Source organism: Acinonyx jubatus, chromosome C2, assembly GCF_027475565.1.
Source record: "Acinonyx jubatus isolate Ajub_Pintada_27869175 chromosome C2, VMU_Ajub_asm_v1.0, whole genome shotgun sequence".
NCBI classification, from domain to species: domain Eukaryota; kingdom Metazoa; phylum Chordata; class Mammalia; order Carnivora; family Felidae; genus Acinonyx; species Acinonyx jubatus.
The window spans coordinates 29,558,045-29,702,223 of record NC_069384.1 but is presented as its reverse complement, the minus strand read 5'-3'; positions in this window follow the sequence as shown (position 1 = coordinate 29,702,223).

The following is a 144,179-nucleotide window of genomic DNA, read 5'->3' as shown; positions in this document are numbered from 1 at the left end:
GTAGAAAGAGAGCAGCAAATACGATAGTGGCAATAGTCTGGTAAGTTAGAGAAACGTTTCCTAGTCATCCACACATGTAGGAATCAAAGTGACAATTAGTTGGATGAATCAGCAGCTGGAGTTTGTGGAGCAGATGTGATTGAAAAGATGAGTGGGCAATGGGGTCTAGAGCACTGATTGAAACAGTTAAAGTATTGGATAATGGAATTTAGGCTGCATGGAGAAGCAAATGAAGTGAGAAGGCTGAAACATTTGAGGGGAAAAGTTAAAAATAGAATGAATAGAAATTAACGAGTCAAAGTTTGTGCTCAAAGAGATCTATCATTTCAAAAGTAGAATAATGGAGAGCAGTGTCTAGCCAGTAGTGTGTGACTAGATGGTGTGGAGTTTGAATAACACTGTTGAAGAATAAGGAAATAGGAGGTATAGGCATTTGTTCTCGAACTTTAATGTGGCTAAGCATTGTCTGCAGAGCTTCTGAGAAATGCAAGTTCCCTTATTCTACTTTTGACAATTTTGATTCAATAGATGTGGTGTGGAATCCATGAATTTACCTCTTTAAACAGATGATTTAGATGTGGGTGGCAGAAATATCACACTGAGAAACTGCCATAGGATGTCAGAATTATAACTTACATAAATATTGTTGATTGCAGTATGAAAGCAAGATTTTGGATGAGGGAGAAAGGTGTGCCAATAGTCATTAATGCAGGTGAGGGATAAAGGAGTCTGTAAACAATAGACTAAATAATAATGGGGCTAAAAAGCATTGGATGACAGAAACAAAAATGGATGAAAGAATTTTGCATGGAGATAAAAATGGGATGGAATGAGACTTACAGAAGGCATGGAGAATGTCAACTCCATCCCTGGGCAGGGCAAGAATAAGAACTCTGTTGCCTCTACACATGGGCTTTTCAAGAGAAATTCTGTCTTCAAGGAAGAGCCAAGGTTCAAATAAAGTAAAGGAATATTTTGTCATATGTATATATATATATATATATATATATACATATATATATATATGTATATGTGTGTGTGTGTGTATATATATATATGGATTGATCCCCCAAAGACAGTGTTACTTATATTTTATCTCCTACATTCTCTTTGAATATAAGAGGAACTCAATAAATGGTTTTCAAATATTTATTTTTTCTTTACATTCAAGCTTGATATTAAATCAGTCTATAGACACTTACCTTTTTTTTTTTTAATTTTTTTTTCCAACATTTATTTATTTTTGGGACAGAGAGAGACAGAACATGAACAGGGGAGGGTCAGAGAGAGAGGGAGACACAGAATCGGAAACAGGCTCCAGGCTCTGAGCCATCAGCCCAGAGCCTGACGCCGGGCTCGAACTCACGGACCGCGAGATCGTGACCTGGCTGAAGTCGGACGCTTAACCGACTGCGCCACCCAGGCGCCCCTATAGACACTTACCTTAATAGCATATTTCATTTCAGAAAGCAAGTCATATAAATGTATATTTTTATAATGCACATTTTTAAAGGCATAATTTTGATAATTGGAAAATTATTTTTTTCACTCAAATAGCAAAATTTTATAACACAAAAATACTATTATGATATTCATGTAATACACTAATAATAGTCTAATTTTAATGTGCATAATTAGAAGTGATTTACTTTTTAAAATTTATTTCTTAGGTTTATTGAAATATAATTGATGTGATGTACTTCTCTAATAAAATGTGTCTATAGTTTTTTTTCCATATTACAAAGAAACAACATTAATAATATACCTAAGAAAAGATAATTCAAAAAGGATTTGAATGTTCATGGCAACATTATTAATAATAGACAAGAGGTAGAAGCAATCCAAATATCCATTAACTAATGAATGGATGATCAAAATGTCACATATTCTTCAAAGGAGTACTACTCACCAGTAAAAAGGCATGAAGTACTGATACATGCTACAATACAGATAAACCTTGAAAATGTGCTAAGTGAAAGAAGTCATCTACAAAGGGGATCACATATTTTATGATTCTATTCTTAAAAATTTTTTCACTAACATTTATTTTTTGACAGAGAGAGACAGAGCACAAGCAAGGAAGGTGCAGAGAGAGGGAGACACAGAATCAGAAGCAGGCTCCAGACTCTGAGCTGTCAGCACAGAGCTTGATGCGGGGCTCGAACCCACGAACCATGAGATCATGACCCAAGCCGAAGTTGGTCACTTAACTGACTGAGCTACCCAGGCGCCCCATTTATGATTCCATTTTTTAATTTTTTTCTTTAATGTTTGGTTTTGAGACACACACACACACACACACACACACACACACACACACACACACACACAGTGTGTGTGTGCCGGGGAGGGGCAGAGAGAGGGAAACAGAATCTGAAGCAGGCTCCAGGCTCTGAGCTGTCAGCACAGAGCCCCACAGGGGGCTCAAACCCATGAACCTTGCGATCATGACCTGAGTCGAAGTCTGACTCTTAATCGACTGAGCCACCCAGGTGCCCCTATGATTCCTCTTTATGAAATGTCCCCAATAGACAAATCTATAAAGACACAAAGGAGATCAGTGATTGCCAGGAGGCAGGTTCAGGATGTAGCAAAAGGGAACGGGTACTGAATACTAATGGATATAAGGTTTCTTTTGAGGGTGATACTCTAAAATCGGTTTATGCTGATGACTGCATAATTCTGTATATGTGTTAAAACCATTGTATTGCACAGTTTACACTGGTACATAAATTATTTCTGAGTAAATCTGTTTGAAAAAGAAAATGCTTTCCATCTAAGATCTCCCTGCAGGATAAGCTGTGATCAAGCCTGTGAAAGGTCCTCAACAATATATCCTCCTATTTTATTCTTTCTGTTTTCTTACTTCAAGTTAGTTCCCTCTTTCCTGTCTTCAGTTTTTGTGGAACATTTCCAGAGGTGTTGCTGGTAACACAGAGACCTACTCCATACAAAGTCACATAAGTCCCACTTAAGTCTACTTTTTAAATCACTTAAACTTGAGTTTTTCAAGGCTGACAGCAGAATTACTTCCTACCCCTCCTCTTTCCGTTGGTAATAAATATAAAACACACTCTGGAAAACAACGGCAAGTTTCTTGTAAAATAAATCTCTAAAGCCAATTGTAACACACTGGGTGTCCCAAATCTTCTTCCCAAAGATCAAAGTCTGATTTTTCCTGAATTGATAGCACGATTGAAATGAAAACAGCCTGCTGCTAGCATTCAGCCTTATGATCCTGACAATAAAAAGATTAAATGTGGTAGAAACATCTGTACATTTTCAGGAATGATAAAGTTCAGCTGGAATTTTTTAAACTGAAGTTTTGCATTTGAAGTTTATTTCAGCAACTGACTTTAGACACTCACATATGATCCAGAAATGGGGCTTTGAAGATGAAAGACATAGAGAAGCATTGCAGAATAAGGTTGGTCAAAAGAAGATGAAATAAACAAGTAAATAATGCAGGAAGTAATCAGATTCAGAGAAATGTGGTATAAAGAACTTAATACATTGAAAATCATTTCTGGGGAGAAATATATCATAATGACAGTTTCTTGCATTATATTATGAAGGTAATAAAATTGTAGAGTCAAAAGACTCATCAGAAATACCCTGCTTTAAAATTAATGAGAAATGATAGATGAAAGGCAAAATGAAACGTGTTTATTTGTCTTATCACAGAAGCCCAGGTGATGTATAAAATATGAATACTTCAAAAATGAAGAAAAATGCTTTATGTAGAAGTTGGGAAACTGTAAGAATTTTTGATATTTTTAAACTTTATGGTTGGAATATTAGAGATTTCTGATTTGGAATATAAAGTAAACTTGAAAATCTGGGATGATTTTTTTGAAAGGTGATAATTTATACCAATGGAATCTGTGAGCTCTCCTGGAAAATTGTATATAGACACCTTGATTCACATTGAGGGACTCAAAATTGTTTTATGATCCATGCTTGAGTTTTCCAATCATGGGTTTTGTTAAGTTGTATATATATTTTTAAAAAGCTTTTTGAGTCAAAACTTGGAATGTTTATGTGACATAGAGGACAAAAAGTAGTTGGTAGCCAATTGCCATATTATCAGAATTTGATGGTTGTACTGAAAACATCTAGTTGCTAAACAAATGCCTTCAATGAAGAGAATTATAAATGACAGCATTTTTAGCATTACCCTTCAGTGATGGACTTTGCAAGGGACAGCTGCAAATAACTAGTCTCCTAAATCAGGATTTTAATTAGAAAACTAAACTATTTTAACCATATTCTTTTACCTGAATGACTAGTTCTAATTCTAAAAATAAATTTTGTTTTTATGTTACTCAAGTTCATAGGCTCTCCTCCTAAATAAGTAAAAATAAGCATACTGCTTTGTTTTGGTTCTTCCTATAGCACACTTTGAAGTATGTAAGATCTGTACCAACTAAGGTTTCTTTGGCCTCCTATCTATCGTTTCTTTCCTTTAGGAGAATAGATGTTTAGAAACTCTGGGGCAGCTTTCAGACAGATGCAGACACCTCTCACACCTTTTCTGCATGAATAAACAGAGAATGGCAAACACTACCTATCTCTACCAGCACTAACAAAGTTATCTGTTAAATGCTCCATTCTCTTATGTAGCCCCATATTTGATCAGCTCCAAGCTAAATAGGTATTTGAAGTGGGGGTGTGTTTCTTGTAGTTTTTAATGTTTTTAACATTTATTCATTATTGAGAGACAGAGAGAGACAGAGCACGAGCATAGGAGGGGCAGAGAGAGGGGAGACAGAGCATCCGAAGCAGTCTCCAGGCTCTGAGCTTTCAGCACAGAGCCCGATGTGGGGCTCAAACCCACGAACAGTGAGAACATGACCTGAGCCAAAGTTGGACGCCCAACCGAATGAGCCACCCAGGTGCCCCTGAAGTTGAGTTTTGAAACATATCATTTTTTCCTAGCGGAACTTTTACATTTTTATTGGCAGATTCTTATCAAAAAGTTGTTGTTAATGACAACACTCACGATGAATTTATTAAATGTACTTCATGTTGATTTTTTACTTTAAATTATATAAATATTTGTCTACAAAAAATCAGAAATTTTAGAAGGGAAGAATGGAAATTACAATAAAGTCAGTTAAAATTTGAATAGTTTAAATAGATATAATCAAACACTCCATTTAACTGAATTTTAAAATCCTCATCTGAGGCAGTATAAATATCATTGTTATGTCTGGACAATTGGAAAAATAGCCAAGTATATATGTTCAAATAAATTATTCCTTTTATGTTAGTTTATCTATGTTAGCATTGAATTAGCATTTTTCATGGAATTTAAAGTTACATTTCCATTGTAAGTATACATAATACAGGCCAAGGAAAACCTTAGCAAACTATATAAATATAGACCTAATTTTACATCTCTAAAATTAACAAAGTATGACTACACTAAAATTTCTGGTATGTCACATGTAGAGAATGCATAAGTGACTATCAAAAAAATATGTTAAAGGAATGATGGATTAGAATGAGGCAAAAAGACCCAATGCCTGGAAAATTGGTTCACGTTTTGTTGAATGTGTCTGTATTCACTTTTATATTTTGTGTCATTTGAAAGAACACTATGTCCGTGGAAACAGACAGCAAAATGATTTTTAATAGAATTGACTAAAATGTTTGAGGCAGTGATTTTGAGTTTTCAGGTAAATAAAGCCCTTATTTTGGGTACTGCAAACATGTTCTTCTAATCTACAGGTCTCTACCAGTAAATGTGAAGGCTCAATACCTCTATCTGTGAAATAGCATTGCCCAGAAATAAGTCTTAAAGGGAATATTCTTGCAATACTTTTTGAAATGATGAGAGCTCCTAAGACCTGTATCTTTAATGCCCTGTGACTACTTATAAGAACAGAACTTATAAGAACAGAAAGAATTCCTCATTCCTTTTTTTTTTTTTTAAGTAGTCTTCATGCCCAACACGTAGGCCTATGCGGGGCCCGGACACACAACCCCAAGATCAAGACCTGAGCTGAGATCAGGAACCAGATGCTCAGTCAACTGAGCCATCCAGGCACCCCCAGAGAGGCTCTCTTATTTTAATGACTTCTAGGCTTAAGTTGCTAAGATTTTTAAGATCATTCATGGTAGGTTTTCCCTCAGTAAATTGTTCCAAGATGAACATTCAGGAACACACTGTCTACCTTTCAACTAAGGAAGGATGATTACAGTTACTTTTGGAAATGTATTAAAATAACATTGGCAAAAGGAACAGAATTTGATGAAGCTATGGTTATTCTGACCACTAAGATTTATGTTTAAGCTCATGTAAGCATAAAATCCATCAGGTGGGATGGTAGTAATCCTGGCCTATTAGTTATACTAGCATTGCACAGACTGCTTATAATTTCTAATGCCAAACTGGAGGTAGGGAAAGCTGTTCTTATATAACTCTTAAGCTGACCTTACCTTGCATTTATTCTTCTGTGACAACTAGAGACATGTCATAAAAATTATTTAGCAGAGACCTACTCTCATGTAATGTTTTCATATAAATTTGTTACAGAGATAATCCTGTCTGTCATAGATATTTACAAACATCATTTATTCCCTCACTTCTTTATGAAATGGGGAGCTACCATCTGGTTTGGGCATGTTATATAATGTTAGTAGACCTAATAGGCCAAGATTTATAACCATGCTACTTGGTGGATTTTATGCCTACAGCAGATGAAATGTAAATCTTTGAGGTAAGAAATACATAGTTATAGGAGCTACTAAATATTTTTTTATTAAAAGTATCTAAGAAGATTTCATTCTGAAATTATTTGTGTTAGAAGTAGTTTTGTAATCTTCTGTGTTACTTTCAAAGACTGTTAATTGAAGCCAACTAAAACACAGCCAATAATTTTTGCTTTTGATTCCTCTCACTGCCAATTGTAAAGATTCTTTTAAAAACTGGTTTTGCAGGAGAATTTGTAGCATGTCTGAGTCAAACTACTGTACTTTGATAAGCTTTACCTTCATGCTGTTTTTTTTTTTTTAGCATTTTTCAAGACATATCATTCATTTGGTTTCTCAAAAAAAAATAAAACTGATGTTAGAGCCAGTTCATTTAGAACTTTAGAGTTCCTGAAAAATATCGAAGCTCTTACCTTTTGATCACATTTATAAATTAAAATTGATGTATCTAGTTTAAGCAGCTATTTATTGCATCAAATTTAGCTAATACATCATAGTCATGTTTATACTATCCATAGCCCCTTGTTAGTTTGCTAGTGGCAGTTTCAGACAAGCTACCTTGCATGACGAAATTGTGGACAGAGTCCTTGTAAAAGATTTACAGATAGAAATGAAAAATAAATAAATATATAGCACTAGCATGCTTACTAGTCTGCTCTGTGGCTATAAAACTCATGTCAAATATTACCTTCACATTGATAAATTTCAATGGCTTTTAATTCACATTTTAAGAAAAAAAAGGCATTTGGGAAATGGATAGAAAGGTTTCGAAATGTGTCAGTGATCTCAATGTATAACCTTCTTGAAATAAGCTACAACGAGATGTTGTTACATTTTCCTCAGAGTAGACATGGTTTACAACCAGCAGAGTTGGTTACTCAGAAGGATTTGCTGTGATCAGTGAATGAGGGGCGGTGCTTGTCATTGGCCGTCCCATTAAGCAATTCAAAGATTCCTTGTAGGCAAATTTAAGCACACACAACATCTGAGCTCAGCCATGGAGATCTGAATTGAAAAACAGGATTCTACAGGATGGCTCAACTGTTTCATTTTTAATAGTCATTTGTGGCCTGTAAGCAAGGTTCAACCAGCTAGGTAAACTACCAATTTGTTTGCTGTTTGAAGTGTAAACAAGGGATGATTTATTTATTTATTTATTTATTTATTAGTTTTCTTTCTTACTTTTGCACATTAAGTTGTATTTGTTCTTTGACATGTAACCTCAATCTAGACTTATCTAAAGTTCAATTTTCTTCAAAATTACAAGCATATTCTTATTCTTTTGAATATCCTCAGAGTGGAATGTTTCCAGTTTATAAAGGCAGATTTTTTTTCTTTTCTTTTTTTTTTTAATGAGCCAAATCATGTTTGAATCCATATCTGTTATCTGTGAGAAAATATTTTAAACACACAAACAAATAAATAAATAGATGAGTGAGATGTACTTTTTTTTTCTTCTTTCTCGGTAAAGCTCAAGTACTTACTAAAGCAATAATGTCAATTTCTTTGTAGTTGATAAACTAGTTTTAATGTCAGTTTCAAAGAAAGAGACATCAAAACAGTATCTAAAACAGAATTGCTTGAATGAATGTATTATCAATGCATCTATCTTGACAATAGGCAGAGGTCAATAAAATAAATCAGTCTTACTTCTTCTTCATGGTCATATCTCATAATAAAACTGTGATTGAACAGAATAAAGTAATTCCAAAAAATGCATAAATTGTGACTTTTTCTGTCATTAGAAGGATTGTTTACAAACTAGCCTTTTGTAAGAACATAATTGTGATGAAAACTTTTAAAACAAAGCTTCTAACTAAAAGTCAACATAGAATTGTTTTGTGGCCAATCTTAAACCTCTTTTAAAGACAGAACTTGACAAAAATTCATTGTGATCACCTATGTCTCTTTTTTTGTATGTTGAATAAGATTTATATATTAGGTAAGCCATAGATCTGGTTTATATTCCTCAATAAGAAAGAATAAAAGGTGGCTGTGGATTGAAGCCCTCTGTGTATATTTTCCTTTTCGTTAAGGACCATAAAGAAAGAAAATTGGATTAAAATGTTTAAATGTTCTTAGAACAATTCCCACAAATGCCAATAATTATAGATTTTGGTTTCTTTGATTCTAGTGCTCTAATCTTTAGTAGATTATTACAATGCACAACATGCATCAGATACTTTCCACATGACATATGTTTAACATCCTCATGTTACAAACCATGGGTCAAGATTTCGGTTCAAATGCAATTAGGTTTAAGGGATACAATAGGAACCACAGGGAATGTGAGAACTGTCAAATACTATACTGTCCCTGCTACTGAGCTGGATCACACCAGAAAGACACCAGCCTTAAAGATTTCCATTTTTCTCATCTTCCACAATTCTGAAGTAGACCGCTGAGTCAATCTTTATTGAAGGTACATTTTAATGATGGTCTTATAAGGGTTTTTTTGTTGTTGGTGGTGGTGGTGGTGGTGGTGGCATTTTTAACAAAAGCATAGCGCAAGCCGCCTGACTTGGAATTTCAGCAAAATTGTTTGCCAGAGACTCACATAAGATTCTGTGGGGAAACTTTTTAATCCGAGCCTGGATCTCTAATCATTTGTTGTATGGAAGAGAAAAAGGATCTTCTCTTTCTCTGTGTTTAATTATACACTGGGAAATCTATTTTATCCCTAATCATTGTACACATACAAAGTGGCATTGCATCCTACCATTTAAAATAAACAGACCAAAAACTTAAAATGTTCCTAGAGTGGTATCAGAAGCATATATTGTTTATGAGCTTGTTATGACCTATTGCAAATTTAGATTTACGAAACTAGGAGCTACCCTTCTCGTTTCTTTGCCTAACACACAGTTTGTGGACACTAAAAAGAATAGGCTAAAGTTTTGAATAAACAGTCACTAGACTCCTTGGCAGAACCATAAATCTCTATTTCATAAAAGATGCTGATTTTTGCAAGAAAAAAAATTTGTTAAAAAGTTCCCAAAGTCATTGTCATTGGAAACTGTGTAGTGTATTAGTGTGTATTTATATCCTACTTCAGTCTAGTGCTAATTTTGGAAAACTGCACTGTGTTGACTATAGCACCAACTACCCTTTAGACTCTAGGATATGGGGGTCTTCAGCAACTGAATGTACTGTACCGGCCTGTTATACTCTGTTAAAATTGCGGTCTTTTAAAAGGGGGCATTAGCTGGATACATGGGACATTCCAAAAATACATGTCCTGGATGGGTTCCTTGGCCACATGTTCTCAGAAATCCCTCTCTCAAAATGGAATTTGTTTGACTTCCTTTCAGTTCTAGCTAATGTCAAAGTTTGCTTGTTTTTCAATGGGTTCAAACAGATTTTTCACAATGCTACTTTTAGACACAGAACCCATCATTCCATTCCTGAATGATGAGTAAGTCTGCTTTTCCACACCCTATGAAATATTACTTCCTACTTCAAAGACTCTACCTCATTCCCACCCTATGAACAACAGCAACACCTATTGGAACTGATTATATTCAAGGACTGATCTAGTTACTAAAAAGGAAAAGGTGTAAACAACCCATGGGTAAAATTTCCTTCCTAGTATGAGGCTGTATGACAAATGTCTGCATTTTCCATGTTACAAAAAAATCCAAAAATTAACCTCTGGGTATCAAAAGACTTCATTCTTTTAAGAAGCTACCCTATTTCCTAATATAATGATATACAGTTTACTGCAGATTTTTCTGAAGTATACTTTTCTCTCTGAACTCTTAGATTTTTTTTTACTTAAAAAAATTCACAGTTCAAGATCTATCATATAAGAACTAACTTAATTTAATCTTATTAAGTGGAGTCTAGTCTATTCGTTTCTAATTAATGTTACCACATAATAGTTTACAATGGACTCGAAATTCCTCTACACCTCCTAGGTGTGATTGAGCACTTGGTCAACTTCCCTACATTTTGGAGGACATGTTAAAGTATGTCCTTAATTTTGAATAAAGATTGCTAACTCGATCTTACCAACTGTTTAGAAATAAAAAGAAAAGAAAAAACAGGGTTTGTTGTTGTTCAAGGTTAATGCAATAAAAATTACCAGCTTTTCTTAAGAACTATTGATATTTAATAGTCATTGCACTAATCCTCAGGAAGTGAATTGGTCAAAAGCAAGTTTATTTTGAAATGAATTATTCATTTCTGACAAAACTGCATTTGGCACTCATTATGATGTTAAACCACATCCAAAACAGTTCATTGGAATTATCTCATTAATATGGGCAGAAGATTCATCAGTGGAACTAGACATAACTAAATAAGATAACAACTTTGAAGAACAAAAACCTTTTAAAAAATGCATAGAGGGATCATTGCATGGGAATCACTGATTAAAACTAGAAAAAAATTATTGGGTTTAATTCAGAGGAGCATAATTAAATCATTTATCTGATTATCAAAAGCAACATTAAAATAAACAAATTTAAAATGGGATAAAGAGTTTGAAGTGCTTCATTATGAAGTCAAAAAGGCCTGAAAGTTTTTCCCCATGCATTGTAACAGAGCACTTTCCCAAAGCTTGTTTGAAGGAAGACTCATTCCATAAGATTTTTACAGATGTGATGCTAAATGATAGGTCTACATCAAAAAATTTGGGGAAATGTCAGTTTTTAAACAAAAACTGACTTACAAATTTCCTTGATTGAACAGTTTATTAGGTTTTACAGTTTAGGGTTGTCAGAACTTTTAATATGCTTATCTTCCTTGTGAATCTGAAAAAAAACAAAACAAAACAAAACAGTTTTAGGAGCATCCTGTGGACAGCATTTCAAAGAGCACTTTAAAAAATGCCATGACAGATGTTTCATGTGGAAAAATTATTTAAAAACTGAAAGCATAACTAAAATAACACCATTCTAATATTTAAAAAAAGGAGGAAGTTAGGGAAAGAAAGGAAGAAGAGTTCTGTGGTGACTAAGATACTTTACAAACTTTAAAACATAGAGTTAATGCCATCATGTAGATACAGGATCAGAATCTGGATCATAGTGCTACAGAACATTTCCTTTCCCAAAAGAATGCTGGTAAGGAAGAGCACCCAGAAGTCACAGTGACCCATCCATTCCTGCTCGAGGAAGGTTTTGGTCAACTGATTTGCTTTTCATAAGGGTACAGAGAGATCTCTTAGGAACTTAAATCTGGAAAGGAAATGGAGTCAGAACCACAGCACAGACACCTAGGATTTTTTTTTCAAGATTGCCATCACTTAGCTCTTAGTTTTTTTACTTCCCTTTGTGTTTTCTCCTTCCCCGTTTCCTTTTGACCTTCACATGATGATGGCATTCTCCTTCAGTAGTAATTGCATGTTCCAGAATAATAAGACAATATACTACTTCAATTTTCCTTTAAGACTAGTAGAAGCTCCTACCAACAGTAACAAAAACAATATAAAATGGAAAGATGCTTCATTTTGATGCATATTGGATTTGAATGTTTGTACCTACTGTTATGGGGACAGAAACTTAATTAAGAGTCATGCTTACTCTTCTTCCTATAAATAATTACCATGCAGCAATTAAGAAATTTATTAGAATGATTAGGCTATGAGAGGCAAAAATAGAAGTGTTTCTTGTTCAATCAGCAGGTATGAATGAGAGCTATTCTATTTTAAGAAGTGTGGTATACACTGTAAGCATAAAAGTTAATAGAGCAATTTCCCATTGTCTAGAAGCCTTGGAGGAAACACGGATATTAATAAATAATCAGAACAATGTAATTAATGCAGTTATAGAGATATGGGATAGATAGAGAACAAGGCACTATGCTAGAAAGAGGTGGAAGCCTGGGCATTCTTTGGAGACATAAATCATGGGTGCCTGGAAGAAGTGATTTCTAAGTAAAATCAAGTAATAGTCAATAGGATTTTTCAAAGTATCCAAGAGTGAGGCATAACAAAATTCCGGACAGAGAAAAGTGTTTCAAAATAGGTGAGAAAAAGCATGGTGCCGATGAAAATGGACTGTTGCCCAGCACCTGTGATTATTACCTCAGCGTACATCGTCCTGGAAGTGTGTCCTTCCAGCCTTCCCATTCCATTGCCTTTCACCTTCCTTACACAGTGCCTGCCTTAAAATAGGTGCTAGAGACTTATGTGTAAGAAATGGTACCTCATTGTTTCTACATGTTTATTTTCAGACAATGAGCCTGATGACCTTTCCTTATGTTTATCAGCCCAATGGCAGGCATTTTAAGCTACAGACATACTTTGGAGATATTGCAGGTTCAGTTCTAGACCACCACAATAAGCTGAATAGCACATTGAAGTGAATCAAATGAATATTTTTGGTTTCCCAGTGTATATATAAGTTATGTTTACACTATACTGTAGTCCATTTGGTGTTCAATACCATTAGGTCTAAAACGACTAGTGTGCATACCCTGATTTAAAATACATTATTGCTAAAAACCGCTAACCACATCTGAGTTTTCAATGAGTCATTATATTCTTGCTGGTAGAGGGTTTGCCTCAGTGTTGATGGCTGCTGACTGATCAGGGTGGTGATTGCTGAAGATTGAGATGCATGTGGGAATTTCTGAAAATAAGTTGGCAACCAAATTTGCTGCATTAATTGACTCTTTCATGAGCAACTCAACAAGTTTATATAATATTTTAAATCATGTGTTATTTCAACAATCTTCACAGTACCTTCACAAGGATTAGAGTCCATCTCAGAAAAACACTTTCTTTCCTCATCCATAAGAAGCAACTCCTCATCTGTTAAAATTTTATCCTAAGAGTCCTCTAATTCAGTCACATCTCTGGCTCCACTTCTAATCCCAGTTCTCCTGATGTTTCCACCATATCTTCAGTTACTTCCTCCACAGAAGTCTTGAACCCCTCAAAATCAGACACAAGCGTTGGAATTAACGGATTCCAAATTCCTGTTCATGTTGATATTTTGACCTCTTCCCATGGATTGTGAATGTTCTTAATGGCATCTAGAATGGTGAATCCTTTATAGAAGGTTTTCATTTACTTTGCCAAGACCTATCATAGGTCTAACTACCTATGACAGCCATAGCCTGATGAAATGTTTTCTTAAATAATAAGACTTGAAAGTTGAGATGACTCCTTGATCAATAGGCTATAGAAAGGATGTCGTGTTAGCAGGTCTGAAAATAACGTTCACCTCACTGTATGTCTCCATTAGCACTTTTGGGTGACTGGATACATTGGCAATGATCTTTCATCAAAGACTACAGATCACCATAACACACACAATAATTATGGAAAAATTAGAAATATTATGCAAATTACTAAAATGTCACAGAAAGACACAAAGTGAGCAAATGTTGCCAGAAAAATAGTCACAGGGCTGCCGCCACCCTCTATCTGTAAAAATCGCAATTATCTGCAAAATGCAATACACCAAAGTGCAATAAAACTAGGTATGCCTATAGTTTATTTTAAACACAATTAATCTGGAAACTATTTCATTTCTGGAAACTCCAGAATTGATTCGTAGAACACTATACAGCATCTAACATTGCTGACCTCACTGTCTTCCTTCAAATCTCCTGTGTCAGATGCTGAAGTGGCTACTCAATACCCTCTCACTCCTTCTTTATGTAGTCATAATCCCTAGTTTGTTGAGACAGTCATCTAGCCAGTTAAATTCTTGTTTTCTGGCTCCATTCACTGTGTTCCAATTTGACACAATTCTGGCCTATGAGATGCAAGTGGAAAACTGAGAACTCTGAAGAACAGTTTAGTTTGCTGATACAAGGATATAGGCAAACTGGTACAACTCCTTATTTTTTCCCCCTGTCATGAAAGTACATGTGATATCTGGAACTCCAACATTCATTTTATGACCATGAGGTAGCAAATATGAGAAGAGCTTAGAAAACCAAGAGATATTGAACTTTACATTGTTAATCTGCTAAACAGATGCCAATAGCCACAAAACTCCAGATCCTAAGTTTTGTGTGACACATAGGTGTTCTTAGATATGTTTATTTCCTCTCTGTCTGTCTCTCTCTCTCTTTCATATTCCTAAAAGAATCTATATCTAATTTACAATGACCCTCTTATGCCCATCTTTTAAGGTACTAGTAAACATTTCCTTCTATAAAAGTATTTTATAGAAACCTCAAATTTAAGATCTAAAGATAAATTCACTATCTTCTCCCCTCAAAACCCAAACCAAATATGTATATTTCCTTTTGGAGTTAATGGCTCCATCATGTATTCAACTACCCAAATCAGGAACCCAGGAGTCATCCCGACTCCCATTGTCCCTGTAAGACATACATCCTATGACACACTAAGGCTCACTGATTTGATCCAGTTAACATCTCTTAGGTGTTTGCCCTCCTCTGTATTCCTCTGCTATCATTTTAATACTCTGGTCAATCACTGCAATGCCAGTCTGTGCCCTTTCTTCCAATCCCCTGATCATTCACTCATTCATTCATTTAGTCTATTATGTCAGAGTAATCTTTCTAAAACTTGCATACATTCCTATCACTCTCCTTCTGGAAAACTTTTAGATCTCTGTGCCTAAAGAATGAAGCCCAAATTAGTACATACAGCATACACATTTTCATGATCTGTGATTGGTTTTTTGTTCTGCTGCATGTTCAGCCAACAAATGACAAAATGACATGTTTCCTGGATGACATTCTGCTGTCTTCTTTTACTTGAATTTTTTAATGAGAATAATGTATGAATGTTGTTTGGATATGAGTGATGCTAGTAAATAAAGTTGGTAAGATATCCTTAAACTCTCAATTGTTCTGCAACTCCCTTTCCCAGAAGTAATGACTGTCAAACAGTGGATGTGAATTCCATCATGTTCTGTCTTATGCCCCAATTGCTGTGTGTCTGTTCCCTCTGCCAGGAATGGCTTTCCTTTTTTGTGTAGAGAACACTTATAGATCTAATAGTCTAGATTCTAATATCATCTCCATAAGAGAACATTTCCTCAATTGTGTAGAACTGTAAAGAAAGAATTTTTATGTTTCTCTGTATTTTGGGTATTCTAGGCAAAGAAAACTGAAACTTGGGCTAAACGATAGGCCTGGAAAGTTAAAGAATGATTGCCTAGATAGTGATCTTCAGAAATATTTATCCCCCCCTGAGCTAAATGCTTCCATTTCAGACAAAAATGAAAGCAGAAGCCATCCACTTACATTCCCAATTCCAGCTTGTTACACTTCCAAAGTGTAAAACATTTGAGAGAAGGTTTCTTGTGCTGTCTCAAGTAAGCTAAGTGGCAGTTCCCCTATAAACTTCAAGATTCATAATTTTGGAGTCTCCTCTTGGGTATAAATTCCTTTGTCCACACAAACAAAACCAAGAATTTCTTATCTCTTCGCATCAGATGGGGTACTGGGGTGTAGAGAAATAGTCTGTTTTTGATCCAGAAACCTCTTGTTTGCTTTCAGAATAACTGAAAAATATAGATATTAAAATTTTATAAAACTGAGACAATTATGGATTCCTCCTCTATTCTCCCATAGGTAGGTGTTTAAGCCTCTAAAAATAAACTTTTAAGATTGATTGATCTATTTTTTTGATTTGTTTCCCATTAAGTGTGAGCTACACAATAGATAGTAAAAGCTTCCATCTATTTATTTTTGAGTCACAAGTTGCTTGTGTGTTTCTTATTACATTAGACATATTTAATAAATAATTGAACTATAGAAGGATACAAATAACAAATATTCAGGTGTAATTTATTTCCTTGGAAAGATTCTACAGTGCTTCCAAATAAGAATAAAATTGGCATCATATATCTTTATAGCCTATCATTTCTTTTCCCATAGAAAACCAAAGTTTATATTAAATATATTTATAACTGAAGCTTACATTGAATTTACATTCAATTTCTTAAAAAAACTCATAAAATAGGAATTTATCAACCATGTGACATTCTATAGTATTTAACTAAAATGGAAGATTAGGGAGTTGGGGAAGGGGTTAGGGAAAGCAGGAAGAGGCAGAGAAATGATACTTACTCCACCTCATAAGTCAAAATAAAATGACATTTTCACTTTCGAATATTGGGTGGCAGAAATAGGAAGATTGTAACTTCCAGACAAAGTAGTCAAATTCAATAATACCACATATTCAAATAATCACTGGAACAAAAGGATTATAAGTAATACAAAAAACATGACAAAGATTTCTGTCTTTATAATTGTTTATATTCCCATATTTACATTAGAAATTCTATTTTGTTTTTGTGCAGACTAGAAATCAAGTGAAAAGAGTAGAATTACAAAAATGTAACATAGGTTTACATTTGTGACTAGAAAATGAAGTGGATTAAGAAAGTATGCCAATGAAAACACTTCTTCTTTTTTTTTTTTTAATAACTGGATTCTCTCTTTGGGAAAAAGAGTCATTGACTTTACTACAGAGAGATTATCAGTAAATGTGTGCTGCTCACCCACCATCCTAATCATTATTGTCATGAAGTCAATTTGAGATCACAGGTCACAGCTTTAAATTCAAGTGTGGCATAGGGAATTTAATCAATAAATGTTTTCACACACACACACACACACACACACACACATACACACACACAAATATGCTACAAGAAAGCTTATTCTATTAATACATTTATTTAAACTGGCTTGAAAGCATTCTGAAATATATTTAAGTAGAGAGGATGTTTGGGTGGAGAGCATTTTAAATTAAGCTTTGCTTGATATGAGAAGATCTTCTATAGCTTATCATTATCAGGCCTAAATATTCTGCATTTTAGTTTCTGCCTCAATAATTCCCTTGAAATTTCTTTCTTGAAGGTCACCAATAACCTCTTTATTGCCAAATCCAATGGCCATTTTTATTTCTCATCTTTCTGGACACTATTGCATCATTTGGTATTGCTCACATACCCTTTTTTCTTGAGTTTATACTCTGTCACAGAATAAAGTGAATTTAAGACATGTACTCCTTTAGATATGCTGCACAGTATGTACTATTTTTGTTTCCTTTTGGAATCTTTTTAGCAACAAATGTAAGAGTAAACCAGGTAGAGTTAATGAAAAGTTAATTAGCTATTGCATTACTCAGGCATTTGGGATATCCACTTTTCAAATGCGAGTAATTATAGAGGATTTATCACAGAACTACAAGCAGAACATACAGAGAGGTAACAGGTTAGATCAGGGGTGGGCAAACTATACTTAGTGGCCAAATCCAGTCTGCTGCCTTTTTTTGTAACTTAAGTTTTATTTGAGCATAGCCACACCCATTCATTTACATTTTGTTTAGGGCTGCTTTTTTGCTACAAGAGCCAAGTTGAGCAGTTGCCATAAAGTCTACATGTCATGCAGAGCTTAAAATATTTACTATCTACTTTTATGCAGAAAAATTTCATATGCCCCTGGGTTAGAGGATTAATTAAATGACCTAAGAAGGAGATCATCCATCTTTCTGATGCAAAGAAAAGTCATCACTGTTGTAAAGATTTATGCCAAGATAGAAGGATGGTGTGAAGCCACTTGTAGTCATAAGAGTCTTCTAGAGATACCTGTTTAGATATAACTTTCCTTTTTGGCAGCTTCCTTGAAGAAAAATGTGTGGGGCCAGCACAACTGGTTACCTACAAAGCTCTTAGAAGACCTTATGCCATGTCATCCACTTTTCTCGCTGAATTCAAGAGTGAACACAAGCGCATGGATCTCCATTGGTGGTAGGTGCCTTATTCTTGGGGTTCAAGCATGGAGAGAAACTAAAGGAAGGGACAGTGTTATATGGTGCTTTCTCATAACGATTGCATCACAATAAATTAGTCTCCAAGAGACTGCATGTTACAAGTAAAATTGATCTACTTCATTCCAAATAGAAAAGATACTAGAAACCTTGCCAAAGTGAAGTTCCTATAAGTCTAGTTGGACTCAGTTTTCTTGGATTCCATCATACCTCCATTGTGCTTACAAAAACCAATCCTCCTACTTAACCATTATTTGGGTTAGCCAAATGGGTCTGTCTCTCTTAGAATCAAAAGATATTTGCTTTAAGTGGACCTGGGCTAGCACCAAGGAAACTGAATAATCACAGCAGAGTCTTGCATAGTCCACCTTATATGTAAGGGTATCATAAAAAATTAACCCAAATAAAAGTGTAGTATGTTCATATTTGTTTTGACTTGGGATACCATAACAAAGTGCCCTAGACTGAGAGGCTTAAAAAAAGATATTTATTTCTCACATTTCTAGAAATCAGGAATTAAGATCAAGGGGCCAACAAATTAGGGTCTTGGTGAGGGCCCTCTTCCTGACTGGTAGACAGCTAACTTCTTCATATATCCTCACAGAGCTTTTCCTCATTGAGTATGTGGGCAAGAGCAAGACCAGTCTGTATTCCCCCTCGTATAATGGCACTAATTTCATCATGAGGTCATACCTTATGACCTAATCTAAATCTAATTGCACCCAAAGATGCCACCTCCAACACCATCAACATATGAATTTTGGAGGGGGAGGACACAAACATTTAGCCTATAATAACACTTATGTAGAAATTGTGACTTTGGTCGACCATCTATTGTCAGATTATTTAGATTTGTCTAATTTAGATTGTTGATATTATCCAACCAAATAATTTCTTAGGTGGAATTTCTATGACTTATAAGTAAAACATCATTAAAGTTTTTCAGAGGACTTGATTTCATGCTAAATGTCTAACTTTTCTCATGTATATATAATCATAATATATTTTTCAAAAACACATATTTTTGAAAATTGAGTAGGGGCACCTGGGTAGCCCACTTGGTTATGTCTCTGACTCTTGACGTAGGCCAACATCATTATCTCATGGTTTGTGGGATCTAGCCCAACATCAGGCTCTGCACAGAGCCTGCTTGGGATTCTATCTCTTTCTGCGCCTCCCCTGCTTGCATGCATGCTCTCTCTCTCTCTCTCAAAATAGATAAATAAACTTTAAAAAATGAGATGAATTAATTATTTGGGGTTTCTTTAGGACTTAATATTATAAAGCAAAATTCTCTATATCTATAGAAGATTGTCAGAAACAGCATTTTAAAAATAATCCAATTTAATATCTCACTTCACCTTGTGGTCTATATTGTCTTTATTCCTGAAAATATACTTGTAATTGACTTTCAAACTTGTGAAAAATTGACTGGAGAAGTCAAATAACATGTTCCAGTTGTATATCTAACTAGCTTATGACCATGGGCAATACTCAGAACACATCAAGAAAGAGACATACTCAGCTATTATAAAATGAGATTAATTCAAAGATTCTTTCAACCTGTAAAATTTCATGATTGATAGAAGACTTCATTAATGATCTGATCTGAAGCTCATTATACAGTGCCTTAACTGACATCATCAACAAAAGAGAAATAAGTTACCACATTTTAGTCAACCTCACAGTAAGTAGTTCAAGCCATGGTCATCTAAAATTTCTATATTTTGTGCTTCTAATGTAATGAAAATGTAAACAGTTTTACTAGGATTCTATACTTAGTATTTCAAGTGGTATTCTATGTACAGGAAGTCCTTGTACAGAGTTCTGAAATGCACAGATCTGAGTCATTCCATGCTAGAAAAATAACTTCCGGCTCTCAACAATATGGTTCACATTTCAATTACCATGAGATATTAACTATTAGTAAATTCATAAGTATAAATCTTGCTGCTACCTCTTTAGCCCACAAGTCATTACATGAACAAAAGATGTGCATCATCATCATCAATGATGACTTATGTCACTTCTTTCAAGGTTTGTCTGTAATTGATCACTGCACATCTGTTATTTAGTTCATACACAGAAAACAACCTTATAGTTGTGTTGACTCTCGTCTCCCGGTGATTAACCCATGTGTCATTTTACAAAAATGGACAATTGATTGAGGACTTTGGTCAACAAAATCACATGTCAAAGTGTCTTGAAAACAAAGACAACAAATGCTGAGAAGGATGTGGAGAAATTGAAACCTGTGAATATTGGTAGGAAATCAAAAGTGCAAATACTGTAGAAAACACTATAAAATTTCCTCAAAAAAATAAAAACAGAACCACTATATGATGCAGCAATTCTATCTCTTAGTATTTATCCAAAAAGATTTAGGTCAAGATCTCAAAGAGATATTAGCACTCCCATATTCACTGGAGAAGTATTCATAATAGCAAGCAGGTGGAAACAACCTAAATGTTCATTGACAGAAAAACTGATGAAGAAAATACGGTATGTAAATAACATGAAATACTATTAAATAAAAAAAAAGGAAATTCTGCAATATTCAACAACATGGATGAATGTTAAGGCCACTGTGTTATGTGTAATACAATCCAGTCATAGAAAGGCAAATTCTGCAGGATTCCACTTGTATGAGGAATAAAAAATATTCAAACTCATAGAAGTAGAAAATAGAATGGTGGTTTCCAAGGGCGATGAAGAGAGGAAAATCAGGAATTGTTCAATGTATGTAAAATTTCATTTATGCAAAGTGAATAAGTTCTAGAAATCTGCTGTATAACAATATACAACAATGTATTATATTATAAAATATAATAGATTTCATGGTAGGTGTTTTAACCACCATAAAATAAAACAATAAAATAAAAACAATAAAAACAATAAAATAAAATAAAATAAAATAAAATAAAATAAAATAGTGCAGTAAAGAATCAGAAAGTGGGACACCTGCGTGGCTCAGTTGGTTAAGCATCCGACTTTGGCTTAGGTCAGGTCATGATCTAATGGTTCATGAGTTCGAGCCCCATGTCGGACTCTGTGCTGATAGCTCAGAGCCTGGAGCCTGCTTTAGATGCTGTGTCTCCCTCTCTCTCTGCCCCTCCCCGTCTCACACTCTGTTCTCTCTCTCTCTCTCTCTCTCTCTCTCTCTCTCTCTCTCTCTCTCTCCCTCTCTCCCCCCCTCTCTTAAAAATAAACATTAAAAAAACAAAGAATCAGAAAGTGATGATGCTGAAAGTAAAATTCAAATTGGACAGACATGGAATTTTATTTTATTTTATTTTATCTTATTTTATTTTATTTTATTTTTTATTTCAGAGAGAGAGAGAGATAGAGCATGTGGGAGAGGGTTAGGGGGAGAGGCAGAGAGTGTTAAGCAGGCTCCACACTCAGCGTAGAGCTTGACAAGGGGCTCAATTTCATGACTCTGGGATCATGACCTGAGCTGAAATCAGGAGTCCAAGGGTAGGATGCTCAATTCAGGCACCCTTACATGGAATTTCAGAAGCAATAGCTATCTGTCTTTGTGAATGTGGAAAATGTTGGTTCTCCAAAGGATCTATAGACGCCTTCACCAAGGCGAACTTGCTGACATAAATGAGGAAAGTGGTTTTGCAGAAAATGATGATGTCCCAGAGGAAGTGATGCTGGCAAAATACCCCACATTGAAGGACTCTCACAGATATTTCATTACATTAAAAGCACAAACAATAATTTGTTGAAGTTGATCCAAACTGAGAAAGAGAATGAGAATTTACAAAATCATGGGAAAGATACCCGTTCCATAGCATCACTTATATGACAAGAAGAAAACAAATAGTGTTCAAACTACTCGTGATGGCATTTTTATAACCCTGAGGCTTTAACCCTCAGTGTTTCTGATGTTAAATTATGGTGTACTAAATTGATATGAGTTTTCCTATTTAAAAAAATCCTTATTTATTATAACAGATTGTTAGAGAATTTTTAACATTTTGACCAAACATTTTAAAGGTCACAGAACAATCATAACTTTACCCACTGAGTCATAAGATTTATGCACAATTTAAGCTTGTGTAATCATTTTTACAGCCTTGCACTATCTTGAAAAGTGAGGACTGTCTGTATAGTTTCAGTAAACTTTACTGAATATAACTGTAAGGATTTTCAACACAAACACTAAGAATAATCCATTATATATTATTTGAGAGGTAGAAAGGGCTGACAAGAGTTGATCCTTAGCTACTCTGTGCTCTGTTAACTATATAAGAGACTATACCTTTTAGAAGCATGGTAAGGTCCAAAAGTAAAAGAGCAGGTGAAAAGCTCTAAAGGATTGAATAAGCTAATTGTCATCTCAGTACCAGGAACACTCTGAAGCTCAGTATTCAAATGATAGAATCCTGGTATCTCAACCTTCACTCACCCTCTCTACTCAAGCTTTTCTTGGAAGCTGCTTTTCCTCATCCTTCCTTAACGCTTCTCAGTTTCTATTCCTCTCTCTCCCCTCATTCATTCCCTTGACCTTTTTCTACCTAACTGATCGTGGAATAGATCCCTATCCTGATTATTATTATTGTTCTTCTTTAAAATGTGTTGTGTTTTTATGACAAAACTTTGACTTTGATTCAGTATCTATTATCCCATCACATTATATTTCTGTTCATAATACTCAATAGTTTCTAATTCTCTTCTTTCCTCACACACACACACACACACACACACACACACACACAAGAAAATAATGTCTCAGAATAAATGTTTTTCCTTGTATATGACCCTCCGTTGATTTTTCTCCCCTATGTTTTCATGGCACTGTAATTATGTGCATTAAATGAAACTCATTTCACAGCATTAACTCTTCAATACTTAAACAATTCTCTTGATACGCAGGTTAGAGAGATTTTAATTGTATACGTCAATCCGAGTCCAGTCCATCACAATCTCCAAATCCTACAAACATAATTGACTTCGGGGAACATGCACAGTGTTAACCTTCTAAAACAATTCACTATGCATTTTGCTAAGCAATTATGTTTCTGATTTGTTAATTGAAAGGATAAAGACAAGAAATAAATATAAACATTGAAAACCTAACTATAATTTCCATCTAAATGCATAAAATGTTATATGTAGTCATATATTCTAGATCAAATATACCATTCATTTACTAATGAAATTTTAATTGGGGGTAGGGGTGGCATGGCATAATAAATTGGCACGATACATAGAAATTGACCCATAACAATTTGCATCTCCTACTCTGGTCCATATGCTTTTAAGCCTGTTTTTGTCTGAGACATGAAGGAAATAACTTTAATAGTATCTATGATCCCTTCAATTGTCAAATACATATAGTTCTCTGAACAACGTCCTTAATTAATCATGAAAATGATCTTTCGTCTCCTGGACTCCTACACAACACCCCAAGCACTGATTATTTTGGTAGTACACTTCAAATAAAATCTAAACCAAAATTATAAAGCAAAATGCCTCTAGTTCATTTCCCCCTTTTAATATATCTTGTAAAAGAAACTGCTTTTAATCTAACAGACTTCTTTGGGTTATATTCTATTAGAGGAAATTAGACCAAAATTGATCTGAGTAGTGAAATTTATCATTACCCACAGAAAATGGACAATGAAATGTGATTAGGCTACATGTGCCCATCATTGCCTTTTTCAAGAGCAAGCCTTGAATAGAAAAGCCTGGATTCAATGAATCAATAACAGTAAAAGCAAAATTGGAGGGCTGTCAAATCAACTTAATTCCTCTCTTCTGATCAAGTGGCGTCCAATCACCTAAAGCACAATGCTAATAATCAAATTAGATTGCTTTTGACTCCTTTTACCCAGAGTCAAAACACACATCTGACTGTAACATTTTATATACTCAACTTTGAAAAGCCACTAACATACCGATGTGTTCTAGAATGAAATGCTTGTTGCATTCTCAGGATGAGGCAGAGGACAAAATTACTTTTGATTATGCTCTTAAACTAAATGGAACAATTAAAATAATAGGTTGCATTCATCCATTCAACAAAATATCTCAAACATAAAGAACTTTGCCAGCATCAGCATATTAATCTAGTTTATCCCTTTCAATGGCATTTCTTTTGCAAAAAGCAGGCATTTTTCACTCTTTACTGCCATGGAAGACCTAAATAGAACATTCATTCAACCAGATCATATACTCTGCCACCTGGTCTCTAGGTATATTTCTTGTGGGTTACCTTAGCAATTTATAACACAGCCCTTATACTGTATAATAATTTCCTGTGTATAATACTAGAGAGGAATCATGGCTCAATATTTTTTCAAATGCAAATGCCCAGCACAGTGGCATTTATTGAATGAATAAATAACTATGAAAAGATAATGTGATGGATATGGCACAGTCTATAATTGTGAGACTGTCTCAGTAGAGCTAAGATTGGCCTTTAAGAAAAAAAGGAAGTTATTTTTTAAATCCTTCTGTAGGGGAATGTTCCCCCTTCAGAAGCTGTTATGGAAGCTTATAAACATAGATGTGGGGCTTTCATTACATCACATTGCCAAAGGCAACACTTCATTCAGGAAGATAATCAAGAATGCTCTCTGGAAGAGGCAGTTTTCAATGTGGATTTAGAGAGACAGGTGTTAGTGAATCCCACTCTGCGTATCTTTACATTGTCCAAATGAACTCATCGAGACTGTTGGATCCCAACCTGCCTTCAGAGAGTTTTCCTTGGATTAGGAGGGAAAAAAAAAGATGAGTACATAGTTTAAATTTTCTTTCCCACAGTTTTTCAGCTGGAGATGTGCATGAAATTTAGACAGAAGAAAGCAAGTCTATGGTCAAGTTGTGAAAGTGGAGGAGGAGATTAGGAGGTGGGTTAAACAACAAACCTCTGAGAAGACAGCTTCCTTCATTCAGATAAAATAAAAGAGACTGTAAAGCGAGACTGCCAAATAGAGCTGAAATTATAAATTGAAACCAGGAAAACAATATTAAAGAAGGTGAGAAAAGGAAAAGAATTAATAAAGGATCAAAGGACAATGAGAAAAAGAGTAGGGAGGAGGGGCGCCAGGGTGGCTCAGTTGGGTCAGCGTCTGACTCTTGATTTGGGCTCAGGTCATGATCTCTCGGTTCATGGGATGGAGCCTCATGTGGGTCTCTGTGCTGATAGCATGGAGCCTGTTTGGGATTCTCTCCCTCTCTGCTCCTCCCCCATGCATGCTTGCTTGTGAAATCTACCCCCCTCCCAAATAAATGCATAAACATAAAAAAATAAAATAAAAGAATAAGGGAGAAAGAAAAGTTTTTGGAGAACAAGAGAATAGTTATGTTGAGGTGGGGAGCGGCCATAGCTGTATCTCTTTCCCCAAAATAGTTTCTTTGTTGAAGGTACTTATAGAGTACCCAGGTTTATGATCAAGCCATGTCCAAGGAGATCCAGGTTTCTTTTGTTTTTTCTTCTCTCAATCTCTCAAAATATGTTTAACCTGAAAGGGACATGTGGCCAGAAGTGACATTTACCAAGCTCTATCCTTTGATAGGAGGCAGTAGTTTAGCAGCAATATCCAATAGTGTTGACCATCCGATAGTCCAACAGGCTTTGGTGTGGAGAATCCCATGGCAGAGTTCAGCACATTTTCAAGCACAGAATTACATATGAAACAAAGTGGAAACAGAGGGGAAATGGTGGGTGTTAGCTACAAAGTTACAGAAAGTGAGCACTGGCATTAGTAAGTGACCCATACCACCTTGCAAAGTCTTGACTTTAAAAGGCATTAATGGTTCAGGGCTATAAAATGATGTGCACTGTGTTAATGCCTATGTGTTTTTAAAGGAAACCTGGAAGGATATTTAAACATTTGCAGACAGAGCAGATGGAACAAAAGAGAAAACTACATTATTCAGATTACACAGCCTTGGTCTGGGCACTGATCTAAAACAAAGGCAAGGGTTAGGAGGAGATTCGATATCAGTGTAAGATCTTGGTACAGACACACACATCTGCGTTGATAGGAACCAAAAGAAATCTGGATATCTGAAAGTCCAAAGAAGAAAGAAAAAGAATCTTGGTATGGGGAAGGCCTGGAGAAGTCTGATACTAGTTTATGAGACATCCCTTCTCATAAACTCACCCTCTAGCAAAAGATAAATGGAGTATAAAGAACTTCTCTCAGATGGAGACATCTTGTCATGCAAATTTTGTTTATTCAACAAGACCTGGATAAACAGCAGATCTGATTAGTAGCAAGATAAAAGAAGCACCAGGTTGCTGCTGCTAAGAGGTTTGAAAAGATCTCAATACAGTATCTGAGATTAAGCTGACATCTGATAATAGCAACTGTTAAAAGTCTTTATACTTCTTTTCAGTGTGGCTCAAACTGACAGTCTAGAAAATAAATGCTTAGTGAATTTAAATTACAATTATATTTGAATGTGAATTTTCTCTAGATGTCTTCTGTGCCTATTAAGAACTCAGAAAGATGTGCCTAGGGATCTTATTTCTTTAATTTTCACTAAAAAGATAAAGACTTACACTTTTTGGAAGGTTAATAATTACTTGCAAAAATGGAGCAAACAGTAGACATCAAAACAATTATGAAAATCTAGAACAAACTATTTTTATTACAAGTACAAAATGCAATCAATTTCTTTTAAAAATACAACCACTGATAATCAAAGAAAGATTTTTTGGGGGTTGGGGGGTTCTGGGGGAAGATGTATAAATACTGAGATGGTTAAAATAATTTTGGAGTGGTCTCCACACAAGTACTGCAGATAGATCGTTGAAACATCATCAATCTGACAGGGTTTATAGGACAGATATCATGACATCAGTGCACTTGAACTCTCAACCAGGGTTCATAATGGTTACTTCCACTTCAGGGAAAAACATCCACCACCACAAGCGTTCTGGAGCCCCCTCATACTGGCTGGGTTTGCAAGAGCTAAATGTGCACCTTTTCCGGGCTCTATCTCTTGTGCGTCAGAGTCTGGTAGCTTGAAATTGGCAAAAAATACAAATCGGACTCTCCCCACTTCAAGAGAACCAGCTAGGAAACATTTACCAACACAGAACCTTCACTATCCTCATTCTGTTTCTTATCATCTATCTGAAGAGTGCCACAGTAAGTAATTAACACTTTGCCAGGAAACCTGTCAATAAGCCACTGTGTCAAGGGTCAATGTTTATTTTCATTTTCAGCCCATAGCCCAGTAGTGCCTGGGGGCTTCCTGCCTCCATTCTCATTGGCATGTTCATATAACTGATTTTATGTCAAGATGCCAAACCATAGGCTGACCTGGTACGGTGGAGACAATCCAACAAAAGAATAAAATGGCATAGCTGCTAATAGGCATTCTCTATCATCTAAATCTTTCACATGTTTGAAGACAATGTACAAATTCTACCTCTCCTGTGAGCCTTTCTCAGTCCGTTCGTTTCACTGCTCGTTATTCTTCGCACTTTGAAGGCGGTTGGTATTTCCATTGTGATGATTATTTCATTCTGGTTTGTAATATCAAATCGATATATATTAAATGCCATTACCTAATTTTTTTGAATACCAGCAATTTCATAAATTTTATCTAATACAATTATTTACAATTTTGTTCTCCACTATAATGTAGGGTTTTTTTGTTTTGTTTTGTTTTTTTGTTTTTTTAAGTGTTGTGACCAGGTCTCACTCATCATTTAACTCCCTCCCTGACAAATAGCTCACATACGAATACCCATTAAATTTTCATAAGTGAATGATAATTAGAAAAGATATGACTAAAGAAAGAACAGTTTTTAAGAACTCACATCTTTCAGATAAAAGTAAAATAGTAATAGCACTTTAGTATGCTTCTATTGCTTTCTTAAATTTTTGAACATATTTGGTTGATCTGGCTATGACTGTTACCAAGATGATATGTCAATGACATTTATATGGGTAAGTGCAGATTTACAGTATATTCTGTCTGGTGAATATGTAGCCCTTTATAGATCCCATGACATTCTAGCTATAACTCAGAATTTACATAAAAATGGTTACATGAGAAATTTTAATAGTATATTTTCATTTACATTCTTGGAATTAGCATATTATAGATAGATACTTTATCTCAAGATCCCAATCTAGTGCTACTGTCCTACAAATTAGCAAAACTTTACATATAATTGGTATTTGCTTTTTACTATCAATACTTCCAATCTACTTCTTCCAGCTACAGTTACTTTGTCAAAGACAATGCAGAACAAGATAACTAGAAGTAAACCGGAAAAGTTATTTAACACATCTAAATATAAAATGAGCTGCAGCCCTGTGGAAGAATATAAAACAGAATAAACGCAGTTAAGAATCGCTTTCTCCCTTGTGAGGATTGAAATTGTGGCCTAAAGTGGAAATTGACAGGCAAAACTCTTGAATTATCTGTTAACATATCAATAGGTGTAAATTGCAACAGGCAATGTTGACTTTGATTGAATGATCCCTATCATAGCTCTGATTTTAGCCTTGAGATGCACAAACAAGAAGCCATTTTATTCTGTCACTTCACATCATAGCAGAGATACAGGGCAACAAGTTCAACCAAGACAAATAGGATATAAAGCTTCACTTTATCTAAGACCTCCAAGAAGGTGGCTGGGTGCACTGACCCAGTTAAGGGCAGGTGTTAATGATTTCTAGTGGTTCATTAAAGATAGAGATCCATTTAAAATTGTGTTTAGTTTGACAGAAAATGTCTAGGAGTAACTAGGATGAACAAAAGGAAAGGCAGGAATAAATAAATATTGCCTCTTCATTGATTACTAGTTAAAAATCTATATAATACAGAGTGTCTAGAAAAAAATGTCTCCACTACAAGGTCAGGAAAGCTATACAGGTTAATATTTTTCTACACAAACCATTAATATCTGGGCCATAGAATGAAGTCAAGGCATTAGATCAGAATTAAAGATGTGAGAAACCAGAGGAAAGTGATTTGATTAGACATTGTGAGGGAGGAGAAAATAAATAACTCCAATTTACTTGCTAATGAATCATTTAACTTCAGTTCCCAAACTGTAGACTATGAACCACCAACATGGTAGGAAGCTGTGAGTATGCAGAAAGCATAAAGTTAATGCAAAAGAACTAGAGTGTAGAATGCTAGGCAAAATAAATCAGGCAGAGAAAGATAAGTATCATATGATTTTATTTATATGTGGAATTTAAGAAACAAAACATTGGGGAAGGGAAAGAAAAATAAGATAAAAGCAGAAAAGGGGCAAACCATAAGAGACTCTTAAATGCAGAGAACAAACTTGCTGGAAGGGAGGTGGGTAAGGGATGGGCTCAATGGGTGATAGGCACTTGTTGGGATGAGCAATGGGTGTTGTTTATAAGTGATGAATCACTAAATTCTGCTCCTGAAAACATTATTACACTATAAATTAACTAACTTGGATTTAAATTTAAAAAAAAGGTCACAAAGCATATATAAACTACTGTATGAATATCTGTATCTCACATAGTGGAGGCTGTGTAGCTAGTGATTAGGTACATGGGTTGACCCGAGAATACCTGAGTTCAAATCCTGGTTCCTAGCCATGTGACTTACCCAAGTTGTATAAACTTCTCTCAGTATCCATTCCCTTGGACATAAAATGAGGAAATAAATAGTAACTCCTTTGGAATTACTGAGAAATAAATGAGTTAAAACATCTAAAGATTTTGGGATAGTACTTGTTACATAGTAAGTAGAACACAAGGGTCTGCCATTAGTATTCTTACAGGACAATTAGCAATGAAAAAACAACACAATACAAACTTAAAATAATAAAAAAAACATAATTGAAAAGCATAAATATAATAATAGTTATTGATCCTTATATCATTATGTATCTTCTTTATTAGAAGATATTCACAGTACAACTTCCTCTTCCAAGAGGAAGTTCACAATACTTTTTTTTCAAATTAAAAAGAAATGAGTCTGAGAATTGAATCCTCATGCTAATTGTGGAAGGTGAACCCTGGCAATATTCATAATAGAAAGAAGAAATCATAAATTCTCTGCCTTATAAAAGGCTTAGTTCTTATAGCATTGTGTGCCTTTACTGGGTTAGAAGCTCAGTTATGCTCACTGAGTTGATAAAAACAAATTTAAAAATTAAATAGCTAAAAAATATATTTTTTTCTTTCCAGGGTAGGAATACCTCACTTATGATGTTCCTGAATTAAACAAATGGCAACAATTCTTTAAAAAAAAAAACAAAAAACACTACGAAATGTCTACATGAAGATGATATATTGGGTTTAGTTATTGAGAGACTTTATGCTGCTTTCTGATTGGTGAGAAAAGTAATAAAGCTTCACTTGAGTACTAAGAGGATGAACTCTTTTGGCTTATTTGGGCTCTTAATGTAACAGTCACTGAACTAGCTAATTAGCTTGGCACAATTTCAAGCTATTGGATCGTAGGAAGTGATAGAGTACAACAGAAGGCATCTCTTGGCGAGAATAACTATAACTCATCCTTTTCTGGGAGGCATCCTTGTGGAAAGGACTTTTAGCAGCTTTTTGATCTCTGGCACTAATTTGGAAAAAAGAAAAACGCCCATTTAATTAATCATGGTAACATTCAGTGGTGTGCAAGCATAGTAAGGAAGGAGCATGCATGATCTATGTAAGTGAGGTATAGGGCTAGCTACTGCATGCCGTTATCCAGGCAGTAAACCTTTCTCTTCCGATAAATATTTTAGAAAGTTTTATATCCAGACGAATTGAATTAGCATGTGGAAAGTGTAGGCATGTTGAGAGCCCTCCATAATCTTCCTTTCTCTGTGAGAATGTATATAAAAATACTCCTAAAATGACTCCAGTGATAGATTCCAGAATATACCATGGGCTTATTGTCAAACTGTGGAGGTTTTGTCTGACCTGCTTCCTTTTGAAACATGGATTCCCACCTTGACTACAAGAGAAGGGCGTTGTCAAGCTCATTCAGATGTCAAATCTGCCTAATAGATGTATTTATAACTGAAAATTACTAAACTGATCAGCTCAGAAGTTCTATCAATGTAGTAAAGTTCATTGTGTCTAACCACCGTCTCACATGCTAGGACAGGCAACTACTCATGGGGAACAGAAAATATGCTTTTCTCCCTTCCTTCCTTCCTTCCTTCCTTCCTTCCTTCCTTCCTTCCTTCCTTCCTTCCTTCGAAAGGGTACAAGTGAGGGACACAGAGAGAGAGCGAGGGACAAAAAGAGAGAGAGAGAGAAGTGGGGCACTCCCAGGACTCTTATTTTTTACCCAAAAGTGGGGCTCCAGCTCACCTGATGGGACTCAAACTCACAAAGTGTGAAATCACGACTTGAGCTAAAGTCAGATGCTTAGCGACTGAGCCACCCAGGGGCCAGAAAATACACTTCTTTAGAAGCTGAGTTGGCTTGTGCTCTGTCAGTGATGTCAACAGTCTGTTGTGGAGGCACAGTGCCTCTGCCCGCAGCTTCGGCATATACACAGCAGGCCTGTGACCAGCACTTTGGAAGATTTGTACTAGGGTCTCAAGTCTAAAGTTCACCAAATCCACCCAAATCTGACTCCTTCCAGAGAGACCAGTGTCTTCAAATACTAATGCTAGGAATTTTCTTGGGAGTAACTATGGCCAGGCTAGTCAACATTCTGTGGGATTTAAAGCCCCTGCTCCTCTTCCTCCCCTGATCATTCAGTGGCAGTGGCCAGTTAACTCCGTGTTTCTCAACCCTGTTATTTTTGGTCAGCGCCCAAATCACCTGTTCTCTTTTCTCATCCTCCGTCTCTATTCCTCATCTATTGATTGTTACTCTTTCATTCCCTCCCGACTTTTTAATTGTGTCTTCGGGGACAGGGCTTAATGAAGTTTCCTAAAATCTCAGCTATTTCTGAGTTTCTCCATCATCTTCTTGCCTTCTCCCTGAAAATATCACTTCTCTCTCCTACAGTCTTCCATACTGGTGGCCATTTATCACTGGAATCCATACTCCTCAAGGTTGGAGGTTGGTCAGCCTCTTTTCTATCCACATCACCATCCTGCTATACGTCTCTCTGGTTGCCTTGTTGTTTTCAGGAAAGTGCCTCTTTGATGCAATATTCACAACCTCCTCCATGACAGATCCTGCTGGTACCCTGAAGTCATTGTGTTCTCCCTGTTCATTGATCTTGTGATCTCCAAACACATGCACTTCATTTTAGCCATCCATTCGTATATCCAGACCCTGGATTTTATCCACATCATCCACAACTGCTTTACATGAGAATCATTTTTACATGTATCCATCCATCCTCTTATCAAAGCTTCTTTTCCCTCTGGTTCTACCAGCTCTCTCTTCTCAATCTTCCTCTTCACAAAACTCAATATCTTCAAGTGCTTTGCCCATTTATTTTTCTCTTTCAGTCTTCACCTATTCTGCATCTCTTTTTTTTAAGTCTGTTTATTTTGTATGTTTGTGTGTGTGTGTGTGTGTGTGTGTGAGAGAGAGAGAGAGAGAGAGAGAGAGAGAGAGAGAGGCAGAAAGCGAGAGAGAGAGAATCCGAAATAGGGTCCACACTGTCAGCACAGAGTCTGACACAGGGCTCAATCCCATGAACCATGAGATCATGACCTGCGCTGAAACCAAGAGTCAGATGCTTGCCCAGATGGACCACACAGGCACCCCTCTTGATCTCTTATTAATGTAAATCACCTCAGCAATTACTTCATCTATTTTTTCCTACAATGAGCTAAACTCCCTTATCCCACTCTCATACCCACTGGGAAGCCTCAACACTGAATAAACCTACTGTCTTCTTCACAACTATATCTAGAGCTTAGATCCAGTATTAATTCAGTATTTACAAGCTAATGTACTTATATATATGTGATACATATGTATGTACGTAATACATATATGTAATATATATATATAATGTATATTAGCTTGGTAAACAATGAATTATACATTTACCAAGCTAGCATTGGGCATGAGGGGCAGAGGGAAAGAGAGAGAATCTTAAGCCAGCTCAGAAATTCTAGGTTCCAGGTACAAATTAGGTACCAGGGATACAATAGTGAACAAACCAGTCATGGTTTTGGTAGCATAGCTTTTTCCATCTAGAGGGGAATAGAGGCATTGGTTAAATAACTTAAATAAATTTAAACATAAAAATATGATAAGGACAAACTTTTTTGAGAGAGAGAGAGAGAGAGAGAGAGAGAAAGAGAGAGAGACTGTGGGGGGAGGGGCGGAGGGAAAGAGAGAGAATCTTAAGCCATCTCAGTGCCGAGCTCACCACGGGGTTCAATCCCACAACCTTCGGGTCATAACCTGAGCCAAAATCAAGAGTTTGACACTCAACCGACTGAGTCACCGGGGTGCCCCTGACAAACTTCTTAACATTGGTCAATAGGCATTCATTCCATGATTGCACATCTATTTATCCACTCTATGTTCATATGAAATCATGGTCTCTTTCCCTATTATCCCTACACCATGCTTTCTGTGCTTAGACAATGTTCTGGATAACTTTTAAATATGCTCTTGTTCTCCTTCCTTTTCCATTTAAATGTTAGGTACACTACATAATGTGTCCTTATGGCACTTAATGTGTCACCTACCGTGGTAATAGATTTTACTAACTAGGTTAATTCTCAAAAGATGGGCAATAAAATGGAAGATGAACTACACTTCCAAAAGAGGGTAATGAGGGTAAAAAAAGACAGTACAGAAATTGGAAGAAGAATGAAGTAGACTGACTATACACACATACATACAAAGGAGGAGATTGGATGCACAAAGAAAGGAGAATTTTAACACCTGCTACAAGTGGGATAACTTGAAAAAAAAGTGATCTCTATATAGAACTACTGGGAAGCTTTTTCTCTGTGATATCTCTAGAGCCCCCTTTATGTATTATGTTAAGGAATGCTACAGTAATGATTTACATCATTTTAAAGACTTCTGGTAGTTGAATTTTTACTTCCCATATTTTCTTTCTTTGGAGGATGGGAGGAGGGAAGGTTTGTGTGCACAGGAAGGTTGGAATAATCTGAGATATATTTTAATAACTTGTGCTCAGTGCATTGTACTAAAATTGTTTAACTGTTTCCTCCGATAAATGCTAAGCTCCATGAAAACAAGAATCATGATTAACTTGGATAGCATAGTGCCAATTACACAGTAAGAAATCAAAAAGTATTTATTAAGTGAATCTAAAGTGAATGCGTAAATGAAAGCATGAACATATCATTACATATTTTTACGACTTAATTAAATTTGTCAGTAAGATACCAGAGGCTAACAGTTCAAAGCTACACAAGAGCTAGTAGGGGGAGGATGATTGCAACTAATTTTAATTCTCTATTAGGAAGAAATGCAAACATTTAAATTATGTATTATTGTATAATTATTTGCTTTTAAGGATATATATATATATATATATATATAATTGGAATATTTTATGAACTTAAAACTCAGAAAAATCATGTTTTATTACTTTTTATGCTGATGAGATCATTTGTGTATAATAGACAAAAGGATATAGTCAATAGATTGATTCAGTCTTTGCATCATGTTCATTTAAAGGGGAGGAGGAAGAAAAAGGGAGATAGAGGAGGGAGAGAGATAAAGATAGATATTGGGGAAAGAGAATATGAAACTAGATTTTCAGGTTGTATAAAAAGCATGTGAAGTTGCTAAAGAAAGAATCGGAACAATGATTATGAGCAGTAGAATAGCTCATTCACAGGAAAATAATGACCCAGATTTATTTTAATAATTACTTTATTTAATAGGGGCTGCTAGATGGTTCAGTTGGTTAAGCATCCTACGCTTTCTGTTTTTTTATAAACATTTTTTTTAATCTTTGAGAGACATAGAGAGATAGAGCATGAGCAGGGGAGGGGCAGAGAGAGAGGGAGACACAGAATCTGAAGCAGGCTCTAGGCTCTGAGCTGTCAGCACAGAGCCTGACGTGGGGCTCTAACTCCTGAACTGTGAGACCATGACCTGAGCCAAAGTCGGATGCTTAACTGACTGAGTCATCCAAGTGCCCCTAAGCATACTACTCTTGACTTTGGTTCAGGTCATAATCTCACAGTTTGTAAGTTCAAGGCCCACATGGGACTCTGCACTGACATTGCAGAGCCTGCTTGGGACTTTCTCTTTTCCTCTCTTTCTGCCTCTCTCCCACTTGCTCTCTATCTCTCTCACAAAATTAAAAAATTAGAGGGCCGCCTGGGTGGGTCAGTCAGTTGGGCGTCTGACTTCAGTTCAGGTCATGATCTCACAGTTCACAGGTTTGAGCCCCAGTTGGGCTGACAGCTCAGAGCCTGGAGCCTGATTTGGATTCTGTGCCTCCCTCTCTCTGCCCCTCTCCTGCTCATGCTCTGTCTCTCTTTCTATCTCTCAGAAATAAACATTTAAAACATTTTTTAAATAATCAAATAATAATTATTTTATTTAATAAATAACTTGAAAGGACTAGGACTGTTCCATTATTGGATCCTTGTACATACATGTCTGTGTACATGGGCAAACATACACACAAATAGACAAACACACAATACTTGAAGCTCTCCTTCTGGTCTACAACACAGACTATTACCTTTTCTTCCTTTTCCCCCCAATAAGCCTACTAATGGGTTTTTCAAATTTTAATGGTAGTTACAAAATATGTTGAATATTTAACTTGATATTCTTGGAAAGGAAATACCCCAGAAAGTTCCTCACTACTAAATATGACACTGTGCTTCCTTGCTTAAATAGTCTGTTAACTCCTACCATCTCCTGATTTGGATCAGAACTCCTTTGCATGTCTTGTGTGACTTATCAAAATCTAAAAGAATTGTCTTAGCCATAGTTTTGTTCACAATCAATTCTGCCTAACACTTCTATTGCAATGAATTTTCTTTTTGTCATTTCCTGAAGCCTGTCCTGCCATTTCCTTACTGGGTGCTGTGGCAGATTCCTGTTTGCCAAGCCAACATAATGAATGTGAGCATGTGGATACACCATAAAATGTGATGCAGTATGATCCCTTATGCAATATGTTCCCATGTGTTTCCGTATGCAATATGATTCATACTTTTCAGTAGGGCTACTTGATTCTTAGAATCATTAATATCGTATTCCTTTAACCTTCTTCATGAACTATTTAGAAACTAATACAAAGAACAATAATCTTAACATTTTAATATTTCAGATGTTTGGTAGGGATTAAAGGAATATTTTCATAGAAGGTGGTATAAATCCAATATATTTAAGCCCATAGCTGAAAATGCCCTTTTGGAAACTGTAGTGTTTAAGGAAATGTAGAATGTTCCACTTTAAAGAACATATAGTTCTCCTACGCCCTTCACATTGGTGATAATACAGAGACCTGTCATCTATCTGGCATTGACTTGACCTTTTTGGCATTTTATGCTTTTTCTTCCCCCAGAAAGCTAAAACCTTTTTTTAAAAATTACTAATTTGAAAAAAAAATTGCTAGTAACATTGCCACAAATGGTGTCTTCTATTATCATTTTGTGCTTTCAAAAGCTGATCACAAGAAACAAAATTCAGCATGTTTTTAAGGACTCAATCTTATTATGAACATATTATCGTTTTTTTTTCTATGTTAAACAATAATGACAGGTTATTGAGGTCTTTAGGACTACTGTCCTTAATCTATTTCTTGATTTTTTTTAAATGTCCATTTTGGTAATTTTTATCTTTTCTTTCAATGTGTGACAGTTATCTTTTAAGGTCTAAGAAATATTTACACTTATTTCTAACTGATGCTGGGTGCCAAACCACAGTAATGATACATATTTATTGGAAGTTAAATAATTTTCTAAGCTTTCTGTATGTATTAACTCATTTGCTCTGCCCATGTGAAGTATGCCCATTTCACTAGGAAGGAAAGGAGGCACAGAGAAGTCAGAATGTCTTCTCAACATCATAGGAGTAGTAGGAATTTGACCCCACTGGCTTCAGAGCCTGTGGTTCTAATCTTTGTACGATAATGCCTATGCAGATAAGTACTGAGGGAAAAAAAAGCTACCTTATAATTGTGTTTAATAAATAAGAACTATATTATAATCTTAGAAGTCAAGGATATGCAGAAAATAACTAAAACTAGTATGCCTCAATTTCACACATATTTATAGTGTACCAAGTAGTTAACAGGAAGTTTTAAATACAGTGGTAATAATAGACATTGTTCTTGTCTAATAATTTAGTTAGTGGGCAAAATGAAAATGGGTCAGGTGTTAAAATTCATTGAGTGTTACAAAAGGGAAGGTAAAGGAAACTATAGAACATATAGCAGGGAGACCTGTCCTTGTCTACTAATAACCAGTGTTAACATTTTGGATTAGAAATGTAAAGATTCTCTTCATCTTCATGAAAAGTAATTGTATTTTATACACTTTTCTCAAATATGTTTATATTTTAAGAAGTATAATTTTCATGGAAAATTTATGGTTAAGTTTTAGAAACTTCTTGCATTTCAGTTACTCTCTGGTTATATCTTCAAAGAGCTAGAAATTAAAACTGAAATAAAATTAAAAAAAATTTTTTTCAGATTGATCTGAATCACTAGAATGCTTTTAGGCTAACCCTGTGTGATGTCAACTTCAGGAATGCCAAGCTGTGGATTCTTAGGGCCACCCAGATAAAAGCATAAAATTAAGTGCCAAAAAATTGAAAATTTACTACTCCAAATTATACATTTTCCTTTACCTATTATTTTTACTGTTCTGCTAGACAATCATTTGTGGGAATTTATTAGATTTCTATAAATATGTGTTAGTATAATATGGCTATAGTTTTTACATTATAATTTTGTAAAATAATTATTGGTGTGGAAATTTATCTTTCTCAAACAAGTAGTATGCAATTACCAATATGATTCTGAGAACAAATGGAATTGTTCGAGTCACCTCATAGACTTCTTGGAATTTATGAAGGCCCTGAAATTGTAAGCATATTTTTAGCATTCTTGTTTTTTTGAAGAAGAGGTGTATGACTTACATAAGATTCTCAGCAGAACCTCTGACCAGGACAATATTAAGGCCAGTGGTTTCTGAAGTTTTAGTTCTTGCTGCATTTTACTTTTCAATGGATTCTCATAAGTAAAATATTATGTGATGAATTTTATCTGGCAAGCAAGAGTACTTTCTTTATGGATAAAGTAGTCTATAAATTTCAAGAGAAACACCAAACCTTGGATTTTCTATGTGACACAATCAAGAATTATTTTATTGGAAAAATATACTGGAGTATTAGTGGGTTTTAAAACCACTGTAAACACCTAACTCTGTTGTCAAATCCTTTCCTCCACTAAGCTGACTCATTCAACCAGAAAACTAATAGGAAGCCTCTAATTGTGTCACATAAGTTCATGACTTTATCTTGTCACTAAACCGAAGATCAAAGGGATGGTCCTTTTTCCCCCAACTTGGGCCACTATCACATGCTTCTAGAGATAAGGAAATGAAAACCCAGACTTTTGGGGGGTGAGAACGGGCAGGTTCATTGTAGCTCTAGCTTTTCATTAACCTTTTGCTTACTCTTTCAAGGCCATTTGTCTATCCCGTGCTCAAAGTTAAGCCTGGCCACAAAAGGACGGATGCTTCCTCTTAAAACTTGCAAACAGGGGATGATGACTGTTAAATTACAAATCATGTATCTCTAAACCATTTAAATAAAATAATACTTCCATCATTATTTACTATAAATCTACATTAGCATTCACTTAGATTATCCAGGGATTTATTGTAAAAGAATTATTCAGGCTTCAGTTACAAGTTCAAATTTTATTTTAGAATAGTTTTAGGTACTTTCTTTTGTAAGAAAAAAAAAGGACTAGTTTTATTAACCCATGTTTCATTACCAAATGGATTCCAAAATCTTAATTAAAAAGCTTTTAAAGAACAGGGAAAAATATGGCATTCAGAAAAAAATGCTGCAGAAAGGAAAATATAATTAAGTCATCAGAAATAAATAATGTCTGTACTTCTGCAAATCAGAAGTATGATTCATTACCATATATTGTTCTTACTTTGCATGCATTTGACTATTTCTACTTTTATTAGAGGGAAAATTTCCAGGAAACTTAAGCTTTGTGCTTTCCTAAAAATATTTTTTACCTTTAAAATTTGAATTTATGAAAATTTGATACACAACATCAAAATTAAGTAACAGACTGTATCATAGCATTTCCTTTTCCTTGAGAACCCACTGTATTCCAAATTTCTTTGGGACATGTCTTCCTTTGTCTTAGATACATTTTGGTACTCATTACACTAAAATTACTGGCAAAAACAAAAACAAAACCCCCAAATAGTTTTGTGGCTGGGTGGTCTATGATTTCAAGAATTAGTTATGGTTTTACCAATTAACTCCTGAGCTTGTTCCATACAAATTTTATTGGAAAAATGTCCTATGTGGAAACTTTTCTTTCTGCGGGTGTGGGAACTTTTTTCCTTTTATGTGTGAGTGGAGAGACTTCGTATTTGTAGTGCAAATGTTACAATTTATTTAAAATACTATAACAAAATTTTGCCTGGGGTTTTTAATTCCCTTTTAATCAAGTGTATTTAAAATAAATACACAAACAAGTAATTTTCTTTACCTGAAAACATAGCAAAAAGTAAAGAAAGATAAATTTGTGTGACACTGATTAAAAGTGACAGAATTTTAAAAGGACAAAAAGTTTTAAATTAATGCCATCAGTTTTGCCAGTGTGGGGGCACAACTTTAAGGAAGCATGTTTTTATTTTATTTTATTTTATTTTGGACAGCAGTATAATAGAATATGTATGCAGTGTTAGTCAATGATATTTCTGGAAATAGAATGAAGTTCTTCTGTCTTTGCTTCAGGACAGAAGCTTTATGTATTATTTACATAAACCCTTGGCTGCAATGTAAACTTAATATAGAATTAAAACAAAATTCAAAGAAACTAAGGAAGCAAGTAATGGACAGCTTCTCCCTTCCCCAATACTTATAAATGACTAAACTCACTTTGTTTTTGTCTTCTTTCTCCTTTCCATATACCTTCATTCATTTTTGTGGTTGTTGAGTAGAATTAACACACTCTGTACATCTAACCCATAAGACACTGCTATAGATTACTCACAACTTTGAACACTCAAGTTGTGTTCTTGTCAAAAGCCTTAACAGACACTTTCTTCACGGGGCAGCTTTTCTTGATGTCTAGGTCATCTAACTTCCAAACAAGAGAAAGCAGAGAAAATGAAGAATAAGGGAAAAGAAGAACCTGGGCCAAGTAGTTTTATAGCATGAAACTTCATGATATGTTTGTTGTTTGTTTGGATCAGCAGACTTATTTTTTCCTTCTCCAAACTCTAAGTTTTCCTTGTCTGGAACCAAATCTAATGATGTCCTGCATACATTCCTTTCCGTTCACTTCAAGTGGGTGTCTAAGTCCTGAGCAGCTTCTTGAAAAGGAATTTATTTGCTAAGTCATTTAGAATGTAAATTCTTGAAACATTTATAATCCAATAAGATTTTTTTAAACAAGAAAAACATAAAACATTTAAGTTTTGTTTTTCAAATGGGGAATACATTTGATTATGGTGTCTCCCCGTTCTTTATATAGAGTGTTATAATTTCATTTTTTAATGATAGTAGCTAAGCAAATACATAAAATTCTGCAATATTATAGATAAGTGTCTGTCAGCCATTAGAGCATTAGAGATATTAGCTCAAATTGAATCTTTTTTCTCTTATTTATTTCAAGTCCAAACAAATGTGTAACACTTAAAAACCATTTCAAAAACACGTCTCAAAAATCCAGGTCACATGGAATTATAGAATATATACATAAATGAAACATTTGCTATCCACTGGAGAACCACAAGGTAATGAATTTGAAGAAATAATTGTAACCTAATGCTTGATTGACACCAGATGACATATGCCTGTGTATTTTCCAGTTTTTTTTTTTTTGGTTCCTTTAAAAAAACACTTTTATCATCCAAATATATATTAAACAAAATCATATTATGCTGAAACTATTGGAATTTTACACATCTTTCCATCTATTAAAAAACACATTCTAAAAAAATCAAAAAGTTATTTGTAATATTTAGCTGAATTTTTTGTTTGTTTTGATCAAGCATGAGTTGGTTTCAATTTCTCAATATGTGTCTTAGTTTATTTTTAAACTAATTAAATTACAGAAATACTATTTTACTCTAATTTCATTGTCTTTGGTAATCATGTTTTCTGGTTTAAAATTGTTAAATATGCCTCAGGATGCCACAAACTTTATGTTGCTCTTTTTCTTTGTAAAATACATAAGACCTAACCTAATTTTTGTGAAATATTTGTTTAGATCACTTATCTAATCATGTAGGGGATCTTTCAAGGCTCAGCTCTGGACCTTTCTCTATTCTGTATCTGATTTCTCTGCCTCGCTAATCTCATAAAGCATCATTTAAATCGATTCTTTATACCAATGATTCTCACATTTAGATCCTCAGTCCAGACTTTTTTCCTGAGCTCCAGTCCATCTATGTTATTGCTTGACCTATTCTCTTGACTGTCCTGTAGGTATCTTCAATCTATCATGCCAATACAGAACATTTAATTTTTGCCATACAACTTTTACCTCGCCAGCCTTCCTTATCTCAGCTGATGACATCACCTTCAATTGTGTTACCCAAGCCAAAATTTGTTTCATCCCTTCCTTATTCATGAAATGTTAATAGACTTTACTTTTACGGTGAAGTTAGGTTCATAGCAAAATTGAACAGAAGGTGAAGAGTAAGTTCCTACTCCCACGCATGTACAGCCTCCCCCTTACTAACATCCCTCACCAGAGTTATACATTTGTTACAGTGGATAAACTTGCACAGACACATCATAATCGCTCAAAGTCTGTACTTACAGTAGGGTTCACTCTTGGTATTGTACATTCTATGGGTTTTGACAAATGTAAAATTAAGTACCATTCTTGATTTTCCCTTTTCTCCCCCACCTCCAACCCCAGTTCAAATTCATCTACCACTTGCATGGATTCCACCAACAAAAGTAGTTCTTAAATTTGGCCTTTCTCACTGTTACTGCCTCTTCTTTTTAAAATTTATTTATTTAGTTTTGAGAGAGAGAGAGAGAGAGAGAGAGAGAGAGAGAGAGAGAACAGAAGGTGTGGAGAGAGAGGGAGAGAGAGAATCCCAGCATGCTCTGGACCCTCAGAGTCCGGTGCAGGGCTTGAACTCATGATCCCTGAGGTATGACCTGAGCCAAAGTTGGATGCTTAACTGACTGAGCCACCCACGTGCCCTTCACTGCTACTGCCTCTTACCTTACATCTGGAATACAGTAGTAGCTTCCTAAATTGCCTTTTCATTTTCATTTATGCCAAGAGACACCATAACCTCAGCAAAATGTATTCTACTGTACCCCCAGCAAAATGTATTCTGTTAATGTCAATCAAATCAGTGTATTCTTGGCCAGATGGTCTTTGATGGAACTTCAAACAATACCCAATCTTTTTCTGTGGTTTTCAGGCTCTGAATAATCTAGCCCTCCCCTACCTAACTTCTTCTTGTACCACTCCCTCCCAGACTCAGTCCCTTCCAGCCCCACGAACCCTCTATGACTCAAACTGCCATATTCTTCGTCGCTCCTGCTTTTCACACAAGCAGTTTCCTCTCTTGAATGGTTTGCCGTTCCCCCCGCCCTTCCTGTGGCCAGTTACCTGTTGTCCTTCAAGTCTCAGTTCTGGAGAAAAACATCCATTGATCACTGACTCAAAACAGGGTGATAGACCAAACTCAACTACTTGCTAGCTAACCTTATACAAGTTTAAAACTTCTCTGATTTTCAGTTATCTGTAAAATGAATAAAACAATAGCTGCATGTACTTTATAAAGTTATTAGGAGTATTTAAGAGGTTGATACGTGCAAAGTGCTTAGCATATGTTAGCTGCTGTGTAGTCAGCTCTTAGAAATGGTTTCTATTTTCCTGCATATTTTTCTCTTTCCTTATCTTTCATCAGTATATTCAGATTTTTTTTTTCAAATTATCAAACCAACTGCACTGGGTTTAGAGTGTTGAGTCTTCTAATTGTCTTTCCTTATTCCTCCCCAACAACAAAACACCTTTTTTTAAAAATTGATCTTAGATTAGTTATCTTTTCTAATTACCAGTGTTATCATTTGGAGAACTGAAAATAGTAATAATTCAGTGTGTTTAAAATATAAAGCCTATTATTCTGAAGGGTGACAAGGTACTCACTATGTACATATATATTTATATTTTAAATTTATGATGTTAACAACCATGTGTTTAACCTTCTTCTTGTGATTTTAAAATTTAAGTGACTAAGAAAATACAAAAAAAAATCTCTATCATAGAACATATTGAGAATGTTTTATGTGGGAAGGTAAAACGGAGAAGCTAGTAGCAACCTAATCTCCCTGTTTATGCCATTTACAGTATGTTTGCTTTAGCCACTAACCTACCTTCTCTGGCATTTATCAACATCTGTACTCGTAATAAAAGAGTGATACCAGCGATGTCATCAGTTAAAAAAAACAAAAAACAAAAAACAGGGAGGGGGTGGGGAGGTAAATTTTAATTTGACAGCTTTACAAGGAAAGAAAAATGATAACAAGTAGATAATTAAATCTGACCTCATTCCCTGTTTGTTTCCTTAAAAATATACCTGTATTAAGAAGGATATAAGACCATTCCATAACTAATGTGAAAATTAAAAAAAAGAAAATAAGGTACTAAAATATTCAGGTAGTTCTTGGGCTATCAGAGGTAAGGACAATACATTTTATAGAAAATAATTACCAGTATTTTGTTTGACTTTGAAAGTATCACCAAGAATTTCCTATAAGTTTTTAAATACATTTTTTAAATGCAAAGAACATGAAGTTTTAGGTGTCAAAGCAAAGCTAGATTTCTTTGTGAATTGAAGATTACTAATCATCTTTCTCTGCACAATGTTTAGCTTTAATTACCTTCAAAAACATACCAACTGCACACAGCAATAATTTTATACTTATGTTGACAAGAGCTTAACTATACTCAGAGCACCACAAAATCCATCATCTCTAATCCCAATGGCTCTGGAAAAATAACACTAAAGAAACCTCAGCTTAATTTAAATCTGTAATAAGCCAAAGAAGGAATAAAGATAAGTATCCCCAGATTAGCACACATTCTGACAATTTTAAGAAAATAATTACCACAACTTTCTTATGTGGAATTACTAATTTTGCAAAGCACATGTTAGAATAAAATAAAAGGAAAAAAGGAATTTTACCACATAATTATATTGTACTAAAGTAGCAAAATCTGTAGCTGGATTTCAATGCCTCCTACCCCACCAAGTGGACTAATAGTGTTATTTTTTTTCCCCGTTGTTAACAGCTTTTAAAATAAAGTATCCAAATTTCAGGCTGAAGAAGTAGAATACGTTTCCATTGGAAATAAAGCTGTTTCCTTCCAAATTTAGGTTTATAAATTTTAGCATTGAATTGTAAAGCAAGCTGCATAAAGCATTCTTACATCAGTTTTAAATTTATGTAACTACACAGAAATACATACACAGCTTCCTTTGCAGCTTATGATTTTAGTATATAAAGTAACTTAGATTGGAGATTTTTTTAAAAAACATAGGTTTGCAATAAAGTCATAAGACACGATTAGAGCTAGCCTAATTATGGTAACAACAATAATCATACTAGTAATAAAAGTAAATAATAAATTATCAGGAATTACTTCATGCAAAGTATTATTTTAAGGGCTTTCATGAATTCTCCCATTAAAAACTCATAAACGTATCCCATCTAACTCCATTTTACAGATATTGAAACAGACTCCATAAGAAATTGAGCAATTGCCCAGTTTCACACCAATAGTGATAAAGGATTCTATGTAAGCATCTATGTTCAGAACTCCTCTTTTAAACACTGCACTGATGACATTAAATAAATGTCAAATAAATATATACAGTACTCATTTATTCATCTATCTAATTTTTTTTTTCAGAGAGAGAGTAACTTTAAAGATAAAAAGGAAAAACAGAGATCTAGTAAATATTTTAATGTAAAAGATGAGTAACTTTGTGCTCGCTAAGAACTTGTCTTTCATACACGTGAAGAATTCCAAAACATGATCATCCATATATCTTCACAGTGCCCCTATCTACCAGCCCCGTACATTGTAGATAAAATCAAAATTTCCCTTGTACCTGTTCTGATCCTATTTCATTAACTCCAAGTCATCATAAAGGGAACCCAGTGGAAGGTAGACCAGCTGCCTACCTGTCTAGCCTCTGAATAAATGAAGAGGGAAAAACATCACTCTATAGATCATAGGCATCCTTTTTTTCTCTGTCAGTGAAAATACATTCTACAGGTGAGTAGTAAAATGTCACAAACAAATGATAGTTATAAAAAAGAAAGTCAGCAAAGATACAATGTTGGAAGTATGCTGTACATTAGCAGTCACATATTTTTAGGTCTAGGATATGTATATTATAACAGCTTATAATTGTATCATAACAAATTATTTCACACAATTCAACCTTATATACATTAAAATTTTTTTTAATGTTTATTTATTTTTGAGAGAGAGACCGAGCCAGAGTGCAAGCTGGAGAGGGGCAGAGAGAGAGGGAGACACAGAATCTGAAGCTAGTTCCAGGCTCTGAGCTGTCAGCACAGAGTCCAATGTGGGGCTCGAACCAATGAGCTGTGAGATCATGACCTGAGCCTAATTCGTATGCTTAACTGACTGAGCCACCCAGGAGCCCCTACATTTTAAATTAAAAATAATTTTCGGGGCGCCTGGGTGGCTCAGTCGGTTAAGCGTCCGACTTCAGCTCAGGTCACGACCTCGCAGTCCGTGAGTTCGAGCCCTGCATCGGCCTCTGGGCTGATGGCTCAGAGCCTGGAGCCTGCTTTGGATTCTGTGTCTCCCTCTCTCTCTGCCCCTCCCCCGTTCATGCTCTGTCTCTCTCTGTCTCAAAAATAAATAAACGTTAAAAAAAATTAAAAAAAAATAAATTAAAAACAATTTTCTTCTTTTTTTTTATTACAAAAGTAATGAATGGATAACAAGCAAAAGATGGTAATCTCTGGCTTTGTTTTATAACGTAATGATGGATCATTTGCTCCCTTCTACTCTGAGCCATATGTGGAACAAAACTTTGCTCTTGCTGGGACTAAGGGTAGAGTGATCTGAGTAAATGCGAACTTGCTTTCTGCCAACAGCATTGTCCTAACAGTTTTAAAATCATAAAGGTTGGGAAATCTAATTTGAAAATATTAATTGTTTTCTGAAGGATTATAGTTGGAGGTTTGAATTCACTTTTGATAGACTGGAGCACTTCTGTGTGGAGTGAGGAGGTGGGGAACTCCCTAACTATTCTTCCTATGAAGATAGTTTTAGCAAACAAGGTAAGTGCTGTTTCCCTTGGGGATAAGGTTTTTGTTTTTTTTTTTTTTTTTTGCAGACTATTGTCTTGATTCGGAGGTAGACTTTAAAGCAACCGTTCTCAAGTTCTCAACCGTTGCTTCTCAATCACTCGTGGAGCTTAAAGAAATACCTATTCCAAGGGCCTCGCCTGAGAAACTTTATTTATTTGCTTAAGCTACCAAAATTTTAGTAATTTAAAAATGAAAACTTCTCAGGTGATTCTCTTATGTACCTGGGTTGGAGACCATTAACTTTGAGCGTTTTGGAGAAGTTTCTCGCTTCTCCTTCTTCCTCTTTTCCTCCCCAAACCCTCCTCTTCCTCTTTATCTTCCTCCTCTTTCTTTTTCCTTTCTCTAGAACCAAGATTCGCAGTCTGGATTTCCCCTGGATACATTGGTTTTGTATATGATCAATGACACTTCCATTAAGGAATGTTAAACTGTATCTTATAAACACTGGAGAAACAGACTCTGGAGCAAGACACAGTCTAATAACTGTAGGAGTAGTTGTTATATATAGTAACAGTTTTAATTTTTTCCAGTATTTCAATTCCTTTCTGCCATTTTAGGCCATTAAACTTTTATTAAATGACACAGTAAAATTAATGTCTTGTGGTGAAGTCAGGAAGGAGATCTATTTAGCCTGAGGTAGAGTGGAACTTGCTTTGGTATAGGGTGGTGGGCAGAAACCCAAAGAAGAAAGCCAGGATGACAAGAAAAGTGATCCAGAAGAAGTACAGAGTGGTCATAAGCCAGAAATTGACTGAAGTAAAAAGACCACCAAATTAGATTTATGCAACATGACAGCAGTCTTTAGAGGTTTTCAAAAATACATGGTAAGAAGAAAACTTGAAGCTTGGGATGAAAACTCAGGATATTGTTACTTTCATATTAAAGAAGAGGGCAATGACCAAAAATAAAATCTGGAGAGGTTTGGGATATCTAGGGTGCTTTAGTTCAGGAAAGAAAAAGAATGAAAGAAAAAGAAAGAAAGAACAAAAGAAAGAAAGAAAGAAAGAAAGAAAGAAAGAAAGAAAGAGAAAAGGAGAAAGAAAGAAAGAAAGAAAGAAAGAGAAAAGGAGAAAGAAAGAAAGAAAGAAAGAGAAGGAGAAAGAAAGAAAGAAAGAAAGAAAGAAAGAAAGAAAGAAAGAAAGAAAGAAAAAGAAAGAAAGAGAAGGAGGAGAAGAAAAATACTTTCAATCCCACCTGCAGATACAGATTTGCTCACATTTTTATCTTTTAATCTAAAGATATAATTATAACCTACATTTTTGCTTTCTAAATTTCCCTTTTAAAAAATAAACCATATTGTACATGTTGCAAACACATGAATGTGTAAATAAATTTACTACATACATTTAATGGCAAGGGTATAATTTAAATAATTAATTTTGAAACAACTAAAAACAAACCTTACTATACTTTGAAGCCGTAAGTCAATGGACTTATGACTTCTTCAACAAGCGCCCTGGAAAATTGCCTCCAGTAAATGCAGAAACAAGCATGAATTTATGTCTCCCTTAAGATCTTTGTACTTTTGGAATATTAAGAAAAAATCCTCTAGAGGTGTTTAAATTCTGAGACTTAAGACAGAAGAAAAAGAGGGTTTTTTTGTTTTTGTTTTTGTTTTTCCTAGAAGCTAGATTGTATTTTTTAAAAACCTTTGTTCTCAGCATTTCTGTAGAGCATGGTCTGAATGAACTCTGGAGTTGATCCAAATTCCTGAAGGGCACACTGTAAAATTGAGTCCTATCCTAGTCTGTCAACACAAAACTCCAGCTTATATAGTCTTCAAGTATAGATGAGTCTAAACTAGGATTAAATTGGAGGTCCATGTAAGATCAGTATTTCAGAGTATCCATGAACCACATACAGTTAAATATAAAATGGTCTGTGTTCATACCTGTGAATTTTTCTAGGGAGAAACACACTATTCTCAACAGAAGCCATAACCTTAGAAAAATATAAGAAGGTTGGTTCTACATTATGTGGATTATTTCAGGTATTCTCTGATTTCTATTTGGAAATTATGGCAAGGAGAGATAACCCATCCTACAGATTGCTTCCAAGGCTAGTCCTTGGAAGATCTGGTGGAATGGGTTTTAATAATCCTTCATATCCTTTGGGAAAATTGGCCATCAGAGGAAAGTCAGGGACCTTTGCAGAGGCAGGATGGAACTCTCCCTTCAAAGGGACCCAGAACTAATCTAAAGACTTTGACTGAAGGTGGTCAATGGTGTGCCTTTACATTATGAATGGTACTCTATAGCTCTGGGTGACTTTCAGCTCTCTTTTACTTGTATTCTCAAGGAATAAACACAATATTTTATAGCACTCTCAAAAGGAGCCACCAAGCTTTCCTTGAAATAATATAAAGGTTTTTTTTTCCCCACTCAAATCTCTAAACCAGAATTTTAAACCTCAACACGTAGTGGGGTTTGGTTTAAAAGAAATAGCCAGACTTCCTCAAAAACAAAGCCTATGTGCTAAGGTCTTGCTACTTAGATAGAGTGTGGTTCCCGAGCCTGCAACAGTTCATGGAAACAGTAGAAAAATACAGAATCAGGTCCTACCCTAGTCCTACTACATCAAAATCTGTTTGTAATCAGATCTTTAGGTAAAATTTGTAAAAATATTAAAGTTTGAGAGCCACTATTTATGGTATTTAAATTTCATTTTCTGTTGGTGTGTGTGTGTGTGTGTGTGTGTGTGTGTGTGTGTGTTTTCCAAGGAAGTACAATATGGTTGGGAGGCATAGTCAGTCTTTACCAGAATTTTCTAACTTTTGTATCTTTGTAAAGCTATGACATTTCTTTATAAAAACTTGAGTGGCTGCCGGCAATTGGAATTGATGGTTCAGTCGGATTCCCTGAGGTAAAGGATGACGGCCAATCACTAAGAGTTGTGAGGACTCTAATTTACATACGGTGGGGAGCAATGGCAGGCACCTGGCATATTTCCCCACCTGGCCCTGCCACCATAAGGTGCCCTTTCAAAAGTTTTGATATTGTTGGGTTACCCTGTAATTTTAAGCAAGGCCCAAGATCTCTAAATTTTGGGATTTTTTTAGGAATCTTAGGGTTATCATTTCACTGTGTGAAAGACCTAATGATAAGGATGGTCTTAGTTTTTAATATATGCCCCCCCTCCATTGTCTCTTTTGCTTGTAGAATGCCATCTTAAATGAAAATACTATGAATTATTACTGATTGAAATTTGTGGTTGACTAGAATATATAAAATTGCATCTATAAAAATTTAATATTCAAAGCCATTTTGATGAGGTAATTCCAATTCTGAATTGTGAAAAATTGCATTAAAACTATCTATTAAACTTTATATCATACGCAAAATATTTTTTGATTCATTCATTCCATTGCATTCTATTTTATAAGTCACATTGTTAGAATATAAAAATAATAAAATGGATATATTCATTTACTGGTAATTAGGGGAATATATTATCAATAAAAAAATCTGAAATTAAACAAAATGAAACTTTTGCAGGAAAATTTTGTTAGGCTTATTATTTATTCTTCAATTACACAAACGAATCTTTGAATTTCTTGCCTACTTCGATTTTTGTGTTGCCCAAACTTATTGGGTTCTAGAAAGTTATAACAGTGAAGCAAATCCTGCTGTCTATAATCTGAATTTTTTTCCTTAACTGAAAATGAGACTGATGATAGCTGCCACATAATTGTCTTAAACGTTTTTAAAATTAGCATTTATTGATTTTTTATTTACTACATGCTAGACGCTCTTTTGAGCACTTTACAGTATATCTGTGGGTCTCAAACTTAGGAGGTAGAAGATTATAGAAGTTCTGCACCTACCTTTCCCTGCCTATAAAATGGCCTCAAGACTCCTATGAAAATGACCTAGCTAAGGTGTTTCTAACTAGTTAGAAATGAAAAATCTCAGGTTCTACTCCAGAAACTCTGGGGGTGGTTTAACAAACTCTTTTGGTATTTCTGATATGTGATGAAGTGTGAGAACCCTGTCCTATGCAGAATTTGTAAGAATTGTTCATTGGAAATCTTTAAGAAAATTTGTACTGAGATGAGTACTGTAACCACGTTGCCTAAAATTAGGGAATGAAGGAGCAGAATATTGGAGAAGAAGAGGCATCACCTGGAATTGAGAAGGAGATAGAAAAGGATTAAAAAAAACCTGTAGGTGGTTAGTTATTATTTTCCCATTATTACTGCTTCATATGCTTTTTATTTTATTTTTAACTTGAGGCACATGCATAGTAAAAAGAATATAGATTTTGGAATCCAAGAGAATGGTTAAAATTCACACATGAAGAAACATATATCATAAACAAATTGGAAAAGTTGAAAACCTCTGAAAATCAAATATATGTGTATCAATAAATCCACCATACTTTTCAAATTATAGGTAAAAATAACTGCCTTTTCAAAAAAATGAAGTATAACACCCTATATCTGTGACACTGTAAATAAATTAGTATCATCTATTTACTGCTAGTGGCTGTGGAAATTAGCATACAATTTTATGATGACCAAATAATAAAATCTGTGAAACGTCAAAGATAGAAATTGTGTTTGATTAAAGAATTCCAGCTTCATGCCTATACCCTAAAAAAATAATTCACAGAAATAAATGTCTTTGTACAAAATTTACTGATGTAGTCTCCTGTCTTCCTCCCTCAACTGTGTAAATACGCTTGTATTTTTACTTACATGTTTTTCATATATTCTGTATGTCCACCATCATAGATCTTTTCCTGGGTGTGTTATATTTTGTTCACTCGTCTATGGCAAGATCCCTTAAAATCTAGTTTCCTTTTCTTCCAAAGTAAATAGAAATTTGTTTCTTTAAACTGGACACACATTGTCTCCGACTAAGAGCATCCCTTATAGTTAGGTGTTGTCATGACAACTATGACACTTGGCCAATGGAATATACACAGAAGTATTGGATGGCAGTTTGGGGGAACCTTTCTTAAACTGTGAATGACATTTACTCTTTGCCCTTGTCTTCCATTCTGCTGCTTGAAAAGTAAGTGCGGGGTCTGGAATCATCTTAGACCACAAAGAGGAATGTCACACTCTAAAAATGACAAAATTGAGAACTAGAAGTTGATTTGGCAGCATTGAGATTTCAACATCTGGACACTTATTGGAAAAAGAAATACACTTCTTTCTTGTTGAAGTAACATTTTTAGGGTCACTTATTCATAGACAATCCTAATCATAAATGAAATAAAAATCTGTCTTTGTGAATTGCTCCAGGGTTGAAGCTCTAGTTGTTCACCTTTGTCCTTAGTACATGTTAGATTTAAAAAATATTTTGTAAAATCAGTTTTTGAATAAACCAGGGCAGATTTCCGAAGCATAAATACATGTGGATGTTTTAATACCTATACAAACTTTGCTGCATAACTGCAGGTTTATTTTTAATATTTTTCAAAATATTTATTTCTGTATATATACATGCTGGTGTTTTATAAACACCAGATTCTTATAAGTCCCATATGCTTTTTAGTTTGACATTCGAATCTCCTCTTCCACATCTCAACATTGTATTGCTCAGCAAAGAATCAAGAGTTTGAACCAAGAATGCCCATGTTCTTTTAATTTGTTTATATGTTTCATGAAATGACAAAGAAGCAAAACAGCAACAAAGCAACGAAACACATAAAATTCAAGAAAAAATAAAAATAAAAATCAATTAAAAACATTAACAACAAAGTGTCTCAAGAGACAGGGATCTCAGACTATTTACTATAGTTCCTCTCCATATAAAACTAAAAGGTTAAATAGATCATTTGACTAATATTGTTTGAACTATACTGTTTCTTCTGAAAACAATTGATAAACATTTAAATTATATGGTTTTTCATCTTTTAAGATTATAGAAATAAAGACATTTCTTTCTTTCTTCTCCTTTTGAAATCACTCCAACAACAAAGATCCTAAGAACAGAGAGCAGGAAGTCTCTGCTTTTATGAACTAAAGTATATGGAGATGAAAGCCTTCACATAAAGGTGGAAGGTGGAATCTCAGGGTCTAGAAAAGAGGGAACATTTTTGAGAAACAAGCTGGCTTGTCCAGCAGATTTTACAAATTCTCAGGAATTGGAGGCACCAAAGTGAAGATGGGAGTGGAGACCAAAATAGATATGATTTTTAAAATATATTTGTAAAAAGCAGTTAGAATCCCAGAGACCCAACTTCACCCTCCCCCAGTATCATAGGAAACATTCAGTTTATTCTCTGCCAAAACTTCATCAGAGAGGTTGTGGATGCAAAAACTTGGGCATGGGGTTTCAGTGGGGTGTATGGAGAGTTGGCAGGTGGGATAAATGGAGAGAATGCAGTGCTCTCGTATCATATCTAACTAGCTTTTTAAAAATTTTCTTTAATGTATTTCATTTATTTTTGAGAAAGAGAGAGAAAGAGAGTATGGGCAGGGGAGGTCAGAGAGAGGGAGACACAGAATTTGAAGCAGGCTCCAGGCTCATGAGACCATGACATGTCGAAGTCTGACGACGTTCAACCACTTAACCGACTGAGCCACCCAGGTGCCCCTTTATCTACCTAGCTTTTAAAGGCAGGTATCCAACCTCATAGCCATTGGACAGGGGATTAGAGGCTCCTTCTTCACAGAATCTGAACCATTCCTTAGAAAACACAGATAGACACAGAAAGCTGGGGAGCTGGAACCACATAAAGGGAGGAAGATGCTGGAAGACAAAACCAGCATAGATCAGATTCACTAGCTTAATAAGTTTATGGACCTCAATTGTTTTTGGTTTTTGAAAGAAATTTTGAAGGACAAAGTAATTTTAAAATTACAAGACAGCAATTTACAAGAATAAGTACGTGGAATTTTCAGATTTATGCTTTGAAGTCACAAAGTAGACTTACTGAGAAGTATTCTGTGAAGCATGCTGTTCAAATGACAATGTAAATGTTAAGACACATTCAAGTGAAGTGAATAGTTTTTTGAACCAGTGGGTATTTTAGCTAATGCTTCAATATCACATAAGAGGTGAGGGTCAGTGTAGGTTTCCTATTCCACAGGGGAGGAAGCAGACATTGTTCTCTGAGTACCCCTACGCAATGGCATTAGATGTCCTGGATGGCATGAGGAAAACAGACAATCAAACCATCAAACAAACAAACAAAACCTAAATGAATATATGCCTAAAAAAACATCCTCCACTTAATTTTCAGGATTCCTTTGTAATCTACTAATCTTATGCAATTTATATGAAAAAAACTCAGAAGTTTCCATTAATTATTGCTGTTTTACTTATTTCTTTTTATTTTTTTAAAGCTTATTTATTTATTTTGAGAGAGAGAGAGAAAAAGTATAAGTGGGGGAGGGGCACAAAAAGAGGGAGAGAGAATCCCAAGCAGGCTTTGCACACTGTGAGTGCAGAGCCCGATGTGGGGATTAAGCTCAGGAACAGGGAGATCATGACTTGAGCCAAAGTCAGATGCTTAACCGACTGAGCAACCCAAGGCATTCCTTAAGTGCCTATTTTTTAAAAAAAATATGTCAATTAGTTGTTTATGCTTTATGGAATTTAAGTTTTTTTTTTTATTTGTGTTTGACTTCTCCAACAAGTATATAAAATACCTGAGGACAAAAAAGATTATTATATTTCCAATTAATTACTCATAACATCTAGAATAGAGCCAAACAGTGGATTAAGAAAAAAAAAAAGTTTAGTTCATCTAAAACAAATCATTCAATTTCAGGTTTCATAAGTCAAGCATATAATGACCAAATTTTTAACAACACACCAACAAAAAAGATGAAATTATCTATGCAGACTGAATATGATTGAGGAATGAGATTAATTTATAAATAGAGGCATAGAACAGCCATTTTTCTAAATACTATGAACACACGTCCTCTTTATAGTGAAATACTTTCATTCATTCAAATTACACAGCAGTAAGCAAGACAGGAATAGTCACCCCTTCATGCTCCTTACAACATATAATGTATCAATAGGTATTAAGCATGCAGATTTGTCCAGGGGGTAGAAAGCATATTGAATAGAGCCAGAGAGCTTTGGGTTTAAATTCCTGCTTTGATACTTACTGACTTACTCTTACATAGTATATTACATATAGGTGACATTTCTGGCAGCCACACAGGAGCTATTTGATCCCTCGTTCTTCAAAAACTCACGGGATGAGGAAGGTCAAATAATTTGACCTTGCTGTAACAAAACTAGCCTAGAAACACCCCTGAAAGAAACTCTGATTAAAAAAAAAAAAGGGACTACAAGACTCACATGGCTTTTTCCTAAGCAGAAACTATTAAAAACATGGAAATTTATGTAAAACAAAACCAAAAACAAAAACCATGTTAATTTATGACATATATGAAACCTAAAACACATAGGACACTTAAATGAAAGCGTTAATTAAAACTAACTTACATGTAAGTTTTATGAGGGTCTTTATTACCATTTTTAAGTGTATATATTGTTCTTAATATTATACAATATGTTTTGCATAAAGACAAACAAATAGCAGCTATTGAATGTGTATTAAAATCATTAAATATGTGGCTTCAACATTTTTGTCTCACATAAGACATCCTATAGATTACACACAACCTTAATTATATTAATCAAAATTAGTATATGCATGATCATAGGAAAATATGCTTATGAGAAGAAAAATTTAGAGATTATTATTATGTATTGAGTAGTGTGAGAGAGCAAATCTCTCTTAATTAAAGGCTCTATTTCAAATTAGGATCCACAGGATATAATAATAATAATGTATGCTGAGAGGAAAACTTGAGAAGTTAATGTATTGATAAAAATAAAGATTTAATTAAATTCATAAATATTGAGGACAGCTTCTAACAGTGGTGGTTATAGTATTCAGCATGCATCACATTGCTCTTACACAGTCCTAAAGAGAACCATGGGCCCCTGCTGATGGACGTCCATCAATGCCCTAAACCCAAGCGAAAATTGTTATTTGGGACAAGGAAGTGTCTATCGTTTCCCTTATAAATTACAGTTCAGGTTGAGGTGAGAGAGAGTGAGGAAGCAGTGGCACGAACCTGACCAGATTTGTGTCCAAGAGATTCTTCTAAGGGGTTTTCTACTTGGAGATCTCCGTTCTCTTCCCTCTCTGCCTCTGAATACAGCTCACCCCACCCAGGACTCCCTGCTGTAGGATTTATTCTTGCTAGCTTGGCCCAAAATGAATATTGTTTTGCGAAGTGAAAAGAGAAAAAAAAATGTGTTCTACTTTTACCTTTTCATGAATTTTTTTGGCCTATAAAAACATTTCCTAAGTGCGGTTCAGTAGCAGCAATGTTATGAGAAGCATTTTCTGTTCCCTGACACATCCACAACACTCTTTTCCTCTGTTGTCACCCCATTTCTTAACAATTTTAAAGGAACTGAGTGGGCTTCGCTTCAGATACAGAAATAATGATAAAATGAAACAAAAAGGCAATGCTTCTCATTTCTTAGGGTCCGAAGAGGCTGCTTTCATGTTGTTTAATGTCATAATTGAGTACCAAATTCAGGAGTACAGTCTTCCCAGGAAGCCCCTCCCCCATGACCCTGTCTTTGTGTTTTTCCTAAGAGAAAGCCATTATTTATCAATTTGCTTCCCAAAATGCCTTACATCCTGTATCTAGGGCAGGATTCCAAGGAGAGGATCTCTTCTTCCTAGCCACCGTCTATCTCCAGAGAAAAAAGGGAGAAATCATGCTAATCCCAGCTTTTTCACTTTGTCCTCAAACCACACTTTAAAGTCCTCAGACATAAACCATAGTTGGCCGTTTAAGAGTAATTATTACTACTTAGAAGCTCCAAGCCAGAGTTTAGTTTGTCTTAACAAGCAAACCCCATCCTAAGGGAGTAAGGAAGGATTCTGAAATCTATTCACCTGTCTTTCTAGAAGATTTTGCTCTTTAGATTAAATAAATCTTTCATCAAAGTTTACATAGAAATAAAGGAGTGATTTGGGGCTAGACTTAGGCACATTGTTTCCTGGGCCAGGTCACAAAATGGCAAATTTGTGCTTAGCCAGTTGCACAGGGATTTTGCCTGGCCCACCTCTGGATTTTTTGGTTTTTAGTTGAGGCCTAAATTCTCCAGAAGTCTCAGTTTCTATTGCTCAGGTGGTCTTCACCCAGGGGTTTCCCATACATAAGGTACCTGCTTGCCTCTGAAAGTGTGTGAGTTTTCAAATTCCCACATTGACTAAGTAACGTTACTTGGTCCTCAGAGAGTAAGGAGTGTTTTGGCCTATGCCAGGATTTTCCAAATTCGTAACAGCCAAAGAAGTGGCATTAATACAATTCATTTTTTAAATTCATATTTTTAACCAAAATAAAATTCTCCGGTGGCTTACAAAATTTTCTAGATACGTTGGACAAAATGTATGGATAAAAAGCGTTCGTGATTTTCTTTCAAACCTGCTGTACCTTATTCAGTAATGTACAGAAGACTATTTTTATCAAATTATGTTATAAAATATTTATTATAATTATAGTCCTATTTAGTTCATCTCATGAAATGTGTAATATCTTATATTTTTATTACAATATATAAAAACTATTTTCTATATCATATAATGAGGAGTACAGAGTTTAAAAAACTCTGTAGAGGATATATGAACAGAGTAAGCCCACTGGGAAATATAGTCCTAAAATAATAAGAAAAATAATAACGGTAAGTAAACATTAACAAAAAGTACTTATTAATTATGCCTGATTACTCTGAAGCGCACTAATCATTGTATGATCAATTAAAATGTATCAAATTAATTTTGTTTTGTCTGATTTCTGTATTAACCTGCTTATTTTTAACTTGAGTTTTGAGCCTGTTACTAAATAAGATGGCCTTCTGTTGGCCCACCACTGCTCACTGAATGAATAAAGTAGTAAAAGGCTGAAATACAGAAACTAACATAAAAACCCGAATTCACTCTATGTTTTTGGTAAACACCATTAATTTGGATTTAGTTTTCAACAATTGCTTTACAGTAATAGAAAAAGCAGATGATTGCTTTTGGGAATCTTGTTTGCATTACATGTGTTTAATATTTCAGTTAAATTGTATTCTAAAGAGATTGGCAATTTGTCATCAGTTCTTAGGGTTTCTGGAGTCATCTATCAATAACTAATCCGAAAAATCATTTTGAGTTAGAGCTGTCCTTTTTACATGACTCTCAAATTTAACTGCCCTCACCTGTAACTGCTCCCCTGGGACATTTTATGCCACAAAAAACCTACTTTTCAACACCTTTGTCAGTTTCTCAATAAAAGTGTGTTCCTGTAATAAATATCCATGTGAATGTTCGCTCTGTCAAACATATGTAAATGAATATGTGTCATTTCCTCTGAGTTAAATGAATTCTGAAATGTTATATATGCCATATCCATAAAATATAAATATTATCTGAGAACAAATCAATAAACTATTGATGAAATTCTGTCACTGCTGAGGATGAAGATTTTCTAAATCATTATTAGTTATTTTTTGAACACATCAACAAGATTCAAAAATAGAATCAATAACAGAATTAATTTTCGAAAGGTGTGCGTATGTGCTGATAATAAGGGAAATAGGAAGTGAACTGGTTTGATTCAATTTTTTGAGGTAAAAAAAAAAAATTGAAATAAGTTGAAGAGCCAGTTTGACTTGGATGGTGGAAAGAGATGTTATCTGTGAAATAATCAGTTTGGCTGATTTTTTTTTTTTTTTCAATAGACTGAGCTCTGGGAAACCCAGGCTTAGAATTAATTAACTAATACTTCACTGTCGGTGCTTTCATTTGACTTGAACTCTGGACCTCCTGCTACATACTAGGAACATCATGGTTCTGTTCAGACAACCCCAGTTCACTAACATTTTATTATGCATTAGAAATTAAATACGAGACTATGTTAAATTACTTTGATAATGTTTTGCAAGTTATGCTTGAAATGAAGATTATCAGCTGAGACATTTGGGTCACATTGAATGAGCCTTGCCTAATAATAATGGTCAAACTGCTTGATTAAAATTTGGTCATCTTGAGAACTTAAGGTCATAGTTCAATTACAAAACCAGATAAAATAGGTATTTTACATGTTATGTTGCACCTGTTATATACTAAATACATGAAAAATTAACCCCAGGTACTTTAGAATTACAGTATACATACTGAGATTATAGAGTAAACATCTCCATAGTTATTACTTTCCCTAACAGTTTGAAATATATTGATAATAGCTGTATTTACAGCAGTAGGAAAGGGAAACAAAATGGTAGTTCATTTATGTGGTGAACATATATCTACATACATATCTACACGCATATATATACACATATAAAAACTCATTTTTGACACATGAAAAAATAGTTTTAAAAAACACTAGTTAAGGGGCACCTGGGTGGCTCAGTTGGTTAAGCATCCGACTTCAGCTCAGGTAATGATCTCGTGGTTTGTGAGTTCGAGCCCCACCTGATCTGTGCTGACAGCTCAGAGCCTGGAGCCTGATTTGGATTCTGTGTCTCCCTCTCTCTCTCTCTCCCTCCCCCACTTGTGCATGCTCTCTCTCTCTCTCAAAAATAAACAAAAAATTAAAAAAATATTACTTTGACTGTTTTGGGGCTTGGGAATAAAGATGAGTTACAAATTATATCACAGAGTGATATGATATGAAAAATAATTTTATGACTTAGGATCAAAGTGTTGAGCATTGATATTTTTAAGATCCAAAGGCAGTGAGTGACCTCCTTATGAAATGCTGGGGTACACAGTTCACAAGCCCCAGTCTCAGACCTTGGAAATACTGCCCACTGATTTTACCTGCATTGTGGCACTATTGCGCCAAAGCCGCCAAGCTGTTGGGATTTGGGTAGAGTGAGGCAAAACTGGGCAGACAGGACAGAGAAGTGTCTAACATAGGACTTTGAAATTTCAGTTTAGAGGATTTATGAGAGGGAAGGGAGACATATTATAGCAGCTGTGGGCACGACTTTTGACATCAGGCATGATTATAAGCTTAGTTAATTTCTTTCTATATACCCATGGGCATGAAATTTAACTCCTCTGAACTTCCATTTTTCTTCCATCTGTAAAATGGCACAACATCTTCTTTGCTGTGTTGTTGTGAAGATGAAAACAGTATATCAAAAGTGTTAGCTGAGAGTATATTATTACCAGGACTTAACTTGGGCAGGCCAATGACTACAATGAATAATAGAGGTAAGAATGCAGAATGTGAAAAGAAAAAATCAGGAAGCTGGGAATAAGAAAGGAAAAAAAAAAAAAGGAGGAAGGAGTGAGTCGTTTATATTTAATTTCCATTTCGCTTTCACACACTCCTCAGCTACAGTGTAACTTTGGCTCCTGCCCGCACACTGAAATCAATGACTATCAAATTTTATCTGTGACTTCCTAATCAATAATTCCAGTGCAATGACTCAGATCCTCATCCACCTCGTATCTGCAGCATTTGACTCTGCTGACCACCTTTCTTTCTAGGGCCTTTCTTTCTAGTATTCTCTCCTGGTTCTCCTTAACTGACTACCTCAGTCCAATGCCGGTTCAGACTTCTTCAATTGTCCCTTAAATGTCACTACTCACTCTCCAAATATTTTGTCCTTGGCCAAATTTAATCAAATTTCATTTTATTCTATTTAGCTCAACTAACTAAACGTTCATTGAGCTTATTGATGTCCAGCACTGAGTGATGCATGGTAGGTTGGGGAGTGTGTGATTAAAAATTTATAAGACTCAGTCTGCCCTAAAGAAAGTTTTATTTTAGTAGAGGATACAGAATATTATATATCTTTTCTTTTCAGATCAACCTGGGTCATCTGAAGGCACCTAATTAAGGCAAGTTTCGCATATTTATCTTGACCCTTGACTTCTATCCCAAACTCAAAATTCAAAATCCAACTGCCCTCTGGACATGCTCCCATGGCTATCTCCCTAGCTTTTTATTTTATTTTTTTGATGTTTATTTATTTTTGAGAGAGATAGACAGAGTGCGAGTGGAGGAGGCGGAGAGAGAGAGGGAAGCACAGAATCCGAAGTAGGCTCCCGGCTCTGAGGTGTCAGCACAGGGCCTGACATGGGGCTTGAACTCATGAATGGTGAGATCATGACGTGAGCAGAAGTCAGATGCTTAACCTACTGAGCCACCCCGGTGCTCCTCCTTAGCTTTTTAAATTCACTATTTTAAAATGTGTTCTCATTATGTCTACCTCTAAACAGTATTTCCTCTTTATATATGTAAGCTCAGTTAGTAGTCACATGATATTTCCTGTTACCAAGACCAGAAACCTTCTATTTGTCTTCCCTTACTTTGAATCAATCCAAACCCTTTCCAAATTTACTCCCACCGAAAAAACTCCCAACTTCATTCTCCATTCCATTTCCACTGGTCACTGTCTAACATCAGATGCTCGTCATTTTTCAAATCAGACCATTAGAACAGTTTCTCTGATTCTTATCCATCTTTTAATACAAACTGCTTGTTTAATTTTTGTGAAGTACATTTCTAGTCATGCCTCTCACTATTCAAAACTGTTCCCATAGGACATAGCCTATGAAATAAAATCTGGTCTCTTTATGTTCCATCATCTAATTCAACTCTCCCCTCTGCTCTTTTCCTGCTTTCTCCATAAGGTCACCATCTCGGCAAAAACTGTCAGTTCCAGGCCTTTCACAGCTAAATGTCTGTACTTACATGATCTGTTACCTCAACCTGTCATGTCTCTGGCTTGCTCTATATAACTAAGCTGTAGCTACTCTTCTAATCTCAGCTCAAATTTCACTTCCACATTGGAACCTGCCTTCATTCCTTCTTGCAATTAGAGTTGGAATTAATGTCAAATTACTTTCTGCGTCCTAGAGCCTTGTTTCTATCTTTATTCAGCTGTAGATTATGATCAGTCAATTATCTGGCATTATTCCTAGCTCTTCCAGGTAAAGATAGACATTTGTGGCTTAGGACAAAACTGGTAAGGGAGGTCTATTGCAATGATAAATAGTCTTTGGAAAGGCTTTCTGAGAAATATGATACACCCTCCTCTCTCACTTTTATTGCTCTCCAGGCAGCCTCATCTGGAAGCATGGTTTCAATTAGCAGCTATATGCTAAAGACAACAAAATGTATCCTAGAGCCCAGAGCTCTTTTCTGAAGTAGACATTCCGTCTGGACGTTACATAGACTCTGCAAACTCACCCTGCCTCAGTATGAACTCAGCTTCTTCCTCCCTAAACCTGACATATCTTCTTAAATACTCAATTCTCCCTATTGGTGGTACCAATACTCACCAGTTGCCCAAGGGAAAAAGTTGGAGCCATTCCTGATCTTTTCTTTTTCTTTGTGTCCCACATTCTTTATATTTTATCTCTTAAATGTTTCTCAAACATGTGTATTCCATTGCCATTGATATGGACTGCATGTTTGTGTCCCTCACCCTAAATTCATACATTGAGATTCTAACATCAGTGTGATGGTATTAGGAGGTAGGGTCTTTGAAAGGTGATTAGGTCTTAAGGGTGGAGCTCCCATGAATAGGTTTAGTGTTCTTATCAAATAGACCCTAGAGAACTCACTCTCCTGCCCCTTTCAGCATGTGAGGACACAACAAAAAGGTGGCTGACTGTGAACCAGGAATCAGAACCCCACCAGACACTGAATCTGTCGGTGCCATGATCTTATACTTCCCAACCTCCAGAACTGTGATAAATAAATCTGTTGTTCAGAAGCCACCCAGCAGCCTATGCTATTCTGTTATATACAGCAGACCAAACCATCTAAGATAACGACTGATATACTTTCTTGGACAAGTCTTCTTTATTTTATACCTAATCTTCTAACCATACTTCTTTCCTCTGACCTGTTTCCTCCAAGATCTCTATGGCTGCTATATTGCTTTACATGAAATACAGACCTGACCTCAACTCACCTCCTGTAGCTTCTTCAGCAGTTCTGTATTCTTCTGTGGAACTGAATCCAATTTCTTCAACACGTTATAAAAGACATTCCAGGCCCTTTCTTGGTGACCTCCTTGGGCTCATATTCATTTATTCCATGCCTCACACTTGATGATGTGGATCCATAAACTGTGCACACATTTCTCCTTCCTGCCTTCTTGATTCTGCTATACTGTCCCCAAGTTCCTGTATGGGTTTTCTTCTATTCATTTCATTTTCGTCTTTCCCTTGATCCTTTCACTTTGCTAACGCAAGCCCTAAATTTAGATATGCCATTGCATTGACAGGGAAAATCTGCAACTTCCTGAAATTAGGTTAAGTGTTCCTCACTTTTCTGTCATTAGCATTACTTAATATTTCCCCTTTGATTATATTTTAATCCTCCAAAAAAATCTAAGTTCCTTAGGGTAGGGAACATATCCTAGCTCTCTTGAAATCCACAGTGCCTCAGTCAACAAGTAATAAGGTAAACAGGTAATACGAAATAGAAATAGCAATAAGAAAACTCAATAATTTTCTCCAGTAAACTTTTTGCCTGTTTTAGATTGTTCAGGTGACCAAAAATTTCACATTCTATCTTTCTAATTTGGTCCACTCAGAATCAAGAATTTCCAGAAAATAGACGAAGCACTGTACCTACTCCACAGAATTTTCTCTTATTCAGTTTACACTAACTAGACAGGTTCATTTAACATGTAAATGAAATTACTAATTCAGATGACAATGCCAATACAATTAAAAGAAGTTCTAGCTACCCATTTAAAAGTGGTTGCTTCTATGGCTAATCAATCATTCATTTTTCATTACTTTAGCTGAGAAATTTTCTCTTAGATGGTATGAAATATTCCATTGCTCTTTTCATATTTTAGTATTTTTTAAGAAAAGAAACGACATATACTCATTCATCACTACAATATCTACACAAGAGAAAGCTTTAATTGATGAGAAAAATTAAGTGCTTAAAATGAGTAAGTTCATAAACATTCAATAGCTGTAGTTCTTTCTGAGCATCTAAATGTCAAAATAGTTTTGATTTACATAATTAAATTTGTCTAATCGTTAGCCCATAATATAATGGCCCTTGATGTTATTCAGAGGGATTGCAACAACTCACCTCTTAATATTTTTAAATTAACTAGCTACAACACTGGAAATTATTTGTACATACTCACTAGACAGAGCTAAATAATAATTTATTTCCAACAAATTTGAGCTGTCATAGCTTCTATAGGCCTTGCTTTAAAATTCCAATGAATGTTTCTATTTGGTGAAACAGTTGTAAAGGTGCCCTTGGAAAGTGTTGTGGCTCTAACTGAAGATGTAGCCCATGCCTCAGTTCTATGACTAGGATCATCTTTTCACACGTTATGTTTTACCAAGAGTAAGCTTAATTTCTGATCTTCACTCAAGAAACCTGAGTGTTCTCTTGGGAACTGTAGTTTTGATCTTAATCTTTTAATTCACTATAGTCTCTGCATACTTCTCCTGGGTCATCTCTAACACCTTTCAAACTATCACTGGTGAAGGATTAGTAATTTTCTTTTGTAAAATATCTAACTTCTTGCAGATAATATTTTTGTAAAATATACTAAAAATTAACTGTTCAAAAACAAAATTAAAAATCCAAAGATAAACCACACATCCAATTTTTAAATTATTGGTTCCACAAACATAAGGTAACTGTGAAGTTGCTATAAATCTTTCTTAGGCTTATTCATTTACTATATTTATTTTATTACTGACCGGTAACAGAGTTCTCCAACCAGCACTGGTCCCCAGTCCATACTTCAGGATCACTGAATCCATACCCATGTCTTTGATTCACAAAGCAGGACTGGAAATGGGAAGTCTTGTTGCTCAGTTGTCTGAAACGTCCTTAAGCATAATGAGGAAGAAAATGTTCCTAGAACTATAGATTGACAATGGCTCCTCCATGCTCTTTAAATCCCCCAAAGAATGGACATGTTTCTGGTCACAGTTTTTCCTAGCTCCCATGCAATCAATTGTTGATTAACCCCCAGTGGTAGCAATGTTACTTATTTCCTTATTTACTTTGCTCCCTTCATGTCAAAGTACTTCCATTCATCCTGACAAACCTTTTGTTTCCTTAGTCAATTTTCAAAAGGCAGCATTTCCTGAATTTTCTTAAATTTGCATTTTAACATCTAAACATTAAGCTTCTTTAGTTTCCACTCTAGGACTTGTCCATCCTGGTTAGCCCTTATGTGCAAAAGCTTGGTCGCATCACAAAAGGAAAGGGTAGAAAGAGAAGGCACAGCAGAGTAAAAAGCACACACAGAAAGGGTGACTCAAGACAACACTTCCAAGTGCCGGTTAGCTGAGAGAGATGACAGCACTTGGTGAGTCAATTCTCTACAGCCAATAGTTTACACAGCAAAATATTGACCTAACTCATATTATACATCATATTATATGTATGTGGACATATGAGTACAGACGTAAAACTCTATAATAAATTATATGTGTTATATAAATTATACATGAAGTCTAGATCTCAGGTATGTATATATTTATATGTAAAATATTGTTATATATTTAAACGCAGAAATGTATTCACATACATGGCCCTCACACTTCCGCTTTCTGGAAAATACATCACGGACAAACAGCATTATGATAAACCATCATGGCATAGAATATCTGAAATGCTTATTTTAATTTTTTTGAGTGTTTATTTATTTGTTGAGAGAGAGACAGAGTGCAAGTGGGGGAGGGGCAGAGAGGGAGGGAGACACAGAATCCAAATCAGGCTCCAGGCTCTGAACTGTCATCACAGAGCCTGATGTGGGGCTTGAACTCACCAGCTGTGAGATTGTGACTTGAGCCCAAGTTGGAAGCTTAACAGAGCCAGGAGCTACCCAGGAGCCCTTGAAATGTCTATTTTAAACCTAATCATCTCTCTGAGCTCCAGACTCGAATATTCAAGTTCATTTGTATAATTGAGGCCTCCCTCAAATGTTTCTAAGAGAGCTGATATATCTGGGGGTCCAAAATTAAACTCCTGACTGGCTACCCAAACCCAATTTTTTAAGGAAGCCTATGTCAGATGGCCCCACTCTAGGAATTTATTGTACAGAAATTCATAGTCAGTGCATCTTTATGAGAGCATAATAACTACCGATAAAGGATTAATTAAATAAATAACAGCTATTCAACGAGATATTACTCAACTTTTAAATGAATGAGACAGTTTTCTATATCCTGGCTTAGGAAAATATGATTCAAGGTATATTAAGAAAGCAAGTTTCAACACAGTAAGTTAAGTATGATTAGGTTTTATAGAATAGTAATAGTAATATAACCTGTTGAGATAGACTTAGATAGAAAAAATGGAATAACACATGTGAAAAGGTTCATAGTAAGCATGTCTGGGTATTCAGATTACAGAAAATATGCACTTTAAAAAATTTCTGCAATTTATGACTTTTTAAAAGTTTATTTATTTTTAGAGAGAAAGAGATGTGGGAGAAGCAGACAGAGAGAGAGAGAGAGAGAGAGAGAGAGAGAGAGAGAGAATCGAAGCAGGCTCCATGCTGTCAGTGCAGAATCCCATGTGGGGCTTAAACTCATGAACTGTAAGATTATGTCCTGAGCGGAAACCAAGAGTCGGAGGCTTAACAGACTTGACCACCGAGGTGCCCCTGTAATTTACAGCATTTTGGGGGATCAAAATTTGTATTTCTCTTTTATCTTTTTCTTAATTTTTTTTAAATGTTTACTTACTTAATTTTTTTTCAGTGAGGAAGTACATTTTTTATCTTAACATTTTAATGTGCCTTCTCCTGAACTCTCATTTTTTAAATATAATTTATTGTCAAATTGGCTAACATACAGTGTGTACAGTGTGCTCTTGGTTTTTTATGAGCATTTTTATTATTTTAAAATCAGAAAAATAAGACAACTTAAAAAAGGAAAAGAAAAACATAAGTGAGTGGCCAGGAGAGAAATACAGTAGAGAGAAGAGGAGTCTAAAACAGGAAACCCAAAGAAATGAAAAAAGGAAAATGAAGCAAGGTGGCGCTTAGAGACTTAAACAGCATTTGAACTGTGGCTTTCCCAGACAGCCAGGTAAAGACTAAGCAGAGCTATTACAATGCCATGAACTTTTAATTTTACATAAAATGAGAGTCAAGCGATTGTTTACAATGATGAAGTAACAAGGAGTTTGAATGATAATACATGTTCACTAGAGACTTCACTGATTTCTTAACGTCCTCAGGCACAAGAGTATTGTTTGCAAGTTCAAGATTGCCAAAATGTCTCAGAGGTCTGAAGTTTTCAGTGAGTAAAATGAATGATGAACCTTAATCAAAGATTGAAGTCTCTGAAAACTAAAAAACAAACAAACAAACAAACAAGGGGGGGAGGTAATGAAGCTTACAATTGCCTATAAAGTAGGCAGCCCTTTCGATTTAATTCAGCACACTCATTTCCTGCTATCAGTTTTGAAAAGATAGCTTCATTTTTTGGCCAGTCTTAACTGATTTTTATTAGTAGCACCTTCAAAATAAGTAAAGGCAATGCGCTTGGTGAGAGAAGAGATTAATCGTGCTATATGTGGTATTTTTTTTGTTTTTTTGTTTTTGAGACAGAGGTGTGAAAGCTGAGGGTACCAACTGCATTTCAAGGAACAAAGGATATAATAACGTTTTAATGGGAATACAAAATATCAAATATATTCATGCCAATTTTAACCAACTTTGATCTTTAAAAATAAACAGATAGGTCTTTTAGCTACTGACATCCAAACAATTTCGGCTACTCCCAGGGATGTGACACCAAGGGCACAAAGCAACAAGCCCAGGATTTGCATGGTTAGTCCCAAGAATTTGTTGATAAAACCACCATGATCATCTTATTGTACCCATTTTACTAGATTTTATTGTCTGCTCTTAGCTGCTTTTGCTTAATATAATTAAAATTGAGCTTAGTACATGGAAGAGTTTTTAATAATCATATCAACATGTATTAGAGTGGACAGATCGACAATTCTTTTTTTAAATTTTTTTATGTTTATTTATTTATTTTTTTGAGAGAGAGAGAATGCAAGCAGGGAAGGGGCAGAGAGAGAGAGAGAGAGAGAGAGAGAGAGAGAAGGAGAGAGAGAGAATTCCAAGCAGGCTATGCACTGCCAGTGCAGAGCCTGATGTGGGGTTTGAACTCACCAATGGGGAGATCATGACCTGAGCTGAAACTGATGTTTAATTGACTGAGCCATCCAGGCACCCTATCAAATGCCATCATGAAAACAAAATATCTAAAAAATTATTCTGTTTATTCTTAAACCAAGTCTTCTGTATAAAAATGTAATTGTTATAAAATAGAAATTTATTTTTATTAAAAAATTATATTCAAATAAAAAAAATATTCATAATCTCTGGTTCATGACATATTATCATCGTTGGCTCATGACCCTCTTCCTACCATTTTACCTTCCTTCCTTCCCTCCCTCTTTTCTTTTTTTATTCTCTCTCTTTTCTTCACCAATTTAAAAAAAATATATAATGCATAACAATTACCCCCTACTCTAACATAAAAACTAGATTACCAAAAAGTTATATGGATCTAAGTGCTCTCCCCCTACCCTTTGTTTTCTTCCTCAAATTGAGAAAATCAGTATCCTGAATTTTATCATTATTTTTTTCCTTAAGGGAAAAAAATCAACATATATCACATATAGGTATTCTGAAACAATCTGTTTTTAATTAAAAAATATTTTTTAATAAAAACTATCATGTAGTTTTGCAAATCCTGAATTTTTCATTCAAATTTGTGTTACAGTTAAATCATTGATTGCTTGGGGGTGCCTGGGTGGCTCAGTTGGTTAAGACTCTGACTCCTGATTTCAGCTCAGGTCATGATCTCGCAGTTCATGAATTCAAGGCACACATCAGGATCTGTGTTGACAGTGCTGAGCATGCTTGGGATTCTCTCTCTCCCTCTCTCTCTCTGTCCTTTCACCACTCATTCTCTCTCTCTGTCTCTCTCTCAAAAATAAACAAAAAAAAACCCCTAGAATCTAAACAAAAAAAGTTAAAAAAAATCATTCATTGATTGCAGTTAACTGTAATTCATAGCTGTATAATATTTCATTGTTGGCTAGACTATAATTGATCTCTTCACTCTCCTATGGAGGAACTCTCGAGTATTTGTTGTGGTAAAATCTAGCAATTCCATCTCTGAGTACATTAAAACAGGAGAAATTTTTATACATGTGCACCCGGAATGTGCAACCATGTAATTCATAATAGCCAGAAAAGAAATCAGAAACCTTGATGTTAAACTCTAACAACAGGAATTTATTTACTGGAACTAACATTCTCAGGCATGCATCTGTTGTGAAATCAAGTGAAGAGTAAACATCTTTGTTTTTATTCGAACTTTAAATTTACTTTAATATACAAAACCATGTTTAATAAAAAACTTTTTTGAATATGTTCACTCATCTCCATCTACTTTACTAGCACGACTACTACCACTATCTGGAATGGATATCTGGTAATTTGCTTAGCTCTGTTTTAATCCTTGGCATAACAGTTCTCCCCAACTGATATTTTACTGTTTATTTGATGCTCTTGTATCTTATTCCAAATGAGTAGGGATCTTACCACCCTTTGACATCACTGTATCCTCAGTGCACTGAACAGTGTCTTGTGCACAACAGATGGTCAGTAGAATACTTGTTGAATGAAGAAACCATGACCACTGTAGTATGGAAGTATTGCAGTGACTGATCATCACACTTTGGTATGCCTGAAGGATGTTTACTTTAGAACTGTGGATGCAGTGATTAAAACATATTCTTGGGGCGCCTGAGTGGCTCAGTGGGTTAAGCGTCCAACTTTGGCTCAGGCCATGATCTTGCGGTTCATGAGTTCAAGTCCTACATCAGGTTCTGTGCTGACAGCTCACAACCTGGAGCCTGCTTCAGTTTCTGTGCCTTCCTCTCTCTGTCCTTCCCCACTCACGTTCTGTCTCTCAAAAATGAATAAGTGTTAAAAAAAAAAAAGGTTCTGCAATAACAGTATGTTTTAATTTCATCAAATACAACATTCTTATGATGAAGTCTACTAAAATACAAATGAAAATTTTTTCATCATTTGTTAAGTACTTCCATAATTAACTCACAACTCTTCTTTTATATTCTGCCAAGAAAATAATAACTTTTTTGCCGGAAAATGTAAAACTCAACCCAAAATGGGGCATCTATCTATTTCAGAGGCCCCCTAGTGATTACCATGGCCCTAATTAATGATGGCTTTCTAAAGTTGAGAGGTAATTGCTGACACACAGAATGCAAAGGGTTCAATGAGGAAAATGAGCAGTAATGAATATTCACTTTGAAGCTTGCCTGGCAGAGTGCTTAGATTATGGAAAGTTGAAGAACTATCTTGAATATAGCTGATAAATGAGATTCCTTTCCTGACCCTCACTTCCATCAGTACTTAGGCAGTATCACTTTTAATGCTTCAGTTTGGGAGCCTTGCCTCTAAAAGTCAAAGATTTATGGTGAGTGAAAAATGTCCGTATTAAAAAGGTAAGAGGAGATCCAGATGATATCCACTTTTGACCACTATAATTAATAGCTGAATCTTCAGTGGTAACTAATTGAATGGAGGTCAGTGTGTTGCCATGGTAATGTCCTAGCCAAGCAATTTTACCCATTTTCCAGTCTGCTGCCCCTTTGCATAACTGAAGTTATAAAATGCTTTAATTGCAAGATTTGCAAATGATGCAACATCTGGGCTTGAATTTACATATAAAGGGAGAAGTTTAATGGAGTTATTAGCATATCCGCATGAACTCCTCAATTTTTATATTTAATTATGAAACCCACAGTTCCACCAATGATCTCTGTGTGTATAATAGTGAAAGCAACATATTTAGATATAAGAATCAGCAGGTAAGTTGCCACCATATCATGTTAGGAAATATAATTTTTAAAATGGCGACTCTTTACCATGGCTTTGTCTTAAGTAATCTGACAAACTTGGTAAATGGTAGAATTCATTAAACATTTACAAATATGTATCATTTTCTTGAATCTTTATGTTAAAATATTATAATTGCTACAAAATTATACAGATCATGTTTTAGAAAACTTAGCAAAAAAGAAAAATATTAAATGTAAAATGTTACTTCACTCTTGTAAAAAGAATGTTGTTATATTAATCATAAGTATTAATTGTAATATTTAATTATAAGCACGTGAGAATTCCTGTACAATTTATCCTAAGAGAAAAGAGAATAGATAGGTCTTATGAATTAACTAATTCAGATGTAATACATATAAATGATATTTCTATAATAATATTGCCCTCAGAGATGAGAATTAAGATATGTGGGGTTTTAAGTTTGGTGCTACTGATACTTTATGTAAAAAAAAAAAGCCCTCAATACCCCCCAAGATCCCCACAAAATGAAACAAAAAACCAAAATGGTGTCATTAGAATAATTGTTTATTCTGATTATTGGTCTCTGAAATAAAGTCTCTCAAGGAACCTCACAAATTTGTAATAGCATGTAAATATCCTAAATACCCCTTCAATCAGCATGATAGTTAAAAAGATTCAACTACTTTCTAGGTCCTATGTGCAGAAAAATATCGGAAACCAGGAAGGACAGTGTTAGAACTGAAAAAGAAACAAAAGCCCAGAACCCTTCACTATTTTTCGAATGGCATTACTCTTTATTTTACAAGCATCAGTGAGCTTTCTAGTAGAATTTTATGCCTGAGGCATCTCTTTCTACCAAAACCATGACTTTCAACTACATTTTCCAGGATGCTGACACAGCTAATTATCTGAGATTTCATGCCTTCTAATGTTTGCAGAAAAGTTGAGATACAAAGAAAGTCCACAAAAAATCTGAAGATACAAAGATTAAAACATGAACATATAAATTTAGGCATGCATATCTTATAGTGCTAAATTACATGTAACACATTATCTCATAGGTATCAAATATTATAATAAAAAAGTTAATCAAGAAGAAAGTCTCATCTGAATTTTAGGGCACAGTCAAGCACAAAGATAAAGAGCATGGGATCTGGTATCCAGGAAGCTGGGAGCAAATGCCAGCTGTCTCCTTAAAAACCAAGTGAACTCAGGTAAATTGTGTAACATCCCAACACAGCTTCAGCTTCTCATCTATAAGGTAGGATCGATAATGCCTGCCTACCACCTTGCCATAGAATTTTAACAATGCAAATAAAGTCCTCAGCAAGACGACGAGTTCATAAGAACCTTCAGATAATGGCAGATCATATAATTTTAATTATGATCCTTATTTGTAGGTACAGCGACTACCTCTGATAGAAGTGATTGAAATTAGTCAGAGGAAGATAAAATCATGGCTGACTGGTAATTCTGAGTTAGCCTATGGTCTCCTAATGAAAGCATAGTCTTTTGCTAATAGCCAATTTGTTGGAAATGAAGCTGCTTTAAAGTCCCATCTAGGCCCATATTTTTTCACTATTTTCCTAAATTTCTTTGCTGCTGGGCTATGAGAAATCCTTCAGGGAGCATAATCCTCTCCTCGGTGAGACAAAGGTAGTAGAACTGTTTCCTCCAGAAAAGTTTTTGAGGAACTCTACCTAGGAGAGAGGGGGAGTTACTTAGTTGAGATCAAATGATAGTTGAGAGAATGATGTACGAGAGCAAGGTGGTGGAGGGAATTGAGAACTGGGAGGGACAAGGACTAGTATATTTGTAGCTGGTACCAGGGTACCTAAAAGCTAAAACACAGAAAAAGACACGTCCTTTTTTTGTGTGAATTATCAATGAAGTTGAAAAAAGGGGAGGCAGGAGGAATTAGATTAATAGAGAGTTCTAAAGAAAAACATTACCAGGCATATTTCTTCAATTATAACTAGCTTTTACCTTTAATTATGCAAACGATTTTCCACTTTCTCCTTGCAATTTGTTAAAATGCTTTTGAAAGAAAAAATCGTCTAATTCAAACAATGATAGTTCATCATTATGACCTGAAGACTACTCTTTAAATATACATTGAGAGCAAGTCCTAGCTCTCATTTAATGCAATGGAAACCAATACCTAAATAAAGACAATTTGCTCAACCAACATAAGTCAAGTAACTTTTATTTTTTTTAACGTGTGAATATACAAAAACATTTAAGACTGAATCCCTCTGCTCTCCGGAGATTTTTAGTCTCCTGGGAAGTGAGAACATAAGCCTGGTCAACCAAGCTGAGAGCATTTCATTGACAATATAGTGATTCAAGAATGGTCATTCTCCCCAAAGAGATTCTTCTCCTGACTTTTTGCAGAATTACTGGCAAAGTAAAGCTCATTTCCTGGAGGAGGTTAGAACTGAAATCCTGGAGCCTCTGAGGCCATCTTTATCACACTGTGGAAAAATCCTTCCTAAAGGTGACATAGAAGTTGAGCTGAGAGATGGAGAGATCCTGATGTTTTCAGTGCCTGAATATCCATCTATGGTTCAAATTATCATACTTTTAGACCATTAGTTATGTGAGTGTTCAACTTCTCTTCTTCCTCAAACACTTAAGCCATTTGAGAAGGGTTTGGGACTCTTGAAAGTAAAGTCAGAGTTCTAACTAATAAAATTGATTTAGAATTGGTAAGGGTGGAAATATACAGATAACCACAAATTAACTTTGTTTAACAAAGGTCTTTTAACAGCTAGATTTATAATCAAGTTAATATGAATGTTTTTACTCCATTTTAGTCAGTATTAAGATCTTAAGGTTTGGGGTGCCTGTGTGGCTCAGTCAGTGAGGCATCCGACTTCGGCTCAGGTCATGATCTCACGGTTCATGAGTTTGGTTCATGAATTCCAGCTCCGCATCGGGCTCTGTGCTGACAGCTCGGAGCCTGGAGCCTGGAGCTTCAGATTCTATGTCTCCCTCTCTCTCTATGCTCCTCCCCTGTTCATGCTCTGTCTCTCTCTGTCTCAAAAATAAGTAAACATTAAAAAAAATTTTTTTAAAAAAAACCTTAAGGTTTAATCCTGCCCTGTATTTTCTTAAAATTCTGAATAATCCAAATGCTCCCAAACACTATTGCTCCAACTGATCATGCTATTCTATTTCTTAGGCTATGTCTAACATCTTTAGAGTTTGAAAAATGCTTGCAATTTTGATGGTTATTCCTATTCTAGAATTCTGCCTAGACACAGTTTGAAGCCACCACTTTAAGCCCCGTGGCTGTATGTTTGTGGTAAAAATAGAAATTTTGTGAGCAAAATGTGACGGCTTGGAAATAATTGCTATCTGCTTGTACCTCCATGTTGTAAAACTGTCAGGTACTTCAACCTGTTAATTATCAGTAAAAAGAGCTTGTAATCGTTTTTGCTGGGAACAGAAACATCTTTTCTCAAAAAAAAAAAAAAAGAAAAAAAGAAAAGATGGAAAAAAAGAGAATGTAGTATCTGCTAAATATTCAGTGTTAAAAACCTCAGTTTTTAGGAAAACAAATATATGGACAGAACTATGAAGCAAAGGAAGAGAATGATAAACGGAAGAATAGTTGATTAGTTTGCTCTGAGAAGGAAGTGGTGGGAGCAGGGAGTGCCACACTGGTGACTTCTTCTAAGGTGATGCACTGTCCTGTCTTTAAGCTGGGTGAGGCACAACAGGTGGTCATTGCATTAGCAAACGTTATATCTAACATATATTTTTTTAAGTTTTTTAATTTATTTATTTTGAGAGAGGGAGAGAGAGAGAGAAAGAGGGTGCACACACATGAATGGGGAATGAACAGAGAGAGAGAGAGGGAGGGAGAGAATCCCAAGCAGCCTCTATGCTGTCAATGCAGAGCCTCACTCAGGGCTCTAACTCACCAACTGTGAGATCATGACCTAAGCCAAAACCAAGAGCTGGACTCTTAACTGACTGAGCCACCCAGGTGTCCCTCTAACATTTATTTATTTATTTATTTATTTATTTATTTATTTATTTGAGAGAGAATGAGAGCATAGGAGGGTCAGAGAGAGAGGGAGAGAGAGAATCCCAAGCAATCTCTACATAGCCAGCACAGAGCCTGATGCGGGGCTCGATCTCATGAACTGTGAGAACATGACCTGAGCAGAAATCAAGAGTCAGAAGCTTACCTGACTGAGCCTCCTAGTAGCCATTTGAAAACATATTTTTAATAGTTTTTTTTTTCAGTTTTTCATGGCTTTCTACTTCCTATTTTCTCATTTTCCTAGCATGTTTTTTATATCTCAGCTTCCTTTTAAATATGTTTATGTTTCTCTGGGGATAAGGATATATGCAAAGGATAGATGCATAAGGAGGTTGAAATATAGTGGATGATGTTATATCTGCATGTTAGATTAAATATATATCACAGGCACCTAAAAGATTTTTTATTCTTTCAAGGAAACATGAATGTTTTGAATTTTGAATTCTCAAAAGGAAATAAATTACATAATATATGATCTGACAAACCTTCACTTTGTTTTCATTCTTGATGTTGTCATTATGAATGAGTTTTAAACACTTTGTTAATGTGGTAGTGTAGGGGCAATATTTCCTTTCTTCAAAATGTTTATTCTTTTCCTTTTTCCACTTAAAAAAATGAGACTCCCAAATCTGAGACCTGTTCACTACCAATTGGTTATTTTTCACATAAATATTTCAAAAACAACTTTCAAGCATAGATCACTGATTTAATATTAGACCACATAAAAGTACTTCTCAAATAACTTATATTTTAAATGTAGTTTTACACATTTCTTTATATAAAAATATCTTCAAGAATTAGTATCACTGGACAAAATCATCACTCTCTTTTACAACCAAATTTATTTGTTATGTTTTGCACAAAGAGACCATTTTAACATTGTAACTTTGGTTATTGGGAGCTTATACCACAGTTACCTTTTTTTTTTTTTTTTAAGAGAAGATTGAGTGAAGTTTAAGTTGAATTATAGGGATGCCTGGGTGCTCAGTCAGTTGAGCATCAGACTTCAGCTCAAGTCAGCTCAGGTCAGGATACCACCGTTTGTGAGTTCAAGTCTCCTATCAGGCTAGCTGCTATCAGGCAGAGCCCACTTTGGTTCCTCCCCACCCCCCCCATCCCCCACCTCGGACCCTCTCCTTGCTCATGCTCTCTCTCCCAGAAATGAATAAACATTCAAAAAAGATTTAAGTTGAATTATAAACCTGATAATTGTTTTAGAATGTGAAATAGTGACACAGATTTTTAAAACAATAATACCTGCTTTTGTGTTATTTTTAGAGTCGTACTCTTCCATAGGGTATTTCTGTGGGTGATTGAATAAATCATGTTCATTCTTAAACCATCATAATGGAGGTCTGTGAAGTGTTCAAGTCTGGGATGACACAGCACTTCAGTGGCCTGAGGAAATGTAGTTTTTGCGAATGGTTAATTTACAGTAGAAGAATTGAAAAAGAAAAACACAAAAAACTGGAAGAATCACTTGAATTGCAACAAAACAAAACACAAACAAAGCAAAACTCCAAAAACATTTTCTCAAAATTGAGCCACATTGGAATTTATCTGCTTCCAATATTATTTTCTGCTAAAACATTGAGAATACCAGTCCTTTGCCTTGCTACTAGTTTTAATTATTAATTAATTAATTAATTAATTAATTAACTTTTAATTGTTATTTTTGAGAGAAAGAGACAGGGTGCAAGTGGGGGAGGGTAGAGGGAGAGAGGGAGACTCAGAATCTGAAGCAGGCTCCAGGCTCTCAGCTGTCAGCACAGAGCCCAACGTGGGCTCAAACTCTGGAACTGCAAAGATCAAGACCTGAGCCCAAGACGCTTAGCCAACTGAATCACCCAGGTGCCCCTATTCTATCCATTTTTATAATTATTTTTAGCTTTTATTCCTATTTGTAAACTATTGTGTCTCTGCTCCAGACTCACTATACTCTGCTTTGTGATTTTGGAAGTACAACTCTGCTAGCCACACTTCTTCTCTGCCCACTGCTCTCTGTCTGGTTCTGCCAGTAAAGAGCACCAGTGGAAAGCGGCAAGGCTAGAGGAGGAAGAAAGCTCTTATTTCCTTACAATTCTTGGGATCTTCTTCACCTGAGCATCAGCAATCCCTTACCTCCGCAGCTGCTGAGGTCAGTTTGCATTGTGTCTCTACTCTGGCAGAAATAGCTATGTCGTAGCTCCACTCAGAAACACCATTCCTGTGGTTTACCCTCGCAGAGATCTGGGTCTTGTAAGCAATGCCTCCTTCTCTAGGGTCTTCTTTTTGTTCCCCCAGCCATAGCAGTGGGAAAGACTTGCTGAATTGCTAAGTCTGTAGTAACTTAGAGATCTTTCATACCTTTTCAATTGCCTAGTCAACAACTTTACATGTAGTTAACAATTATTTATATTAAAGTCTCTGTGTTCAAATAATTGCTGTGATTACTGTGTCTTGATAGGACCTTAATTATACAGCCATCTTTAGAGTCAACCCCTAACATTCATGGTGGTCAGTTGGCGGTAACAAGCTCAGGAAAGCTACTGAGCTCATGTTGATGTGTCTACATGTATAACATGGAATAGTTTCACTATTTATTCACCATTGCTGTGTGCCAGGCTTTGAGCTACTTGCTTTACTTGCATAATCATGTTTAATCCTTGCACTGTCATGAAGGGGTAGATGATATTCATTTTTCACATTTACAAAGGAGAGAGGGAGGCTTACAAAAGTTAAGCAGCTTATTGGTCTACCCTTCCCAAAGCTGCTAAGTGGAAGCACTGGTATTCTTACTGTAGGAGTGTGGACAATACTAACTCCATCTCTGGCCCTCTATCTTGTTCATCTTTGCTCTGTGCCCTCTCTGGGGGTTACATGTTCCAACTGCTTAGAGATCAGTATACATTAATATATATACCTTAGAAATGCCCATTGAGGCTAGAATGCGGGGAAGCTTGCTTTGGCCTCCCATGAATCTGTGAACATTTTGATCTCACTAAAATGCTCCCCCACCCCGCCGACCTTGCACATCCCCTCACTCCATAAAACCTGTAGACTGAGATTGGACTTCACAGAGAATAGCTATGTAGCTGCCAGGATCGGTGTCTACCCCATCTTCCCTGTCAGTAAGTTACCCTGAATAAAATTCTGTGTAACTTGCATGGAGCCACCTGCTTGGTTTCTCCATGTTAAAGTACCTTTTCAGTTTGGAAAATACTTTGCACTCCCCTCTCCACCTTCTAACACTTACCCTGGCTGTTTGACTACAGAGGCCTGTGCTTTAACTATAACCTATACTAACCAGTCGACCATAACCTCGGAAAATCTGAAATTTCTATAAGCAAACTCAGTAACATTTTAGCACCTTCTCTTGTTGTCAGAATTGGCTTCCTTTCTAGTCACTATTCCACAGACAAAAAATCCTGTTTACTTAGTCCTTCTTTCTGGCTCAGCAACTCCAGCTTCTCGAGGACTACAAGGGCACCTTTATATAAATGAAAACTTCCTGTGATATAGCCACTTTATTAACCTGATATGCAAATCTACAAAATTTGACTCTAAACTGATTGTTTCATTCTCCTCCTTGAAGTACTGACCAGATCTCAGTTACCATAAGAATTAAGTCTGGCATTTCAGACCCTTTGTGACTGATTTAGGCCCAGCTTCCTTTTCCAACTCCCAAGCATGGAGTACCGTTCACATCAAACTATTTTAAAAACATCCAAGGCAAGGTGTCTTTTTCTGTTCTTTTCCTCTCTGTGCCATGTACAGTTCTGAGTACACAGTGCATGATTTTGTGAATAAATGCAGGAGTTAAAAACCGAAACTGTCTTGATTACTGAAAGAAATGCAAAATCTTTTTCTATTTCCATAAAGTTATCAAAGTTCTCATCTCCCCTATTTATAAAGTCAAGTTCCCTCATTCTTTTACTCATTCATTTAAACCAAAAATTTGTTGAAAGTCTTTAACTGGTCTCATTTTTCAACACTTGTCTCTCTCTATAATGCCACTTCTTCCATGAAGTCCCTCCTGAAATCCCCAGATACCAGACAGATCTCTCTCTCTCTCTCTCCCCACACCCCCCCACCCCATTCTCCCCTCTGCCACTAAGAGTTGTTATATTACTTTCCTGATAGCACTTATCTTCATTGTTATGTTGACTAAAAAAGTTTTGTTAAGGTAAGGACTGTCTCACTCATGTTTAATTCCCCAGAGTGCCCCCCTTCTTCTTCTTCTTCTTCTTCTTCTTCTTCTTCTTCTTCTTCTTCTTCTTCTTCTTCTTCTTCTTTTTATTGCAGACATTCTTTGAGTTATCTGAAGAAAGGACTCTTTGGAGAGGGCTGCCAGCTCAGCTGGGCCCAAGACACCGAGTTTTATGTATTCCATGGCCTTCAGAAGATAACGCCCTTATTCCTGCTTCCCACTCACCTGTAATAAAAAGACTAGAATTCTAAAAGGAAGGACTATGGGAAATGTGAGCTTTCTGAAATTCTTCACATTCCTTAATGAAAGAGGCAGATTTTAGATTTAAAAATAGCAGCAGAGATCATTCATGATCATTGAACTATTGGATTTTAAAATAAAATGCCAATTCATTACAAAGGTTTCCGAATAAGAATTGCCTGTGGTCTTCATTTTTATTTGTACCTATTTACTGAGAAGCAGTGATGTATAGAGACTAGAAACATAGATTCTAAAATCGGCCATTTGATTTTTGAATTGCTGTTGCTATTTCCTGGGACTGTGACCTTGTGATATTATTGAACCTGTTCAATCTGCACTTTCCTCATAAATAAAACAAGAAAATACTGAGTACTCATTTCATAGGGTTGTCATAATGATTGACTAAGATAATGCATGCAAAATATGTCACATAATAACTAATAAATAGTAAGCACACAGGTAATGTACACTTTTAATGTTATTAACTACCTACCATCTCCCAGCCCATGCAAAACTCTCCCGTATAGCTGTGGATATAGCTAATGTGACATAAGATACAGGAATTCATTTGCAAAACAATGTCAGCTCTTTACAAGAAAGTGAGAGAAACAAGGATCCACTACACTACACACGTGGGGTGGGAAGGAGTGGAGATGGATTATGTGGCTATCAAAAATATTAATTACGGGAAAGACTTCAGGTTAGTCTTAGGGGAAGGTCAGTTCAAGTGGGACTCGGGGTTAGTGATCAGGGAAAGGCAGAAACACAATTTATGCAGCTGGTGACACTTTGTGGGTAGCTGTTGTTATAATATATGGAGGGTCAGATACACTTAGAAAAAAAAAAAAACAGAGGGCAGAGGGCTAATAAGGGCTGCAGCCGAGGTTTGAGAGAAAAATCAAAGGTGACCATGATGGGTGTGGCTGGTCAAATGCAACCCTAATGGTAATATGTCTAAGATACTTTGTTTATAGGCATTTTAATGTTTTCAGTGTGTGGGTAGCTTAGTCGTGCATAGACAGGTTTTCCAGTATAAGCTAAGGGAATATGCTCATGGTCTCTGCAGCCTTGGTAAGCATGGGCTCCAACCTTTGGTAGTAAAGATGTGGCTGCCATTATTGACCTTAATGGAAAAGAACATAGGAAATGTGTTGTTAGCCAAAGATAAGGTGAGCAGTGTCACATGTAGTTTTTAATATTTAATGAATCTATATGGGCACAATCCATTATGTGACAATTTAATTATATGACAAAAAAGTTTGATAAATAATATTGTGGTAGGACATCTAATTCATTATTTAACAAAGAAATCAATACTTTCATAAATCATAGTTCTCTAAAGATGTACTTTTTTTTTTCCTCCAAGTGTGTAAAAACCCTTATTCAGAATCCATAGGCAATTTATTTTCTGGTCAGGACAAGTTTGAATGGAAGTTTAATTGGACCCAGGACAGACATAAATTCTATTTACTTTTTTTTTTTTAAACCATTACACGGAAAAGCTTTCATTACAAGTATTTTTCAGGAACCCTTAGCTGTGTTCAGATAACATTTTCTATGGTGTGTTTTAACAGCAGAAAGTGGTGGTAGCGATAAATTATGCATCAAGTTATAACAAATCAAGAATATTTGTGCATGCCTTCCTTCTTCCTGGTTTGACTTCTATATATATTAAGATAATATTTTATTTGAATATTTTTCAACAATCTTAGGTTTGTAAATATCACAGAAGATTTTACATTTACTAAATATATGCTTCCATATCGGAATGAATTTTAATTGTTGGGACACAATGTCATCATAGAAGAAAATTATTTTCTTCATTCTATTTTAAAGATTTATAATCTAGGAGATATTCCCCTCTCATTTAACTTCAATCCCATCTTATTTTGTGACTATTAAAATGTCCTTTCACATAATTCACATTTATCCAGTTTGTAATTTAATAGAGTTGTGATTCTTTTGGCTGAAGTGTTATACATAACCAGCTTTACATACCAATTACAAAAATTATTGAAGAGAAGAAAACAATAACAGTATTCTTCTCACATAGACTGTTTCTGATTGCAGATCATATTAGTGAAGCACTTAAGTTTCCTGAATTTCCCAAAATAGTTAGCAGTTTAAAAAACTAGTTTCTAATGATAAAAATGACCTCTTTTACACAGAGGCCCAAACTACTAATTCTCTATAACAAATTCAGAACCAGAGACAGTCACCAAAAGCCTTCTTTGAATATAATAAAACACATTATTTGTAATTTTTCATCTCGTCTTAGCAACTTTATGGCATTAGTAACTGTCATATATTTTATTATTAATGATTTTTTAAAGTAATGAAGCATAAAATCCTTATGGATGCATTTTCATTTTTGAATGCAGTCATTTTGTTATTTTGTAAGATCTCACTTAATAGTTCGTTGTATGACGTTTGGTTGAAAATTACTACAAGAGAATGAAGTTGTATTGCCATAACAAATGTCACAGCAGAATTAAGAGCAAGTGTAAATATTTCTGAATTGGCTGAGATTCAGACCACATAAAATCATAGTAGTTAAAATCTTGAACTTGAAACCTGCCTCTGCAATTTTCTAACTTGGGGATCTTGGGCAAGTTTATTAATCATTATGTTCTTCAGTTTTCTCCTCTCTAAAGTGAGGAAAATAATACCTTTCTCATAGTGTTGTCAGAAGATTAAAATATTTCTTTTCATTTTAGACCTAGAGAAAAATTACAAAAATACTACAGGGAATGTACATAACTCTGTCCTGTAACGTTAAAAACTTACGTACCCAGAGTATAGTTATCAAAGCCAGGAAGTTAAAATTACCATAATACTATTAACTAAACTACAGACCTTATAAGAAGATCACGTGCTTTTCCCCAAATGTCTTTTCTTTAAACCAGAGTTAAATACAGAATCCTACATTTCATTGTATTCTTATGTCTCTTCTGACTTCCTCCAATCTGACATAGTTCTACAGTCCTACCTTGTCTGTCATGAACTTGGCACTTTTGATGAGAAATGGGCACTTATTCCAAGGATGATATCTTAATTTGGGTTTATCTGATAATTTCTAATCATTATGGTTTTTTTTCTACATTTTTGATAAGAATACCACAGAGGTGATATTATGTCCTTTTCAGTGCATCATAATAAGGATTATAAGATGCCACTATTTCTTATTACTAGCCATGTTAATCTTCATCACTTGGTTAAGATGATATATGTTGGGTTTTCTTACAAGCTACTCTAACTCACTTTGTAATAGAGAAATATCTTGGGGTGGGGGATGCATTGAAACTGTAAAAATTGTTTGTCTTCTAATTTTTCCCTGATGATTTTATCATTCATCAGTAAGGTTTGCCTGCAACAATCATTAGTGTGTTTTTTATCTACTTATGTGTTTGAATTTTCTTTAATTCTTCTATATTTATTAATTAGAATATTATATAAGAAAGAATTGCCTGTTTCACATTTATATACTCAATTTTTAATTTATACTAGACTCATGGATATTTAGTGGTATCATTATTTATTTTGTTGCTCAAATTGCCTTGGCTTTGGCCATTAAGAACTCCTTCAGGTTGGTTCTGCCCTTTTGACAGAAGTAAAATTGCTCATTTTTGAGCACTTTCTTATTTTCCAACACCCCAAGATGTTCCAGGTTCATTTTGAAGTGTTTTTTGCTCCAACCTTGGAATCGACTACTAGTCCAAGAAGCTCTGGTTCCTTTTATTAGGAGATAATACTTTTAAAAAACAAGATCTGGGTGCTAAGTATGTTCATTGCTATTGGGGTATAATTTCTTTAAAAAAAGTTTTTTGTCTTTATTTAATTTTGAGAGAGAGCGTGTGAGCCGGGCAAGAGCAGAGAGAGAGGGAGACACAGAATCTGAAGCAGGCTCCAGGCTCCGAGCTGTCAGCACAGAGCCTGACGCGGGGCTCGAGCTCACACACTGTGAAATCATGACCTGAGCCAAAGTCAGCCGCTCAACCTACTGAGCTACCCAGGCGCCCCCTTTATGAAATCTCAAACGATGTATGCACATGTACACCAACGTTTCTTTCATTCTTTCTTTATTTTATGTAGTTTTTTTGTTTGTTTTAGAGACAGAGTGAGCGAGCGAGAGAAAGAGGTGGAGGGAGAGAGAGGGAGAGAGGGAAAGAATTTTAAGCAGGCTCCACACTCAGTGCAGAGACTGACATGGAGCTTGATCTCAAAACCCTGGGATCCTGACCTGAGCCAAAATCAAGAGTCAGGTGCTCAACTGACCGAGTCACTCAGGTGCCCTAACATTTATGTATTTCTCTGCGTATATATTTACATATTAAAAACCAAAGTGGTAGCTCTGATTCTAATTCAACAACAGAGGTTCATTCTAGCCTTCTTCCTTTCCTTATTTGTAGAATCTTTCTCTGATAGTAAAAAACCTGGCCCTTTTCATATACAACATAGTCGCTTATTTGTTTATTCCTAGTTATAGAAAGTATAAAGTATTATAAAATTTATCAAAAATTAAAAATAAAACTACTATATGATCCAACAATTCCACTTCTTGGTATTTATCCATATTCAAAACACTCAAAAGCTGCCTCAAAAAGATATCTGCAACCTCATGTTCATTATAGCATTATTTACAGTAGCCAGAACATGGAAATAATCTATGTGTCCACCACTGAAAGAATGGATAAAGGAGATGTATATATGCACACAATTAAATATTATTCAGCCACAAAAAAAGGAAATCTTGTCATTTGTGACAGCATGGATGGACTTAACACTAATGAGGGCATTACTTTATGTAAAATAAGTCAGAAAAAGACAAATGCTATATGATGTCACTTGTATTTGGAATCTAAAAGAAAAAAAGAAAACAAACAGACCCTTAGATACAGAAAACAGATTGGTGGTTACTAGATGGGACGGGTGAAATGAATAAAGGCGTTCAAAGGTACAAACTTCCAGTTATAAGATAAATACGTCTTGGTGATATAATGTACCAAAATTAGTTTTAAAGTATTAGGTAGCTATGAATTTACTAAAACATAATTCTGAGAAAGAGATTTGACTTCTAGAATACAGTATTTGTGTATTATTCCTTTAGTTTTAAACTTTGCAACATCCAGTCGATATACCACTATCCAAAGTTCATTAGGTTAGCCCTTTCACTATATATGTGTTAGCTGTTATTCCTCTTGTGAATCGATTTTCCTAGAAGCTCTTAAATGTGCCAGGGAAAATTTTCTCTTTTTGGTTAACTTAGTGATAAGCTGGTGGACAAAATCTACCTCTAAACCCACTGGTCTGTTTGAGTATCTATAGAAGAGCGTTGGGTATTGACGTTAGATGCCTCATGGGTTCACTACTCATTCTCTTTGCTCACTTCTGTACAATTTGCATCCTGTGAGCTTTGATTCCCCTTAAAAGTGACAAAATAGTACATACTTTGGAGGTTTGTTATGGAAATTAGAAGTGAAAGCATATATTTTGTGAAGAATAGCCATTTAATAAAAAGGTTTTTCTTTTATAATAATAATGTGTTTTCTACGTTTGCATATATGTATGTATTTTATATTTGGTTGAAACGTTCAATGTGGGATAAATGAGTAGTGTCTCAGACTCCATTTGAGTTCAACAGAGGTATCTTGGTACTCAGAATCTTTTGAATAGAAGTGCCAATATATTCGATATGAAGATAAGAAACAATGGAGGGACCTAATACAGGACATTGTGGATACCATTCTGTAGTGCTTGATAATTTGGAGAGTGATTGTGACAAACAACACTGTTGGTTACTATCTATTTACAAGTCCAAAGAAAGAAAAACCAAGAGCTAGCCATATCCCGAAGCTGAAATGTAAAAATGAACAGAACTAAGTGTAAGTTATTTCTTTCTCTATGCTCAGAATAAAAAGCAAGCCTAATATAAGTTAAAAGATGGCAGTAGACAGAAAAGTGCTTCAGGCTGATAATAAGCTGAAGAACTAATTTTTATCACTTTGAATTTCCTTAAAGATTGCAATACTATACCTGTTATGGATGATTTTAAATACTGCATGCTATTTCCTGGGAAATATGTTGACAAATTCTTTTTAACCAGTGATTTAAATTTTTCTAACACATAAGCATCTTACGTTCACATACATATACTCATAATTGGAGATGAAATTGACAAAAATCTGATTTAAATATTTTTATTAAAAGGGAAATATTTCCATTACTTTCCTTACTATGCTAAAAAAGACTAAATACACATAATTTGATATGCTAGACCTAGAGTTAACAGGAACCGTGAAATAGCATGTTCTTTTGAAATATTGACCAGTTCTTTCTTTGGAATTATTTTTCCCTTATAATATTTTAAATATTCATGTTCAAAAATGGAATGAGCAACAGGACCATCAGATAATCAAATTACCATTTTATCAAGGCTAATGATAGGACTGTCTCTTTCATGAATCATCAGTGATTCATTCCACACAGCCACAAAAGCATTCAAATATGTTTATGTGGGGGTCTCTCATAACTGGATAAAAGTATCAGAAGGTTAGTTAGGCAGGATTCACTGAATAAAGTTGAAAAGTTAAGACTGGATCAAACCTGCGTGACAATTTCTTCATGCTTCCAAACAGTCTTTAAAATAAATGATATTTTTTTTAAACAAAAAGTAATCTGGCTATTCAATTAATACTATAAGATGATGTAAATTGTCAGGTCTATTCAATTACATTATACCTTTTATATTAACAAGCATATCTCCATAATATTATACAAATACTTAACAGCACATCGAGAAACGGTTATGGATTCTACATAAATCTGCTTGATCACAAATCACGTGTTCTGTGATTTTGGGCAGCAGTGACTTTTATCAGGATAAAAGCTTAGACTCTCCTATGTTAGTCTAAAGCTAGAAGATAATACAAAAAGCTTTTTGAAAGTATGTTAATATATAGAATGTGTTTTATATAAGAACAAAAGCTTTTCTACTACTGAATGGCTCTTCTCAGACATTTCAGAAGCTTATTTTTCACCAAGTTATATACGATAGTGATAGCATGTGTGCACAAAAAGCAGACTATTATTTTTCAAATTTAAAAAAATAATACATGCATATGGGAAAAATGTACTGAAATTATAAAATTTAAAATAAAAATCTTTCATGTTTCCTATCAACACCCCACCCTTCCTATTCTAATCGCTTGGTGGGGTATAAGCAGGTGTTTCTCCCAATTATATTTTTTCCCAAATTTCAATTCTAGTGTTTTATAAGGGAAAAATGAGAGGCAGATTCACAAAATTTTTGCAAGAGTTCCATTTTCTTTCTGTCCTCTGAGTCCAGGTCAGTTCAGCTCAAGTTTGAAGTTCCTAGAGTCCTTCAAAATTCCCAGGGTTTATCTCTTGCTAGAGGCTTCTTCCTGCTGGTTGCCTCTAGGTTTGCAGCTATTCAGGACTCCTCCCTGTGCCATTACTGCCGCTGTGGTGAATACAACATGTAGACCTCCTGTCTGGGTCCAAAATTGCCTTGGAGTGGATGAAATAGCCATGAAACAGTCACACCCTAGGACTCTCCATTTACCTCACACTACTGCACAGCCATTTCATCTATGTTTTATCCATACCTGCTCACCCAATTTCAACTCTTCCCTAGATATCATCATGGCTCACCCTCCATGACTTTACTACTCTTCCTCTCTCTACTGTCCTGCCATCACCTACTCCTCTTGCCTGGTGTCCCTTCCCCAAACCTGGCTGATTATCAATGCTACCACTGTATAAGATTTCTACAGAGCTTGTCATTCTACCTGGAGACAGCCTGAATCACTTGCTTCTGTAACTATTCCTATAATCTGCAAACAACACAGAACCAGCCCAACTCTGAGATGATTACTGGTGCCCTGGGAGTTGCAGTGGATGCCTGCAAGCTGTCTTTTTGAACCAGTGCCAACTCTGATCAAAGACTGATCAGAACTTTGCCCAGTTGCTCTGCCTGACTCAGAGTTGCCTCTAAAGTCTTGTCCATATTGTCTCCTCTGGGTTTCCACAGTCCCTGTTTATCTTTGTATCTGGGTTTCTGGATTCAGATTGATTTAGACCATTGCCTGCATCAGGAATGGGAATTCACAAGTCACAGTGATAGTGCTCCTGGCTGCGACTAGAAGGCATCTTCCCAGAAAAGTCCTGTTTCAATGTTACAGTTCTGTGAGCTCCTCTTGAATAGGTGATCTCAAATTTGGGGATAATTCTGGGCCCAAAATACTGTCCCATATCACCAACTGCAACTTTCTCTACTGATAGCTTACAAAACTAAACATGACAAGCAGATGCTAATGTCATTCACCAGGATGTGGTATGAAAAACATATTTTTAATCACAGCTTTTATGTCAAAGAGATTCAACCTACTTGCCTCTCCTGTATCTGAGAATAATACCTATACATTTCTCTTATTTTTCAGTATCTTTTACTCCTTTGGGATTAATACAATATTTCTCATTTTCAGTAGGAGAAGATGAGGATGAATGATACAAATAAATACATGAAATTACATAGTTATTTTTTAACATAAACAAGCATCATGCAACTATTAATTTTATGAAATATGTTCAAATAATTAAGTGGATGATCAAGCCTCAGCTACATCTCCTTGAAATCGTCAACATAAAAACAATGTTTAAAATCTCTGTTCGCTGTTAGAAGAATCAGACTAACAGGCTGGGCCAATATTCTGCTAAGCTGCCTATTGCTGTGTGATCTAGAGTGGGACTGAGGGTTTGCCTCTATAGTTCTGTTCTAGAGAATTTTTCTAAGCCACAGTCAGTGGTCTGGGCAAGCGTGGAGGCCTAATACAGCAGACTATTCTGTTAAATCTTAACATTGCAAAATGTCAGAAGCCACGTTAAATAATATATTTCCTTGTTTATAAACTTGTGAGGAAATGCTTCCATAAACTCATACCTGAATTTTTGAAAACTTTGATCTTGCTGAAGACAGACATCAAAATGCCTGGCTTTTATGATGTTTGACAAAGCATATATGAGATAAATACTGGAGATAGAGGTGGGAAGTCAAAGGCAATGGAAGAGTGAACATGAAAGCTGGTTGGGCTGAAGACTAAGAAAAAGATGAACATTTGCTAAGTAACTTCTACTCCACACTGTACTCGGCTCTTTAGATGCAGTGTATCATTGAGTTCTCATGGCAGTCCTATTATATAGTCATTATTCACCCCATTTCAAGACTAGATAGACCAAAGTATGCCAAATTTCCGAACAAAAGCATATATGCTATTCAGAATTCCTGTGTTGTAGTCAGCCAAAACTTGCTAACTTAGGCCAAAAGCCAACCAACCAACCAACCGAACAAAATTACACAAAAAACCTCAACTTATGTGTATATGAAGATGATATGGTGGTTCACAGAATAAGAGAGGCTAAAGACACAAACTGAGAACTGCAGGCCGTTCCAATGTTTAGGTAGTGGATGTTCAATGGAAAAAAAGGACTTCTTCAAAGTCATCACCAAAATAACTGACAAAAACAGAGGCAAAACCAGAAATAAGGACTCTGATCACAGGCCTAAATTTAGTATTTGTTATGGACTAAACTGTGTTCCCCCGAAGTTCATTTGTTGAAGCCATAATCCCAAGTACCTCAGTATGTGGCTGACTGTAGTTGGAGATAGGGCCTTTAAAAAGGTGATTCAAATGAGGCCATTAAGGTGGACCCTAACTCCATCTGGCCAGTGTCCCTACAAGAAGAGGAGATTTGGGGCACCTGGCGGCTCAGGTCATGATTTCATGGTTTGTGGGTTCGAGCCCCGCATCGGGCTCTGTGCCAACAGCTCAGAACCTGCAGCCTGCTTCAGATCTGTGTTCCCCTGTCTCTCTGTCCCTCCACATCTCACACTGTCTCTTTTTCTCTCTCTCAAGAATAAATAAACATTAAAAATAAAAAAGAAGAAGAAGAAGAAGAGATTTAGACACGCAGAGAGACACCAGAGCTGAGTGTACACAGAGGGAAGACCAGGGAGGACACAGTAAATAGATGCTGACTGCAGGAGCAGGGCCTCAGGACAAATGGAGCCTACCAATATGTTGATGTTGAACTTCTAGCCTCCAGAGCTGGGAGAGAAAAATCCTGCTGTTGGAGCCACCCAGTGTGTGATGTTTTGCTATAGCAGCACTAGCAAACTAATACAGTGTTCTTTCCATGACATTGTCTCTTTAATTAATGAATTTTGTTTAAGCATGATTTTGTAAGGTAAATATTCTGCACAAATGCATCAATTGGAGGCATTTGTTGTATGTGTTGACTCTAACTCATCAATGCTCGTTGGGGTCAAGGTAGCATAGTGGATAAGAGGGAAAGCTCTGGGCACAGAAAGCACAAATCTCTGCTCTGTGACTTACTAGCTAGTTGTAGCTGGTTGTCCTTTGGTCAAATTTCTTTTTCTTTCTTTCTTTCTTTTCTTTCTTTCTTTCTTTCTTTCTTTCTTTCTTTCTTTCTTTCTTTCTTTCTTTCTTGACAGAGAGCAGGTGGAGGGGCAGAGAGAGAGAGAGAGAGAGAGAGAATCCCAAGCAGGGTCCACACTCAGTGGAGAGCCTGATGTGGGGCTCGATCCCATGACCCTGGGATAATTACCTGAGCTGAAGTCAAGAGTTGGGCGTTCAACTGACTGAGCCACCCAGGTGTCCCTCTTTGGTCAAATTTTTAACCATTCCCTGTGTTCTTCCTCATCACTAAAGTGGAGGTGATCATTGTATCCAGCTCATAGAGTTTTTGTGCAGATTAAACAAACTAATCCATGTAAAGCACTCCAGACATGGCTTGGCCTAAACAGTTTGCTTTACTTACATTTCATGGGAGGTGAGAGACAAGGGGCATGGAAAAGCATTTCTGTGGGTGCAGTCTTCCCAGTCAGGCCATGATCCCATGTCATAATTAGTCTGTTTGGTTAGCGGTCCCTATAAGGGAATCCTTCAAAACTCTCTAAGAACACTTACCTTCCTCATCTAATTTTGACCTCTTTACCCCTATTATTTCCTTTTTTCTTTTTGCAAATGAGGAGAAGGTGGGTCTGACATTTCCAGTGCCCATTTTATTTCCCTTCCATTTTAACCCCCAACCTAAAATAACTCTTTTGGCCCTGACTTACAATAGAGTCATAAAAATATCACCATCCAAGGATCTTCTGTAACTACCAGCTTTGTACTCCGAGGTATTTGTATGTCTGATTTCATGTAGAGAGACAGGGTGATACATTCAGGAAATATTTGTTCTTATTGCTTTGTATCTTACCACCTGTTCTATAAATCATCTTTCTTTTTGTATTTTGATATAATAAATGCTATTAAAAACAATAACTGGTGCTAAAACATTAAAATACTTTGTTCTTGCTAGTATCAAGCTATATCCCCACTACAATTTGTACCTTGAAAAGTGTGAATTTAATTAAAATTACAATAATCCTGTAAATAAGTTTCGACATCACGCCCTGTGGGCTAAGCAAGTAATATTCATCTGAAAGGCACCATGCTTTAATGCATTTCTCTTTGTTCTTTCAGCAAACGGAATAAAAAATGTATTTTCCACAACCTATTCAACTAGAGATTTGATTAACACATTTTTCATTGTATTGTTATCGTGACAGCAATGGCTCTTATAGCAATTTAGCATAATAGATGAAGAGATGGGTCATTCAAATATGCAATTTATTTTTCACCTACAAAAAATTACATATCCACATGTAGATGACTTTATTGGATACATCTTTAGCACATAGTACATGTGTATTTTTGAAATTTGTTACATGAAAAATCTACTCATGTGATTATATTTCTAATCAGTGTACTATAGAAGTTAAAATGGTCTTTCAGTGATCTGAATCCCATACATAGTGATACTCTTCATGTGACAATATGATTCTTCTTGGTATATTATTTCCAGCTTCTGTTTTTCATTCATTTTGAAGATTTGCGATTATTTTTCAAATTTTATTTCCTTGGTTCTATGGCATTTCGTAAGGATTTTGCTGTAACTTACCTCGCCATGATGCAATCAATGTTAGGCATTATTCATCAAGCTCAGGTATTCCCAAATGCCAGAGAAATGAATTAACAGGTAAGGCCTGAGGCACTTCCCAGATATACCTGAACAGGCTAACGCACAACGCCAAGCACAATGTGTGACAGCTCAGCAGTGACAAAGGCACTGAATCTATCATTTCCTTCCCAAGGTCTATTTGCCAGGTGCTCAACCAGGACTTGCTTGATAGTCTTATTTACAGATAAGGATATTATAGGATTTTACTGAGGTTAAGTGACTTTTCCAATGTCACGCTGCAAGTTGGTGGCAATTCATGTTTATAGCTCACAGTCCTGCTTTACAGTTCTTTGCTAAGCCTGATGAATTATTTTAATTTTTAGTCCAGAGAAGGGAGGTATGTTAGTATCTCACAGAGACTGGCACAATTAAAATGTGCCAAATAAATGAATTAACTAATGCATGAAGAGATCATTTCATTAATTATTTGCTAAACCATTTCTAGATAACTATATAACTTGGTATTTGCTCATGCAATTGCTTGTTATTTTAGTTTAAATGTTTCTGGTAGTGCTGAGAGAGTGAAATTTTTTTCTGTCCTAGGTGACTAAGTGGTTCATAGTTATTTCTCAGATCTAACACCTTCTCATAGGCACACACACACACAAATACACACACACACACACACACACACACACACAGAGCAAAAAAGAACATACGATTCATGCCTTGCCAGTAATTTGCTCCCCTGGGGCAGACTAGGGAGTTGAGGTAGTTTCCAACTATTTTATCCATTAGGGCTGTTGTAACAACATTACCATAAACTGGGTGGCTTATAAACAAGAAACATTTATTTCTCACAGTCTAAGGGGCTGGGAAGTCCAAGATCATGGAGTGTGCAGATGAAAGGTCTGGTGAAAGCCAATTTCTTAGATGGCCATCTTTTTTCTGTAACATCATGAGGCAGAAGGAGGTAGGGTGCTCTGTATCCTCTTTTAAAAAAAATAAAGTTTATTTATTTTTGAGAGAGAGAGAGAGCATGCACCCAAGCAGGGGTGGGGAGGGGTGGGGGAAGCAAAGAGAGAGAGGGGCACAGAATCCAAAGCTGGCTCCAGGCTCTGAGCTGTCAGCACAGGGCCTGACACGGGTCTTGAACCCACAAACCATGAGATCATGACATGAGCCAAAGTCACACACTTAACCACCTGAACCACCCAGGTGCCCCTGGGGCCTCTGTTATAAGAACTCTAATCCTGTTCTACCCTAAGGAATGAAGCACCTCCCAAAGGTCCCACCTCCTAATACCATCATACTGGGCATTAGGTTTTAACACAGGAATTTTAGGGGAACACAAACACTCAGTGCACAGCACCAACTGAGTGAGAAACCAGGTTTAGCAGTAATTGTGGGTTTTCTTTCCCCATTGCCAGGGAGCCAGCAGCAAATAAGAAAAGACATCTGACATGCTGACCATGCCCCACATCTATGCACATGACTGATTTCCTTTTTTTCTTTACACACTTTATTCCTGCCTCCTCCTGATTTCAGAGGGATCCAGATTTATTATCTTGTCATATGTATACAATAGAGGGTTATTTTCATCTTCTCTAGTACTCGCGTTCAGACCTTGGATAACATCACTTTGGTTCCATCTCAAACACAGAATCCCTGTTGTGCCCTACACCCTTGTGATTTCAAATATTTGCTCATTTCTACCATAAGCTGGAGAGCGGGAACTCTCTCACTATCATCCAAGCAAGCGAGTATTTACCAGAGGCTTGTGCATTTTAACACTAACAACACATAACAAGATCCCACCCCCCAAAATTTGTGGTTTCTCTTCCGTTCTGAGCTGAGTCTTGTTATAAAAATTATTGTTTTACTACTTGGATTCTGAAAGATCCATTTAATTATTAATATTTTCCATTGAGTAGAACTGAAATTACATGTACTGTTTCCTTCGAAAATAATGAAATGTATTATAGTGATGAAATGCATTATATCATACATTTTTTCTTAATTATATTTATTATTTTATCTACTTTTTCAGCAATTATGGAAATAAAAAAAAATTAAATGTTAAAGTCAGAAGACAAAACACTGACTCTATTGAAAGATCCAGTTAGGGGCACCTGGGTGGCTCAGTCAGTTAAGCGGCCAGCTTCAGGTCAGGTCATTATCTCACGGTTCATGAGTTCAAGCCCCACATAGTGCTCTGTGCTGAGAGCTTAGAACCTGGAGCTGCTTTGGATTCTGTGTCTCCCTCTCTCTCTGCCTCTACTCTGCTCACGCTCTGCCTCTCTCTCTCTCTCTCTCCTAATTAATAACCATTAAAGAAAATTTAAAATAAAGGGAAGATTCAGTTATATTTATGTGCCCGCGCACACACACACACATTGTAGTTTCTGAATTTAAATTCAGTATTGAATTTAGCTAAGAGAAAGGTGTTTGTAGATTTATGTTTTCTATTTGTCCTCCTCTCTATCTGTTGACATAAGAAGGAGTCACTAAATTTAATTTTAGAATAAAGCTTTAGGATAACCATGGCTTAAGGAATCTCAGATAGATAGATTTAACCATAGATATTCTACCTGAACTCATATTGTTTATGTTTTTAAAAGTATATTTATTGTTTAAAAGATATCATACCCATGAGGAAGTCATGTATCTCAAACTTTCTAATCTTTGTTCATTTCTCTATTTACCACTCAAGTAGCTTGGGTTGAAGTCTCCCCATGGTGCCAGTGAAAATGAAGGATACAAAGACAGTCAGCTAAGGGAGGAAGCAGCAGCAGCAAGAAATGCTCAGGGACTTGGTGCCCCTTGATTCTATCTGTCCAAAGATGGAAAAAGATTAGGAAACATAAAACAAAGGTGCATGAAGCGATCTATCATGGCAATATCAATTTCCAGAATTTCCAGATAAGGCTGGCAATCTGCTTAGAAGGGGGCATTCGATGACTGTCTTAATGATTCATTTGCAAAGACAGCAAGCATGTTATTTTTACTTAGATTATATTATTGATCAAGTTTGCTGCTAACATATTCTGTGAAGATGTGTCTATTTACACAGACTGAGGGAACAGTCTAAGGAAACATCAGCTGTGCATAATAAGAAAATTGTTACTATATTCAGGTACCTCTGGAGAAGGACAATATGGATTTTGGATGAACTTAACCTCAAGCCCTCCTTCACTGAAGTGACTTTTTAGAAACTTCTATGTCATAAGACACAACTGTGCAGGACAATTACTAGGAGGTAGTTAGTTGCACATAGGTCCAGCTCTTTGCAAAATGTGTGAAGTTGGTTTCACGGGACTTCAGATGAGAGACGTATATGGTCAATGCAATTACATAAACAATTCTGCACAAGTCACTACATTATGTCAACATAATGGAATGATGAGTGCCAGTATATGAGTTAAAGAAAGAAGGTTTCTCCCTTAGAAACAATTTATATTAATTTGTTGGGATTTGTAATTAACTGCAGTTTAAAAACAACTAAAAACATTCATTACCCTGCATTTTATTTATTGTGGGAACCCTATTAATTACAAGTTGGAAAACTAAAAGGGAAACAACAAAAAGGACCCAAACTTTAGATATTTCTAGGTGTGAGCAAATAAAACATAAACATTCCATGTGGAAGAGAGCAATAACTTTTGACAGATTTTCTTAATTTTAAATAAACAAAACTTGTCTTAGACAAAAGTAGATACAACAACTTTTTAGATTAGTCAGGGAAAAATGTTTTATTGTCAAAGAGGCATGAAATGACATAATTGTTAAGATCTGATTTGTTTCTTGAAAACTGAGTTGGAAAACCGAATGTTTTCATCTTAACAGTTAACAAGGACTAGCTGGGAACTACAAAAACATAAAAGCAATCCCCAGTGAATAAAAGGATTATATATCAAGTAGGATAGTATGCTTATTCTGTTTGAACTCATTTAAGGTTTGGAAATCATTAGGGGTTAAGTTCTAAAACCCAAAGCTTTATAACTTGTGTTAACTCACACAATATACAGTACACTTTTTTCTGTCCCAAAGGATTGAAAACTACCACTGTCATAATATATTCAAAGTTAACTAATTTATAGTCATCAATCATTCCTGCCACTTTTTGGTATCCATTTATGTTCCTAGACTTTGTTTTAGGATTACAGCCAAAATTCACACGTGTCGGAAAAGAATAGTAAACAAGGAAAAATATCTCTTAAACCACACAAGGATTAATTTCATGTTCAGAGACACCATTTACTGCAGAAATAATTAATACAGGCAAACAAGTGAGCATCCCCTGAGATGCGCTTCATTTATACTCCGAACCCCTATTACATACCTCTTCCCTTCCAAATACAGTCTTTCTGTGTGGACCATACCTTAACATTTTCCCTATCAATTTTTGAAAAATCAAATAAAACAATCCTTCAAGGAAATTGAAGCTTAGAAAATGTAAATTTTATTAGTCATGCACAAGGATTCTTAGCTATGTATTAACAGTTTAAGGGATTAGAGAGTTGTTTCATCTTCTAAATTTGAACTGCTGGAAATGACAGTTGATGTGAGAAATTTCTTAGCGGCTGCCATCTGCATGCTAAAGCCAGTTGCTTTCATACATGAATAATATGCCTATCTGAGGGCATAGTTGAGCAGTTATCTTTATCCCTTACATCGTGAATATGTGGGATGCTCTTGCTCTCTTGGAACTGTTAAACACAATCCATTTAGATTTGCTCTTTGAGGTGAACTACAGAGCTCAAATGAAGATTTTATACTTCAGGGGCTGACACCCAAATGCGGAGGGGAAGGTTACCGTGTAGAGGGGCACAAACTAAACACATAAGTGAGTCAGTTAATTCAAAAGAGGAATGTAAACTAAGATGAAGGAAGAAACAACCAAATTGTGCTTACCTATGGATTGTAGAGCTGGAAAAACAAGAACACTTTACACTAATAAAATGGGGACATTTCAGGAACTACATGGACTACTTCTAGAAGTTATTTGAGCCCTTTCGGCTCCTTGAAATAGAAACATATTAGATGGTACTTAAGTCTACATGAAAACAAATTATGAATGAAAATGCGCGATTTCCTAAGTGGGACGATGGATTGATGTATTGCTTTTTACTATTATTAGAGATAAGAATGACAATAATAATATTTTATTATTATATTAATGATATCATATTTAGTATTAGTATTAGTGTTTAAACTAGACATTCTAAGTTATTTGTACATTGACCTAGCATCAGCATTAGACGTGTTTGATAATTACCCCCAGGAAATATTCTCTCTCTCTCTTTGGTTTCTTGGGACTTCTTGGATTCTTCTTTGGCAGTCTCCTTTGTTGACCCCACTTCACTTTCCTAACCCAGGACTCCTCTCTCAGACTCTGTGCTTCACTCTCTGACCTCACTGACTAGGTGCTCTCATCCAGGATCTGCCTCTAGATATGCTTTTAATACTTGAGATTCCTCAGTCTGTATCTCTAGCCTAGGTCTCTCCCCAATACTGTGGGTTTTTATATCCAACTTTCTGCTCATATCTTCACTGGACATCTAGTACGTATATCAAACAACACATACAGTACTGACCTCTTCCCTTAAAACTACTCTTGGGACAATGTTCTCCATTTCAGTAAATGGTTGCCCCAACCTTCAGTTGCTCAGAAAAGAATCCCTGTAAGTATCACATTATTAAAGTCTTTCTTTTGCTTGCTGATCTATCCTTAAGCTATGTTGACTGTATCTAAAAGTACATTTTGACTCAAAGTACTTCTTACTATCTCCACTATTACCCTACTGAATTAATGCAATAACCCATCTTTCACCTGGATCATTTCACTGAATCAGTTGCCTGCCTTGACCTTTGCCCTCCCCCTCAATCTTTCAAAATATAAAAGGCACATGGATCCTTCCAAAATAATCATATTTTTTTCCTCTGTTCAAAACCCTCCAATGGCTTCCTATCTCACTCTGAGTAATAAGAATCATTACACAAGCTTACAAAGTTCTCTATTTTATCCCATCCCTTCTTCCCTACAAAAGCACAGTCTCTGTTAATATGCCCCTTAGTTATTCTTTTCTACTCATACTGACTTCCCTCTGCTCCTCAAACATGTCAAGAATTTTGATGGCCCAGAGCCTTTGCTCTGTCTGGAATGTTTTTCTCTCTGATATCCACACAACTCCCTCCCTTACTTCCTTCAGGTCTGCTCAAATCACTTCCTCAGTGATGCCTTCCCTAACCTCCTTACTTAAAATTTCTCCTTTCACTGCATTTTGTATATTTTCTTTTTGCTAATTGTTCTCCATTGCACTTACTACTGCCTGACTCAATGTGTTTTCTTATTTCTTGTCTTCCACACTCCATGTATGCTCCATGAGAAGAGCGGTTTCTGGCTGTGTTTACTAGAGTAACTCAGGTGCTCAGAAAAGAACCTCATATAATACCTTAATGAGCTATTGAATGAGTATATTTCGTATACTCTTTATTTGTACATTTCACATACATAGTTCAAAAAATGCAGTACAGAGAAAAACAATAAAATATCTTGATGAATTCCACACATAAGCTGGTTTAAAAGATTTACTGTTTATTTTAATAAAAATCAAATTCTGTTATAAAATTAAGACTTTTATTAAAATTAACATTTTATAACCAACTGCTTTGCCATCATGTGGACAAATTAGGATATCAAAAATTAATGGGTGAATTTATGTAATTTTACTGGAAAAGAGATGATATTAAGAGATTGATTAAGGAAACTTCATTAAATGGATGATGATGGGGGAATAAATATAATTTTGTGATTGGAAGGTACAGCATTAGAAATGATTTATTATTGCATTAGTAAAATTGAAAAATATTCTCCTTTATACTATTCACTATTTATTTATTTTGCTAGCTGGACTAGCAAACAAGTGTCTTCTAAAATATACTTTTTAGATACTACAATTTTCCACAAAGACATTCTCATGGACATTGGTGATGCTTTCTGGGTAGTCAGCATGTTTAAAATACTCCTTCCATGGTTGGGATATTTCTAAGTTTACTAATCAAGATACAAGGCAGAAAAACTGACTCCTTAGGCACTTTGGAGGCTAAAGTCTAGTCATGTGACTTGGTGCCACCAATCAGATTCACTCATATACAACATTGCCACAGAAGGGAGTTAAGAAAACAACCACCATTGGGTGCCTGGGTGGCACTGTTGGTTAAGCATTGGACCTCTTGATTCTGCTCAGATCATGATCCCGTGGTCCGGATGAGGGACTGAGCCCTGGTCAGGCTAGGCATGGAGCCTGCTTAAAATTCTCTCTCCCTCTGCCTCTGTCCCCAGCTCTTGCACTTTTCTCTTGAAAGAAAGAAAGAAAGAAAGAAAGAAAGAAAGAAAGAAAGAAAGAAAGAAAGAAAGAAAGAAAGAAAGAAAGAAAGAAACAAGTACTACTTGCAAGGTTCTGTTCTTAGCCCTAAGACTAAATCAATAATTGAATGTTGAACGTAAGCCATCTCTATATTTTAATTGTTTATTACAGTTTTTAACTTGTACAATCAAAACTTATAAAGTAGTTTCATGTAATGGCAAAAATGAATAAATTAGCAACTTTTTCTCATAAAACTATTATCTGTAGTGTTTCCCAGGTAAGGATATAATTATTTTTTTCTTTACTGGAGAAAGCCTATGTCTTATGATTCTTTATATAATCAACAGCCCATTATACCTTCCTGGGTACAGAGGTACTCAATAGATAACAATTATGATAAAATATTTTAGTTGTAATCAATGGATTCATTAGAAATCAGGAAGTGAGAGGACCCATCACAATGGAAAGAGCAAGAATTTCAGAATCATCCAGTCCTACTGGATGACCTTAGGATTTGCCTGAACTGCCCTTTACTTCACTTTTCCTTCTGTAAAATGGGGATGACAGTGCCTACTTTGCAGGACTGCAATAATTAAATTAAGCAACATATTTTAAAGTTGTGGGCACCTAATAAGTACTCACTTCAAATTGTAACTAGCACTTATAAAGTTAAAGAATTTAGGATAACCTACATTCTAGATGTGCAAACATAATCCTGTTTGAGTCTGCAGAACATGTCATATCTAATTGCATGGAAAGATAGTTTAGAGCATAGTTTAGGCAAAATGTGTCAGATAGCTGTAAATCCTTATATGAGGTCAAAATTGCTGGTGTGCATTAATAAATAGTTAGGGACTTGGACCTAAATGTTTCTGTCTGTACTAGGACATAAGCCATGTAACAATATGCAAATTATTTAACAGCAATTTAGCCATGATTTGCAGAGTAATAATATCTATTTCCACCAAGGTTACTCTAATTAGAACCAATGAGACTCATTAAAACTAGAAAACACATCTAGTACACCAACTCCATAGCAGACAAAAATGAAATCGAGCACATTTGTGTGATATTTCTTCTTTTCTTATTTACCTTCAGGTAAGGTGCTTCTGCAATGTTTCTTTAGTAATTTGCATCCCTTAATACACTCAAATGTGTGTATAAAAATGTTCTAATCAATACACATATTGGAAGAGTAGTTAATCCTGCATTTTATTATTCAGATGCAAATGGAGAGGATCATGGTAGAAAAGGCTGGAAGTCTCTTTTGCCTGAAGGATTTCAGACAGTACATGGATTGATGCTTCACTGGCTTCTCAGTGAAAAGAGTGAACAGTACCAGAGACCTAAGAGGAAGGTGAGATGGCAGGATTCTGTGGAGTAGGACAGTAGATCAGAGGCAGGGCAAGTCAGGGGCAGGCTGTCTGCATCAGAGAAGCCTGTCAGAGGATATCTGGAACTCAGCACCTGGCTGGGCTTCCGTGGTAGAACTTTCTTTACTGACAGGTGCCTGGGACACCTGTAGCCTCCCAGAATTCTCTTTAGGAATAGAAACCACATTGTAAGCCAAGCAATGGTATATATGTAGAATCTTGACAGGTGGAAAGGATAAAAGAAAAGATTCTAGGCAAAGGAACAACATGTGAAGAGTTGTCAGTTTTGAAAATGAATGACACATTTTGGGAACTGTTAGTGGTCAATGGCTGGAGTCCAGAGAGCATTAAGGAAATGAGGAGGAATAAAACTGGAAAGATAGATTTGGCCTAGAAAATGAAGAATCTTGCATGCTAAGCTATCTGACTCTAGGTTTACTGAGTATAGATAGATAAAGTGATGGGTGAGAGGGGATAGGACCATTGATAGATCTTACCCAAGGATCTCTCTTTTCTCCACAGAGAAGGATGCATGCAAGTTCAGAGGATAAAGGGAATAGTCAGTTTAGGCTCCTAAGGAGGCTATTGATCCTCCTTTTGAGAAGTTGAATGGATAAAATAACCAGAAATGAATGGGAAAAGGATTGAAACGGAAACAATAAAACATATGTGGAAGACACACCCCATGATGGTATTAACTGGCATATTTGTATGATTAATCACTAGACCGACATTTCACCATAATTAACATTTTGTGTGACATTTCAGTATGTATTACTGCCAAATTATGGAGTGATTTCTTTATATACACTCTGACTTAAAAAAATGTGTAAAGTAGATTTACTATGATTTTACTTTAAAAATCCCTTTGAATAGGGGTGCCTGGGTGGCTCAGTTGGTTAAGCGTCTGATTTCAGCTCAAGTCATGATCTCACGGTTGGTGAGTTTGAGCCCCACATTGGGTTCTGCACTGTCAGTGGGGAGCCCGCATTGGATCCTCTGTCCCCCTCTCCTGCTGCCCCTCCCCTGTTCGTGCTCACTCTCTCTCTCTCTCTCTCTCCCTCTCTCTCTCTCTCAAAAATAAATAAGACTTTAAAAAATAAAACAAAACCAAAAAACCCTTTGAATAAAACTGGTGATAGGAACAAATACTTCTATAAGCACCTATTTTTCCAAATACTATTTTTCTAAGTGCTTTAGAAATATTAACTCATAAAAACTTCACAGCAACCTATAGGGAGTGGGTACTATTATTATTTTCATTCCACAGGTGAAGAACTTGGGGCTCAGAGAGGTTGAGAACTTCTCCAAAGTTCCATGCTTAGTAGGTGGTGAAGTTAGGATTTGAATTCAGGCAGTTCCCAAACATTAGACCGTGCTTAAGAAAATATGTAATAGGATCAAAGAATGTCCATAATTACTTGGCACCACCTGAGCTAGACTTTTGGTTCTACCACCTTCTTATTGTGGGGTGCTTGCAAGACTTTGTGTAAAACCATTTTCAGCAGGTAATGTAAGGTGGATTGCAATTCTGCAGTGAATGTACAGTTTGCTTAGGACTTGCAAGACCACAGTGTAAGAAACTACTATCTGCTGAAAAGAGGAGTGAATATATACACACAGTAGTGCTTATACATAGGCGGTAAATGCACGATGATATTTAAGTAGAATAATCAAATGACATAAAATCTCCAACATATATAAACATGCAAAAAATGAAGCAAAAGGATCAGCCTAAATGCTTTTCTTGCCAAATAAAAGATAAACTAAAAAATGTTATTCTTATATACAATGTTTGCAGTGATAGGGCTTTTTCTGTACACATACATTTTGCCAATGGTCAAAAGGTACATAAATGTTCATATAAATATCTACATGTAAATATATTTTATTTCATACCTTTGTATCTGCTGATGGTAGAGCCATTTACAGAATGGTGAATATTAAGCAAATAAAAATTAGTATTAGATAATTAAGTGATGCATTTCATCAGCTTTAATGTCACTCATATTTTCCTATCCTGAATTAGGAGTTGTGATATCCCCAGTCACATAAAACACAGGGACTACAAACTCTCCAGTTGTGGTTCAAATGAAAGTTACATCAGCAAGCACAGTTTTTTGTTTTGTTTTATTTTGTTTTGTTTTTGCTTTGCAATAAACCTTTTATTTACAAATGGGTTTTTATTATCCATAGAAAATGCAAATGATACCAAACTCATTCAAGATTAATTTTCATTTGAGAAGTGCAAAATTTGTTTCTCTTCCTTTACATGGGCAAATATCCATAGCTTCCATCAATGTTTCATGAGAATGAACAGCATATTAAAGGAAACCTCAGGGAGAAATGGCCTTTAGTCATATATACAGATAACTCTGACATTTGGTGGGACAAAGAAACATCACTTTGACATTAGCCTGTGCTAAGATTTTAAAATAAAACGTGGCATTGTTCTTTCTTTTGTTTCATTGAGATAAATTCACTGAACACCATTTATATTCCCTCCTACTTACTGGTTACAATTTTATGTACAAAAGTGTTCAATTTCCTCCACTGAAAATATTTTATATTTGCAAGCCTTAAACCCAGCAACACTGATGCTTATTTTTATTATTATTTAATTTGTATCAGTTTTGCCTAGCTTAGAGTAAGAGAAAATTCCTTTGGAGCTTCATTAAGACTTCCAGCTGAATCAGAAAAGAGAACAGTTTCTCTCGGAGTAAATAACCACTGAGAGCTCCAAGTGATGTGGGGTGCCAATCATGGGATCTGAGTTCACCCCAGCTGAATGATTTAACAATTTTGAGTTATATTACCCAGGAGGGCTGTGCTGTTATGAATCTATCCTCCTCAGTAGGTTTTGCAGTTGAAACTCCTGTCTAATGGTGTGTGCTAATACATAATGATAATGTCCTTCACCGAGCCTCTCTCTAATGGTGTGTGTTACTTTGTAATGATAATATGCCGGAGTGCAACAATAACTTTAATATCCCTACTCTGTGGAGAAGAATGTACTTCAAATATTACAGTGCTTATGAATGATCTCAACTCCTGGCTGTCCCAAATTGGAAAACTGAGAGTAAATAAAATGAAGAAGAAAGATAAACCCGATTTTGTCAATTCACCACACAAGACGAGGAATTGCTCTGCAGCAGTTGATTAGGATACACAATAAGTTTGAAGGAGTAGGGGAATATTTTTTTTCTTTCCCTTTCCTCTCACTCTCTCTATTCTAACATACATAGATGCTCAGGGGTTTATGTTTACTTACTCTCCAAGTGGCCCTTGGAAAGGGTTCCTTTTTAGTGGAACAGATTGTTAAGGGGATTACTATGCTGAAATACTCCTGGGGGGTGAACATACTTTAGGTTTGCTTGCAGGTTCTCCCATCATTGTTTTCAACTAACACAGCAGCCTATTAAGAGTAAATCAAATCAATGCTTAATGTTTTACACCAGAGTACTTAGAGCTTTATTTATCCTGGAAAAGTCACCTACTGAAAACATCCATGACTTTTATTAAGATCAGTCATTTTTAAATAATATGGGATGTGGATGTCATGGTCTAATAATAAGGAGAAATACTATATTATTTTAAAAGAACATACAGGTGAGAAAGCAAAATACCTACTTTATTCCTATGGGAACATTATATCATAGGAGTTGTCAGGTGAGTATGGAGAATCAGATAATATGATATTGAAACTTGTGAAAAATGCTAACAACTATATATATCTTATAGGGTAAGGAGAGATGAGGCAATTATTTTTATAAAAATCTATTCAAGTCCTTATTTCCTGACTTTTCTTTTTAATTTGCTTTTCAGTTTTAATTTGCTTCAGGTAAAGATGCCACAATAGTTCAATTAATAAAACAGTGATTGTGAAAATCTCTATAAACAACTAAGTTTTATGATAAGTTAATAGTAAAAAAAAGATAACAATTGCTATTTACTGAGCATTGACAATGTGCCAAGCATAGAGTCGTACTTTTACATTTATCAACTCACTTAATTCTTCACAAAATCCTATGATACAGGTGCTATTCATGCTCTTATGTAAAAAGTCAAAATCATGTCCAAGGCCAATCCGATAAACAAAACAGGAGTGAAGAGCAGCTTATTCTGTCTGACCCAGGATTTTAAAAGTTCTTTTTAAGGATGGAGACATGGTAAAATCCTCCCTCTTGTAAGTTTTATAAGTTATCTTTGAGACCAAGAACTTAAGCGGTCTATAGATCTGTCATTTTTTTACTCACATACCAAGTTCATACCAAAAGTCTCAGAGTAGAAGGGGTGACTACACCAAAGAAGCTCTCTAGCTCTCCCTTCTGGCCTGTGCAGTGGCTACGTTCATAGTCATCCTTTGATAATTCCCACTCACTGAAAAAATAGAGGAATAATAAAAATATCTTATGAGATATACTGACTTTAAAACCATTGTAGCAATAATGACAATAAAACCAATCTACTGAAAAACCCCAACTTTAACAGATATAACTAACCCTTGTTAAGGTCCAGACAGAGGTTTTCTGTTTTTTGTTTTTTTTTTTTTTTCTAGATTATAACATTAACTAAGACAATATGAGTTAAAGGAAAGTAAACAGGGGTTTACTTTAATGCAGGGGTTTCCCCATTGATGACACATTGCAAGTAAAAATCTTTAGATGATGGTCAGTAAAGGGTTAACTCAACAGGCCTAGGGTGTTCAAGTCCTGCACATTCTAAAAATGAATGGTCCCTTGAGAGGCTCTTGGGAGATAACTTCTAAGCCATTGCAATACCTCTCATGAGAGTGTCTTTGTATACCTGGGGCTTTGAGCAATTCCAGGTAGTTTATTGCTACGGTGTGATTTACGGTGAATGCTCGTTTTTTTAGTTTTTGTTTTGTTGACCTTATGTGTTGGGTCATGCTATGCCGATCACACTTGAGGGAATGGTGGGAGACTAGAGACTGAGTAACTAAATTCAGTCATATAGGCAGTTCATGCCTATGTGACCAACTCCAATAAAAACCCTAGACTCAAGGCTCAGTAGAGCTTCTCTAGTTGGTATAATTTATACATGTTGTCACATATGCTTGCTTGGAGAATTAAGAACTGTTTCTGAAAATTCAGTGGAAGAAGACAACCAGAAGCTCTGGACTCCACTCTGGCTTTTCTTTGCCAATTTTAATCTATATTGCTTAGCTGCAATAAACTGTAACTATGGGTATAATAGCTCTCCTGAGCTCTCTGAGTCCTTCTACTGAATCATCAAACCAGAAGATGGTTCTGGGGACCCAGAAAAAAATGCCAATAATACATCAAGGAAACCATGGAGCGGAGAGCTTCAGAGGATGCACACAGGACTTGGGATAAAGCATGTAAGATGTTTCTACCTGTTGGACAAAAATGAACTCCTAGAAGGAAGATAGCAAGAACTGACACTCAATTTCTTCACTCCCTTGAGGTTTTATAGCTTTCAAATTTGCTCAACTTTGGAAATTTCCCAAGATCCAACTATTAAGTATGATTGCAAAGTGCATACAGAGAAAGAAGAAAGGTTTTATTTGGGGGAAAAAAGGTAATTTAGGGAATTTGTTGATAATGTGTTTCAAAAAATTATAAGCATATCTATTTCTAATTAACTTTTGAAAAATTAACCTTCAAGAAACTTCAAGGTATAGTTATTGACAATATGGTATATTAAGTGTTTATGTGGCACTTTTAAGAGGGTGGTCCCATTTTAAGACACCACGAGTTGAGCCCAAGACCAGCAACTTCTCAGTTTCAAATTGGGATTATAAAAAAAGGTCAGAACTATTCAGGACTCAGGAGGACTAATCTTCAACCAAACTCTGTCACTTGCTAGTTTTGTAAATTGGGTGATTTATTTACATTCTGAGCCTCTTGTTTCTCATCTAAAAATAGGAATATTTAATTGCATATCTTTTTTGTTATAAAAGTCAAAACTGATGCCATTGTAACCCTGTTTGCACACTGCAAAGCAAAATGCAAATACATTGAATTATTAGTTTTTAATTAATAAAGTAAAAAAATGTGGTTTACATAAGTGGTTTTTAAAGATAGGATTATGAGATATGAGGCACAAACAAGGTTAAAGCATTAATCCATATTTACTGACTATATTCCACCTTCTCCAAAAATTCAGTTTTGGTCCTTGCCTATTTCTAGATATAATCTCACAAGGTCTTTGTTTGCACTTCTCTTGTGACAATTATCTTACTATAGTTTTCAATACTGTCACTTGTGTTCCTATATATAAATTCCTTGAGAACAAAGGCGATCTTGGTAACCCCTCTATCACATAGAACTGCATGTTGAAAATACATGCTCAGAAGTCTGTTAAATGAAACAGTTCTTATTATTAAGCAATTTGATCTCACTGTCCAGGTGAGACTAATAAGTTAGTGTGCATTAGTGACCAAAATTCTGGGTTAGAACAGGAAATCCCAATCCAGACTTTCCATTTAAAAATAAATAAAGAAAATAAAACTGAACAACTTGATTGACCTTAAAAAAAAGCAAAAAAATCACCCTAGACCAATTGATTCAGACTCTCAAGTAATAAGAAACAAGTATCAATGTTATTATTTTTTTAATCTCCCAGTTAGCTACAATAAGTGGAGAGATCAAAGAGCCATGGATCTAGAGTCAGAATTTAAGTTTAATTCCCTTTGCTGGAAATTTTGAATGTTTAAATAATAGATTTATGTTACATGCATGGAACTTCAATTGAGTTTTGGCCATAATCTTGTCAACAAAGAGAAATTATTTTTGAAAAATACCATGTCTTATGGTGAGGAGCTGAGGAAGCTAGCTTTCTTTAACATTTAGTAGTAAGTGAAGTATGATAGTTTCTAACTATGTCACCCCCATTTGTTTCAAATTATTTATGCACAGACATAAACAAGCCATTATTTAGTACAGTTAATAACCCATGACAAGTTTCCTTAAAATAAATGGGGTCTCGAAATTCAATTTTATTTATTAGCCAATTTGAATTTTTTCCTAGGCATTTATCCATCAAACATGGCACTGTTATTGCACATGCATTATGCAGCATGTCAAATTAAACCATTGTTGATAAAACAAACATTAGTTATTGAAATGATCCAAATGCCAGCTTGAAATGCTGTGTTGTAGCTAATAAATATGCCTAACTTCCAGTGCAGAAAGAGTGGGCAAACATGATAATTTGATTTCTATGCATGTATTTCATAAAAGTAATGAAAAAAGGAGCTCTCACAAAGAACAATGGGTTCGTCTTCTATTTTAGTGCTAGGCATATGGTGTTGGCATGAATAAGTGATAATGGTGTAACAAGTATTATGAGACATACTAGCAAGTTCTCTCATTTTGTTTCTTTGTCTAAAACCACATTTATTAGCATCTTTAATCATGTGAAAAGGCCTTTCCAGTGCTCAATTTGATATTTCCAAGCCTCATCTTTCCTAGAATTAGGAAGATGGCCTGAGATATAGGGATTCAGTTCCATTAGCAAGGAAGGGACCAAACTCCACATGTTTTTATCACTTAAGTGATAAAGTAAAGAATCCATTTGTTATATGTAAACTTCTTGAACACATACTGATAAGCGTATTTCAAAGCTCTGAGTTTCACCTTGATCCTGCATTCTAGTTGAAAGTATTTGTTGAGCTGGTTTGAAGACAATCTATGACAACCTGACAAGGGCTTCATACAAAATGAACTGAACTTAGTTTTACAGAGGGAGCTAGAATTCTCACAAACAATTTTACATGCTTAGTATTTCTATGCTCACCCTCTCACCCTCCCTCTCTCCACAGCATCTCCCAGCATTTCCCAGGAAAGAACATTTAAGGTTCTGCGAAGAATCCAACGAACCAGTGAAATCCTCTCATTTTTTTTAAAAAACTTAAAATAATACATATATTTTGGATAGAAACATAACTCCCATTTTAAAACATAACTAGTTGCAGAAAGTTAGTTTTAAGATATTAATATTCTCCTTTCTCTCAACTTGTATAAAGCATATACTTCCTCAGCTGAGCAAATCCTTGAGAGAAATAAACTTTTACTAATAACTGATATGAGTTAAGTGATCTACATATAACTGTCCCTCATATACACCTCCTTCCTTCCTACAAATGCAATCATTGTCTTCCTGGGAGACAAGCAACACTCTGGGCATAGGGGATATCTTTGTGAACATTACAGACTCTGCCTCTGTCCTTAAGGAGCTTGCTTTTTGACCATGAAAACGGATGTTTAAACAGACATCTACAATTAAAAGAACATTATAACAAGTGTGTAGCTGTGGGAGGAAGAGAGTGCTATAGACACATATTTTAAAAGACAACACGGTCAGAGAAGCATTAGGATAGACTTTCTGAAGGGAGTAATATTTAAACAGACACTCAGAGTTAATAGTATTTCTCCAGGCAAACCCTGAGGTGGGGGTAGGAGAAAAAGAGAGAAGAGAGAGAGAAGGCATCGCAGACACACCTGAAAGCATTTGCAAAGAACTGGAAAAAAGAGGGAATGTGCCATGCTCTAAGAATTAAAATATAGTTATTATTTTTAATATTTAATATCTATAGAAAAGGTTCTCAACCTTTGCACTATTGACATTTTTGGCTGGATCATTCTTTGTTGTATGTCTGTATGGGGAAAGTGTTGTCCCGTCCTGTGTATTACAGGGTGTTAGGCAGCATCCCTGACCTCTACACACTAGATGCTGGTAGCAACCCCATCCTAAGTTGTGACAAACAACACTGACTACTTGCATTGCCAAATGTCCCGCAGGAGGCAAAGCCACCCCAGTTGACAACCACTGGTATGGAGATAAGGGACTTGAGGGTGAGATGGGTATGCATGTGACAAAAGATGAAACTGTAGAGACAGCAAAGGTGAATGCCCATCCACCACAGCTTGTTTCCATTTTGTCCTCCCACATGCAAACTGAAGCCTTTTGCCAAGACAGAGCCCTTCACAATCCTGTCCTTCTCTTTCCATTCAAAGTACGGGAAAGTTAACAGAATGCATGATACTCCAAAAAGACAAAATAGCATTGTCAAAATGTCTAACCCCCATAAGAGGGGTTAGAGAGGAAGGTATCATATGACATACACATATGGCAGAGAGACAAGAGAGTAGGGTGAGGAAATACTCAGAAGTTAGATTTTGAAATCGTTTGGATAACATATTAAGAGGTTTGAATTTTATCCAGAAGTTTGTAGAACTCTATGGAAGTTGGGTAAGCAGGGGCTTTCTCTTTAAAGAGAATCGCTCTGACAGCTCTATGGATTTGCAAGGAATTGGATGGAGCAGGAAATACTTGGAGGCAAGAAAACCAGTTAGAAAAAACGGTTGATAATCTTAGTGAGAAATGTTGAGGGTCAGAGCCTTCCTATGTGAATGGAAAGAAAACAGATTTGAAAGATTTTTACCAAATAGTATCGATATTTATTCATCACAAATGTTTTAATGTGGTGAGGGAGAAGAAGATGTCAAGATGATTTACATTTACTTTGTGATTAGTAATGTCATTTACCAATTATGGGAAATAAGTTCTGTGAATGTTAAAAACTCAAGGAATTTTCTATAATGTGGTAGAAATTGAGGTAACATGGATCATCCAGTCTTGTACCGCATGGAATGAAGCGTGAATCAGAAAGAGAAACATTTAGTACATCATGCTTTCTTTGTGAGAATAACATATAGGAAGATATATTTCAACCTCAAAAATTACTTTTAATACAACTGTAGAATAGAGCTTTATAAAAACATGGCCATTTCAGCATCAGTTATTTTCAAGTTTGTATGACAAAATAAGTATTTACTGCAGTACACTAAACAAAATATAGAGGTAGATGTCCAAGAAGTATTTATTTTGAAAGTTAAGTATTAATCAGTCACATTAAAAATGCAAAAGGGTATAAATTCACAGGATTTCTAAGTTACCAATGATTTATTTGTTTTTTTATTTACACTTAAATTATGCGTATTTTTCAAATATTTAGCTTCATATGGAAAATCATGGGAAACATATTAACATTGAATATAGATAAGAACATAAACTATATATCATAATGATTCTTAGTGAAAATTAATATTTTTCTTTATTATTTGTAAAAACGAGTCCAGTATAACAGAATGGGACCTTGCCCAAAGTAGTAAATAGTATAATATGAACATTGTTCTCTTCTTCCCTCCCTACCTCCCTTCCCTGGCTTTATCTACCTTTATACTTTTATTTTTAGTTTAAAGCAGATACAAACAAGTAATGGATGAGATACACCAACTTGCAGATGCAGAGACAAAACCAAGAACCAGTTAATATTACTGTAAAAGTAAGTCACTATTGCTTTCCCCAAGGTATGACTGACTTTATTTTAGATAATGTGCCATCTGAGACATATGTCTCTGTTCCCTAGAGACTTTTGAAATAATTACATTTAGGTTGCCCTTCTTTTATCAAGAGGTTGAAGATGCTATCAATCTATTTCTATTCCACAGAGCTTAGAAAGCTTCAGTGGAATCTTGGATGCTTTATAGCAAATATTGTGGAGAAAACTCGCACCATAAAAATGTTCCTCCATTAATCTTTGGAGTGTTTTGCTCTGGTCTGATCATAGTTCTTGCAATGACATTATAGTGTGTTTACTGTTTGAACTCTAGTTTCTAAAACCGGATCCACAGTGTGCTAAGGGACGTTGCAGTTCTATAGATTTAGGGCAAAATTAGGTCACAACACAATGCTGGAGTTGGTGTTAACCCAGCCTATGTTAGAGGCACCAGAGCACCAGAGGAAAAATATTACGCCCCCCCCCCGCTTTTTTAAAGAAAATTCAAGAAATCCTTTTATTTCTCCAGTAGAATGGACTTCCTTTTCCAGAAAACTGACATTCTGCCATAAGGAACAAAATTTATAGACCATATACACAATACATCCTAGAGATTAAATGATTGTGTTGGAAAAAATATTAGAAGATATCTAGTCTAGTCTCCCTCCAAATAATAGAATTCTATCTACAGCATCCTTGAAAGACAATGATCTTATTCACACAACGCCTCTGCTCTACTGATGGACAGTCCGTAGTGAGTCAAACTTAATATTCCAATTTGTATTTTCTACTCAGCTTTCCCTAACAAACAAGGAAGGAGAATATCTACTTCCATGTGAATAAGATAGTCCTTTAAATATTTGAGGATAATTGGCGTATCTCCCTGTGTTCTTTAATTCCCTATGCTAACTACTCCCAATCTCCCCAACTTTTTCTGTGATTTACAAACCTCCCATTATCCCTGATTCCTTTCTCTGGACAATCTGTAACTTGTCTTACCCTTAGTGTAATATTCTGATCTGGCCACTAGACTCTCCTGTGGAAGAATTCTGCATTAAAACACCTAAATAATACTATAATCTCATGTACAACTTGTATACAACTAAAATTCTAGGACATTTTACCCATCCAATCACTTATTTTTGACACCACATAAAATGGTTCACATTTTTTTTCCAACTCAATCCCATCTTGGTTATGATGCTTGATTCCACTTACACAAGATTGTTAAACATAGACTTTCAGAATCATGAAATCCTAGATTTGAATCCCAACTCTGGGTTAAGAGTTCTGCCCTAAAAATTTGCTGTAATTTAATATTTGATCTACATCTTTATTGCCTGCATCTGAAACTTTGACAAAAATGTTAAAGAAGAAAAAAAAATAGAATACTCTTGTGCTCCTTTGCCTATAAACATTTTAGAAAGATTAGTTCCATTACTGAAAAAGTTAGCATAGCCATTCAACAAATTTTGAATTCATTCAAATATTTTAATCAGACCATATTTTTCTATACTATTTACAAGGTTTCTGTGTGATTTGTAGAAGGCCTTGCTGAAATACAATTGTACATGTACATGTGATTATATTCACTTGCTAGCCTTGAAAATCTTGTCAGTTTCACATATCTTGTTTCTTCTCAGGGTATACTGGTTCCTCCTATTTAACTTTTGCTTGTATAAATGTAAAAGCCATCTATTTGATGAATTATCATTTACCTACAAGTTAAGGTTGGTTTCTTGGTCTGTGGCTGTGCCCATCCATTCAGCAAGCAGGCCAATCCTCTACCTATACATTGTTATTCTAATTGCATACTGTCTATAATAGAGTAGATGCACAAAGTCAAGATTCTATTAAACATACTCCCATGTGAAAGTATTGAAACTATCCAGGATTTGGGCAGCATAACTGCAATAAAGATTAACTGAAGTCTGGCCCAGATTCAATTATTAAAGTGTTTCTGTAAAAAATGTTTAATATAAAACTAACCTTATAATGTCTTATTCTAAAAGGAATTGATATCCAAATATATTAACACAAAAGGTCAGAAGTTGGATATCTTAAGATTATAATACATTTACTAAGCATTGATGTTTAATGAAAAGAAAGTTTTGATTAGCTGGGTTATGTTACTTCTACAGCATGATTATACACATATGGCTTAAGCTCAAACTTATGTCTCCAGGTGTATTCAAACTGTCTCTATTTGTGCCATAATAATACAGAAATTCCTTTCTGTCATACCTACCTCACTGGCAACTTTGACAACAATGAGCTGTTTATTTAGCAATAATATATTTACCACATAGTAAATGGATTTAGGTAGATAAGATCATCCACAGAACTTAACATCTAATTGTAGAATCAATCTATTATGAAACCATGGTCTTTCACACAGGCAGTTAATTTTATTTTAGAGCTGAGAGACCGTCATTGATGTCTAAGGGTAATTTCCTTCTTCTTTTTTTTTTTCTTTTGTAAACAACTAAGACTTTCGGTGTAATGTGTAAGAGCTCCAAGATATGTTGCATATGTCACTGTGTAACATGACCGGAAACTATAAGACAAATTCATATTTTAATTACAAACTTCTAGCTTGGCGTGCCACTGACCAACCATACCAACTACGATGGAGCCTTATTCCTCTCTAGACATGCAAATCCAGGCAACTACTGTACACATGGTATGAAGCAAACACACTCCACATAGAATAACTGAATGCATCCAAAGGAACTAAACAGGAGCTTCAATAAACAGTCAAGATAAAAAAAAAAAACATTTCTAAAGGGCGTATTTGGCGGGGTGCGGGGGCGGGAAATTGCAGGACATCTTTTTGAAATCATTTATTCGTTAATCACAGTCAAGCGGCCAATGTTCAATGCCATTTTTATTTTGGAAATCTAATAAGTATATTTACTATTGACCTACATTCATGTTTGCTTTTTATGTTTGCTTAGTCATCTTTTCTAATTCTTCAAGAATTGAGAAAATATTTGTATAATTTCAAAGAATAAATGTACATATTTATGTTGCTCTATTGTCACCAGAGAATGACTTTCTGATGATTTGTAACACATTTACTTTGGTAAGTTAAAGTATTTAGAAAGTGAATTAGAAAATTGAAGAGGAAGAAATATGAGAAGAAATATCTTTAATTTGTGTCATTAGTCATATGTTCTTATTTTGGAGTTGGAGACTATACTACGATCCATACAATGTTTTGGTAAAAGCATTTAAAAATATTTATTTATTTTGAGAGAGAGAGAGAGTAGGAAAGAGAGAGAGCATGGGTGGGAAAGAGGCAGAGACAGAAAGAGGGAGAGAGAGATTCCTAAGCAGGCTTCAGGCTGTGAGCACAGAGCTGGATGGGGGCTCAACGTCATAAATTGTGAGATAATGACCTGAGCTGAAATCAAAAGTTTGACGCTTAAGCGAATGAGCCACCCAGGTGCCCTGGTAAAACCATTTTTAAATCATTAATATAGAAGGCTTTTTAAAATATATATATTTTTAATTAACATAATTCAAATGGGTAGGTCTTAAGAGTAGGGAGTAATTTAGGGTTGTGAGTCACTTTGGGTTGCCTTTAAAGTATTTAATGGTATTCAAATATAAAATAATGCAATTATACATGATTTTCTATCTGCTGTTTTCCAAACAGATTATATAGTTTCTTCGTGGTCATTGCATGGTCATAAAGAATACAGTATTTTTAAAGAATATGAAATACTAATTGACAGAGAGGTTTTAAAGATTTAGGAATGAATTCCTTAATTATTACATTGACATTTCCTTTTAGATATGAAATTTGCAATTTTCCCCACTTTCTTTCCCATCTTAATATGATCGGATCCCTTCAATTTTATATCAATGGTACCAACACAAACAAAACTTCACAATTTACCTAATAAATTGGTGATGGGTATTAAGGAGGGCACTTGTGATGAGCACCAGGTGTTACATATAAGTGATGATCACTAAATTCTACTTCTGAAACTCATATTACGTTGTATATTAACTAACTAGAATTCAAATAAAAACTTGAAACATTAAAAAATCAAATGATAGACATTTTAATTGAATTTTTTATTAAGATAACTAACATGTAGCTATAAAAAATAAGGCAGAGACCCTGTGTACCCTTTACCAATTTTCCTGTATGGTAATATTTTATAAAACTATAGTACAAAATCACAAACACAGAGGGAGGGAGGCAAACCATAAAAGACTCTTAAATACAGAGAGCAGACTCAGGGGAAAACAGGTGATGGCACTGAGAAGCGCACTTGTTGGGATGAGTACTGGATGTTGTACGTAAGCGATAAATCACGGGAACCTACCCCCAAAACCAAGAGCACACTGTATACACTGTATGTTAGCCAACTGGACAATAAATTATACTTAATTTTTTTTAAAGTGGGACAAATAGGGAAAAAAGATATTAACATCGATATATTCTCCCACCTAATTCATATTTCCCTAATTTTACCTGTATTTATTTGCGTGTATTTAGTTCTATAATATTCATCACATTTATTCACTACCACATTCAACCAACAGTTCTATACCTTCACAAGGGTCCGTTGAATTTCCATTTTATAACTACATTCCCCTCTGTCGTGTCCCCCCGGCCGCAACACAGGCAATTGCTAATCTATTCCCCATTTCTAAAATTTGCCATTTGAAATAACTTACCTAAATGGAATTATATAGTATGCCACCTTTTGGGATTGTTTCTTTTCACTCAGTGCTTATTAAATGACTCTTAGGAAATACATTCAAGATGTCACATCTACTGTCACATCAGTAATCTGTTGCTTTTTTTGCTGACTAATATTCATGATAGGAGTGTGCAATTTAGCCACTCACCCATAGAAGATATTGGTATCTTGGCTAGCTTTTGACTATTATGACTAAACCTGTTGTAAATATTCATGTGCAAAATTTTATGTAAGTTTTCATTTCCCTGAATAAATGGCAAGAATACAATAGTTGGTCATATGACAATGGATAATTACACATTTAATTATATTTTTAAAACCTGCCAAATTGTCTTGAAGAGTAGTTGTACCATGTTTATGTTCTCAACAGCAAAGTACATCCTTGCTGATATATAGTGTTCTTTATTTTTTTTATTTTAGCTGTTGAGATAGTTGCATAGAGCTATCTTATTGTGGTTTCAATTTGTATTTCTCTGATGACTTAGGATAAAGAATACCTCTTCATATGCTTATTTATCATCGCCAAATCTTCCCCTATGAAATAAATGTCTTATCATGTGTTTTGTCCATTTTCTATTTTTTTTTACATTATTGGTTCTGAGAGTTGCTCATATATTCTAGATATTTGTCCTTTGTTGGATATGTGGTTTGCAAGTATTTTTGCCTAATTCAAAGCTTTATTTCCCCCATTGTTTTCATATGGTCTTCCATGGAACAAGAGTTTAAGTTTCATTGTAGTCCATTTTATTACTTTTTTCTTTTATGAATTATTCTTTTTGTTTCCATTCTAAAGAGGTACTCTAAAGAGGGCAATCTTAAAAATTCCCTCCTTTTTTTTTCCTAAAAAAAATGTCCTTTGTTTTCTCCTAAAAATTTAATAGTTTTATGTTTTCACTTAAGTCCTTCTTTCATTTGAACTCACTATTTGTCTAAGGTTTGGGTTGGATTTATTTACTTTTTCCTATGGGTGCCCAGTTGCTCCAGTGCCATTTATTACGTGGCTAGGATGTTTCAATATAAATTTTAGTTAAATATGTATCCTACTGCTATGATAGTATAGATAAAGTCACTGCCAAATTGACAAAGGGATTTATATTTTTATTCAGAGCACTTCTTTTTATATGATATATCAAGTCATGAACAGAACTTTGCTATCATATAATCTTCAGAGCACCTTCTGTTGATTGCCCAGTAGTTTAAGTCAAGCTCCAATGGGAATGAGGGAAAAATTTACTTTGAGGACCATCTGTGTTTGTTCAGCTTGTGATCTTTACCTGCATTTTACAAATGATGATGCCAAGGCTCAGAGAGTTGAAAGATTCATTCCATGCTTGTCTAATCAGTAAATGTCAGTTCTACCTGATGCCAAATTCTTCTAATCTTTTCACTACTCAAAGTGCCTCTCATTGGATTCTTGGATGTTTTCCCTATATTCTAGATGTTCAGTTCTTTGTCATTAGTCTAAATATATTCTTTAACACATCTTATTCTATTACATAGTGATACTCGAAGCATTATCCCATTTTAATTTATTTTCCCCTAAGATTATTGACAATGGAACACGCTATAAGGATATGAAAACATACCATTCTAACAGCAAACAATTAAAAACAAATGCAAATGTTTGTACTTATTTTCAGGTTTATAGTTGCCTTCTCTATATAAATACTCATTATAATAGGGCCTTACTCTTCTCTCCTTCTAATTTTGAAAAGACACATCTTTTATTCTTAACATATTTTCAATAAATAAACATTTTCTTCCAGAGCCTATGCTTTGGATCTGAAGGCAGGCTTTGTATATATTACAAGCAGCCAGCATGTTAATGCTGATTACCAACCTGAACTGCCTCCTCATAATTACAGAACACAGCTAGAGCCTGTGTGGTTTTTATGTATTAAACACTCAGAGATAAATAGAATATGTGATTCAGAGAAATGCAGAGAAAAGGTTGGTACTGAACTTCTGAATTTCAAATGGATTGTACAAATGTGGAGAATATGGCTTGCCACGATAACTATGTAATGTGTTTCTTTGGATACCTTCATGTTAATAATGCCCCACACCTGAAAAAAAAATTCCATTTTGACTCACATTTGGAATTCTTGCATTCATGAGAAGGAACAAATAATTTTAAATGGAATCAATGATCTTGGCCTTTAGGTATGATACATGAATTTCATTTAATTTAACATGCTTATCATATCTTGTATAACCTGCAAATGTCATCCAAGTTTAAATTATTTCTTTCGTGAAACTTTTAGCAACAAAAGCATTACATAATTTTATACTCTCATTGTATGTTGTTATTGAATAATCTGCCCTTTACTGCTCTTAGCTCCCACACTACTAGAAGGCCCAGAGGTTGGCCTCATATAGGTATGAATATAAATCTTACAATGGATACTACCATTTTATAAATTATAAGACTCAAATATACTTTTGTGAAAACTTTACACTTGCACAAAAGTGTAATAATATAATGCTATATAAGTCCCATTTTGTATGTACATATCACGTCTTAAATACTTCCCCAGTTTGTATGCATTCCTCCAGAAATTTTTCTATCTTAATATAGAAATATAACTATAGATTTCCCACATATAAGGGGTATAATATTATGATTATGATTCTGTGACTATTTTTTTTTCATTGAAAACCAATGTGGTTACTTTTTAGCTGCGATGCCACACAAGTAACCCAGACTCTCTGGGTTTTTCATTTGTAAAAGTCAATGAGCAATGTCTACCTCAAAGCAGAGTTGGGAATACATTTATTCTTTCAGAATATAACCAAAATTCACTTATATATTCCCTCACTGAGCTCCAACTCTGTGCTAAGCACTGTTCTGCTGTCATGTCGTTTACATTCTAATGAGGGTAGAGGAGATAGGAAAATATCACAAAATATAAACCAGTTAATAACTATGAATAAAGGTAAAGTAAAATAAGGGGGTGGAAAGTGACCTTGGGGATGGTTATTGATAACATTTTAAATAGGACCCTTCAGAAATTACATTAAATATGAAATATAATGACTTAAGAACAAGGCCAAGTATATATTTGTCACTCCAATGGTATTAATTTCTTCCCATCTTCTTTTGCTCTTTCGCTTTCCTTCCTTATAACCCAGAATGATGATGAGAATTTAAATTCAATGGAAGACTTTTAATTTCACCATCAGTCCTTAACTGTCTCCTGTGATTTGGTTCAACTTCTTACTTTTTGAGAATGAGAAAAAGACATGGAATAGAGGGAAACCAGATTTTGGTCTGATTTTGCTTTCAACTAGATTTGCAACCTTAAAAAAGAGTCTCTCAATATCTTGGTTTATTCTTCTGAGAGCTAGAGATTTGTAAGTGTTCTTATACTGCATATTCTTTAGTCTCTCTAATCTAACCTTAAATGATTCAATGGGATGACACTATTCCACGGTTTAAGTGTAAGATTTCTGATAAAATGTTGAGCACTCTCCATTCTAGGATAATATACAAATCTCTTAATAATATTTGTATTATGCCTTCTCTTCCTACCTTTTTCTTTCTAAAAAATGTTTCTTTTGTGAAAAATGAGGCAGTTCAATCTTTAAGCTCTACTTCTCTTATTTTTATGCATTAAAAATTACAATAGTTGCCACCATATGCTTGCTTTAAAAATATTTTGAGTTATCTTGTAAATTATCTTTATAAAATAAAAAAAGCAAACATTAAGCCATCATAAATGTAAGAATCGTTTAGAGTGACTCAACTATACTTCTCAGTTCTCTAATTCCTATTTACTTCTTAAGGCATAATATTTCATTTTAATATTGCTTCTGTAAGAATACCAGACATTTAAGTACATTAACTCATAATATCTAAATAATGGTTTTAATCCTGAAAAATCTTGATGAGACCACTTAATTTCTGAAAACCATTAGTAAGCTAACATGCTGGTCATTAGCTCTTGTCATATATAATTTGCATGTTAGGCTCATCCATTTCAAGGTGATTAACAGTACATTCAGTTATCTGATCAGACTATTTAGTATGGAAAAATCATCTTCTTCCAATATTCTGGAGATGCCATCAAGATCCTGGCACCTTAAAGGCAGCTTTTTCAGAATTGCCCTTGGATCTGAACTGATAGTTTCATTTTTTAGGCATGCTTGGAATATTCTCAATTCCAGGTCATTAGCCAATCTCATTCTATCAATGATTAAAGCCACCAGCTTTGGAAGGAAAGCTGAAATTAAGAACATTCTTGTTTTCACACACACACAAAATGAAATATTATGTTCAGTTTGATATAAGATGCTGTAAAATGGCATGATTCTGTTTTATAAAAAGTTGGGAACTGTATTATTCATGTGTGTTCAGCCTTCTGCACAGTGAATAGCACATGGCGATTTTATAATATATGGATGCTGAAATTCAGTCAGCTGCTTTACTAGTTATGCTTATTACTTGTAATTGTTAGTGATTGTGATATATTTATAAACTGGCCTCTTTCAAAACAGTGACTGTGTTTTCGTACAATATCAGAGATAATAGCTGCCATAGGGCATTATTCAATAAACATTTCTAGTTGGAATTAGTGAGTATATGTAAAAGATTTTCAATATATTTTTTTCCTCTTGGCTGAGAGCCATGAAGACAATGCAGATCTCAACCTTATAACCACAAGGAACTGACTTCTGACAACTAGCTGAATGACTTTGGGAGTGGAATATCCCCCAGGATGTCCTGAATAGATCTCTGCCTGCAAACATTTGGAGTGTGGAAACTTGAGTAGAAAACTCTGTGAACCTGCTCTTGGAATTCTGAATTAGAGATCTATGAAGTAATAAATAGGTGTCCTTGTAGCCCTCTAAATTTAATAGTAAGTTGTTACTCAGTGTTAGGAAACAAATATGGATGATTTAAATGCCTGGAAGAATTTGTTTTAATATTTTGATAAAATTTTTGATATAATGTTGATCTTTATATCTCAAAGCAGTTATCTCAGAATTACATTTGATCTCTAAAATCATGTTAAGATTGTCTTTAACAAATCTTCATTATGAACAAGATAGCTAATATATATGAATGAAACATTTTTGTTACCATTTTTAGAAATGTGCACTTTTGAGCCTCAGGGGAAACTGGTTGAAAAGTGCAAATCAACCGTACTGGAAAAACAGCCCTAAATCGGTGTGCCCTGACTTCTTATTCAACACTTGAAGGACGCACTTGCTATTCTATCTTGCAAAGTTGGCTTTAATTTAATCTAGGAGAAGTAGGGGAAGAAAAGCTATTTAAAGTATACAAGTACTTGAAGTTTCTCCTGAGTTTTTTTTTAAAGAAGTGTTCTCATTTTCTTTTAATCCATTCCTTAAAAATGTGATATCTTCCTGTAGAAAATACATATAGTATGTCCTAAGCTATTAATGTTTACTGTATTTTCCGTATATAAATAAAAATCTAACACCAATATCACAAGATATGAAGCTCTGTGTGATATAATTTGAAATGCTCAATTCTTATATGGCCTGGCATTTTGATTAATACCATGAATTCTGGGGCACTTTCAATTTCTGGAATATGTTTTTGCACAGAGTCACGTGTACATCACAAAAGTGGAGATATAAAATTAACAGAAATTTATACTGAAATATAGTTCTTAAATTTTTTTCTACATTATTTGGTTAGGGGAAATATCTCTAGCTTTTTGCCCCCAAAAATTCACAATGCATATTTCTGAAATAGAATGCTTGACTCTCAAGGAAAGAGGGACAAAATAAATTGATTGCAATACAAGGTTTACTCTATGGCAGGAGTTGTTAACCTTGGGTCCACAGACACCTGAGGAGTTTGCAGATAGAATTCTGGGGGTTGTGATATTGAACAAAGAAAAAAATCATCTTTATTTTCACTGACTTTTATAAGAGTGGCCAACAAGCTACAGAACTATTAGGAATACCTGTGCTTTAGACACTGCAGTATTTTCCTATTATTATGTACTTGTTGCAGATACCTCAACACATCCTTTATGATCATCATTATTTTGAAATTTTGTTAGTTATTAAACCAGCCACTAGATCTTAGATTTTAAGGCATCAATCACAAGCTCCATGTACAAGATACTACATATTTAATCTTAAAATAATTTGAAAACTGTATTGCAATTTGTGTATTGCAATAAGTATCTTATTATCAAAACATTATTTTGAGAAAGTGTCTATAGGCTCTACAGAAATTCCAAAGTGGTTGAGGCCCACACAAATAAAGGTTAACATTCCTTGGGTATTTATCCAAAGGAAACAAAAACACTAACTAAAAGAGATATATCTACCCTTGTGTTCACTGTAGCATTACTTACAGTAGCCAGACATGGAAGCATCCTAAGTGTCCATTGACAGATGACTAGATAAAAAGAATGCTGTACACATGTGCACGCACGTGCACACACACACACACACACACACGCACACATACACACACACACTGGAATATTACTTAGCCATAAAAAAGAAGAAATTCTTGTCATTTGTGACAGACAATATGAGTGGACCTCAATAGCATTATACTAAGTAAAATATGTCAGATAGAAAAACACAAATACAATATGATCTCACTTATATGTTGAATCTAAAAAACAAAAGCAAGGGGTGCCTGGGTGGCTCAGGTGGTTAAGTGTCAGACTTTGGCTCAGGTCATGATCTCACAGTTTTTCGAGCCCTGCATCCGGCTCTGCACTGACAATGCAGAGCCTACTTTGGATTCCATGTTTCCCTCTCTCTCTGTCCCTTCCCCACTTGTGTGTGGTCTCTCTCTCTCTCTCAAAACTAAATAAATAAATATATATGTATATATGTATTAATATATATATTAACATATACATATATTAACATATATACATTAATATATATACATATACATACATATATACATATATACATATATGTATATACATATATATTAATTACATTAATTATATTTATACATATATGTGTATATATATATGCATATATGTATATACATATATACGTATATACGTATATATACACGTATATATGTGTATATACGTATATATACGTATATATGTGTATATACGTATATATATATATGTATATATGTATATACATATATCTACATACATATACATATGCATATATGTATATACATATATATACACATATATACATATATATACACATATATACATATATATACACATATATATACGTATATACACATACATATATATGTATGTGTATATATGTATATATACACATACATATATATGTATGTGTATATATATACATATATATACATATATACATATATACATATATACACATATGTATATATACATATATATACATATATACACATATGTATATATACATATATATATACATATACACATATATACATATATATACATATATACATATATACACATATGTATATATATACATATATATACATATATATACATATGTATATATATACATATATATACATATATATATACACACATATATATACATATATATATATGTATATATATAACAAAAACAAAAGAAAGAAAACCACAAACTGAAAGATACAAAGAACAGATCAGTAGTTGCCAGAGGCAGGGTATGGGAGGTGGACAAACTGGGTGAAGGTGGTCTAAAGGTGTAAGCTTCCAGTTTTAAAATAATTAAGTCCTGAGAATGTAATGTACTCCACTGTGACTACAGGTAATATACTACATTTTATATTTGAAAGTTGCTAAGAAAGTAGATCTTAAAAGTTCTCATCATGAGAAAAACAGTATTTATGTGTGGTGATTGATCAATGTTAACCAGATTTATTGTGGTGATCATTTTACAATATACAAAAGTATCAAATCATTATGTTGTACACCTGAAACTAATATCATGCAATATGTACATTATATCTCAATTTTAAAAATGAAACAAAAAACACATACTCCTTATTCTTTAGGCCTTTTCAACCTTGGATTACCATAATTAGGATCTTTTTGAAGGAGTCTTGAAGAGATTTCTACAAATATCACCCAAAATATTTTTTCCTTTAATATATAAATATGATATAAAATTTCATTCTCAAAAGTTGAAGATCTTTCTGGAATCAACTCAACATTTTACCCTGTCATTTAGTTGATGTGTTGCTGTCTGAAATATAGATTGATGGTTGACAGCATTGAGGTTATAAATTATGCATGCCAATTTAGTGAACACAATTAAACTGAGGCAGTATGGGTAATTTAAATAATTACATGTATAAATAGTATTATTAGTCTTGTCAAAATCTGTACCTATACTAAATGTCAGCATTTAATATCAACAAAGGGTGCTAAGGATTTGGGATTTTGCATCAGTATGGTGGGGAGACTGATTTCAAGATCAATTACCTGTTAAAATGCATTAGCATAAATTTGTCTGACAACTTTTGTTTTTGACTTTTATCTGAAGTTATTCTAAGAATATGAAATCTTTAAAATTTCAGTTATTTTTACTAAGTTTATAATGGCACACAAAAGTTAAATATCAGCCATTTATAATATGTGATAGCTTACTATTTATACTTTTCTATAGTTCTTTTCAATACTTATGATGTTTACTGTATGTGTGTGTATAATATTTTAAATCTACATGTTTTTGCATTATTCACAACATACTCTTTATTGTTATTCTCTTGAAATCCAGCTGTCTACCTAACAGTGAAGGATAAAGAATTCTTTAGTCAGATTAATTCTGGTTTTTTTTTTCCCAAATACAACACAATAACATTAAAAACAAAAGCAAAAACAAAAACAAAACTTCTAGAGGTTCCTGGGTGGCTCAGTCAGTTAAGCATCTGACTCTTGATTTCAGCTCAGGCCCTGAACTCATGGTTTTGTGATTTTGAGCCCCGTGTTTGTCTCTGTGCGCTCACAGCAAGGAGCCTTCTTGGGATTCTCTGCCTCCCTCTCTCTCTCTGCCCCTCCCCCATTCACATCCTCTCTGTCATTCTCAAAATAAATAAATTTAAAAAAGAAAACTTCTAGATGTGGGACATTCCTGGATTAGCAATGAATCATATGTTTCAGTTTAAGGACTACATTAATGTGTAGATAGGCTGTGTTGGTTGGCTTTTGAATTTAATATTGATTTGGATTCAATACCAAAGAATTACCATATTAGTAGAATATTCCTAAAGATTATTATAGCATTTTCATAACTGAGCAGTGGAGGAAAAAATGGCTCAAAGAGCTTAGACAGTATTGCAGTTCAGCGGCAGTTAATGCAGGGTAAATTATGTAGAGTAAAAATTCACTTGGGTAAAATGAAATTCACTTCCAAATTAGGCAACTTAGTAAAAATATGTTGTTAGCAGTTTTAACCCATTTATTTGATATTTACAAAAGGCCAAGTATATCTTTAACTGAAAGCCACACACACACACACACACACACACACACACACACACACACAAAATGCCTCCATGGGAGATATCTTGATTTTACATCATACAGTGTGTAACGTTTTCCAAAGTATGTCTTTTTTACCTAGAAAATCAACCTTAGAAATTTTCTCATTAAATATTAATTTTATATAATTTTTACCATTCTTTTCAGCAAAGAAGTTTTGCAAATATTTTCAATTGTAAAAATAAAAATTGTAAAGTCACCCATGAAAATTATTATTGCCTAATATGTCCTCTATAAGACTTTAAATAAGTACAGTGATGAGAACATTAAAATTTTAAATTACACTGAATAAGTTAGAGGACTATTTGAAATGCAGAAACAAATCCATTAAATGGGAATTTATTAGATTATTTCCTTAGTCATTGCCTTTAATTATGCTCATCTGGGATTTTCTGCCAAGTTTATTATTATATCTATACATGATGCAGTCATATGCTGTTGGAAACTCACATATAGTTAAATTTCCAAGCAAGTGAAACAGATAGAAAGCTATATAGTTTCTTGAAAAGAGAAAGATCAAATGTAATCTGAGAATAGGGTTGAATTTACAGATTGATAAATATTGAAGAAAGAAGGAAGAGTTTTTGCAATCCAATATCCATGCATAATTACACACACATACACACACATATACACTTTAGTATTTTGGAGCATTGCAATTTTATAAATGATAATATACCATAAGTAATCATTCAACAACTCTATAAAGTAAGTAAAGTCAGTCATCTCCATTCAGGAATTACATTGGCTAAGACATGGAATTAGATGGAATTGCCCAAGGCAAATGAGTGGGAAAGGCATGAGTATCTCTCCACCATGTGCCCTATGCTGCCTACCACACAGTACAAGAAAGATGGAAAGAGGGAACCTGTAAAGACTGTATATAATAAAGACTATGTTTTAAAGGAATGAGCTGAAGAAAAATATTTTTCTGAAATTGACATAAATCATTCAAATTAAAGAAAAAATTAATTCATTTATTCAACCCGGCGTCTACCATGGACTGTTGAGGTCACAGGGTGAAGCTTGCCAATATGCATATCTCTCTACCTACCATCCAAGCACTAGCCTTTGAGTTCAATTTCCTAGCTGCTCTCTGAGGACACTGTCTGTGTGTAGCCTCTACAAACTGGGATTTTTTTTTTTTTGCATCTGTACATGGTGAGACTGTCTTAAATAATTCTACACTTAGCTACTCATAGTCCATGACATAGTCCAGAACATCTACTCATAGTTCATGACAAATGCTTACAATTATTCCTTAAACCAAATGCAGGAGGAAATGATTTGATCTAATACTGTGTGATCCAATATGGTAGCTACCAGCCACATGTGGCTATTGAGCACTTGAATTGTGGCCAGTACATATTGAGATGTGCTTCAAATGTAAAATACATACTATAGGTTCAAGGTTTTGAAAATACTGTACTAAATAAAATCTGAATTCATCCTTTTTAAAATATGACTACAAGATACTTGAAGTAATAATATGAGTCACATGCTACAATTTACCGGCTAGCACAGTATAGATAAAAGGAACTCAAGGAACTGAAAACTAGGCCTAATCTCTAAAATCCCGGACCATGAATGGGTCTTAATCCATACAGATAATTTCAATGAGAGATATCACTTAGCCAGTTGAAAATAAAAAACAAACAAACAAACAAACAAACAAAAACTTGCTGCCTGGGTGGCTTAGTTGAGTAAACATCTGACTCTTGATTTTGGCTCAGGTCATGATCTCATGATTGGTGAGACTGAGGCAACATGGAGCTCTGTGCTGACAGTACAGAGCCTGCTTGGGATTCTCTCTCTCCCTCTCTCTCTGCTCCTCCCCAGCTCTCAGAATAGATGATAAACATTTTTAAAAAAAGAAAATGAGAAAACCTGACACTCTTCTACTAATACTATTGTAAATTGCATGTATAATTATGGCTACAACAGGTCATCCACAAATTACAGTCTGCATAAAAGTTCCACAATGACCATAAACATAATTAAGATACTTGAGTTGTATACTTTTGCTTTAGATGATTAATCTTTCTTTCAAAGCAACACTCATTTTGCATTATCCTGACCACTTTATTTATTTATTTAAACTTATTTATTTATTTTGAAAGGGAGAGCTTGAGCTTGAGTTGGGGAGGGACAGAGAGAGGGAGAGAGAAAGAATCCCAAGCAGGCTTGGAACTATCAGCACAGAGCCGGAGGCAGGGCTTAAACTCAGGAACGATGAGATCATGACCTGAGCTGAAACCAAGAGCTTGTTGCTTAACTGACTGAGCCACCCAGGTGCCCCATCTTGAACACTTTAAAAAATACTCATAGTAGGTAGGGAATATCTTAAAGCAACATTTCAATCCTTTTGATATACCTCCAATTCACTGTTGAATGCGTTAAATCCAAGTATGGATGTTTTACTTTTTATACTCAGTTAAGGACACTAGGGGGAATCTCAGAGAACTACACAATTTTGAGAAAATCATTTCTCTCTGTTAATAAGGTCAACTTAACATAATTATGTGGTTTATTTTCCCCAAATACTTAAAGAATTTATCCAAAAAAATTCTCCATTAGAGCCTCGAACTTATGCATTATATTGCTGTTGAGAATTATTTTGATACATATATATACACATACAGATATGTATAATAATGTACACACAGACCATATGCACATTTTCCCAATTAGTGATAAATTTTGCCAAACATAACTGAAATACAAACAACCACATATGCATAGCACAACTAACAAACTGATCTTGTGTTTTTTTCAAATATACAAACTTAGTGAACCTTTATAATCAGGCATATACCGTGTTATCTTTCCTCCCCTTGGCAATAATAGCATCCTTTTGGAGAATTTTGTTAGGTATGAGGGTTCTTGGTTAAATATCGTGAATTCAATCAACAATTCTCAAAATGTGGTCCCTGGGTGAGCACTAACACCATCATCTGGGAACTTCAGAAACATGCAAATTCAGCCTCCCCTTCCCCAGACATACCAAATCAGAAATTTGGAGTAGGACTCAAAAATCGGTTTTAACCAACCCTCCAGGATGATTTTGTTTCTTGCTGAAGTTTGAGAACCATTGGATTAGAGGAAAATTTCACAGTGTGATAAAGTTAGAAAATTTTTACTGAGCTAAAATGAAATCAGCATTTATCAGGTTAACATGGCATTGAAATCCAAAATTAAATTCACCAAATGCCCAAAGAGTATGAAAAGTTTTCCTTAAGGGAATAAACTCATCACAGAAAAAGAAAATCTCCCTCTATTTCTACTTTTATGATTTTCTGCCCTTGTTCAGAAGAGAAACTGTGAGTCCATGAACAGAAAGAGAGCAAGGTCAGCGATTCCATCTGTGCTTGGAACCACGCTTGGCATATAATAAGCATTATGCAATTGTTAGCTGCTATGATTATTTGCATTGTTGTTTTTGTTGTTACTGTTTTCTCTGATGGATGGCAAATTCCTAAAGGGTATTCACAAAGTGATAAAGTGCTGTTGAATTAAAAACAAAAAAAAAAGGTCTTATGATGAAGTATTTTTATTTCTACGATACAATGTGAAATACGTTTACCAATGGTGTAAGCAGTAGGCTTTGAGAATCCTGAGGATTAAAATTCTACAAAAGGACAGCTTGGAAATTTCCCCTGGGGTGCCGTTCGAATGGTAGAAAAGAAAAGTGACCCTACACAGACAGCATATTATTAGCATGGCGAAGTGGTTGACAATAGGTACATGGGTGTGTGTGGCAGTGGCAAAAAGAGGAGTTGTCTTGGTTTCCTGGGACTGCCATACCAGAATGCCGGAGACTGCGTGGCTTCAATAACACACATTTATTGTAGAAGCCAGAAATCCAAACTAAGATGTCGGCAAGGTTGATTCATTCCAAGGGCTATGAGGGCCTGCTCCAGGCCTCTTTGCTTGGTTTTATAGATAGCTGTCTTCTCCTTACGTCTTTTTACACCATCTTTCCTCCATGCTTGTCTCTCCGTTCAAAGTTCCCCTTTCATAAGGACACCAGTCATGTCGGATTAGGGCCCACCATAATGACCTCATTTTAACTTTATTCTCTAAAGACCTCTCTCCAGATAGCTCCATTCTGAGGTACTAGGGGGGAGGATTTCATGAATTTTGACAGCAGTGCCAGAATTCAACCCATAGCAGGATAATGCATCATTATGAGATTTTGTTAAGTTTATTGATTTAGTGAGACAGAGAGAATGCTGAAGGGGCAGAGAGAGGAGAGAGAGAGAATCCCAAACAAGCTCTGCACCATTAGCACGGAGCCCAGTGGGGGGCTTGAACTCACAAACAGTGAGATCAAGACCAGAGCCGAAATCAAGAGTTGGTCGCTTACCTACTGAGTCACCCAGGCACCCCTCATTAGGAGATTTTAAGGAGGGGAGGGATATGATGTGCTTTCTGAGAGCCACAGGCAATAAGGATGGAATGGGAGAAAAGTGGCATCGGCAAAGTCTTGAGTCACCAGTCACATCAAAAGTCTTAAATAAGAAGGGAGGAGGAAGTTTGAGTAACTGAGTCAGGGGAGAATTCAACAGCTATCTGAGATGAAGAAATGTGTTCTGGTGGTTTTTCAAGTAAAGGAAGAAAGAACAGGAAGTAATTTAAAAATAACCTCTAGGATTTTATTTGGGTTCACTATTAAATGGTGATGATAATAGAGAAAAAGCATGATAAAGCATATAGGAAATAAGGTATGGAATAAAATGTGGGTCCAATGTTCAGTTAGAAGTAAAGCCCATTGTATTAGAGGAAATTTGGGGCTAGGAATCTCAAGTTAACAGAGAGCAGGTATAGAAATCATAGAAATAAATACAAGCACTCAGCAGAATTTAGGGGAAGGGGGAAAATAGGTTGAGTAGGAAACACCGAAGAAATTAACATCTAAGAATTAGCATCCATAGAAGAGACTGTACCAGTCAGAGAAATTGGTGTGGAGGAGGAAGGCTGGCAGGTGAATTGAATTGTGAAAACCTCAGAAGAAGAAAGTCCAGCAAGTAGACAGTTAAATGTAGAAATGCTGTGAAAAGTCAGTCCTTTAAAGCCTGAGAAAGGGCCACTCTATTTGGTAACTTGACATCTAAGGACAGCAGCGTAGAATGTTCCAGAAAGTCTAGGTATCTGTGTAAGAGTGAGAGTGTGTGTTTGTACATTTATGTCACATATTAGAACTACATAACACTCTGGGGAAGAGTTCATCTTAATATTCTTTAGTCCCTATTGTACTGTAGCACAGAGCTGTCAACCTTATTTGCTAATTCATTTGCTCGACCAAATATTTAATAAGCATCTATCATGAGTCAGACACTGAGATAAACCCTGGAGGTACACAGTTAAAGTATTACAGCCACTATCCTCAGGGAGCTTTCAAATTCATGTGGTATTTACATTAACAGAGGGGTGTATGAGGTGCTCATTTGTTGCCTCCTGCCACTGTAGGAAACCAAACTTGCCCCCTCCCCCCACCCCCCCTTTTTTTTTTTTGGCCCGCAGCTGAGTTCTATGCTTTAACAAACAAGTTAGGTGTTATTTATTTATTTTTAAAAATATATCCTAAGGTAAAATTTATAATAGATTGTTGTGACTCTCCTTGACATTTTAGGAAGTTCTTATTCTTTCTCTGTAGTGAAGAAGTAGATAAAAATAGAGTTGTCATAAGATAGCAATATACAGGCTACCAAATCTCATAACAGGTTCAAATTTTAGGGAAATTTTCTAGCCAATGTTTGTGTCATCGGTAGTGTTTTACATAGATTTTTGAACCTGCTTTTCAGTTCACCCATATAATACCATTACTGCTGTCTTAAATAGGATTCCAGCCATAATTACTTTCATGACTACTGTGATTCCAAGTAGAAAACCACAAATCTAAGGACTCAGATATCTCCCATCATGAATTGGAAAGCATTTTCTTGAATTTATTTATATATACTGAAGGGAATCGAATGAATTTCCATAAATTGTTCTGATCAGAATATTAGTGTTTTGTCTTCAATTTGTTTTATACATTCTTTCTTCTCTTTTTGTTTGTATTGTTTGAGGAGGTAGGATTTTGAAAAATTTACAAGTAATATCATAAGCTATGTGTACAATTACAGCTGACTGTTAGAATTGAAAAATGTATAGCATGACAGTTTTCTGTTTCACAGAGATTTAAAAAAAAAAAAAACACTGGATTTCCCTGTGCAACCTAGTAGTAGAGTTCATTCTTCCTGAATATATATCCTTTCATAAATATTACTAACAGGCCAAAGAGCTGGCATTTAAATGTCATTACTGTAAATAAACCATAAAATCTGATGTGTGATTTGAAGTTTCAATATTATAGAGTAACTGGAGAAGAATTATTTTTAAAGGAGATGAGCAATTTGAGATTTATGCTATCAATGATCTCTCTCTTTAAAGAACCCCAACTAACTTAATTAAAGGTTAAGGATAAAAGCCAAACTAATTGTGTCCTCAGGAAGGGTCAATGGCACCACCATTTTCCTGGTCACTTTGGCCAAGAATCTGGAAGTCACTTTTGACCTATCCTATGTCCTGTCAATCACCAAGTAGTATGTCTTCTGCACAATGACTCATTTCTGTTCTATTAGGCTAGTCCAGGCCATACCCATCATACACTTCTATTACTACTATAATTTTTAACATGAATTAAAATTAGAAGAACATTTTGAAAATACATCTTAAAAATTATAGCGGATATAATAAAACTTTGTAAATTTATTGTTTCTTACCTGATCTTTTCCTCATCCTCTTTCAGTTGAATGGCTGAAGAGTATAACAAGCAAATTTTGTATGAACTAAGGTTAAACCCTTTGTCTAACATCTGAAACAATGGGTTAGCTGGTTTTCTACTGCCCACTTAATATTGTTTCCTCTCTATTAGTCCCCATAGTTAATTCTCCCCTTGTACTGTCCTTCTTGTATTTCTCAGAACCTTCTCCTCTTACCATCTGGGTATCCATTTTGCCCATTCACAATGTGTGTTTATTCTCCCTCCAGTGAACCACTTTTTACACATTAAAAAAACAAACAAATAAATGTACCCCAAGTGAGGTCCTCTTGGCTAAGCCCAGCCTATCACATATTTTCGCTTTGCTTAAATATAAATCTATGCTATGCAAATTAGCAATCACATCTATATTTCCTTACATAAAGTTTTCCTGCTCATTTGTGAATTTATACTATGTTCTCAATTACTAGAACTTGTGAGTACCTTAAGGGCAGTAATCCTAAACATTGCCACTTCAAGTACAATTGTCATTTTTTTTTATGAACTATATATTTTGAAAGCTTTGTGTAACCAACTGTACTTATTAACCAAATGGCTACTTTCTTTGCATTAGATAATCAGAATTACTGCTCTGTGATTGATACTATTCTAGACTTGAGACAAGACTCCTGCTTTTCCATTCAACTTGCAGAAATTTTAAATCTAACCCAAGGACTGTTATGTTTTACCTTTTAGAACTTTTTTTTTAAGCCTTTGGGGGTATGGCTATGGTTAAGGATCACTTCTTATCTTTGTTACACTCTCAGCAGTTAGCAACATTTCAGGTGTTCAGTAGAGGTTTAATGATGTCTAGCCCTAATGGTTCTTAATGTGGGCGACAAGGAAGAGAAAAACCCTACAACCTCAGAGATCAAAGGTAGTTGTAGTTAAAGAAGGTTATATTTTTTCAGATGTGGGCCTTACTTTAAAAATATAGGGGACCCCTGGTGGCTCAGTCAGTTGAGCATCCAACTTCAGCTCGGGTCATGATCTTGCAGTTCATAAGTTTGAGCCCCATATCAAGTTCTCTGCTGTCAGTGCAGAGCCCACTTTGGATCCTCTGTCCCCTCTCTCTGCCCCACCCTGCTTGTGCTCTCTGTCTTTCAAAAATAAAGAAACATTAAAAATAAATACAAAATATCCTGGTGTTGTCAAATGAAAGGATTCCATTTTTATAATGATAAGTGCACTCTTGAGGGCTAGAAGGGTAGCTGTTGGGCTAATAGGAGGGAAAAGGTCATTACATTGTTCTCCCAAATGCTTCTTTTTTGTTTTTCAAAATGCTTCTTTATTGCTGAGCTCCTGCATATCATGTCCTTATCCCTTATATTTGCAGGGTAAAATATTTAAAGTGCATTACCTTAGCTAATGAACCTTAGCAGATCAACTAAATGATATAATCATACAGTAAGCTACAAGAACAAGTAGAAACAAATAAAATAAAAGGAGAAATGAAAATAAAATAAGACAAGTAAATAAACAAGCAGCAATCAGGCTCCTGTAAACAACCATTTATAAACTTAACAATAAAACTGAGTGATGGGGCACCTGGGTGGCTCAATGGGTTTGTTAAGCATCCAACTCTTGGTTTCAGCTCAGGTCGTGATCTTGTAGTTTGTGAGATCAAGCACAGAGCCTGTTAGCACAGAGCCTGCTTTGAATTCTCTCTCTCTTTCTCTCTGCCCTTCCCTCCCCTCAAAAGAAATAAATAAACTTAAAAAAATATTCTGTATAATGATTTGGATAAGAAGATTGAAATGGAAAAAAAAATGACAGCAGCCCCAAAGAGAGGTCTCCTTTTAATGCCCTAACACAGGAGCAAAGCATGGAAAGAACTGATTTGACACAAGTCAGTCTGCTCAGTTATCCTTTTGTCTTTGTTCTGGGCCTCTGTAAATGGCCTAGGCAGAGAGCCTAAGCATGAGGGCTAAAGCAGGGCATCTAATGCTTAAGAGCAGGCTCTGATTGAGAAAGATAATGGGTTTGCTTTTGAGTGCATATTGGCATGTTTATGCTACATATGATTTTATCTTCATACTATCCAATTAAGATAGGTGGCATTATTTTTGAGAGAGAGTGAGAGAGACAGAGAGAGACAGAGAGAGACAGACACAGAGAGCAGGGGAGGAGCAGGGGGAGAGAATATTAAGCAAGTTTCATGCCCAGTGCAGAGCCCAACAGGGGCCTCAATCTCATGACACTGATATCATGACCTGAGCTGAAATCAAGAGTCAGACATTTAACCAACTGAGCCACGCAGGTGTCCCAGGTGGCATTATATTTACTTTCTGTATAAAAAAGAGAGTCATATATATTTTCTTGTAACTTAACCAAAATCATACCTTTTTCTTGGAAGGAGAAATCCAAATTTATGCTCTGTTTTATCACCTTCCAAAGTTCAAACATATGGCTCCAGCCGACCTCCATCTGGTCTTAACAGGTAGACAAACTAGACATAAAATTTTCCTTTAAACACATGGACCAAAAGTTTAAGTAAAGAATTTCCAAATAATTCAAATAAAATTTCATTCTTTCTCAGGTAATATTTTCAGTATGGTATTCTTTCTTGTTAGGATTTTCTGTGGAAACAGTTGTAGAAGTTACTTTTGATAATTTACTACAGAACAATTTATTGACCTAGTGACACTACAGGTATAGTAAAAAAGAAAATATTCTCTGACTTCATGATAAATACTGTTTACGAAAAAAGAAAGTAATTGAAAATAAAAGGATAAATAAACAGCTTCAAACTTTGAAAAAATCATATGACACAAAAGAGTAGAATGTGCTTGTATAGTATAAATGTGTTTATATAGTGTAATATAGAAAAAAAATTATTTTGACTGGGGACACAAAAATTCCATGGTAAAGATGTTATCTTTTATCTCTTACAGTTGCAGTAAGAAGCCAATGGAAGAATTTTGTCCAGGAAAGAAATGTGATTCCACATCTCTTTTTAAAGATTTCTCTGGCAGTGTTGAGGGAGAATCAGTAGCAGAATTAGAAAGAGAGGAAAGAAAGCAATTAAGCTGTCTGGGAAAAAGTAACATGATTAGAGTAAGGTGGGAAAAATAATGATAGAGAGATTTGGATGAGTTTCAAGAGATGTTTTGTAGGGAAAATTCCTGGCTACAGAGATGTATATTACACACATCTCCAGGGGCTGGGGGTGTGGGGGAATGTCATAGGAACATGACGTTTGTCCCAGCTACTTTGTGTACAGAGGTGCAATTTACTAAAACGAAGAATTCTGGAGAGATTGTAGGTTTAAGGGGAATTATCAGTAGTTTTGGCTTAAATGTTATATGTTAAAAACTCTCTTTCATGTCTAATTGCAGATGCTGGGTAGGCCATTGAATATATCGGTCTGAAGCTCAGAAGAAGAAATGGGGAATCAACCATAGATGGCTGATATCTGAAATGAAGGGATTCCTAAGATTGGTAAGGTAAGCGGATAGTATGAGAAGGAAGGACAGGGCCAGAAAAGGAAGCAGAGGAAATGAAAGAATGAGGGGCTATAATGAGGCACTGCAAGAAAGATGGAACATAAACTGCATAAAATATAGCCAAGAGGTCACGAAAGATGATGATTAAAAAGCCCATGTTGACCATCACAACAAAGAGTTTACAAATGACTTTAACAGGAACAATTCAAGCAGAATGGCAATGGGAATAGCAAGAGAGGATGGAACAGAAACTGGGAGGTGAGAAGTGAAGCCAGCCTATGTAGACCACTTTGATGGAGCCTTGACTGGGAAGAAGAATAGACACAAAGGAGACTAATAATAAGCTGCAGTTTAATTTGATGATATAAAATACAGAATAGATTTGAATGCTAATGGGAAGGATTCAGCAATAATAAAAAGTAAGAACAACAGCTAATGTTTAAGTGTGACTTGTGCACTGGGAATTGTTCCATATTCACCCATATAGACCCATTTAATACTCATAACAATCCTATGAAATAGTTACTACTGTCTTACATTTATAGTAAAACTGGGGCACAGAAAGATGAACTTGTCTAAGGTCCCAAGCTGGTAAGTGAAAAAGTCAGGATTTTAAAAATCTCACTCTATTTTTGGCTCTTAATATCCTACAATATATTAACTTTTCAAGTAGAGAGGGAAAGTTCAAAGTGTGGGCAAGAGAGGAAACAACAGATTAAGTCCATGGAAGGCAGGGGAAAAAAAGGAATCCAGAATACATGTGGAGGGATTGGACATTATGAGACAAAGCACCTATTCTTTGTTGGATTTGGAAGCATTTTAATAAGGAAGACTTGTTTATTACATCTTGTCAACTGTGATGCAATTAATCTTCAAATAATAAATGACAGTAATCCTTTCTCTTAAGAAAAAAAAATACATGGATCATGACAAGGCTTAAGGTTCTCTAAACAAGCACTAGTGTTTTTTTTTTTTTTTACTTCCAACATCTAAGTAGCATACTTCAGAAATTGAAACCCTCAATCCAGATGTCTTTCCCAGTGCCCCTAGTAAGTGTTAAATTGCTTCCAATTTGATTAAGTATAAAAAAGTGATTATTATGTGGTGTTGCTGGCTACATTTCAGGTGTGGCTGAAGCATGTATAAAGTGCTTTTGGATATGCTAACAACTCAGTAGTGTTAATTAAAGGCAATAATATGCTTGGCTCTGATTTAGAGAGTTCCTGCTTGGATGGAGACAATACTGAAAGTACAAACAGAAAAAAAAAGCTGAATTTTGAGAATTTTTCTTATATAAGCAGAATTCATTGGTTTCCAATGTGAAGCCATGTAATCTCCTGACTTATATATATATGAAATTCTTATGAATTTCCATGAAATTCTTATATCTTCCAATTTATGATGAAGATGGGTGTAGAGGATAAAGTGAATTAAAAATAAAATCTCTTTATTTACTGATAGAAGAAATTTTTCTACTAAACTTTCCTAAAATTATGAATTTATTTCTTTAAAATGGAGGAATATATTTTTAGGTTAAAAAAAGTTACCATGTAGTACTATATATAGATATATAATGCACATGAAATTGGTTTGCTAATTATATTCTATTCTGATTATGGATGAAGCCTCTAAAAGATAATCCATTCAGGAGAGAATTATACCAATGTTTTGTTGGGAAGAAAAGCAACATTTGGGCTCCTTCCATAATTTGGCTATCATTGATAATGCTGCCATAAACGTGAACGTGCATGTATCCATTTGAATCAGTATTTTTGTGTCCTTTGGGTAAATAGCTAGTAGTTTAATTGTTGGATCATAGGAAAGTTCTATTTTTAACATTTTAAGAACCTCCATACTGCTTTTCAGTGGTTTTACCAGTTTGCACTCCCAACAATGTAAGAGGATTCCCCACTCTTCTCATCCTAGCCAATATCTGTTGCTCCCTGTTATTAATTTTAGCCCTTCTGACAAGTGTGAGGTGACATCTTATTGTAGTTTCCTTTGTATTTCCCTGATGATCAGTGACGTTGAGCATCTTTTCATGTCTCTATTAGCCATCTATATGTCTTCTTGGGAAAAAAATGGCTATTAATGCCTTCTGCCCATTTTTAACTAGATTATTTGTTTTTGAATGTTGAGTTTGGTAAATTCTTTATATACTTTGGATACTAACTCTTTGTCAGATATTTCATTTGCAAATATCTTCTTCCATTCAGCAGGTTGCCTTTTGGTTTTGCTGATTATTTCCTTTGCTGTGCAGAGGCTTTTTATTTTGATGAACTCCCAATAGTTTATTTTTGCCTTTGTTTCCCTTGTCTCAGGAGACATATCTAGTAAGAATTTGTTATGGCTGAGGTCAAAGAAGTTACTGCCTGTGTTCTTCTCCAGGATTTTGATGATTTCCTGTCTCACATTTAGATCTTTAATCCACTGATGAGTGAATAAAGAAGATGTGTTATATACATACAATGGAATATTACTCAGCCGTAAGAAAGAATGAAATCTTGCCATCTGCAATGACATGATTGGATCTAGAGAATATTGTAAGTGAAATAAGTCAGCCAGAGAAGGACAAATACCACATGATTTCATTTATATGTGGAACATAACAAACAAAATAGATATACACAGGGAGAAAAAAGAGGCAAACCAAGAAACAGACTCTTAATTATAGAAGACAAATTGAGGGTTACTGGAGGGGAGGTGGGCATGGGGGTGAATTAAATAAGTGATAGGTATTAAGGAGGACACTTGGTGTGATGAGCACTGGTTATTGTATTTAAGTGTTGAATCACTAAATTGTATACCTGAAACTAATATTACATTTTATGTTAGCTAACTGGAACTTAAATAAAATTTGAGAAAGAAAAATAAATAAAATAACACTAAAAATAAGAGAAAGAATAGCAATAGACTGCTTTCCATCTTCCTGGGATGGATAGAAGTCATGTTTAATTTCTTTTTCCCCACACACACACCTCTTCCTTCTTCCCTCCAATTCTCCTTCCTTCCAAGGACAATTACTACAGATTCACTTCTATCAATTACTACTAAAATATCCCCAGACATATTAAAAATGGCCAATTTCTTATTTATTGTTTATTATTCCTTTTCTTAATTTGTTGATTGATTGATCAATTGACTTTTCTAATCTCTATACCCAGCATTGGGCTCAAACTCATGACCCCAAGATCAAGAGTCAAATGCTAGCTTCTAACTGAGCTAGCCAGACAGTCTTACTATTAATTATTCTTAAAGGATAATTAACAAAGATTTGTTATAGGATTTCAAAGAGAAAAGAAAGATTACTCTAGTTTTCTGTATTATATGATCTAAAGATTTCTAACTGCGAATTTATATTCAGAAGATTCTGTAACTTCTCTTGGGGCATTAAAATCGATGGGAATATGAGCAGCATAATCTACTATTGCCTAAATTCCAAAGGAAAGCATGTGAGAATTCTTCATATCTTAATTTCCTATCATCCTTACTATTTCAATGGTAAAGAAGAAAAGAAATGGATGGGAACAAACCAGCAATTATTAATCAATGAAAAATTTGAAAATAAAGATGATAATGATATTCTATCATAAGAAAATTAAAGAAAAGATATTTGGTAGATTGGTAGATTCAGCATGATGAGCGACCAGTAACATAAGAGGATTAGATCGACCTAACAAATAAAAGATTTCCTAACGGGGACACTTGGGTGGCTCAATCAGTTAAGCTTGGGATTTGGGTCCAGGTCATGAAAGTGAGGTTCTGTGTGTTAGAGTCCCACATCACCAAGCTCTCTGCTGTCACCATGGACCCACCTTGATCCTCTGTCTCCCTCTCTGCCCTTCCCCCGCTCGTGTATGCACTCTCTCTCAAAATTAAACATTATTTTTTTTAATAATAATTTAAAAAAAACATTTCCTAACAAACTGAGAGCAAACTTTGATCACATTTCTGTGAGAATCTTTTTGTCAAGACAGCTACCCCCCTCACTAAAGACCATTTGACCACAAAATAGCAGCCTAGTGATCTCCACTTGTTCCAGGAAATTGAATATTGACCAATTCTTTCTTTTTTGAAATGTCCCCAAATTTGCTTCCTTGTCCCTTTGCAGCTAACCAATGACTACCAAAGATACCTGAAGATCAATTATAGAGTCTCCCCCTGCTTGCAAACTTTCTAACTTAAGGGAACACTTGACAGGGGCTGTAAGTGTTTCCTTTTTTTTTTTTTATAACTCTATAAAACTGATTCTTCTTTCTAACTCCTTTTACATATAGAAGGTAGAGTGCCTTGCTTGAGATCATATAAACTATATCAAAATCTAATTTGGGGATTTGATCTCTAATCCTTCAAATATTTTAAATATTCTAGCTTTACAGACCCATCTGGGTGTTTTACCAAAGTTAGTAACTCTGACCAAATCAAATAGAACTAATGTCATATACTTGACTCTTCTACATAGCACAGTGGACCAAGATAAAATAAGTGAAGAAAAAGAAAAAGTATGTCTCCCTCCCAGTCCAATCCTTAGATCTGAAGTGAGCATCCTGCTGGTGGTACAACTATTTGAAAAGGATTTCACTCCATAATTTGGCAGATTAAAACCCAAAGGCAGAATCAAATCAGTAGTTTAACATGAAAAAGTCAGATCTGGTAAGTGATTTTTCAAACCCTAATATTGTGTGAATGTGCACATATGCACACACAAGTATATAAAGGAGGAGATATTGGAGTTCCTTTAAGGGGAACAAGATCAGAAAACCAAGTGAAATGAAGGCAGAGGATCTTGCTGAGGGGAAAGAGTGCATCTAAAGAAAAGAGGGAATAATCTGGAAAACAAACAGTTTAGGAAATTTTAACTTTGCTCTGGGGTTGGTTGTGTCTTCTTTTGACCCCCTGGATTATTGCTTTGGTCTGGTCCCTGGATCCCCTCCTGGTGCCATTATAGGCTTCCTCCATCCTGTAGCCAGAGAATTCTACCTAAAACTTAAACCTGACCATGTACGTTCCCAAGTTAAAGCCTCTTTTATTGGTTCCCAATTGCTTTTAGAATAAATCTACCTCCTGTCTAGCATCTTCCCAATACCCTCTTCATCTCCCCAAACTCTACCTTGCTCTCTCTTGCTTCTGGCCTCTGCACCTGCTGCTCCCTCTGCTTGAAATAATCACTGACCCACCTGCCATTTCTTCTTCTATTCTTTTCAACTTACTGCTTAGAAACCTCTTCCTGGAAAGCCTCTTACATCTGCCTCCTTCCAAGTATTCTAGGTGGTCCAGTAGCATCCTGCAGTTATAAGCCCCTGCTTTATAGGGTGCCTTAGTGCATTCACTTGTTTCCTTGTCTATAAGACCCCCTAGATTGTGAGCCAGCCTATAATATAGTCTGGTGTCCATCTTACTCCTCATTATGCAAATAGTATTTAACAGAGTTCATGGTATAGAACAAATAATTAACAAGTATTAAACTAATGATTAAATACATTTGAAAGTGACTTAAATATACTTTAAAATTAGAAAGAAAAATACAGAAAAGATAACGGTTTACAATTTTTTTTTCTAAAATGAGACTTAAAAATAAACTCATATCCTCAACCTCCTTTTGAAAGCTTTTAAGACCTCAGTAAAATATAGCCATCCTGATTTGTGATTATACCAATAGTACAACAATGATATGTGGTCCACTGACAAAATGGAATGCTTTGCAGAGCTAGAAAATTAGATTAAAACAGAACAAACTGATTGGATTTAAAGATTATATGGGGTCACAGTCTCAAGACTTGCATTTGAGAATTGCCAGTAGTGGGAGTATTATATTAACCATAAATCCATGTAAAGCAGTACATGGTGTGAGCCAGGCTGATGCTGTTGTAGCTCATATCTTTTGAGAAGAGCTCATATCAGCACATGATGCTAATGCAAGTTATTCCATATTATTTGGATGCTATATTATTATTTACTTAGTAATTCCAAAGGAAGTAAACATAAAGCATGGTGCTTGTCATGACAGTTATGTTTCAAATATAATAATTCTTCTGCTCAAACATAATCCATACATGAATTAAGAATGACTGAATGGTTAGCACACATACGACATATTCTTAAGTGGTAAAATTCTGGTCAGATATACCTAAATAGGTTTATGTAAACTCTATGCTGAAATTCTTATCATTTATAAATTTAATTTCATGCATTCTAAATTCTTCCACTTCTTGCTCTAAGAATTTGAAAACATTTCAGTCAACAAAACAAAACAAAAACAAAAACTAGCATGTTCTCAGTGAAATGAGAAGCAGCCATTAAAATCTGTCCATTAACATGCACACACACATGCAAACACACACACACACACACACACACACACACACAAAACCCTTCAACTCTAAAAACTCAACCAAATTAAATTTTCTTAGTTTTTGTTTTCCCTTACTGATGGTCTTAATTGTATGAAATGTTATATGATTGATATTTTCCATGTTAAAATATGGATTTTAAAAGAACTGTCTCTAGCAAAGCAACATTTGGGTAGGGCAAGAGAGTTGTAGATATGACCTAAATATTTTTTAACATTTTAGGACAAAGCTAAAAGTGAATTATCTGTCCGTGGAGAGCAACTTATATTTGTTGTTCCAAAGGGAGAGGAAAGATTGCTCTAAAACTTCTTGTCTCTTATACTTCCTTTACCTCCAAAGAGGAAAAAATATTATATTATCATATATATATAATATATATATATATGATAATATATATTATATTATATTATCATATATATATAATATATATATGATAATATATATTATATTATATTATCATATATATATAATATATATATATGATAATATATATTATATTATATTATCATATTATAATCCCCTGCTGTCCAATTTTGACATTAAAAGATAAGATTATTACCACTGTTTTACAGGCTATCATGAAAATACACAGTCAGTTGTCTTGGTATTATTAGAAAACTTGTATACATTATTTTGAGTGTTAAAAATAAAGCATTGTTTACTAACTGCAAATATTAATAATAATATAAAGAACTACTTAAAGGATTAGGAGGGAAGCAAATATAGGGTTTAACTATAAGAATTTTCCATTTTTAAATGACCTTCTGTATTACACTGCATATTAAAGATATACAGAAATGAGAAAAATGGAAGTTATTAAAGTTGGATCAATATAAAAATATTGAATTTTTTCAGGATTTCGAATCCTATTTTCTGTAAGATTTCTTTTCCTCCATTTTCGCAGAGCAAGGGATAAAAATCTATTTTTCTACCCCTATCAAGTTTATAGAATAAGGTCAAATTTTGAAAGGTTAATTAGAAGAAAACTAATATCCTAAAGGAAGGTCAGGTTTTAAGCGGGTTCTCTAATTCTTTGCTCCTCAAAGTATGGTCCTTGGACCAGCAGCATTGGCAATACTGGGGAGATGAGGAGAAATGCAGAATCTCCAGGTACCACTCTAGACATGCTAAATTCTCATCTGTTTGGTTACAAGATCTTCTGGAGATCTGTATACACATTAAAGTTTAAGAAGGCAAATTCTATTACACAGGTACCTGTAATTCATTCCTCCTCAAAGTTTGGGGAGTTTTAGCACAGCTCATTTTCGCAATGTTTTTCTTGATAGGAAGGGGGGTATGTTTTAATTTTATAGACAGCAAATATAGTATGAGTATATGTCGATGAGCAATTAATATTAAAATGATTTCTTCACATCATTATGTAACTTGAAGCTATAAAGGAAATGCTGTTTTAGGTAATAAAACCAGACTCTTGATAACCTCATTGAGTTTTTATAGAATTAGAAGTCGTATGCTATATGAAGAGAACAATTTCCAGAATGAGTTTACTTTGTACGTTCTTTTTCTTATTAACTATCAGTAATTAGAGCTTTATAAATCTATGTGATTGCAAAATAAATGAAGCTTTGTGCTTTTTTACTCCATTTTACTGGTGACAATTTCTCTCATTTTATTATACCACCCCCCCAATCTGAATACTTTTGTTATTTTAATAAGTTTAATTGATTCATTTCATTGCTTTTCATGCTTAACTCTAATAAATAAATAGTTATTGCTCTATGCTTGCTAGGACAAAGCACATTGTGGGGAATGGTGTCTACTAAATGATGAATAAGATACAATCTCTGCTCTCAAACACACTCCATTTCATCAGGGGAGTGAAGACATATACACAAATAACCATGATTAATTTCAATGACAAAGAAAATGCTGTGGGAACACAGAGAACAGTCACTTCTGATTTGTGGAATTAGCTAAGACTTCTTGAAGGAGAAAACATTTAAGACTAGGCCATGGAGGATACCTGAGATAACAAGAGGAAAAACTTATAAAGGGTAGTTTTTGTGTGAAGAGAGTAAGAGTATCTCCATGTGTCCAGGGCATTATTACAAAAAGTGTCTAGGGAAGGAAGGAATCAAACAATTTTACTTACTTAGCTACTTGCATTAAAGTATACACAGTTTAAAATATGTGTGTTGAAAAAATATATATGATGAGCCCCTGCAGCACATTTTTTTTAAGTGAATTAATGAGGGAAGTGGCAACATGATAAAATCCATTCTAAGGAGAGTAAAATAGGCTGCTTAACATAAAGTCATTAGGGGAAAAATCTCAGGAATAATGTTCAATATTAGATACAAAGTTGGTTAGTATCCTTTAGGGCAATAAAAATGTAACCTTTGGGGTAATCTTTTCCAGTGGACAGAAATCATGTGTTCCTTATCTATCTTCTAAAAGTTGACATCTAACTTTACAGTCTGGATCTGATTAATACTAAAACAAAGGTACAATTCCCTAGGACATCAGCTGACTCTCAAGTGAAGTGTTTAATAACGCTCTGGTAGAACTTCAAGAGGGCACATCTAGATAATTTTTAAATTGATTTGTCAACACCACCCAGTTAAGTAGTTATTATCACACCCCGTTTGTAGAAGAAACTGAGTCTTCAAGATATTAAGCAAATTTCCCAAATCACACAGCTGATACACTGACCGAAGGAAGATCTTAATCCAGATTTGTCTGATTTCCAACCCATAGCCTTTGAACTACACAAAAGGAACAGTTAATACTTATCATGTTCCAGGCAACATCTAGGTGCTAAACTAAATAAATTAATTCAATATTTAAAATACCCCACCCCCATATGTACACACGCACATACCAAACCGTGAAATTGTTGGATTCCTACTGCACAAATGAAGTGACCGGGATCCAAAAGAGCAAAAGGACAAAGGGAGGGTAAGGTAGTCAGTGTCGAAAGACCTGGGAAAGCAGCTAGGATTTCAAATTCTAAGTGTCTGTGTGTGTGTGTGTGTGTGTGTGTGTGTGTGTGTGTATTTATATATTGCTCAAAGAATAACACACTTTAGTGTGTCCTGAGGATAGGACAGACAAAAGTTATG